We start from the raw sequence: 144179 nt of genomic DNA, 5'->3' as shown, positions 1-144179 counted from the left end.
TTCTTCCTTGATGCCTGGTACAATGCATGGCACATAGTTTTTGTTTTGTTTTGTTTTGGTAATGATTTGTATATGTGTGTGCCCTATGATGGGTCAGCTTGATGATTTCTTGTTAATGCTCAACTGAAATCTTAGTATAGTATCCTTTAAAATGTTCTTTGTGTTCTCTTTGCTGCCCTCCCCCCAACAACACATTTAAAATAGGAAAGGTATAAATAAAAGGAAAAGGAAAATAAATTAGAGTACCAAATAAAAAGATAAGAGAAACCCCAAATAAGATTAAGTTTCTAGATAAGAAAACAAAATCACATGAGTCATAGCAGGAGCATTACATACTTAATTAAACATGATATTTAAAAGTGGGGCAATGGGGTAAATTGGAACACGTGTGTTTGACAAAAGGAATTCATTTGTATGCAGAAATCAGGATTGTCATCAACTGCTCTTATAGTAAGTCTAAATTTCCATCTTTTGCCTTTGTACTTTTCCATTACACACAGGACATTATAACCAGATCAGCGGGCAGCCAAGAGAGCAGAATTTATATTTCTAAATGAAAGTTGATAGTTGCATAATGAGCCACATTTCTTGTGCAGAGTCCAAGCTTACACTGATTGTCCAAGTCTAAACAGTGACCCTCCCAAGGCTGATGATTTCCTCAGTAATCCCAGATGGCCCATGCTATGTGAGGCCCAATAAATCAACCCTATCTGCAATACTTTTGCTGGGTACACGGAGAAGCAGCCACGCTGGGCTTTCTCTGTGACACTGAGGGAGGCATGATATATACAACTTAGCTTACAGCATGTTTCCATTCATGGAGGTGTCAGATACATTTAAACCACTTTGCAATTCATATTTTAAAATGAAAAATTTACCTTAGCATAGATAATTTGTTGAAAAAAAGCAATTACAAAATAAGCTGCACTGCAAGGCCACACAGCTCTATCAGAGGATACAAATGCTACTGAACTCATGGGGTAGTTTAGTTTTACACAATAAGGAAATATTGCTTGCCTTTACTTAAATCTGATATTATTCACTTAATTTAATTGCTAGTATTCTAGGAGAGAGTCAACAGTAAATGGTTAACATATTGTGGCATTAGTCCTCAGCAAGCCTTGACCATTGAAAAAAGTAGTGGGTAACTTCCATTTTCTTGCACAATGTTTTCTTGCACAATGGAGGATGCAGTGATGAGAAAAACAGTAATTGAGGGTGAAATTCCTTGTAATGATGATAGCGTATGTTTATTAAGTGGTTTCTGGGAGCAAAGCATTAGGTTAAGCCCCTTTCATGCATTATACCATTTAATCCTAACAAAATTCTGATGAGTTAAGTACCACTGTAATTCTTATACTAATGAAACAGAAACTGAGGTTTATAAAAGTTAAATAACCTGCTCAAGTAGCAGAACCAGGATTTGAACCCTAATCTTGTCTGATGCTAAATCCCATGCTTTTACCACAGTATATTTGCTTTGCTTCAAAATATAATTGAGCAAAAGAAACCTAAAATTTGTTTGTAGGTTCTATCTGGGTAATACTTTAATATCTTGTATCAATATAACATGCTTCTTCTAGAATTCATCAAATTCTAAGACTCATCTTGTTGAATCCCTTTTGCTCCTGTGTGGAAAAGAAGAGAATAGGGGATGAACACTCTTCAGTGGTAAATGACTATCCTCTTTACCTCTCACATTTGACCTATCTCTTCAGGCTCATGATAAATGCCATCTTTCCTAAGTAAACGCTTCCAGAACTACACTCCCACCAAAGTCAGTATTAAGCATTTTTTTTTTCCCACACTGTCCCCACCATGCTTTATGGACATTATTCTCTTCTCTGAACCTCTCCACAGATTTCTAGAGGACAATGTCTGTATCTTACTTGTAGCGTTATTACCAAAACATAATCACAGGCCAAAAAGTGATTTTGAAATTGAACTCAATCTTATTTAGAATATTCTGCTTCTATTTCATGTACTCTAGTGTTTTTGTTTGCAATTTTAAAGTGCCCAAGAAGTGAGAGGAAAGAACAAAGGCCAACTCAATTGGTCAATTTGTACAAAATAATTTGAGCCCTGGCCAGGTGTCTATGCTGTTGAATCATTTGTCACATGGTTCCCAGGTGAGAGTACTCTGATGATTCTGTTCAAATTCATCACAATAGGGTGGAGAAGCACCACAGAGCACAAATTGTGCTGATGGTGGTTTTTCAATGCATTGTCCTTCATATTTGCCAGAATTAATTCAAGCAGTCATTCAACAAACATCATTTGTGCATTGAACAACACTAAGTTGGAGAGGGATTAGAAGACATGGTTTTCAGGAGAGGAAAATTACAAAAATGAACATAATGACAGAAGTCTCTGTTTTCAAAGACTTATTTTCTGTTAGAGAAAACGTGGAATTTTGCTCCCTCCTATATTTAGTATTTATTTTGTTTGGCTTATCACAAAAGCAATTTTCATATGGATAACACTTGACAGTTTACAAAGCACTTTCACACTCGTTTATTGTTTCATTTAGTTTTCAAGATAGATCCTAATCAGCATCCTGCTGATGCTGAAAACCAAACACACTTTGTTATTTCTTGCATCCAGATTGTAGGATTTAGAGGCAACCAATGAATGGCCATGCTAAATTAAGGTCATGCTGATGACATAGAGAAAGTGCTGTTCTTTGGTTGTAGACATTAAAAGTTACATTTCCTAGGCTAGACTTCTGTATCTTTATAAATCAGTCCCTACTTCCATTTTTAGCTCGTAGCCTAAGGAAAACAATAAACTATTTCCTGCCTTAGAAAACACCCACTTGAAATCACAACAATTATTTCATGCTAGATCACAACTTTAATTTTTAATTTTAATTTTTTTTTATTATTTTACTTTAAGTCCTGGGATACATGTGCAGAATGTGCAGGTTTGTTACATAGGTATATGTGTGTCATAGTGGTTTGCTGCACCTATCTACCCATCATCTAGGTTTTAAGCCCTGCATGCATTAGCTGTTTGTCCTGATGCTCTATTCCCTTTGCCCCCCGACTCCCGACAGGCCTCAGTGTATGATGTTCCCCTTCCTGTGTCCATGTGTTCTCAATGTTCAATTCCCACTTATGAGTGAGAACATAGGATGTTTGGTTTTCTGTTCTTGCATATATTTGCTGAGGATGATGAAACCCAGCTTCATCCACATCCCTGCAAAGACATAATCTCATTTATTTTTATGGCTCATAGTATTCCATAGTGTATATATACCACGTTTTCTTTATCCAGTCTATCATTGATGGGCATTTGGGTTGGTTCCATGTCTTTGCTATTGTAAATAGTGCTGCAGTAAACATACATGTGCATGTATCTTTATAGTAGAATGATTTATATTCATTTGGGTATATACCCAGTAATGGGATTGCTGGGTCAAATGGTATTCCTGGTTCTAGGTCCTTGAGGAATTGCCACACTGTCTTTTACAATGGTTGAACTAATTTACATTCCCTCCAACAGTGTAAAAGCATTCGTATTTCTCCACAGCCTCAACAGCATCTATTGTTTCCTGACTTTTTAATGATTGTCATTTCGACTGGCATGAGATGGTATCTCTATGTGGTTTTGATTTGTATTTCTCTAATGATCAGTGATGTTGAGCTTTTTTTCATGTTTCTTGGCCACACAAATGTCTTTTTTTGAGAAGTGTCTGTTCATGTCTTTTGGCCATTTTTTGATGGAGTTGTTTTTTTCTCGTAAATTTGTTTAAGCACCTTGTAGATTCTGGATATTAGACCTCTGTCAGATGGGTAGATTGCAAACATTTTCTCCCATTCTGTGGGTTGACTATTCATTCTGATGATAGTTTTGCTGTGCAGAAACTCTTTAGTTTAATGAGATCCTATTTGTCAATTTTAGGTTTTGTTGCAGTTGCTTTTGGCCCTTTTGTCATGAAATCTTTGCCCATGCCTGTGTCCTGAATGGTATTATGGTATTGCTTAGGTTTTCTTCTTGGGTTATTTTGTGTGTGTGTGTGTGTGTGTGTGTGTGTGTGTGTGTGTTTGGTTTTGGGCTTTACATTTAAGTCTTTAATCCATGTTGAGTTAATTTCTGTATAAGGTGTAAGGAAGGAGTCCAGTTTCAGTTTTATGGATATAGCCAGCCGATTTTCCCAGCATCATTTATTAAATAGGGAATCCTTTCCCCATTGCTTGCTTTTGTCAGGTTTGTCAAAGATCAGATGGTTGTAGATGTGTGGTGTTATTTCTGAGGTCTCTGTTCTGTTCCATTTGTCTATATGTCTGTTTTGGTACCAGTACCATGCTGTTTTGGTTACTATAGCCTTATAGTATAGTTTGAAGTCAGGTAGTATGATGCCTCCAGCTTTGTTCTTTTTGCTTATGATTGTTTTGGCTATATGGGCCCTTTTGGTTCCATATGAAATTTAAAGTAGTTTTTTCTAATTCTTCGAAGAATGTCAATGGTAGTTTGATGGGAATAGCATTTAATCTATAAGTTACTTTGGGCAGTATGGCCATTTTCATGATATTGATTCTTGCTATCCATGAGGATGGAATGTTTTTACATTTGTTTGTGTCCTCTCTCATTTCCTTGACAAGTGGTATGTAGTTCTCCATAAAGAAGTCCTTTACGTCCCTCGTTATCTGTATTCCTAGGTATTTTGTCCTCTTTGTAGTAAATGTGAATGCGAGTTCATTTATGATTTGACTCTCTGCTTGTCTGTTGTTGGTGTATAGGAATGCTCATGATTTTTGCACAATGATTTTGTATCTTGAGACTTTGCTAAAGTTGCTTATCAGCTTAAGGAGTTTTTGGGCTGAGGTAATGCGGTTTTCTAAATATAGAATCATGTCATCTGCAAACAGAGACAATTTGATTTCCTCTCTTCCTATTTGAATACCATTATTTTTTCTCTTGCCTGATTGTCCTGGCCAGAACTTCCAATAGTATGTTGAATAGGAGTGGTGAAAGAGGGCATCCTTGTTTTGTGCTGGTTTTCAAAGGGAATGCTTCCAGCTGTTGCCCATTCAGTATGATATTAGCTATGGGTTTGTCATAAATAGCTCTTATTATTTTGAGATAAGTTCTATTGATACCTAGTATATTGAGAGTTTTTAACATGAAAGGATATCGAATTTCACTGAAGACCTTTTCTGCATCTATTGAGATAATCATGTGGTTTTTGTCATTGGTTCTGTTTATGTGATGGATTATGTTTATTGATTTGTGTACGTTGAAACAGCCTTGCATTATAGGGATGAAGCCAACTTGATCATGGTGGATAAGCTTTTTGATGTGCTGCTGGATTCGGTTTGCTAGTACTTTATTGAGGATTTTCTCATTGAAGTTCATCAGGGATATTGGCCAGAAGTTTTGTGTGTGTGTGTGTGTGTGTGTGTGTGTGTGTCTCTGCCAGGTTTTGGTATCAGGATGATTCTGGCCTCATAAAATGAGTTAAAGAGGAGTCCTTCCTTTTCAATTGTTTGGAGTAGCTTCCAAAGGAATGGTATCAGCTTCTTGTTTTACCTCTGGTAGAATTTGGTTGTAAATCTGACTAGTCCTGGGCTTTTTTTGGTTCATTGGCTATTAATTACTGCCTCAATTTCAGAACTTGTTATTGGTCTATTCAGGGATTTGGCTTCTTCCTGGTTTAGTCTTAGGAGAGTGTATGTGTCCAGGAATTTATCCATTTTTTCTAGATTTTCTAGTTTATTTGCATAGAGGTGTTTATATTATTCTCTGATGGCAGTTCGTATTTCTGTGGGGTCAGTGGTGATGTCTTCTTGTCATTTTCTATTGTGTCTATTTGATTCTCCTCTTTTTTTTCTTTATTAGTGTAGCTAGAGGTCTATTTTGTTAATTTTTTTCAAAAAAAACAGTTCCTGGATTCATTGATTTTTTGAAGGGTGTTTTGTGTCTCTATCTCCTTCAGTTCTGCTCTGATCTTAGTTATTTCTTGTCTTCTGTTAGCTTTTGGATTTGTTTACTCTTGCTTCTCTAGTTCTTTTAATTGTGATGTTAGGGTGTGGATTTATGATCTTTCCTGCTTTCTGGTGCAGGCATTTACTGCTATAAATTTCCCTCTTAACACTGCTGTAGCTGTGTCCCTGAGATTTTGGTACATTGTCTCTTTGTTCTCGTTGGTTTCAAAGAACTTCCTGATTTCTGCCTTAATTTCATTATTTACCAGGAGTCATTCAGGAGCAGGTTATTCAATTTCCATTTATTAGTGTGGTTTTGAGTGAGTTCCTTAATCTTGAGTACTAATTTGACTACACTGTGGTCTGAGAGACTGTTATGATTTCAGTTCTTTTGCATTTGCTGAGGAGTGTTTTACTTCCAATTATGTGGACGCTTTTAGAACAAGTGCCATGTATTACTGAGAAGAATATATATTCTGTTGATTTGGGGTGGAAAGTTCTGCAGATGTCTATTAAGTCCACATGATCCAGAGCTGAGTTCAAGTCCTGAATATCCTTGTTAATTTTCTGTCTCATTGATCTGTCTAATATTGACAGTGGGGTGTTAAAGTCTCCCACTATTGTTGTGTGGGAGTCTAACTCTCTTTGTAGGTTTCTAAGGACTTCATTAATGAATCTGGGTGCTCCTGTATTGCGTGCATATATATTTAGGAGAGTTAGCTCTTCTTGTTGATCACTTTACCATTATGTAATGCCCTTCTTTGTCTTTTTTGATGTTTGTTGGTTGAAAGTCTGTTTTATCAGATACTAGTATTGCACACCCGCTTTTTTTTTGTTTTGTTTTCCATTTGCTTGGTAAATTTTCCTCCATCCCTTTGTTTTGAGCCTATATGTGTCTTTGCATGAGAGAGGGGTCTTCTGAATACAGCACACCAATGGGTCTTAACTCTTTATCCAATTTGCCAGTCTGTGTGTTTTAATTGGGGCATTTAGCCTATTTACATTTAAGGTTAATATTGTGATGTGTGAATTTGATCCTGTCATTATGCTAGCTGGTTATTTTGCACACTGGTTGATGTGATTTCTTCACAGTGTCACTGATCTTTATATTTTGGTGTGTTTTTGCAGTGGCTGGTACCAGTTTTTCCTTTCCACATTTAGTGCTTCCTTTAGGAGCTCTTAAAAGGCAGGCCTAGTGGTGATGAAATTCCTCATCATTTGCTTGTCTGAAAAGGATTTTATTTCTCCTTTACTTATAAAGCTTAGTTTTGCTGCATATGAATTTCTGGGTTGAAAATTATTTTCTTTAAGAATGTTGAATATTGACCCCAACTCTCTTCTGGCTTGTAGGGTTTCTGCTGAGGTATCCACTGTTAGTCTGATGGGCTTCCCTTTGTTGGTGACCTGGGCTTTCTCTCTGGCTGCCCTTAACATTTTTTTCCTTCATTTCGACCTTGGAGAATCTGATGATTATGCATCTTGGGGTTGATCTTCTTGTGGAGTATCTTAGTGGTGTTCTTTGTATTTCCTCAATTTGAATGTTGGCCTGTCTTGCTAGGTTGGGGAAGTTGTCCTGGATAATATTCTGAAGTGTGTTTTCCAACTTGTTTTCATTCTCTCTGTCTCTTTCAGGTACTCCAACCAATTGTAGGTTTGGTCTTTTTTTATAGTTCCATATTTCCCAAAGGTTTTGTTCATTCCTTTTCATTGTTTCTTCTCTAATGTTGTCTGCCTGTCTTATTTCAGCAAGATGGTCTTCAAACTGATATTCTTTCTTCTGCTTGATTGATTCAACTATTGATACTTGTGTATACTTCACGAAGTCCTCATGCTGTGCTTTTCAGCTCCATCAGGTCGTTTATGTTGCTCTCTAAACTGGTTATTCTAGTTAGCATCTCTCTTTAATCTCATGTCCTTTTATCAAGGCTCTTAGCTTCTTTGCATTAGATCAGAACATGCTCCTTTAGCTCAGCAGAGTTCGTTATTACCCACCTTCTGAAGCCTACTTCCGTCAGCTTGTCCATCTGATCCTCTGTCCAGTTCTATGTTCTTGCTGGAGAGATGTTGCGATCATTTGGAGGAGAAAAGGCACTCTGGCTTCTTGGGTTTTCAGCATTTTTTTCATTGACTCTTTCTCATCTTCCTGAGTTTGCCTAGTTTTGATCTTTGAGGCTGCTTACCCTTGAATGAGATTTTTATGGGGACTTCTTGTTGTTGTTGTTGATGCTGTTGTTTTTAAATGCTTTCTCTTTGTTTTTCTTTAATGGTCAGGTCCCTCTTCTGTAGGGTTGCTGCAGATTCCTAGGGGTTCACTTCAGGCACTATTCATCTGGTTTGCTCCCTCACCTGGAGATGTCATTCCAGGAGGCTGGAGAATAGAAAAGATGGGTGCCTGCTTCTTCCTCCTCCTCTGACCCTGAGCGGCACTTACCTGATGCCAGTAGGAATGCTCCTTTACAGGGAGTCTTGACAACATCTGTTGGAGGGTCTCACTCACCTTTCCTTAAAAGAGGAAAAGCTAAAAGCAGTTATCTAGGCTTTTGATTGGTCTCTTTTCTTCTTCTAGCACCAAGGAAACCAAAGACTATTAAGTGCTATCAGTTGAGCAGATGAATCAGAGATTCAGCTCATAAAATATCAGCTAAAAAGTAAAATTAAGTCATTTCTGTTTTGAAACATAATTTCCTATAGAAGAAGGGATATTCTGAGGATGGTGACATTTTCTCTCTGACTGGATTCAGAAAAAATAAGCCGACAAAGCATAAGCAACTTAGATTAGAATAAGGAAGACTTTCTTGATGAGGCCAGAATGCCCAATGGTTGAGGGGGAAAGTCTTGAAAAATGGACTATATTTTCTGTTGGAATGGGTCTAGTTGCAGTTCTGATAGGTAGAGTTGAAGATTTTTTAAAAACAATCTTTCAGCCCCCTAACTGTTCTTAAAATTAACATTTTTATTATGAAATAACTATACTGACATGCAGTTGTAGGAAATATTACAGAGAGGTACCACTCTTTACACAGTGACTCCCAATGGTAACGTTTTTCAAAACTGTAGTACAATATCACAACCAGGATCTTGATGTTGATATAGTCAAGACACAAAACAGTTTCCTCACCACCAGAGGGTCCCTCTTGTACCCTGGTAGTCATACTCACTTTATTTCTCCTTACCTGTTCCTGACCCTTGGCAACAACTAACTGGTTCTTCATTTCTAAAGTTTTGTGATTTCAAAAGTGTCTTATAAATGGAATCATCCAGTATGTGACATTTTGGTATTTTTTTTTTCTCAATGTAATTCCCTGGAGATTCATCAAAGTTGATGTGTATATCAATTGTTTATTCATTTTTATTGCTGAGTAGTATTCTCTAGTATGGATGTACTGCAATTTAACCATTCACTCATTGAAAGAAATCTGAGTTGTTTACAGTTCTTGGTTACTATGAAAAAAGCTGTTAGAAACTTTCATATACAGGTTTTTATGTGAAAATAAGTTTTCATTTGTCTGGGTTAAATTTCTGGGAGAGCAATTGCTGAGTTATATGGTATTTGCACATTTAGTTTTGGACAAAACTTCCAAACTATTTTCCACAGTGGCTGTACTATTTTACATCCTCCCCTACCCCCAGCAGCCATATATGAGTGATCCTGTTGCTCTGCACTTCTATACACCAGCATTTGCTGCTGTCACTCTTTTTTAATTTAGCTATTCTGATCGGTATATAGTAATATCTTATTGGGATTTTACTTTGCATTTCCCTAATGGTTAATGAGATTGAACCTAATTTCGGCTTATGTGAATACCATCTCTCTAGCCCCTTTGGCTAAATGTTTGTATGTGTCTTCTGCCCATTTTCTAATTGGATTATTTATTGCTGTTGTTTTTTAACTGTTGAGTTTTGAGAGTTCTTTATGTATTCTAGTTACTAATCCTTTTTCAGGTATGTAGTTTCAAAATATTTTCTCCCAGTGGGTAACTTGTCTTTTCTTGTTTTTTTTTTTTTTTTGTTTTGTTTTGTTTTGTTTTGTTTTGTTTTGTTTTTGTCTTGCTCTATTGCTCTGTTGCCTAGTCTGGAGTGCAGTCATGCAATTACGGATCAAGGTTAACTATAGTCTCAGCTTCTCAACCTTGTGAACTCAAGCAATCATCCCACCTCAGCCTCCCAAGTAGCTGGAACTATAGGCATTTAACACCACACGCAGCTAATTTTTAAAAAATATTTTGTAGAGGCTGGGTCTCATCATGTTGCCCAAGCTGATCTCACACTCCTTGGTTCAAGCAATTCTCCTGACTCCCAGATGCTGGGATTACAGGCATAAGCCTCTGCACCTGGCTTTTTTCTTCCTCTCAAGAGCTTTTTAGAATTCAAATGGCTTGAAGTTTTATTGAGATTAAAGTGATCAATTTTTTTTCTTTCTTTCTATTTTTGTTTGTTTGTTTGTTTGTTTATGACAGAGTCTTACTCTGTCACCCAGGCGGGAGTGCAGTGGCACAATCTCAGCTCACTGAAGCCTCCACCTCCCGGGTTCAAGTGGTTCTCATGTTTCAGCCTCCTGAGTAGCTGGGATTACAAGTGTGTGCCACCATATCTGCCTAATTTTATATTTTTAGTAGAGACGAGGTTTTGCCATATTGGCCAGCCTGGTCTTAAACTCCTGACCTCAAGTGATCCACCTATCTCAGCCTCCCAAAGTGCTGGAATTACAAGCATGAGTCACTGCACGTGGGCCAATTTTTTCTTTTATGGTTCAAGTCTATGCACTCTTTTGTCTGTGCTTAGATCCTGCAAATTTTTTCCTAAAAGTTTTACAGTTTAACATTTTACATTTAAGCCCATAATTCATTTTGAGTTAATTTTTGTAATGAAGTGTGAAGCTTAGGTTAAGGTGTTTTGTTTTGTTTTTGTCTTTGTTTTTGTTTGTTTGTTGTTATTGATGTCTACTTGTTCCAGTACCATTTGTTGAAAAGACCATCTTTTCTCCATTTATTACTTTAGTTTTGTAAGCCCATAACTTTTAACATCAAAGAAGACACAACTTTATCTATATTTTCTTATATCTAAGAAAAGCCATAGTTTTTGTTTAGAGAGTGCTAACTGTGTGCCAAAGTACTATCCTAAGCTTCTTATATATCCTTCCCCATTTCCTTGCCTCAATGACTCATTACTCATTTAATTGTCTTAATAACTTCTTGAGGTAAGTATTATTGTTTCCATCTCACAGATAATGAAATTAAAATTTTGCCACGTTAAATGATTTGCTCAAAGTCACAAAGCTAGTGAGTTGGAAAGCTGGGATTCAGACCCAAGCGATATTCCCCTAGAGATTGTGGTGTTAACCTTCATGAATGCTGCATTATTCACAGTGTGCCAGATATTTAGCAAAATACTGAACATTTTGCCATTTTTCTCACTGTGATCACAAGGCATTTCAACTAACGTAGTAATGAAAGACTCTCCTCACATCCGTTTTTTTAGGTTTCATGTGTTTGATGTTTTATTCATATCAAAACCCTCATATCCATGAAAATACAATTTAAGAGTCAAAAAGCATAAAATTCTATTTCCAAATTTGGAGTCTGTTTCACAAGTTGAAGTGTACAGTTTTGACCCCTTGACAACCTTTCTGTTACTTGCAAACCAACTCTATTTCTTAGGGTCTAAACACACAGACACACACACACACACACACACATACACACACACACATCCACTGGGGAATCCCAGTGCTATTGTTATTAGGTGCTAATAGAGCGTAGGATTGTTTACTAAGATCAACTCCTATTTCCTTTTTGATTTGTTCTTTCAGTTTGTTTCCTGGTTTCTTAGAATAAACACAGCAAGTATTCATGATAAATGAAGGCAGTGTGGAAGGAAACAACGCTAGCTGTGCTGTCAGAGAAAAATCGAAAAAAAGTGGCAATGCAAAATTTCCAACATGTAAATATTTTCTTTCATATGCAGGCAGAAAATGGGATTTTAAAATATGAGCCAAAAATAGATTATTTAAAAATTTCTACTCAGTAAAAATGAAAAAAACAAAGAAAAATCTTGTTTTACTGTAAGGGCATTTTGGTATCCTCATTTACAAAAGCATTTCTGAAGTTGCAAAATCTGACACAGGTGAAAGATAAGAGACAGAAGTTCCTTCTCACATGCAAAATCAAACTGACTTGGGTTACAGGAACGCTGTTAAACTGAGTTTGAACAATCCTTTATTATTGTGTTTATCTATCCATGAAGTAACCTGTCATGTTCTTCTCTTGAGTAAGAAGCACTGTCCTAAAAATGGTACTTGTATAGTTTGCCTTATTGAGAAGAAGAAGAAAGGATAAAATCTCGTCCAAATGGTTTGAGTTCCAACATGAGAGCTACTCGGTATAATCCAGAAGTCCCAAGATAGTTTAAAATTGTCATCCTGATTTTCAAATTTGTCTCCAAACTAGATTTCCAAATCTTCTGAGATGTTTTCGTCACTAAAGCTGGAGAGATTGTACGTGACAGACATCCAGGAGATTGGTTAACAATTGCTGGGTACTACGTCTACCACCGATGAAGCTGCTAGCAGGTAGAGATGAAAGCGCTTATGGAACATAAACATAGATAAGTGATATAAAATACAGCACTTTGGAATCTTGGTATGCACCTGCCCCTCCCTCTCCCATTTCCTTCTCCTCAACACTCTTGGCCTTTCTTCTGTTCTTCTTTGTTCCCTGTTTCACATTCCATTTGTGGAGAGTTCATATCATGTATTAAAATGATACTAATAGTTGGTGGTTCTCATCTGTAATCCCACTGCTAAGGGAGGCTGACGGGGGAGGATCACTTGAGGCCAGGAGTTTGAGATCAGTCTGGGCAACATGGTGAGACCCTATCTCTACCAAAAACAAAACAAAACAAAACAAAACAAAACAAAACAAAAAACCTCCCCAAACAATAATACTAATACTTAATGAAATTTTGGATTTACACATATTTATACCTAAGGGAAATTGTAAGCTACAAATTTATTTGGTGTAAGGGTTCTTGGTGAAGTAGAAAGATGGAATGAACACTGTAGTTATAATTTTTAAAGGATTCTCAGAACATTAAAGAAAGGAAAATCAAAGCTGTTCTTGTTGGCTCAGGCTATATAAAATTTAGGGCATTCAGATAAGGCCAGCTTTCAAAAAAACGAGTTTTCTTTCTGTTTTGCTTCTCTTCAGATAAAGATATGCAATACTGCTGCAAGACATTTAACTGTGTAGGTCATTTGTGTTTTGTGTTTCATTATAAAAATCAAAAAGGGCAAAAGTAAAGTAAGTAATTTGTGTTTTGAGCTTCATTATGAAAATCAAAAAGGGCAAAAGTCAGGTAGAGTGTAGTACCTGGAATCATCCGTGTCTCTGAGACTCAGTGGTGAGACAACTTCAAGATAAAGAGGAAATAGAATAATTTGCCTTTTTTCTCGAACCATGTACAATTGTGAACTTCGGAATAGCCTACTATTCTTTACCAGATCCCCTGAGTGATCTCTTTAAAGGTAAACCAGATTATGTCAGCTCAAAACCCTTTAGTGGCTTTCCATCTCACTCAGGATAAAATCCAAAGTCCCCCCCTTGGCCTTCCAAGGTCCTGTACATAGACTGACCTCCAACTACCTCTCTGATCTCATGTCTTCTGCTCCGCTTTTCTGTTCTCAGCGTCGTCAAGTTCTCTCATTCATCTGCCTGGACTGTGTTTTCCCCAAGTGCCCTGTGGCTTGTTCTCTCACCCTCTTCAAGTCTTCTCACAGAGACCTTCCTTGGATGCTTTTCACAACCACCCTCTACCCTTACTTCTACCATTTCTCATCTCTGTTAGCTTTATTTTTATCCTTAGCATTTTTTTTTCAAAATATAATGCTAAATATCTTAAATATGTATCTTGTTTCTTGGTTGTTTTCTTTTGCTTTTTAAAATCCCCTACTAAAGTGTAAATCCAAGAAGTGCAGGAATGTTTGACTTTAAGTAAACTAACTTTAAGTAAACTAAATGTTTGACTTTAAGTATGTGGTACATACGCAGAATGGAGTACTATTCAGCCATAAAAAGAATGAAATCCTGTCATTTGCAAAAACATGGATGGAGCTAGAGATCATTATGTTACATAAAATAGGCCAGGAACAGAAAGACAAACATTGCGTGTTCTCATTTATTTGTGGGATCTAAAAATCAAAACAACTAAACTCAATGACAGAGAGAGTAGAAGGATGTTTACCAGGGGCTGGGAAGGTGTTGGGAGGCTTTAGGGGAAGTGGGGATGATTAATGGGTATAAAAAATACAAAGAAGGAATAAGTCCTACTATTTGATAGCACAACACGGTGACTATAATCAATAATACCTTAATTGTGCATTTAAAAATAACTCAAAGAGTGTAATAGGATTGTTTGTAATTCAAAGGATAAATGCTTGAGGGGATGGATACCCCATTCTCCATGATGTGCTTATTTTATATTGCATATCTGAATTAAAACATCTCATATACCCTTCCTATGTGCCCACAAGAATAAATATATATACCTCCTATGTTCCCACAAGAATAAAAAATAAAAACATATAAAACAGGTCCTGGCATATAGCATGGTCTTAGTATTATGTACTATTGGTGAATGCCTAATAGATGGACAAGTCATGCTTCAAGAAGCTGAAAGAAAGTTAGTGATTTCTCACTTGACATTTATAAAGAAATACAAAATGGGGGAAGCAGACTTGGCAAGGTCATTGGTTGGATATCTACAATTAAAATGTTATTTAAAAGGTTATTTATGTAGTTTGCTACTTTAGGGTGTAATCATGAGAGAGGCCTACAGGTCTACTTAAATTACTCAGTCAACTAATTGAAATCTCTATTTTTATTTTGCTGCAGGGGACAATCCAGTTATAGTGTCTCAGCCCACAGAACAGTGCCACATTGATACAATAAAAGAGAATTTGGTTTAAATAGGGATTTTCCCCCCTCCCCCAACCCCTGTTTATGCTGGATGAGAAAAACTAAGCAGCTTAAGCAGCTTTGAAGTTTTTCAGACTTTGGTTTGATTCCCACCTCTGCCAGTAATTATCTATGATAACTTGGCTAATTTGGTGACTCTTTCTTAACTTCCATTTTATTTTTTTCTTCCTTAAGAAATGGGGATACGTTAGATGTTGTAGTAGTTTCCTGTGACTGCTGTAACAAATTACTAAAAACTGGCAACCTTAAAAAAACCAGAAATTTATGCTCCCAGTTCTGGAGGCCAGAAGTCCAAAGTCAGTATCACTAGGCTGTAATCAAGATGTCAACAGGACTACACACCATCCAGAGACTTTGGGGTAGGATCATTTCTTGACTCTTCCAGCTTATTGTGGCTGCAGGTGATCCTTGGATTGTGGTCACATCCCTCTAACCTCTGTTTCTGTCTTTACATTGCCTTCTCCTTTCTGCCTGTGAAAGATCTCTGTCTTCCTCTTATATGGACATTTGTAATAACATTTAGGACCCACTCAGATAATCAAGAATTATCTCATCATCTCAAGATCCTTAACTTAGGCACATTCACAAAGACTTTTTTTCCAAGTAAGGTAACATTTACAGATTCCAGGGATTCAAATACATACATGTTGGTGGGGGCATTTTTCAGGCTATCATAGGTGTCCTCTTAGGATTGATGTTACGGTGACTGGCATATTTAATAAATTCAATAACCTTCCTCTTATTTTGTCTTTCCTTTCTCTTCCTCCAAACCTCCATAACATTCCCCTGTAGCACTAACTCCCACCGCTAATATTATGAAACAGGCTATGCCTGCCCTTAGCATCACTGCTGCTTTTTAGTTTCTACCTGCATTATCTAGTCTAAAACAGACTCTGGGCAGCTGAAAAAAGAAAAAGAAAGCTTTCCTATTCACAAGTAGCTTCCATTCTGGTGTGGGAGATGAACAGTTAAACAACCAGTTGCAATATAGGGAAGAAGAATATACAATTTACACAGACACATCTGCAATGCACAGCAGGTTAAAAAAGGAATTAGTAATTATTATTGAGAGGTAGGAGCTAGTGAAATCTTGGAGCCAATAAAATTTGAACCGAACCTTGAAGATAAGAATATCAATGGGTTAATGATGTTGGAAGAAATTTCCAGCCAGGAGAAGGGCACAGAGGAGAGCTCTCCCTTGTTTCTCTCAAAAATCAGTACCTTCCCACCTCCCTTTACTGCCCTGTACACTCCCCTGGCTCTGCTCCAGGCAGTCCACCCAAACCTGCTCTTTCCTCAATGCTTCATGTGGCAAAGTGTCCTCTTCTCTCAATCTCCTACCAATTAGCAGCTTTAAACTAGGTGCTAAAAGGAAAAGAATATGATTAATCTAACTCACTATATGGTGTGTGTGGCTGATAACTCCTAAAATCTCCTAGAACAAGAAGAAGAGTTTCTTACCATAAATAAATCTCTACTGGGATTGTATTCCATGTGTAAAATTATATGCAGGAAAAGTGTATTTCTAAATCACATGTATTAAGGAACATTAAGAAAATGATAAGCATAGAAAATATTTTTCAAATGATAAAAATGCCTAACTAGGCAGCAAAGATTTTGAGCTATAGACGACCACTCTTTTTATTCTCCATGATGCCAGTGTTGTTAGGAGAAAAGGATTCTGCCTCCTAATCTTATCCATACCCCACCCCCAAAGAAAAGAAAGAAAAAAACTTATTTTTCATTTTCTCTTCACATTTTCTAAGACACTAGTTGGGAAGCAATGGACAGAAACAAATCACACAACCCTCCCTTTTTTTTCCAGCTAATTCAGAATGAATTGAATTTACACAAGCAACAGTGCTTAAGCAAAACCGTTTCTATGGTTACACAGAAGGCTTTCTAAATGTGGCACAAGATGCAGGCAGCCAAAATGACTTGACTGTTTATGTTAAATATGAAGTCTATTCCCTATTGAAATTTAATGATCTACTAGCTGCATTTTAGCAGCTTGCACCCTGATAAAATTAACATTTCGAATACATTTGGAGAGATAAATTGCTTTAGCAATTGGCGAGTATTCACTCATATTTATTTGATCACATCAGTGATTCAGATGAAAGCATTTCCTCCTGAACTATTAGAAATTGGGTCTGCAAATTATCCTCATCTCTGGGCCTACAGGTCCCCAAACACATTCTATTATCTTTTTGTAGGTTAGCTGGTGCCAGATGTTAGTCCTCACACTTGACGAGAGAGCACAGCAAAATGTATTTATTTTTTCTTTTATAGCAACTGGACAGAATCAGCACTGTTTCTTGTGGCATTGCTCAAGTCATCCAGTGGTTCTCAAATATTCAACAAGGTGAACAGTTCAGGCAGGGTGAAGTCTGTTCCTCCACCTCCTTCTACTTCACGTCCTGAATGAGAAAGACAATCTGCGTGTTTTAAAAAGCTGGCAGGAAATTGGATCTTGGAAAGATATATTCACTGCATATTTTAGCTGACACCATTCAAATTTGCTACATAAGGGCGTTCCTTGATGTCTGTAAGTAGGAACCTCCCATTCAGCAAAAATAGAAAATGAAAACAGGCTGCAGGATGCCACTGTCTCGTATTTATTTACATATTTAGTTCAATTTTACTAATACTTATAAGCTTCTTATGTAGTCTAAGCATGATGTAAAGGACTATGGATATAAAGACAAAATATGTATTTCCTAAACACAGATAGCCATTGGTCAAGTAGAAAAGATGGCCAATCAATACTGCTATGCCAGGTATTTCTTCTCAGTAGCAATCTATGTATAGTTCTATACCATGTCACCAGCCTCTGCGAATGTAATCACGCCAAACATAAGATTTTAGTCATCAGGAAAGGATACTGCAACATATGGCCTGGACTATCTCCATAACTCATGCTCCCCCATCTCTCCTGTGCAGGATCACCCACTGGGAGTTTCGTCTTCTTCACTGTTTCTCTGTAGAGCTCCAATTTGTTCGTTTCTTTCTCATTCCTCCAGAATCCCCTTGCTTACATAGATTTAGGTTCATAAATGGTGTCTGCTTTTCTACTACCCAACTCCTAAATCTTTATTTTCTATAGCCCAGAAGTATGAGCTTTGAGGTCTTGATAGATAAATTCTATGAAATTCAAGTATAACACATTAAAATCCTCAAAACACAAATTTATCAAAACTTCTCTAGCCTTTCCTTGTTAGTGTCAAAATATTTCATTCTAAAAAGCAAGCTGGAAAAGGCAGACATTTAATAATACTTTAATTCTGTTTATCTCTTGAGATGAATGTACTTACAACTGACACTTGAGAATTTCAGTCTGTGTGAGGAAATTTACTTTGAATTGGCAAGTAGAAATACATTAATCACATATTGATTCCCTCGTCAGGTTAGTTTCTGAGTTAAGGTTACCTCTTACTGTTCTAATTAGTAATTCTAGAAGTGATTCTTTATGATCATTGTTATTAATATTTTTGGTGAAAATTTTAGTAAATTTTTCCTTTTATAAAATTCATTAGATAAATAGAAGATGAAACTTTGTCTTTCCATTTTTGAAAATTATTGACTTAAGAATCTATTTTTTCTTTCAGAATAAGTTTCAAGGGACTACTCTCGCAAATATTTGAGGCTTGTTAAAATACCTTTATACCTGTAGATTTTACAGATGATGTCACACTTTAAAGTGAGTTCTAAAGGTAATCCATACCTTTATAAGAGTGTCAGTCCTAAAACTGAATATAGTTCAGAGGAATTCTCCTCTGCCTTTTGTAGCTGGGGTCTATTTTAAAGGAACCCCAATTTCCCACCCTGTTTCTCTAAGAATGTGGGGATTTCTGAAAAGGCCTTGATATTTTGGTAGATAAATTACTGAACATTCTCTCAAAATGCAGCTTTCAGGCCACCACTTACTTACAAAAATTCAATTTTTAAAATTTCTAATGAGTCTATAACTCTCTAGCATAACGGTATGATTGAGAACTAATTTCAAGATTAAGTTGATCTAGATGCAAATTACTTTTTTCTCACAAGATAGGTCTTCACACGGAGCTTCATAATGGTCAACCTCCAGCACAAAACTAAGGCGCGGATCATCATTCTGTAAACATTGTGTATGTAGGAGAAGAACACTTTATATTAGGAGAGAATTATTGAGTAGGGAAGTGGAATTATTGAACTTCACTTTGGGAGACGATTATAGAGGACTTCACAAACTTAACGACATGGACCCACAGACAAGAACGCTACGTAAGTCAGTTAGCTGCATAATCTTAACTGCAAGAGCCAGGTATTTTTATGTACCCAAATATCAAGAAAAGTATAGGCCCACAAAACAGTTGTTTTTCCCAGAAATGAGGAATCATTTTCCTATCCTAAACTCATCATTTCAAATTCAAACAGGCATATTTATTACACAGTATTTTGGAAGACATATCTACTCTTTCCATTCTTGTTCTCTTTCCCTTTTTTACTCAGAGAGAGAGAGAATAATTGCAATGAGTACCAGATGGATTTTAAAATATTGATTCTAAAATATTGTTGCCTCAAGTGTACATATAAGGGATTTATTTAATAATATTTCTAATATACAATTTAGGAGATTTAAATAATACATTTTGTGTGGTTGAGACAGTTAATTTTTCAGTGCTAACTTCCAGAGTTCACATTCAACAGCTCATGCACAACATAATGTAGGTGCATTTAAATACCCAAAAGTAATTTCATCAGGCAATGAACCACAGTGTCTTTTCCGTGTGTTCTTACTCAGAACACATTCACCAGTTCACTTGGCATCCATCACTTTTATTTTGTATCCAATACTCATTGTCTGAAGTAATAATGAGTAAGTGATCCAAAGAATAAAGTATCGCTTTGAACTGCTGACACAGTGCAGAGTGCTGTATTATGCAGGACTGTGCTACTAGCCAAAATACCCATTTAGCTCAGAGCTCTTTGCAGAAAGCATGCCATTGCCCCTACATTTGTGTATTATAGATATTCTATAGTGAGTGATTAAAAATGGAATGTTGCCTGTTTTGTTCAGTAGAATGGGAAATGGTATATTGCATATTTACTTTTAATCCTATCACTCCATAGACACATTTTTTCATGAAAATATTTGAAAGTCTGCTTTTTATTTCTTCAATGTAAAATGTAAAATTAAAATAGTAGACAATTTGAGACAAAAAAATGAGAGAACACTTTTATATTTTTATCAGAATTGTTTGGGATGCAAACTTACATACAATTAAAATTTTCCAGGAAAAAAAAAATGTATCCTACTAAAATGCCACTGATTAATCAATAAAGAATGGAGTCCAAGAAGTAGCTTCTATTTTGTCATACTACAGAATCAAATAAATAAGTGAATTTCTAGATATGTAATTAATTTCATACACACTCATATTCAATGCAGTAACATAAACCAGGCAAGGTCTGCCTATAATTTGAAGGCATTTACATGAATGTTGTGGCAGGGTGGACCTAGTTTACTGTAAAAAAAGAAAAAGTCATTTCTTTCTCATTGCCACGTAGACACAAAATATGAGTGCATTTTGAAATGCTGGAAATACAAATTTATATATATATATGTATGTATGCATGTTTATACGTGTATCTTAAAAATGATGTCTTAAAGCCTCAATTAAATGGAGTCTTCAGGGAGGTGGTGGTGTGTTTTTCTTAATCAAATTTTTAAGTCACCAAATTGTTAGTGAGAATTGCATTGACCTTTCTGTGAGCAAGAAGCCAAGAACCATGACTTAGCATCCTCTTTCCCCTCACATAGTAAGACACAACATATTGCTTTTCTTTGCTGCCTTATTGCATACAACTATATCTGTATCTTTGATGATTTTAGAATTTGAATTTCTTTGGAATAATAACCTTGTCCAGTAGCCTAGATCTAAGTTTCTCTTTTTAAACTACCCTGCAGACCGTGGAAGTGAAAGCAAGATGGGGAAACAGGCCAAACTACAACTGCTGCTGTTGAGTGAGATAAAATGAAAAGGGATATTCAATGTTGTAAAACTGTCTGAGTAGCTAAAAAATATTGGTCTCTATACTTAACATTGTGGGAGATTACCTACAGTGAATACTAACCTGATAGTGCTATGCTTGCTTTTATAAAATACTAGTATTATAATTTACCTTTCCTACACTAAAGAATGAATGTATCCATTATTCCAATATGGTTTATTGAAGGTTCCTTTTAGTTGAATTATAAACAGTTGATGCATTTCTATAATTATACTTACTAAAAAGTTCATAAACATAAATATATTAAAAAATTCATAAACATTAATGGAGCTAAGCACCCATTGCTGTTTTGAAATTCACTGAGTATCTTGTAGAAAATATATTATATTACTAATTGTAGTAATAGCTATTTAGATATCAACCACACAAGCTTATTTCTTTACCTGTGACATCAGTTACAATCATAGTTGGATATTTTGCTACATAACATAAAATGAATATATTTCATTAGTTTTTATTTTGACAATGTTAGAATGTTTGAAGGCATGTTTCTCTGAAATTCACTTACTTTTTCAGAACTAAAGACCTGCTGTCTCTTTTCCTCTATCATGAAGAAAATTCTCCTGGCCTTTATATTAGGAGAGGATGATGATATGACTTTCTCATCACACGAGGATGCTTACTTGTTTCTCCATTAGTGTGAATGGGTTCACACTGATCCATTTTCATTCTCTGATTTGTCTCCCTTGTGATTGAAGGCACCATTTCTCAATCTTTGACCAGAGTAAAAGGAGCAGTTTAGATAGATGAGTACTGCCATGTTCTCTGGTGGAAAGTGATCAGACTTAGTATTATCTGGTTATTTGGGTAGATTACTTAACCTGTCGGCCCTCAATTTTCTCCTCTTAACTGAGATACTTGGAACAGATTATTCTTTGTTCATATAAAATACTTTTTTCTTTCTTTCCTCCCCATCCCCCATCCCTCCCCAGATGAGACCTTCTCTGTCACACATACTGGAATGCAGTGGTGCAATCACAGCTCATTGAAACCTCTGCCCCCAGGCTCTAAGCCATCCAACCACCACAGCCTCCCAAGTAGCTGAGACTATAGGTTCACGCCCCCAGGACGGGTTAATTTTTGTGTTTTGTGTAAAGACGAAGTTTCATCATATTGGCCAGGCTGGTCTCAAACTCCTGAGCTCAAGCTATCCACCAGCCTCAGCCTCCCAAAGTGCTGGGATTATGGGCATGAGCCACCGCTCCCAGCTTGTTTATTTAGAATTATAAAAAAGTGTATATGGGTCATGTTTTTGTTTTTCCCTTCTCCCAATTTTACTAAGAAAATCTTTGTATATAGAAATAGATAAAAGAACAGTAAAATGCTCAGGTTTATACTACTAACCTAGGTTATAAACTTAACATTTTTCCATATTCTTTTTATTTTTTATGACCCAGTTGAAAGTAATTTGCAGATATCTTACTATTCTTAAATATTTTGGCATGAATCTCCTAAGAATGAAGACATTCTCTGACATAACTGCAATACCTCTATCACAAATAAAGCAACAATACTTACCTGATAGCTTCTTTTATCTAAGTCATATTCAAATGTCCCCATTTTTCTCAAAATTGAATTTTTTAATTTCTTTTTCCACTCTCATCTGTGATTCAATCGTATTTCTTGTATTACATATAACTATTATTCAAGACAACCTGTAGCGTCATGCATTATGTGGACTTTCATATTACGGTAGTTTTTCCATTTAGGACCACTTGATTGAGAAAATATATGGCAAAAATTCTGAGTGAGTAAACATACCTAGTACATGGTAGTTGTTTAACATTTCCTTGTGGAATACATGAATTTAGTTATGTTTTTAAGTGAGAGTGCATTTTACTAAGCACAATTCTAACTAAATATATTGGAAAAACAATACTTTTCCATGTGAGAAGCAATTTTAAGTTCAGTCCATAGACTCTAATTATAACTCATGTGATTTTGAGCATTGATTTTGTACTTTATATGGAGCTGAGCACTGAGTATTAGCTCATTTTTCACAACAAAATCATGGTGTATTATTTTTCAGAGTAAGAGGCTAGCCAAATTAAGTATTTAAAGATTTCAGAGTTATTAAGAGAAATGATCTATAGATAAACTGGAGGGCTTATCACATATACTATAGTGCTTTGCATGACAAAGCTGGGTGGGTGCTCCAGGAGAGCTTATTTACTCCCTTGCAATCCTTCCTCAGCCTCACCTAGCAGCCCAGTTCATTTCGGTCTGCATGCTCCACCTTCCCAGCTGAAGCACTGTCTAGCATTCTGCTTACTTATTGCTCTGGCCTTAAGGGAACTTAGATCTCTGTGAGGAAGCCCTTTGAAATCCAAAGAATTGGTATACAGTTTTTCTGTTCAGAGAGAACTTTGAGCAAGGTCATATCTGTTTCCTGAATGAACAGGATTAGGATAGGAAAACTGGAGACTTTCCCAGCTCAAAGGGAGCCAAGTTTTCACTGTGACATTTCATTATTCTCTTTGAAGTAAATTCCCAGAAAAATCAGATGCACCCATATTAAGCTTAAATAGAAAACACATCTCAAAGCCAAATGGGCATGATTCAGGGAATTTGCTACCATTTTGGATTGCCTATGCTTTTGTTCCCTTCTGTTAGTGAGGATAATCACATTTTTTCTGCAACTTCATAGAGTGCAGATTAATCCAGTGCAGCCATATTCCTGCAAAGTATCCTGAATTATACAGAGGATAAATCAGGAAAAGGAAGAGATCAACTTTACCAAACATCTGATCCTATTATAACGTCAGAATTTAGTTTGGTTTGTTCTTTCAACCTGGCAGTGGAGACTACCTTTTATTTTTGTGATTTCATTTCCCATGAAGTGAAATTTCTACTGATTCTGCAAATCAGTGGTCTATTCACCTAAAATAGATAGGTCCACACTCTTAGAGAGAAAATCGTTCCTAAAAATCTGAGTAGACAGATTTTTAAAAATAGCCCCCAGAAAAATATCTGGCTAGCAGTTGGTCTCCTTTGTGGGATTAACTTTAAATCTGCTAACACATTAAAAAAAAAAAAAAAAAAATGAGCTAAATTATATGTCAACAAAAAGTCAAAATTAATCAATACTGTGCATGAGAAAGACTTGTTCTTATAGATTTAAAAACACTGTGTTTGAGATCTGTATTTCTAGATGCCTTATAAACTAACCCTGTGGAAAAGAAATCATACCAGGTTTGCACACGAAGTAATGGAATGTGGAATCAGTCCCACAACTTTCTAGCCACCCAATATGTAAGCGTCCTAAATGTCTCTCATTCTGGGCACTCAATAAATACTAAACAGGGGCACCAATTTTCTTTCCTGTCTAGTCAGGGTGTCATTATTTCTGTAAAGTCTCTGAGCTAGTGAGCACATAGAAAAACACAATCCACCACAACCTGAAATATGCCTTTGCCCTCCCACCTTCTCCTTTTCATGTGGCTTAAATTGCTGTGTGACCTACTGGAAACCTAAGAATATTAGCTCTCAGTTACCACTTATTCAACCTTAACCTTTCCTCTCCCAAATGCCAAGAAGGTATAGCAGGTCTAATCAGCATATTTTATTCTGCCCTTTTCAATAAGCTGTTTAATGATGTTGATTTACTGTTGGGAGAAGTCTAAAAAAAAAAAAAACCTCCTATCTTCTAGACATGTCTCTGTTCCTTAGGGAAAATGGCATTTTATGTCGCTGCTTGTCAGGGTGTTTTCAGAGTTGTTTTCTCCATTTTGGAGGTCCTTTGGGAGAGTTCACTTGGATCTTTCTTATGTCCTTCATTCATTAAAATACAAAGTAAGTGAGAGTAACTAACACTCAAGTATTTATTATTACCCTTGGCTATGAACCTTCTTTGATGCTACCAAATAGCCATCTCCATCACTACACACCATGAGATAATCCTATGCCCAAAACATTCACCAGACTTCCAGGATGCCACACTCATTTTCCTCCTCCGTCACTGGCTGTTCTTTTTCAGCCTCCTCAACTGGCTCCTACTCCTCTATCCTCCAAACATCAATATTAGGGTAGTTTAGGGTTCCATTCCCCATCTTCTTTTCTCTGTGGATATTCACTGCCTGGGAGAGCCTCTCCATTTCTTTGGCATTAGATATCTAAACACTGATGATTCTCAAATTTTTACGTCCACTTTAGAACTCCAAGCTTCAGATTATTATACCCAACTCCACATTTAACATCTTGACTCTGATATCTGTGAGGTTTTATAAACTTATCATGACAAGAGAATTCCGTATATTCTCCAAATGTGCTCTTCCTCTACACTCCCCATTTTAATAAAATGCACTACTGTTCAATCAGTTGGCCAGGCCAAAATCATATGGGGCATCCTTGATTTCTCTATTTCCTTCATTTTCCATACACAGTAAAAGTCTTGCCAGCTCTACTTCCAAAATATATCCTGAAGTTGTCCTCCTCTGTCCACACTGATATGACTCCCATCCACACTACCATTTTTATTTTCTGTTGACTACTGAGATAACTCCAGGATGGTTTCCAGCTTCCAACTTTTCTCCTCTATGGTCTGTACTTTACACAAGAGAGTGATTTTTTTAAAAAATGTACATACGGTGATATAACTTCCCTGTTCAAAACTGCAGTATCTTCTCATTATGAGTTAAGTAAAGTATGACCTTCTTACTGTAACCTACAAAGCCCTGCACCCTTCCGTGCCCTGATCTCCCACCATTTGCCCTTGCTCTTCAGTGCAGCCACCCTGGCCTACCTGCTTTTCTTAAAACTCACCAATGCAGTCTCGGCCTCATGGCCTGTCACTCACTGCTTTCTTTGCCTGGAAGACTCTTTCCTTCTATCTCCATATAGATCCTCTTTCACATCATTCAGAGGATTTTCCCCATCCCTTTCTCCCTCCAAAACAGCTTTTCCTGCCTTATCTCCAGTGCTGCTTCACTCTTTTTCAAGACATTTATTACTACCTGAAAAGATTTATTTTTTAAGTTATCCATTGCCTGACTCCCCCACCAGAATGGAACCTCAGTGAGAAGGGTGACTTCGTTTTGTTTAGACTAAGGTCCCATGCCTTCAGCACCTAAGACATACAATAGTCTCTTAATAGTATTTGTTGAATAAATGGGTGAGTGGTTAGGAGTCCTTAGTAAACAGGATAATTTAATGTATTATGTGTCTTATTTGTTGCCCTTCATGAATCTCTTTGTTTTGCTTTATTTTGTTTTTATGTCAATGGTCTGCTAACTTTAAAAAGGATAGATCTATATTCTTACACAGAAACCCTTCCTAAAACTCTGGCTAGATGGGATTAAAAAAAAAAAAAAAAAAAAAAACTGTTAACTGAAAAACTGGATTTATATTGTCACTTATTCACTTTTAAGGTTTTTTTTTTTGGTCCAAATCTTCAAGAGATTATGGAAAGGAGCTTCAAACTTTAATGTTTATAGCAATCGCCTGGGGGCGCTGGCTAGTAAATCCGGGACTGGGTTCTAAATCCTGATTTGTTAATAAGCCCCTAGGTGACTTTGATGCAGCTGCTCCTTAAACTCCTCTGAAAAATACTGGGCTATGGTGTTTTGTAATTTCTTTCATAACTTTGAGAAAAATAGATACATGCCTGCCTGATTTACCTGTAATTGAGAATCAGATTTTGTTGCTTAGGTGCCTGATGCTAAGTTTCTGAAGGCCATAGCTCAGTCATATGAGATAATCTGTCAACCATGGAGAAGATAGGGATGAGTTTAAATTGAAAGTGGAATCTTCCTAACACATTCTATTGTCAGAACCAAGTGGAAAGCATAGGCAAGAAAGCAGAGACAGGGTCCAGCAGGTCAGAAGCCCAGGAAGACAATAAGAGGGGGACGAATGAGGCCTAGAATGAAAGTAGAGATTTCCCTAGATGGAATTGGAATTCTTCACACACTGCCTGTTTGAAAGTGTATGGACAGGTTAAACTTGCCCAGCTGGTTGCAGAGGGAATACACAGAATTTTTCACTTCCCAGAGGTACGTGAAAAATGTACCATAACAGTATACAGCAAAGCTTTCTATGATGGTTAACAAGCCCTCCACACAACTTTCAATTACCAGGTCACGTAGTGTGATTATTGGCCTAAGAGTTTTAGCCTGTAAGACAAAGTGCTTAATGTTTGCAGCACATGCACATATTGTGATATGGGAGGCAAGCTTGGAGTAAGGTAAGACATAGAGAAAGAAAATTCTTTGAGTTTGACATATATTCTGTAATTTCAATTTTTGAAAGCATGCCATTTAATGTTATTAATTCTACTTATCATCATTTTTCAATTCCATAAATGTGGATAGAACAATTTAATTGCTTCCTATTTTTGCTTTCATATTATAAAGATTTCCTGCAATTGGTTTTTGGTCCTTTAAAGTATAATAGTAATTTTAATCAAACAGTTATTAATGACATTCATTGATAGCCCATAGATGAAAAAACTGAGGTTCCCAGAGCTTGAGTCATTTTCCCAAGTTCACATAATCATGAAATATCAGAACTGAGATTCAGAGCTTGGTCTGATCAAAGCCTGTGCCCTGGATGAGCTTCCTGACCTCAGTGCTAGTAGTCCTGCCTTGCTTCTCCTCTCTAATATCTGCCTGGTATGTCCTATACACCACAAGCAAGGGGTGACTTCCAGAAGTCTCATCTAGTCACCAAACTATTGAATTCTAAGGAGTGAGCAGTGGCATTCATAGCCAGACGTAGTGAGATTGTGCTTCTTGGTCCTGAAGGTAAATATTCTGGTCTGACTGATGAAAGGGGCATCAGGCTGAGGCCCTCCCATCTAGCCCATCTGTGTTTGGCACAGTCTGCCTACCTGGATATCTGATTACTTCTTTCTTTTTCATTCCACTCTCTCTAAAAACTGAGCCTCATCCAGAATTCTAGGCAGGGAACCTTGGTTATCTGACACTTTTGTCTAGTTGTTTATGATAATTTTCCCTGGTGACAGTCACTGACTCCAATGTCATACCAAATGATTCTACACTGACTTCTCTCATCCATACCTTGGACACCTACTGTTTGCCAGTAATTAGCCCTGTTAGAAACTCTGGCACCACCCCTGCCCTGCCCTATCAGGGTACGTACATCAATCACCCGTTATGCCTAGGATTCCCCACACTCTCACATACTGTGATTTTGCACTGGGGACCCATGCCTTTAAAGCTGACTCATGTGCAAGAAGAGGTCAAGGATGGAGTCTTGGTTATGATTTGTAGTTAACTTGCCCTAGTAAATAGGCCAGTTGTACTGTTTTCAGTGACTCAGGTCAACAAGAATAGGGATCTGGAACTCAAAAGTATTTTACAATCAGGTTAAAGATGAGTTTAGATTTCTGGAGGGATACGCTTCAAATAGTGTTTATGCTCTCTGGATATCACGCTCAGGAAACCGAATTAGGAAGAAACCTGCTTCCTTCCACTGCCTGGCTAAACAGATGGGACACAAAAGGAAATCCTGATATAGAACCATTCCTGTTGCAGAGAGGCATAGAATCCTAAGTAGAAAATGGAAAAAGATTTTTCCATTTTATGCTTTAGCAGAGTTTATTTTAGTGATTTATTTAATTGTTAATCTTCTCTGTGATAGTGTCATTCCTGGAAGCGCCACCAGGTCTCTTGTGCTCATTTTATCCAGTAGGTGACACATCAGCTGCTGGAAGCAATAAATTTAGGGAATGTCTAAAAAAAAAAAAAAGACCCTTATGTAAGCAAATACATGATACTAAAAGAAAGACAGGTCTTGACTGCCTTACCAGATATTAGACAGGATGCCCTTAAGTCTTGTGAAAAACATCTACATGATAATTATGAGTGAAGATAATAATGGTAAGCAGTAGAACCTTACTCTTCATATTCACATTGCACTTTTCAAATCACAACTGTAACATTTCTTGCTCAAGTCCTCAAAGCTCAGAAATAGTTATATTTGAAGTCTGTGCCAATGAAATGGATATATTAAATACATTGCTGGCTAAAAGCCATCTAAAAAATCTCTTTTCATTTTTCCTTCATCTTCTCTCTATCTATGTAAGGAAAGACCTAGGTATCACCGTCCAAAATTCTAGTATAATATCACTCTTGGAATTACCTGGTTTTGGAACATTGTACATAACAGTTCTAATGTAACAGCAAGAATTTTCCTCTTCCTGTTTATTTCTCTGAAGCTGTAATAAGCAATCCTGTGTGACATTGCCTGTGGTGCGGTTGCCAGGCAGCAGAAAGAGATCTGCAGCAGGAGGCGGGAGAGCGGGGGAAGAGAGAAGAGAAAAGCAAGAGAGGAGGAGGGGGGAGGGCTGAGTGAGTTGGGGGCTGGGTTCTGAAACTGCTGAGCCAGAATTCCATCTCCTTGTCATCCTTCATGTTCCAGGCACATAATGAGCCAATAAGCTGGGCCTTAGAGAGGAAATAAAGATGGAAAAGAAACAGTTGAATGTTGCCATTAAATAGGGTGTCAATAATGTGTTTTTATTTTGTGAAGAAAGGGTTTCAGCTTTTTTTTTTTTTTTTTTTCTCATGAACTTTGCTTCCTGGTAAATGCAGCTTTACAAATATGAAAGGGACAGCTTCTCCGTGGGCCTGCTTTGCTCTAAAGCAACAAACAATTAACACATAATATCTTCCAGCACCGTGCATGGAGAGCATACAGTTATAACCTGAAAGGTTTCAACTCTTCCCAAATCTCATGGTGTGGAAAAGTAAATTACAGAGAAAAGGTACCCCACCCTTGACAGAATATGCAGTACTGAGAGATATGTTTGTACCTGAGAGCTGAGAGGTCGTTCAAGATATTTCAAGAAGGTGGCCTCCTCATTGTGAGGCTTTCTTTAGTTTGTGAAACTGGGAGCTGCAGCTAAATCTCATCTCTTGGCTTGACAAGAATCTTGTTCTAACGAGATTAAAATGATAGGACTGGGATCCGAGCAGAAGTGGTGAGGGCAGATGGCACACGGGTCCCTCCATGCCGGCTTGGATGTCCCCCAGCACAATGCATCGTGCCTTTTGCCAGCCTTCCAAGCTGTCTGTGACTAGGTTGGACACTCTCCAGTGGTAACAGACAATGATTTTTATTTAGATGTTTGATTATTCTTATTAATCAAATAGAAAAAGGACAGAAGGTTTGTTCAAAACAAACAATGTACTTACAGATAGTTTTGTGTGGTGGATGCACATTTCAAGGCTCTGAAGGTTAGTTCTCTCAGAAGACTCAAACTCACCATCTGGGAGAGAAAATGGGACAAAGTATGTTAAAATGGCAAGTTGATCAGAAAGAACTTGGAATTAATGTAATGATGACTAAGTTTCTTTTTTTCACCCTAGCAATGGGAGTGAGAAAAAGGGAATGTTAAATGAGGATGATCAACCTGAGAATTTTGAGGAATAACATATGGGAATCCCGTTTCCGTCCCCGCTGCATATCCAGGCATATTTCTTCTGTGCAGAGACTGACTTTCCAGTCCTTACTAAGGTCATGAATGAGTCAGTCAAGGATAATCAGTGATTTTCTGCAGATTCTAGGAGGAAGATAATGTGTCAGAAGAACAGTACTCTTTGGCATATACCACATAAAGAGAGAAGTAGAGACAGGGGATTAAGCAGACAGACGGAATGATGAGAATAAGCAAGCAAACCAACTCCATCAAGAACCAGGGCTAAGTGCAGGAACAGTCTCATTCTGCTGTTTTTTAGAAGGCTAACACTTTTTCCTAAGGAACTGCAAAATATTTACAGACACTTGACAGTTCTCTAGGTAGCACAGTTGGAATACGGACACTCAAGCTCTCCAGAACATCCTGTGATTGAGGTTTTGTCTATACTGAACAGCAGGAGGAACTAATCAGGGAAGCTGCTGGTTTGCCTGACCACACTGGTTAACGACAATCTCCACAGAGCCTCCCTTGGAGCTAGAGATGAAATATCACACTATTTCATGTGAAACTGCACTTTTAATCAAAGCAAGAGGAAAAAATCTTCTAGAGTCCCATAGTTGTGCCACAATAGGAATTTCTACCAAAGTCTACAATCATTCTTCGTTTTTCACTCTTTAAACATTTATCTATTACAATTTAGTTTTTATTTTATCAAAGTCATACATGATTTACAAGATGTTAATGAGGCTTTTGTTAGTCTTCTTTTAGATCTCAATGTTGATAGATGATAAATGATGAAACACCAACATTCTAATGGGAAAAGATAAACCATCTATACAGGACGTTTTAAGAGGTGGTCAGCATCCAATATTGTGATCCTGTGCCTAGATACAAGAGACTTCTCAGATAATGAAAGGCCATTTTTCATCTCTTGTTACCTGACTATCTAATGTGAAAGCTCTAGCATTATCCTTTCATTTAGTTATTCTTGTCTATCTCAAGCCAGGTAGAAGGATTCCGTGGGATTTATGTCATTGTAGGCATGGGACATGAGAGAATTCTTGGGGAAAACTGACCTGTGTCTCCTGAAGCATGGGAAGCCATGAGTTCCAAGAGCAGCTGAATTTGGCATCATATTTATCCAAAGTCCTGGACCACGAAGGAGGTAACACAGGAGGATGAAAACCAGATAAGTTACTGACTTTCTGTGGTTAAGACAAAGGTTTTGGACCAATTGAAATTCAAAGTGAAATACATTTGATGCATTTAATTCAGTCAGAATAGATTAGACAGATTCCATTTTCTATGTACTGATAATACCAAGGGAAGGACTGAGGAATGGAAGATCAAACACACAACCTCCTTATAAACACACCTCTGTGCAGCATTTATAATGTAAACACAATAGCCAGCATATCTTTCCTCGTAAGGTTTAGATTGTTGAAAAGGTGTTAAAGCAATTTACAATGGGGTTGTGATTTTTATTTGCAGTGCAAATAGGAAAGGACTTTTGATGCAAAACCTTGCCAGTGCAGAAGCAATAATTTTCATGGTAGGAAAGATAAAGTAAAATAGAATCTGCATCTCCCTTTGAAGAATCTAGCCCTAGCTGCCAAGGAAAGCAAAATAACAGAGCAAATAGATTCCTGTGAGAGGATAAGCACCTTTTCGATCCTGGGAGCTTTGTCATTTTTCAAAACTAGTACATTTTTCAGTGTGCCACAGTGATCTTCAAGTGGATAAATGGATATAGTCAGAAGCAAGTTAATTCCCATCCAGTTCCTTTTTTAAGGATAACAGATAACTTCAAAGAGAAGTGGCACAAAGCAATGGTAGATTAAGAAAATAAAAGCACAGTTTGAAAATGAATGGGTTCAGAAACCAATTAAAATAAAGCATGGCTTTAAACGATTTCTTAAATTATTCACATGTCACATTATTGGAAAAGCAATGGTTTCTCAAAACATTTCTTCCTAAATGTTTTGTTTTTGTTTCCAGAAATAACAATTTTAATTAAACGTGCAATATATACTCAAGTGATCCAGACTAATGCACACAGGGCTTTTGAAGTCACTTAGAAGATTTTAGGAGAGATTTGGATTTGCTGTGTTCAGATGCTAATGGAGAAAGCTGGTCTTCAGGGAAAGAGCATGCATAAGCTGTGTATGGCTTTGTCGCTGCTGTCAAAGCTAGTTATTATATTATTATGAAAAAAATGGTTTTGAAAATAGCAAGCATTAAGCAAACTGGAAAGAAAATTAAGCTTTGTTAAACACCTTATATGTGTCAGGATAATTTCACATGCATTATTTCAATTAAATCTCAAAAATCTCAGAGGAAGTGGCCATCATTGCCCCATTTTTAAGATGTATAAGCCAAGACTTTGAGAAGGCCAAGATTCTTTCAAACCCAAGGTACTTGATGGCAAATCCAATCCCCTTTCAATTATTATTTATTCATATCTCTATGCTAATGAAGATGCATTATCAATAAATACTGTTTCTGATCAGGAGATCAAGATGTCTAATAATGCATTAAAGGTGTTCTGCCCATTTAATCTGGGATAATCATATCCTTAAACAGCCCAGTTAGAACACTTTTGCATGTTCATGATTACAAAGCAATGTCAAGCCTTTAATAGGATTCAGTAAGAATGGTCACAAAACGTTGACAGTATGATTTACTGAAGTTGCATACAAATGCTAGTTTCAGGAACACAGAATTGTTTTCTATGAGAGGAAGAGAGAGAGAGTTGCAAATCAATCAAGGCCACTGGAGCTAGCTCATTGCCTCAATATGTTGCCATTTATTTTGTGATTACAAATTTGAAAGCAAACTAAATAAAGGTCTTCAGCTTTAAAATGTACAAGTGCATTATACATTTCATGACTAGCACTGTCTTTTTTCTATAAACTACAAAGGAAGATAATGAATGCAGTTGAGCACATACTGTGAGTAGGCTGGTCCAGCCTATGTTTTATAGGCTGTGCAGAATAGCACCCTTGTAAATCAAATGGATGTTGAACATTGGACTTTGAGTCAGGAAACATGAGCTCTAGTCCTGATATCACTGTTGAGCAGGCCCATGAGGTTTTTCCAGTGAATTAGTCTGTTTTGGCTTCATTTTCCTAGATGTTTTGTATAAATGTACTTTTAACATATCTCAGCATTTATGAATATTTAGTAAGCACATACATATTGCCTGTTAATTGAATTGATAAAATAAGAAATTAGGTTTGATTTTTTTTTGAAGTTTTATAATGTTCTAGCTTTTTATTTGTTGAACATGTCCAGGTACTGGATTCTTTTAGAAGTTATTCCAAATAAAATACAAGAATAAGTGGGCTTGTCTAAGTTTTCTGCCAAGGACACAAGGCATGTCAAAGTCTTTCAGCTAAACAAATGTGACTAGAAATAGGATATGATATGTCAAAAGAGGAGAGATTTAAAAATAAGCTAACACATTTTCTAAAACTTCCCATTAATAACATGTTACATTTTAGAAAAGGCACTAGGCAAGGAATCAGCAGATATATGGGATTTATTAACCATTTTAGCACTAAATACCTCAATTTGGCTGTCACTTACTCTCTCTGGTTCCTGGTTTCCTCAGCTGTGAAATGAACTGCCATATTGTGCTGTAAAGGAATAATGAGGACTAGGTCAAAACATCCAATAGTCAGTCAAGAAGAAGCAAGCATTTGGGGAAATCCATATCATAAAAAAGCACCATATTCAACCAAACAGAAAAACTGATACCCAAGTCATCAATGTAGCAAACAGAAGTGTGTGTGTGTGTGTTTCAGAATGTGTTTTAAAAAATTCTAGAAACTTGTCCCTCAGTGGCCAAGATGGCTGACTACAAGCAACTAGGGTATGTGGCCTCACAGAGAGGAAAGAGAGGGTTGAGTAAATACAGCACCTTTAACTGAAACATCCAGATACTTGTATTGGGACTAATCAAGGAAACAACTTGACCCACAGAGAACAGAAAGGCAAGGCAAAAGGATGGCCCACCCAGGAGTGACATGGAGACAAGGGAACATCCCTTGCCAGGGAAGTGGTAAGTGAATGTGTGATCCTGGAAAACCACACTTCTCCCATGGACTCTTGCAACCCCTGGGTCAGGAGATCCTCCTGTGAACTCACTCCACCAGGGCCTTCAGTCTGATACACACAGCAAAGTGGAGTCTTGGCAGATTAGCCATTTATGCACACAGATAGACCTAGGTGCTTTATATATTCCTGCTCTGGGTTTCCCAGCAAAAGTAACAGTAATCCCAGCAAAGTGGGAGGTTAGACCTCTGTACATACCACTATGAATTCAGCGGGCCTGAGCAGTGATGGTCTGCAGGCCCCATTTCCACAACATCTCACAAGATAAAGTCCACCGGCTTGGAATTCCAGTCAGCTACCAGCAACAGTGTTGCACCTACTTGGGACAGAAATCAAGGAGTGGGGAGGGGCAGGACGCCATCTTAACTATTTGGAAGACAGCCATTCCAGCCTGTGGGTGGAAGGGATCTCCCAACATATGACAGCTGCTCTACCAAAATGTAGCCAAACTGCTTCTTTAAGTAGTTCCCCAATATGTTTCTCCTCACTGAGTGGGACCCCCACCCTGAACTAGGACCACCTAGCCACTCCTGCTTTTGTTCTCTGGTCAACAGAGATTTGAAAACTTCCTAGGACAGAGCTCTCAGAGGGATGGATGGGCCATGATCTTTGCTGTTTGAGTGACTTAGCCATTCCAGCCTCCAGGCTTTGGAGAGCCTAAGCTGACTGGGGGTGGAAGCAGTACTCCAGTACAGCACAGCAACTCTGTGAAAGTGTGCCCAGACTGCTTCTTTAAGCAGGTCCCCAATCCCATTCTGGCTGACTGGGTGAGACCACCCAGCTAAGGTCTCCAGCCACCTCCTACAGGTGTGTTCGGGTTGGCAACAAGTTCATTCCTCCCTAGGATGGAGCTCCCAGAAAAAGGGGCAGGCTGCCATCTTTGCTGTTTCACAGCCTTTACTGGTGATCCCTCCAGGTACTGGAAAATCTGAAGTGACTAGGGACTGGAGTGGACCTCCAGCAAACCACAGCAGCCCTATGGAAAAGTGGCCAGACTGTAAAAGAAAAAATAAAATCCAAAGGTAAGCATCCTCAAAGATTGAAGGTAGATAAGTCCACAAAGATGAGAAAGAATCAACACAAGAATGCTGAAAACTCAAAAGCCAGAGTGCCTTCTTTCCTCCAAATGACTGCATCACCTCTCCAGCAAGGGTTCAGAACTGGGATGAGGCTGAGATGGCTGAAATGACAGAAGTAGAATTCAGAATATAGATAAAATCGAACTTCACTGAGCTAAAGGACCATGTTGTAACCCAATATAAGGAAGGTAAAAATCATGATAAAACATTACAGGAGTTGACAGACAAAATAGCAAGCCTAGAGAAGAACACAACCAACCTGATAGAGTTGAAAAAAACACTATAAGAATTTAATAATGTGAGTACAAGTATTAATAGCAGAATAGACCAAGTGGATGAAAGAATCTCAGAGCGTGAAGACTAACTTTCTAAAATAAGACAGATATATAAAAATAAAGAAAAAGGAATCAAAAAGAATGAACAAAACCTCCAAGCAATATGGGATTTTGTAAAGAAACTGAATTTATGACTGATTGGTAGAGAATGGAACCAATTTGTAAAACATATTTCAAGATATCATCCATGAGAGCTACCTCACCCAAGCTAGACAGGCCAACATTCACTTCAGGAAATGCAGACAACCTCAGTAAGATACTCTATGAGAAGATCATCCTTGAGACACATAATCATCAGATTCTCCAAGGAAAAAATGTTAAGGGAAGCTAGAGAGAAATGCCAGGTCACCTACAAAGGGAAACACATCAGACTAAAAATGGACCTCTCAGCAGAAACCCTACAAACCAGAAGAGATTGAGAGGCAATATTCAACATTCTTAAGAAAAAGAAATTCCAATCCAGAATTTTATGTACAGCCAAATTAGCTTCATAAGCCAAGGAGAAATATGATCCTTTTCAGACAAGCAAATGCTGAGGGAATTCATTACCTCCAGACCTGCCTTACAATAACTCATAAAGGAAGCAATAAATATAGAAAGGAAAGACCATTGCCAGCCTCTACAAAAGCATGTTTAAGTAGGCAGACCAGTGATACTATAAAGCAACCACATAAAGAAGTCTGCAGAATAACCAGCTAACATCATGATGATAGGATCAAATCCACACATATCAATACTGACCTTAAATATAATGGGTTAAATGCTCCAATTAAAAGACACAGAGTGGTAAACTGGATAAAGAACCAAGACCCATTGGTATGCTGTCTTCAAGAGCCCCATCTCACATGCAGTGGCACACATAGGCTCAAAATAAAGGGATGGAGAAAAATCTACCAAGAAAACGGAAAACAGAAAAAAGTACAGGTTGCAATTTTAGTTTCTGACAAAACACACTTTAAACCAACAAAGACAAAAAAAGACAAAGAAGGGCATTGCATAGTGGCAAAGGGTTCAATTCAATAAGAATATCTATCTATCCTAAATATACGTGCACCCAACGCAGGAGCACCAAGATTGATAAAGCAAGTTCTTAGAGACCTTCAAAAAGACAGACTCACACACAATAATAGTGGCATACTTTAGCACTTCACTGACAATATTAGGGAGATCATCAAGACAGAAAATTAACAAAGATATTCAGGACTTGAACTCAGCACTGGATCAAACGGACCTGATAGATATCTGCAGAACTCTCCACCCCAAAACAGCAGAATGTACATTCTTCTCATTGCCACATGACATTTACTCTAAAATGAATTACAAACATGGAAGTAAAACACTCCTAGGCAAATGCAAAATAACTATAATCATAATAAACAATCTCTCAGACCACAGCACAATCAAATTAGAACTCAAGACTAAGAAATTCACTCAAAACCATATATAAATACATAAAAACTGAATAACCTACACCTGAATGACTTTTGGGTAAATAACAAAATTAAGGCAGAAATCAAGGAGTTATTTGAATCCAAGAACAAAAATACAATGTACCAGAATCTCTGGAACACAGCTAAGGTAGTGTTAAGAGGGAAATTTATAGCACTAACTGCCCACATTGAAAAGGTAGAAAGATCTCAAGTTAACAATCTAACATCAAAACTAAAAGAACTAGAGAATCAAGAGCAAACAAATCCCAAAGCTAGCAGAAGACAAGTAATAACCAAAATCAGAGCTGAAATGAAGGAGATAGAGATGCTAAAGACCATTAAAAAGATCAAGAAATCCAGGAGTTGGTTTTTTGAAAAAAAATAACAAAATAGACAGTCAGCTAGACAAATAAAGAAGAAAAGATAGAAGATTCAAATAAACACAATCAGAAAAATAAGGGGAATGTTATCACTGATCTCACAGAAATATACACAACTATCAGATAATATTATAAACAACTTTATGAACATAAATTAGAAAATCTAAAAGATATGGATAAATTCCTGGACACATACACTCTCCCAAGACTGAACCAGGAAGAAATTGAATTTCTGAACAGACCAATAATGAGTTCTGAAATTGAGTCAGTAATAAATAGCCTACCAACCAAAAAAAGCCCTGGACCAGATGGATTCACAGCTGAATTCTGCAAGTTGTACAAGGAAGAGCTGGTACCATTCCTACTGAAATGATTCCAAAAAGAAATTTAAAAGGAGGGATTTCTTTCTAACTCATTCTATGGAGCCAGCATCATACTGATACTAAACCCTGATAAAGAGAAAATGAAAGGAGAAAACTTCATGCCAATATCCTTGATGAACATCAACATAAAAATGCTCAACAAAATACTGGCAAACCAACCCCAGCAGCACCTCAAAAAGTGTATACACCACAATTAAGTAAGCTTCATCCCTAGATGCAAGGTTGGTTCAATGTATGCAAATCAATAAATGTGATTCATCACATAAGTTGAACTAAAGACAAAAACCATATTATTATCCTAATAGAGGCATAAAAGGCCTTTGATAAAATTCAGCATCACTTCTTGTTAAAAACTCTCAATAAGCTAGGTACTGAAGGAACATATCTCAAAATAATAAGAGCCATACATTACAATCCCATAGCCAACATCATAATGAATAGGCAAAAGCTGGAAGCATTCCCCCTGAAAACCGGCACAAGACAAGGAAGCCCTTTTTCACCACTCTTGTTCAACATAGTATTGGAAGCTCTGGCCAGAGAAATCAGGCAAGACAAATAAATAAAGGCATTTAAATAGGAAAAGAGGAAGTAAAACTATCCCTGTTTGCAGGTGACATGATCTTATATTCCAGAAAACCCCATAGTCCCAGCCCCAAAGCATTTTAAGCTGACAAACAACTTCAACAGTCGCAGGATACAAAATCAATGTGCCAAAATCACTAGCATTCCTAGACACTAAAAAAAGTCAAGCCAAGAGCCAAATCATGAACAAACTCCCATTCACAACTGCAACAAAAAGAATAAAATACATAGGAACACAGCTAACTAGGCAGGTGAAAGATCTCTACAAGGAGAACTACAAACCACCCCTCAAGGAAATCAGACATGACACAAACAAGTGGAAAAACATTCCATGCTCATGAACAGGAAGAATCAATATTGTTAAAATGGCCATACTGCCCAAAGCAACTTACAGATTCAATGCTATTCCCATTAAACCATCATTGACATTCTTACAGAACTAGAAAAATAGCTATTTTAAAATTTATGTGGTACAAAAAAAAGAACCTGAATAGCCAGGGCAATCCTAAGCAAAAAACAAGGGTTGAGGCATCATGCTATGACTTCAAACTGTACTACACTGTTACGGTAACCAAAACAGCATGGTATTGGTACAAGAACAGATACGTGGACCAATGGAACAACATGGAGAACCCAGAAATAAGACTGCACACCTACAACTGTCTGACCTTTGGCAAACCTGACAAAAATAAGCAATGAGGAAAGGATTTCCTAGTCAATAAATGGTACTGGGATAACTGGCTAGCCATATGCAGATTAAAACTGGACCCCTTCCTTAAACCGTATACAAAAATGAACTCAAGATGGATTAAGAATTAAATGTAAAACCCAAAACTATAAAAACCCTGGAAGACAACCAAAGAAATACCACTCAGGCCATAGGCACAGGCAAAGATTTCATGAGAAAGTCGCCAAAAGCAATTGCAACAAAAGCAAAAATTGATAAATGGGATCTAATTAAATGAGTTTCTGCACAGTCGAAGAAGCTGTCTACAGAGTAAAGAGACAACCTACAGAATGGGAGAAAAGTTTTGCAAACTATACATCTGACAAAGGTCTAATATCCAGCATCTATAAGGATCTTAAATATATTTACCAGAAAACAAACCCCATAAAAAAGTGGCAAAGGATATGAGCAGCCACTTTCAAAAGAAGACGTACATGCAAACAAACAGTCCACGATCACGTGAAAAAAAGCTTGCCATCACTGATCATTAGAGAAACACAAATCAAAACCACAATGAGACACTTGTAACACCAGTCAGAATGGTTACTGTTAAAAAGTCAAAAAATAACAGATGCTGGTCAGGTTGTAGAGAAAAAGGAACAGTTATACACTGTTGTTGGGAGTGTAAATTAGTTCAGCCATTGTGGAAGATAGCATGGCAATTCCTCAAAGACCTAAAGATAGAAATATCATTTGACCCAGAAATTACTGGGTATATACTGAAATAAATATTAATCATTGTATTATAAAGACACATGCACACATATGTTCACTGCAGCACTACCCACAATAGCAAAGACATGGAATCAATCTAAATGTTCATCAATGATAGACTGGATAAAGAAAATGTGGTATATACACACCATGGAATATTATGCAGGCAAAAAAAAAACTAAATCATGTCCTTTGCAAGGACATGGATTGAGCTAAAAGCCATTATTCTTAACAAACTGGTACAGTTTGCCTCTACTTCCCCAAGCAAATCTTATCTTGTAATTCCCATGTGTTATGGGAGGGACCTGGTGGGAGGTGATTGAATTATTGAGTTATGGGGGTGGGTCTTTCCTGTGCTGTTCTTGTGATAGTGAATGGGTCCCATGAGATCTGATTGTTTTGCAAATGGGAGTTTCCCTGCACAAGCTTCTGTTTCTTGCTGCTGCCATGTAAGAAGTGCCTTTTGCCTTCAGCCATGATTGTGAGGCCTCCCCAGCCAAGTGGAGCTGTGAGTCCAATAAACTTATTTCTTTTGTAAATTGCCTAGTCTTGGGTATGTCTTTATCAGCAGCATGAAAACAGACTAACACACAAACTAACACAGAAACTGAAAACCAAATACCGCACGTTCTCACTTGAAAGTGGGAGCTAAATGATGAGAATGAATGGACACATGGAGGGAACAACACACACTGGGGACTTTTGGAGGGTGGAGGGTGGGAGGAGGGAGAGGATCATGAGAAATACTTAATGGGTACGAGGTTTAGTACCTGGATGATGAAATAATCTGTACAACAAACCTCCATGACACAAGTTTACCTAGTAACAAACCTACACTTGTACCTCTAAACTTCAAATAAAAGTTAAACAAAGAAAAGAAACTGGTCCCTACTGAGGAAGCTATTAGGATTGGATATTTGAGTAAAGGAATTTATGTAAAATGGATTTCCACATTTACAGTTCATAATTTGCATAGTATGAATTGTACGCAATACAAATATATATATGCATTCATCACATTGTGTAATATTGTGATATTTGAAAATAATTTTAGACACATAAGAAAAGAAAAAGAAAGTAAAAGAGGAAAGAAGGAAGGGAGGGAGGGAAGGAGGAAGGAAGGAAGAAAAGAAGGAAAAGAAATAAAGGAAAAAAGAGAAAATGTGGGTTATAGAGTCAGATAACACTAGGATTTATACTAACCCTATTACTTATTAGCTCAGTATTTTTGAATAAGTTAATTAACTTTTCCCACTAAAGTTTTCTTATCTATAGAACAGAGATTAAAATAGGTACCTTACCATGTTGTTATAAGGATTAAAGATAATGTATGTAAAGCACCTGTAATATATTCAAAATTTAATAAAGTGTAATTGTTATATGAAGAAGATAGATGAGATAATCTTGGTTTTATTTTATGGATCAACGAAATGGTTTCTTGTTAGAATCCTTTACTACTGATACAACTTCTACTCCTCCTTCCCATCTCCCCAGTTAAAAAAGAAATTAGAGAACTGGAAAGAAGACTAAAAGGCAGTGATAGAATAGATGCTATTTCATTCTTCTTGTAGCTACAAAGCCTTCTCTGGTAGCTGTCTATATGTACTGTGTATTACAAAGAACGTATAAAAGCTTTCAGGGTATTTGTTCTGAGAAAACTGCAGCCTAAAAAGCAGCAGATGGAAGAAGTAATGAAAGCATGTGTACAGACATTAGATAGTCTAGGATGCTTCCTAGAGGCAGATTTCAACATCCCATTGCACAATTCCATTCCTCCTCGTATCCCTTTCTGCCTTCTTTCCTCACTTCCCCTTGGAGATGAACTTGGCATGAAAGGAGAGAGCCTGTGATTTCAGGCAGCTGGTCGTGCAATGAGTCTCAGCCAAACCATCAAGATCAAACTGTGTAAAATCGCTTTCAATCTTTGAGGCAGTCCTGGCAGGAGAAGCAAATGCAGCACAACTGACAGCAAAGTGAAGAATCAGGGGTACCCTACCGCCTGAAAACTGTTGCCATGTGACTCAGAAGAAAGGCTGGAATTTTAGTGGAAGGAAGGAAAAATGGTTGAAACGTCAAGACCTATTTAATTATACCAGGACAAATAGGTATTTTTCTTTGGGTTTTTAAAAACCAACAAATGAAAATAGTTCAAAGATCCTCTACTTAAGAAATGGAGATAATCCAGGTATATGTATGGCGATTCACCTCCTCCACTCTTCTTGGTTAGGATTCCAGTTTGGAATTAAGATACATTATTAATCAAGTCTCTCATGATTTCTACTTACTTGGGGTCAGCCCTAGCTCATCTAATACATAAAGAAAAACACCCTGCTTCATCTGGACAGTTGAGCCTATGCTTTGGAGCATGGCTGTGCAAGCAGATTAAGGGCTGGCTTTCAGCTCCACTTGCCCCTTTGGTCTGGCATCCTTGTTCAGTGAACAACTTGCACACTTATGTGTAGTAACCTTGCTCCCAAATATCATTTGACCTAGAACACATACCATGTTTCCCAGAACACATACCACGTTTCAAGGCCCAGTAATGGCGTTGAGAAAATATGAACGACCTACTAATTTATATCCCAAACAATCCTATGAGTTAGGTACTATTATCATCTACTTCTTCCAAATGAAGAAAACCATGGTTTGAGAACCACTCAAATTACTTACGGAAGGTCACACAGATAGTAACAGAGCCAAGATTTGAACCTAGATTTGCATGGCTCAGGACACCAATCCTTAACACTACACTCTACTCCCTTTGTAATAACAAGGTATAATTAAAATTCAAGCAATGTAACGTAAAATAATAAAAATGTCAGTTATACATCTGAATAAAGAGAAAATGTCTCTCTCTAAATCTCATTATGAAGTCTTTAGAATTGCCAAAATATAGGTCATTATTGTAAGTAATCATAACACATTGAAATCTTATAGAAACTAAAAGTAATTCATAGAGCCTGCCTAATGATGGACAGTGATTACAGTTTACACTAGTTTCCAATGCAGGATTCAAATAGTTTTTCCTGCCATCATTGAGAAACTCAGTTGAATTGATCTTTAGTCCCTGAGTTAAGTACTTCTGTATGTCATCATCTTGGCCCCTGCATTGGTTAAGACAGAACTAAATCCTCCATGTGAGCTGTGTCTTAACTCTAGATCCAGGAAGGACAATGAGACTACAAAATGAGCCACTTGAATTGCAGAAAAAATTTTTTTACACCTTACCTCTTCATCAAAAACCTAATTCTGACACTGAATTATTAAATAAGCTTTGAGGATATGAAGAAACGAGCCTCGGAAATTTTTTTTACATACTAATTTCCAACCCAAGATCAAAGAAGCTTATTCAACCAGAAAATAGTCAGATTGCTGGGACTGTGGTTTAAAGTAATTCTCCATCTGGTCTGCTTTTGAAGGAACAGTGAATTAATCACATGGAAGTATGAGTTAACAGAAAGTATAAAGCTATCCATAAACAAACAAATGAACATGCCAAAAAAAAAAAAAATCCACTTTAGACACAAAATAGAAAGCAAAAGAATGGAGGTAGCTGTAGGCAACTCTGTACCCTAAAACATCTTTTTTACATAAAATGGAAAATTTTAGAAAATGGAGTTTATCTTTTCTTGTGAAAATGGAGAGTGATGTTTGCCAAATATTGTCAGTTCTCTGCCCACCTGTGCATGTGACAAGACTGTACTTTCATTCTTGTGTAGTTGGGTAGATCCAGGTACATTCATTGCGCCAATGAAATCTGCTCAGAAGTGATCTGTGTTATTTGGGGGCTGAGCATTTAATTGAGTATGGCAGAACTTGCAAAGCTCGCATTTTACTCTAGCAAAGGACTGGCAATAACATTTTCAATGTTGGCTGATTCATCACTCTGAGTCCCTGTGTGGCTATAATGAGTAGACCCTTACTGCCAACCCAAGATGTTTAAGCACTAAAATATATGTTACTATAACTCTTACTGATAATATCTTTAATGAGCGCTGTGCACACAAATCTAGTGCTGGCCAGATACAAAGATAAATATGTTGTAGCCTGGATTGCCAAGGCTACTGGATATACCTTAAAATTTAGACCACTGACTTCAAATGCAAAATTAAGTAGCTCCTACATTCATGGCATAATGTCACCATCATTCAGTGTAATTCTACTTTTATTTTTTAAAAATGTGAATGAATACATCACATAGTGGAAGGAAATGCACTAACATTTAAATATGGATTTTACTGGAAAGTGGCTTTTACTTTCTTCTACATTTGTTTTAACAGTTTTCTGTAATATTTATAAAAGCATGAAATATTTTTGTGATAAAAAATTAAATTTTGGCTACACAAAAAGTAAACTTAAAAGAAGTTGTTATCATTTCTATTTTTTAGAATTTATGTAATTTTACTGAAGTATATAGATGTAGTATAATTCTCATTCCAGATTATAGGACTAATCATTCTAAACAAATCAGTCATATATAACATACTTTTTTAGTATCAACCTCACCCTATTCCATCTAGCTGCCTAAAGTGTTTTATATTTCATTGTTTCAGAAGCATTCTGGTGAGCAAAATCATGTACATGGAATACCTCACCAAATTCTGTCTTAGCAAGGCCGATTTCTTTAAAGTATGCTGCACAAATACACTTTTATGGCTCTTCACTTCATGCAGTCATCTTCAAGGACTTAGTATTTACTATGACCTCTTTCTCCTGTAAATATGAAAAATCCATTTCAGATTACGCTGTCATTTTCCATGATTTTAATGAATTATGAAAGTCTGATCTTATAAGACTCTTCCACCCATATCTTCCTCCAGTTCCCCACACTTTGCATTTCCTATTGCCTCTGGGCCTGAAGTTTCATTCATTTGAAAATTATTCTTGGAAAGATCTCCCCTCCTCCAGCTGTTAATCTGTCATTAAGGGACCATAAGTCATTCAGATATACTACACTATTATGCAACCTCAACAGAGTGGAAAAAATCATTTGCTTCACTGTCAATGTAAAAACTTTTATCTTCTTTGACAGTTTTATTTAGAAAACCTCAGCTTTATTTTAATTTGATTCTAATGATGGCTTTCAGAAAATGATTTGAGTAAGTAAAAGTTTAGTGCAATGACAGCTGTCATGATTTCTGTGGTGGTTTCTCTCAAGGAGTATTTATTGAAAAGATGCATTTCAAATACAGTGCATCATTTTTTGGCACAGTGGATGGAAGTTAATTATTCAGAGCTGGTAATGTGGTAGTATTTACTCAGCGGGGAATTTAAGTAAGAAAGGTCCATTTGTTTTATCTTCTCTCTCTTTCCTAGCCAATGCTTCCTTGAGCAAAACTGAGATTCACAGAAATCCCCATGGCATTTGAACATACAGCAATTGCTGTTGATTGTCCTTACAAGGTAAAATGGCCATCACATTTTCTAATAATAAAAATGATGCTTGAAATGAATTCAGAGTGCAGTGGGTAATGAATGGATTTTTTTAGTTCAATTTTTATGTGGGCTGCTGTGTGGAAATAAAGGGTAGAGGTATTTATAACAATCTGAAGCTGCTTTATTTTGGAAGTATATTGATGGAATTAAGCATAATTATGGCTCTCACTAAATTTTCAAACTCATTTTCATGTAGTGGGGAATACTAGCCACATATGACCTTGGAAGTCTGTAATGAATTTATCCTTGGTTGGTGGTGGTTGAGACAGAGACCCAAGTCTTCATTCTGAAAATAATTTTATTTGGAAGTGTCTGTGTCAGCTTTCCACAAGGCCCAAATAATGGACCAACTCAACAATGGCAGTTCATTTAGGTATCAATAATTTTGCTATAGAATATCTTGCCTTAGAGAAATAAGGGCACAATACTGAGAGCTGACGAAGCAAAAGTATGGATATCTGCGTATCTTCAGTCATAAAGATGTGTACGTAAGCAATCTGAAAAAGCCATCACTGTACAACTGCAAAATAATTAAACAATTTTAAGATTGCATTGTGGTTTCAAAGAACAACTAGTTAAGGTTAGCTCAGGAATGAACATTTAATATAAAATGTGTGGTGGATTTTTTTCTCTTAAGGCTTATTTTATTTCAGAATTATAATGCTATAAAATGACTAACAAGTAAAATGTAAGTCAAAGAGAAATAATTCTTTGCTTGCTTTGTCTGGATGCAGAGAGGGCTGGGAAATGTTGCTTTGCAACTCTTGAAGAGAAAGCCTTGTAGAAGAGTGTCTTCAGATATCACAAAGATTTGTTTCAAATAGTTATTGAAGCAATGTATTGTCTCTGGGGAAGCTGAGATATTCCAATAAGAGATGACACTAAACATTAGGCTTTACATTTTGTAATTTTTTGTCAGGAATTAAGTGAAAGGGCGAAAGTTCTTTTTTATTTCTTCTTTTTTCCAGATTGCATCTTTATGCTAAGTTTCTCAGCCTTCACTAATGAAAAAGCACATTAGTAAGAGGATTATGTTTACCATTCTACCCTAATTATTTTAAATGGAAAAGTTCAAACGAAACAATGAAGCTTTTCTAAATCTGAAAATGTTTCCAATCTGAAGATCCAAAAGCCCCAATATATAAGCTCTGTCTGCATAATTTAGGCATGATGGTAAACACAGCTTTGAGAAATTTTAAGCCATGCTTTCTAGACAGCATTAGCTTTTATCCTCACTAGATGAAATCTTATAATACCTTGCTGAATTGTTCCATTGTGTTTAAACAAAACACATACAGATTTGGCAAATGATAAAAAGGACATTAATTTCAAAATATCTGAAAGAAGACAATTCACTACTTAATAGAAAGTTGCACATTGGGCCACCATCTAATCCGTGTAGATAAGTATTTTGTTAGTTAACACTAGTCTAAGTTTATTCAGCAAACATATAAAAGGCTGGATGGTATTCCAAAATAGTAATCCTGAAAAGAGGTACTTTGATGTCTGCTATAATTCATATGTTTGTTTGTTTAACTGTTTGCATTTAATCTTTCTTTTTGTATGTGGGTCTATTTGGCTTGGGTATGGGTAATTTATAATTGTACCATATGTCCCTCCTACGCAGGAAAAATGGGCACTACAAAGTCAATCCTCTGGACCTCATTAGCAGACTTTGGACAGAGTGAGAGGGATGAGGGAGAATCATTCCTTCTCTATGCACAGACACAGTGATGTTACCCAGCTGGTTCACCCAGACATCACAGGTGCACACCAGTTCCCCAGCTGGGCATTTCCAGGGTCAGAGCCAGCAGATATGGAAATAAGAAAGACTCGTTACCCATCCAGTCCTTTGGAACCAATTCTATATTTACATACACAGCAAGCTCAAGCAATCATACTATTTTGATTCCTTCTGAGGTATTGTTTAATATTACTCAGGTGTCCTAAGAACCTACTTAAATACTTACAAATTTTTCAGTCTCATTTGCTTTTGTTTGTAATGGTTCAGAATTTGTTTTCAGGTAGTTCAAAAAGTGAAAAATCTAGTTTGGAATTTAATCAAGCTTATAGGAACTATTAAGCTATTCACTGCCAATGTATATGTTATTAAAACTACAAACTAAAAGTGCTTGTTGGAAGAGGCATCATTAAACAAACAGATTATTGTTTAATGTTTAAATAAAACTCCTTGGAATAATGTCTTTGAGGCAATGCAGAAGTCATTGTTATCTTAACAATTCTCCGCCCTACCCTAAAGGACATTATCTTTCTTTTACACAATCAGACCAAAATGAAGAAATATAATAAGAATTGTTAAGATTTACTTATAGACACTATATCTACATTACTTAATTTAATTCTAATAATAAGCATATAACACTGCTTTTATCCTTTTATTATAGGCCAACAAACTGAATCTTAAGGAAATGTTTAGATTATAGTCTGCCTGGCTCCAAATCCTGAGCTTTTAAACAATTTACTACTGCATGAGGTTTTTACACAAATAAATATTCTGCTAAATAACCAAGTCATTCCATCTCTTCCTCCCTCAGCTCTCTCCATGTCTGGTAACAGGTATGACATTTGTGTTTTCTTTTTCAATTTGCTACTTAAATAAGTAAAAATACCATATAGTGATTAAGATCATGGTGCTTAGAGTTTAGTTAAACCTGAGTTTTAATTCCATCTCCTCCTCTTACAGACTTTGACCTAGGGCAAATTACTGAATTTTTTTGAGTATCAGCTACTTTTATTTATTTATTTATTTATTTATTTACGTACTTATTTATTTTTGAGACAGGGTCTCATTTTGTCACCCAGTCTGAGGGGCAGTGGTGCAATCACAGCTCATTAGCTAGGACTACAGGCACCTGACACCATATCCAGCTACCTTTCTTTGTTTTTTGTAGAGATGGTGTCTCACTATATTGCCCAAGTTAGTCTCAAACTCCTGGCCTCAAGAAGTCCTCCTGTCTCAGCCTCCCAAAGCACCGGGATTACAGGTGTGAGCCACCATGCCCCACCTTAAGCATTAATTTTTTGGTCCATAAAAAAGGACATGACAATTCTTATCTTCTATGGTTGTTTTAAAGATTAGTTGAGATAATGTATGCAAAGCATTTAGCACAGTGCCTTATAAATAATAAATCCTGGATAAACGGTAGCCAGTTTCGGTGATACCATGTAATTTAAATATTGCTGTGTGTTATAACTCCAATATCACCCTATTTCTATTGTCATCACATTTAATTTAACTCCCATGCCTGGGCTGGAACTCAGATCTGTATACCAAGCCTTCATTTCTCAATGCCAGGAGGTTAGCGCCAAGTGGCTGGAACAAGGCATGCACATGTAGTATGTGCAGAACTGATCCCAGTAGAGCTTTTAGTAAATCTGAATCAATGACACCCACAGTCCATCCACTAAGGGCACAAGTCCTAGTAGTCACTTAAGACTCCTCACTGTCGGGCAGAGCAAGATGGCCGAATAGGAACAGCTCCAGTCTCCAACTCCCAGCGCGAGCGACACAGAAGACCGGTGATTTCTGCATTTTCAACTGAGGTACTGGGGTCATCTCACTAGGGAGTGCCGGACAATCGGTGCTAGTCAGCTGCTGCAGCCTGACCAGCGAGAGCTGAAGCAGGGCGAGGCATCGCCTCACCTGGGAAGTGCAAGGGGGAAGGGAATCCCTTTTCCTAGCCAGGGGAACTGAGACACACAACACCTGGAAAATCGGGTAACTCCCACCCCAATACCGCGCTTTAAGCAAACGGGCACACCAGAAGAATATATCCCTCACCTGGCTGGGAGGGTCCCATGCCCACGGAGCCTCCCTCATTGTTAACACAGCAGTCTGCGGCGATCTAACCGCAAGGCAGCAGCGAGGCTGGGGGAGGGGCGCCCGCCATTGCTGAGGCTTAAGTAGGTAAACAAAGCCTCTGGGAAGCTCGAACTGGATGGAGCTCACAGCAGCTCAAGGAAACCTGCCTGTCTCGATAGACTCCAACTCTGGGGGCAGGGCTCAGCTAAAAAAAACAACAGGTGAAGCAGCAGAGGCCTGAGCAGACACGAATGACTCTGTCTGACAGCTTTGAAGAGAGCAGTGGATCTCCCAACACGGAGGCTGAGATCTGAGAACGGGCAGACTGCCTGCTCAAGTGGGTCACTGACCCCTGAGTAGCCTAACTGGGAGACATCCCCCACTAGGGGCAGTCTGACACCCCACACCTCACAGGGTGGAGTACACCCCTGAGAGGAAGCTTCCAAAGGAAGAATCAGACAGGTACACTCACTGTTCAGCAATATTCTATCTTCTGCAACCTCTGCTGCTGATACCCAGGCAAACAGGGTCTGGAGTGGACCTCAAGCAATCTCCAACAGACCTATAGCTGAGGGTCCTAACTGTCAGAAGGAAAACTATCAAACACGAAGGACACCTATACCAAAACCCCATCAGTACATCACCATCATCAAAGACCAGAGACAGATAAAACCACAAAGATGGGGAAAAAGCAGGGCAGAAAAGCTGGAAATTCAAAAAATAAGAGCGCATCTCCCCCTACAAAGGAGTGCAGCCCATCGCCAGCAACGGATCAAAGCTGTTCAGAGAATGACTTTGACGAGATGAGAGAAGAAGACTTCAGTCCATCAAACTTATCAGAGCTAAAGGAGGAATTATGTATCCAGCGCAAAGAAACTAAAAATCTTGAAAAAAGAGTGGAAGAATTGACAGCTAGACTAATTAATGCAGAGAAGATCATAAACGAAATGACAGAGATGAAAACCATGACACGAGAAATACGTGACAGATGCACAAGCTTCAGTAACCGACTCGATCAACTGGAAGAAAGAGTATCAGCGATTGAAGATCAAATGAATGAAATGAAGTGAGAAGAGAAACCAAAAGAAAAAAGAAGAAAAAGAAATGAACAAAGCCTACAAGAAGTATGGGATTATGTAAAAAGACCAAATCTACGTCTGATTGGGGTGCCTGAAAGTGAGGGGGAAAATGGATCCAAGTTAGAAAACACTCTTCAGGATATCATCCAGGAGAACTTCCCCAACCTAGTAGGGCAGGCCAACATTCAAATTCAGGAAATACAGAGAACGCCACAAAGATACTCCTCGAGAAGAGCAACTCCAAGACACATAATTGCCAGATTCACCAAAGTTGAAATGAAGGAAAACATCTTAAGGGCAGCCAGAGAGAAAGGTCGGGTTACCCACAAAGGGAAACCCATCAGACTAACAGCAGATCTCTCGGCAGAAACTCTACAAGCCAGAAGAGAGTGGGGGCCAATATTCAACGTTCTTAAAGAAAAGAATTTTCAACCCAGAATTTCATATCCAGCCAAACTAAGTTTCATAAGTGAAGGAGAAATAAAATCCTTTACAGATAAGCAAATGCTTAGAGATTTTGTCACCACCAGGCCTGCCTTACAAGAGACCCTGAAGGAAGCCCTAAACATGGAAAGGAACAACCGGTAGCAGCCATTGCAAAAACATGCCAAAATGTAAAGACCATCGAGGCTAGGAAGAAACTGCATCAACTAACGAGCAAAATAACCAGTTAATATCATAATGGCAGGATCAAGTTCACACATAACAATATTAACCTTAAATGTTAATGGACTAAATGCTCCAATTAAAAGACACAGACTGGCAAACTGGATAAAGAGTCAAGACCCATCAGTCTGCTGTATTCAGGAGACCCATCTCACATGCAGAGACATACATAGGCTCAAAATAAAGGGATGGAGGAAGATCTACCAAGCAAATGGAGAACAAGAAAAAGGAGGGGTTGCAATCCTAGTCTCTGATAAAACAGACTTTAAACCATCAAAGATCAAAAGAGACAAAGAAGGCCATTACACAATGGTAAAGGGATCAATTCAACAGGAAGACCTAACTCTCCAAAATGTATATGCACCCAATACAGGAGCACCCAGATTCATAAAGCAAGTCCTTAGAGACTTACAAAGAGACTTAGACTCCCATACAATAATAATGGGAGACTTCAACACTCCACTGTCAACATTAGACAGATCAACGAGACAGAAAGTTAACAAGGATATCCAGGAATTGAACTCATCTCTGCACCAAGCGGACCTAATAGACATCTATAGAACTCTCCACCCCAAATCAACAGAATATACATTCTTCTCAGCACCACATCGCACTTATTCCAAAATTAACCAGATAATTGGAAGTAAAGCACTCCTCAGCAAATGTAAAAGAACAGAAATTATAACAAACTGTCTCTCAGACCACAGTGCAATCAAACTAGAACTCAGGACTTAGAAACTCAATTAAAACCGCTCAACTACATGGAAACTGAACAACCTGCTCCTGAATGACTACTGGGTACATAATGAAATGAAGGCAGAAATAAAGATGTTCTTTGAAACCAATGAGAACAAAGATACAACATACCAGAATCTCTGGGACACATTTAAAGGAGTGTGTAGAGGGAAATTTATAGCACTAAATGCCCACAAGAGAAAGCAGGAAAGATCTAAAATTGACACTCTAACATCACAATTAAAATAACTAGAGAGGCAAGAGCAAACACATTCAAAAGCTAGCAGAAGGCAAGAAATAACTAAGATCAGAGCAGAACTGGAAGGAGATAGAGACACAAAATACCCTTCAAAAAATCAATGAATCCTGGAGTTGGTTTTTTGAAAAGATCAACAAAATTGACAGACCGCTAGCAAGACTAATAAAGAAGAAAAGAGAGAGGAATCAAATAGATGCAATAAAAAATGATAAAGGGGATATCACCACCGACCCCACAGAAATACAAACTACCATCAGAGAATACTATAAACACCTCTACGCAAATCAACTAGAAAATCTAGAAGAAATGGATAATTTCCTGGACACTTACACTCTCCCAAGACTAAACCAGGAAGAAGTTGAATCCCTGAATAGACCAATAGCAGGCTCTGAAATTGAGGCAATAATTAATAGCCTACCCACCAAAAAAAGTCCAGGACCAGATGGATTCACAGCTGAATTCTACCAGAGGTACAAGGAGGAGCTGGTACCATTCCTTCTGAAACTATTCCAATCAATAGAAAAAGAGGGAATCCTCCCTAACTCATTTTATGAGGCCAACATCATCCTGATACCAAAGCCTGGCAGAGACACGACAAAAAAAAGAGAATTTTAGACCAATATCCCTGATGAACATTGATGCAAAAATCCTCAATAAAATACTGGCGAACCGGATTCAGCAGCACATCAAAAAGCTTATCCAACATGATCAAGTGGGCTTCATCCCTGGGATGCAAGGCTGGTTCAACATTCGCAAATCAATAAACGTAATCCAGCATATAAACAGAACCAAAGTCAAGAACCACATGATTATCTCAATAGATGCAGAAAAGGATTCTGACAAAATTCAACAGCCCTTCATGCTAAAAACGCTCAATAAATTTGGTATTGATGGAACGTACCTCAAAATAATAAGAGCTATTTATGAGAAACCCACAGCTAATATCATACTGAATGGGCAAAAACTGGAAAAATTCCCTTTGAAAACTGGTACAAGACAGGGATGCCCTCTCTCACCACTCCTATTCAACATAGTGTTGGAAGTTCTGGCTAGGGCAATCAGGCAAGAGAAAGAAATCAAGGGTATTCAGTTAGGAAAAGAAGAAGTCAAATTGTCCCTGTTTGCAGATGACATGATTGTATATTTAGAAAACCCCATCGTCTCAGCCCAAAATCTCCTTAAGCTGATAAGCAACTTCAGCAAAGTCTCAGGATACAAAATTCATGTGCAAAAATCACAAGCATTCTTATACACCAGTAACAGACAAGCAGAGAGCCAAATCAGGAATGAACTTCCATTCACAATTGCTTCAAAGAGAATAAAATACCTAGGAATCCAGCTTACAAGGGATGTAAAGGACCTCTTCAAGGAAAACTACAAACCACTGCTCAGTGAAATCAAAGAGGACACAAACAAATGGAAGAACATACCATGCTCATGGATAGGAAGAATCAATATCGTGAAAATGGCCATACTGCCCAAGATTATTTATAGATTCAGTGCCATCCCCATCAAGCTACCAAAGAGTTTCTTCACAGAATTGGAAAAAACTGTTTTAAAGTTCATATGGAACCAAAAAAGAGCCTGCATTGCCAAGACAATCCTAAGTCAAAAGGACAAAGCTGGAGGCGTCACGCTACCTGACTTCAAACTATACTACAAAGCTACAGTAACCAAAACAGCATGGTACTGGTACCAAAACTAGAGCTATAGACCAATGGAACAGAACAGAGTCCTCAGAAATAATACCACACATCTACAGCCATCTGATCTTTGGCAAACCTGACAAAAACAAGAAATGGGGAAAGGATTCCCTATTTAATAAATGGTGCTGGGAAAATTGGCTAGCCATAAGTAGAAAGCTGAAACTGGATCCTTTCCTTACTCCTTATACGAAGATTAATTCAAGATGGATTAGAGACTTAAATGTTAGACCTAATACCATAAAAACCCTAGAAGAAAATCTAGGTAGTACCATTCAGGACATAGGCATGGGCAAGGACTTCATGTCTAAAACACCAAAAGCAATGGCAGCAAAGGCCAAAATTGACAAATGGGATCTAATTAAACTAAAGAGCTTCTGCACAGCAAAAGAAACTACCATCAGAGTGAACAGGCAACCTACAGAATGGGAGAACATTTTTGCAATCTACTCATCTGACAAAGGGCTAATATCCAGAATCTACAAAGAACTCAAACTAATCTACAAGAAAAAAACAAACAACCCCATCAAAAAGTGGGCAAAGGATATGAACAGACATTTCTCAAAAGAAGACATTCATACAGCCAACAGACACATGAAAAAATGCTCATCATCACTCGCCATCAGAGAAATGCAAATCAAAACCACAATGAGATACCATCTCACACCAGTTAGAATGGCAGTCATTAAGAAGTCAGGAAACAACAGTTGTTGGAGAGGATGTGGAGAAATAGGAACACTTTTACACTGTTGGTGGGATTGTAAACTAGTTCAACCATTATGGAAAACAGTATGGCAATTCCTCAAGGATCTAGAACTAGATGTACCATATGACCCAGCCATCCCACTACTGGGTATATACCCAAAGGATTATAAATTATTCTACTACAAAGACACATGCACACGTATGTTTATTGCGGCACTATTCACAATAGCAAAGACTTGGAATCAACCCAAATGTCCATCTGTGACAGACTGGATTAAGAAAATGTGGCACATATACACCATGGAATACTATGCAGCCATAAAAAGGATGAGTTTGCGTCCTTTGTAGGGACATGGATGCAGCTGGAAACCATCATTCTTAGCAAACTATCACAAGAAGAGAAAACCAAACACCGCATGTTCTCACTCATAGGTGGGAACTGAACAATGAGATCACTTGGACTTGGGAAGGGGAACATCACACACTGGGGCCTATCATGGGGAGGGGGGAGGGGGGAGGGATTGCATTGGGGAGTTATACATGATATAAATGATGATTTGATGGGTGCTGACGAGCTGATGGGTGCAGCACACCAACATGGCACAAATATACATATGTAACAAACCTGCACGTTATGCACATGTACCCTAGAACTTAAAAGTATAAAAAAAAAAAAAAAAAAAAACGACTCCTCATTGTCTTCAACACCCACTTGTGATCAGTCACCCTGTTCGTTCTGTCTCCCAATGCTCACTTTATACCATTGCTCCAACCTTAGGTCAGACACCAACCTTCTCTTTTCTGCTCTATTGTTTCCTCCTTTATTCCTGCCTCTAACCTCAGCTCTGCCATGAGACAGATAACAATTGTATGTATTTAATTCTATAACTCCTTCTTATAATGGCTCTCTAGTCTATCTAGCAGGACTCCTGCACGGAAGAACTCACTGGAAGTTAAGAAGAAAGCATTAGATTTAGCATTAGAATTAGAATTTTCTTTTTGTTTCATAATTTTATTCTTTCTAAAATATTTTCATATATGTCTGTAATGCATATATTTTATAATGTACCTGATATAGTAGTAAAATAGATACATGTGTGGTGGTTCATTTTATGTGTTACGTTTTCCTAGGCTACAGTACCCAGATACTTGGTCAAATGCATCTGGATGTTACTATGAAGGTATTTTTCAGATGAGATTAACTTGAAATTCATAGACTTGTAGTAAAGCAGATTATCCTCAATAACGTGGTTAGGCCTCATTCAATCAGTTGAAGTGCATGAGAAAAAGACTGACTTCCCCTGGAGAGAGAACTCTCAACAGACTGCCTTCAGAATCCCGATGTAACATGAACTCTTCCCTCAGTCTCCAGGCTGCTGGGCTGCCCTGTAAATTTCAGACTTGCTAGCCTCCACAATCATATGAGCCAATTCCCTAAAATAAATCTCACTCGCTCTCTTTCTCACTTTCTTGAATATATGTTCATTCTATTGGTTCTATTTTTCTGGTGAACCCTGACTATTACAACATAACTTACAGAAACACATGTAACATGCTCAAAAGGTTTTCAAAAAATTTTAATCTTGGTTCAATAATTTTACCAAAGGGTAGCATGTCAAAATAAATCTCACTCACTCTCTTTCTCACTTTCTTGAATATATATTCATTCTATTGGTTCTACTTTTCTGGAGAACCCTGACTATTACAACATATTTTACAGAAATACATGTAACATGCTCAAAAGGTTTTCAAAAAAAAATTTTAATCTGTGCTCAATAATTTTATGAGTGGGTAGCATGTCCCCAAAGTTTGGAGACTAGCTGTCTCTATGATGAAGTCTAAACTCCTAAGTGTGAGGGACCTTCATGAGCTGACCCTTGCCTGGCTCACTAGTCTCCTGGGCTGCCATGCCACCACACACATACCAAGCACTTACCATTCAGAAGTGTTTGTGGCTCTTGGAATCCAACAGATTTGTGGACATTTTTACATTTGCTAGCATTTCACTCTGCGCATAGTTCTACCCCCAAACTTCTGCTGCATATTTCTTATAAACTATTGAACTTTTGTTGGGCTCAGTTCGTGTGTCCCCTCTTCTGAGAAACTATTTCTATCCCCTAGACATATTTAGGTTCTTTTTTCTCTCTAAGTGTCCACTATAGACCTAATTATGTCAATTATCCTATTATTTTGTAACTATTTATTGGCATGTCTTTTCACTAGACTGTGGGATTCTTAAGAAGGGATTGTTTTCTTATATGTTTTTATATTTCCAAATCTAAACAAAGTAGATAGCAAATATATGGTGAATTGAGTCACCATGGCTGGACTGCTGTTCAATATACACCCAAATACTCAATTTTGCATGCAAGAGAGTATGCAGCTGAAAAGGATCTCCATGTTCTACAAACCCAAACCCTTGAGTTTACACATGAGAATAACTAAGACCCAGAGGGATAACTTGTCCCAAATCACAAAGCCAGGAAGAGGCAGAGCCAGAAAGAGAATACAGTTTGGTTTTCATGTTGTCCAGAACTCTTTTCACTACTCCGTATGGTTGAGTGTGATATATTTCAGGTGCACATACATGTTTTCTGAGTATCTGCATGTTTCTAAAACACAAACATAAGTAGTATGGAATATGTAATCACAAACCAGTCAACACTCATGAGAAGATGGTGAAAACCTAACTGTGATTTTTCTTCACCACCAGATAAACAGCTGTTACAATTTCTTGCCCCATGCTTCCAAAAACAGAAGAGACTTTATGGACAAATTGATCTTTTTAGACACTGATCTTGCCACTTGGTTATGCTGTTTTCAAAGAATAGTGCCAATAAGTGACATCTGATTAATTTTTAAAGTATAATTTCTCTTTTCACCATTACTGTTTTCAGCGACAAGAAGAATCCTATGGAAATGTTTAAAGAATATACACCAACAGCTACAATTTACCTAACTTTACCTAACTCCAAAGCAAACTTAGGTCCATCATTCATTCATTCATTTTCTCACAGAGGCTCAATAATACTATCTCTCAAGCCATTGTCTCAAACCGAGTATCTAATAGCTTTCTGGATATTCCTACGTGGTGGATTGGCATGGTTTTGAAATAATCGTGCCCAGAGCTAAACTCATTTCCTTTTCTCAAATATAGTTTTCTCCTGTTTTTGTTTGGTATTTTGAATCATCATGGGTGAATCGCTGTATAATACATACCCAGATACTCAATTTCGAATGAAAGTAGTGAATTACTGTATAATATGTGCCCAGATACTCAATTTTGCATAAAGGAAACCTCACCTCAGTTCAGGTCATCATCAACTAGTTTCTTTTAACTGAGTGTCTGTCTAAACAAATGAAACTAACCCATTTTATTTCTACCTCCAATACAGACTTCCCTTCACAATAATTTTTCTACTTCTAAAAGTGGCACCATTATTCTCTCAGATTTTCAAGGAAATTTTTGAAATCAGTTTTTCCTACCAGGATTAGACTTAAGCCCCAGTTCCTCCTACACGTCCATATACATTGTCCCTCAAACCTTTTTCTGATTGAATCTAGTATCTTGCTGTGAATTCTGTCAGTGGTTTGCTCATTATGACTCAAAAGTATTGACAAAGTCCCTCTGCTTATGTTATTTGATATGGAATCTTCTATCCCTTTTGACTGAAAAGCTACCTGTCTGGCTACCTCTTCTAATTATTCTGCTTATCATTTGAGGGAGAAATTGCTAATGTGATTAGTCAGAGCTTAACCACATTTGTGGTGAGCATGGTTATTCTGTTCTAAAGATTAGTATGTATGAGAGGTGTTTCCTTTTATACTCATTTCTCCCACATGATAAGTATACCCCCAAGCAGGGCACAGATTTGAGGTAGGTCTGGCCAGGTCTCTCTGTTCTTATGTTATCTCTTCCATGCTAACAAATAAGTGATGAGTTAAGCTTTGGTCTACTCTGCAGACAGAGTCACTGCAAATAGAAGAAGGAATCAATAATTTTGCTTTAAGTTATATATGACAGTTCAGTTTTACAAAGATTCTGTATGTTGAATTTGAAGCACTGATTCAGCTATTATAGACACAATATTTCACATTTGATGAAAAATGCTAATATGAGTTAAGAAGTTAAACAAAAACCCATTTAAGTTAACTCAAAGTAAAGCACATCAAGGCATGTCATAGTCGAATTTCTGAAATACAATGATATAACAGAAAATCTTAAATAACCTAGGGAAAAAAAACATTAAATATAAGGGTCCAATGATTCAAATGAGGGCTAAATTTTTATGTGAAACCATGGAGGTCAGGAGACAATGGGATTACATTTTTAAAGTGCTAAATGAAAAGAAAAACTGTCAACCTAGAATTTTATATGTAATAAAAATATTTCTCAGATCGGAAGGCAAAACAAGGTCATTTTCAGACAAACAAATGATGAGCTATCTGTTGATAGTAGGTGAATATTAAAAGAAATGTTAAAGAACATTCTGTGGGGAGAAGAATAGATATAGTAGATGCAAATTTGGATCCACACGAAGAACTGTTGAGATCTGCAAATGATAAATGTGTGAATAAATATAGTTTTTAAAAGTTTTTTAACTTTTAAAAAAGATAATTTAACTTCTTAAAACAAAAATAACAATATATTGTGGCTTTAAATATATATAAAAGCAAAATATGTGCAACAAAGGCACAACAAAGGCAGGATAGGTAATGAAACCATAGTGTTGTTAAGTTTATAGATTATATTTGAAGTGGCACAATATGATTTTAAGATATAATGTGATAAAGACACATGTAGATTGTAGAGAAAACACACACACACACAACAAGCAAAGCAAAGCAAAGAGTTGTGACTAATATACCAATGAAAAAGTGGAGGGGAGTACTTAAAAATATTCAAAATAAAGCTGTAAAAGAAGGGAGATATCAAAGAACAGATGCATACATAGAAAATCAATAGCAAAATGGCAGGCTTAAACCAATCAGATGAACAATTGCATTAAATGTAAATAAACTAGGGCCTCTTCTGTAATGACTGAGTAGTTCATAGAGGATGATGCCCTGTCACAGATGACGAATATAAGTTCTAGACAAAATGCAAACCAAACAAATAAACAATCAATAAGTAGTGATTGACAGCAACAAAGAGCTAACAACAAACATAGCCAGATTCTGGAGGGAAGCAGACACTTGGAAAAACGCAACAACAGAAGATGAGTTAACAGGTCTTGCACCTTTTATCCTGAGGGCAAATGAAATTTGGCAACATGTCGGGATTAAATTTTTAATGGAAAAGTTTATAGTCTTTCTAGTCTGAAGAACTATAGGACAGAGTTTGTGGAAATCACAGCTACTTAAAAGAAGTGTGTATACTGATTAAGAGAGCCCTGATTTCTTTGTGTAAACTCAACCCAAATGTCTGACTTATCTTTGTAACATACATGTGTGGGACAGACTATAGCTAAGGATAAAAAATTGTGCTAAGAGTTGAGCTGCTTACAAGAAAAAGAGTTTGCAGTTTAAGACCAACTAGGAATTTCCAGAATCCCGAGTCTCCACAATATGACATTCAAATGTCTAAGATATAAATTACTCAATTTATGAGGTGCTGGAAAAGGTACTCATTAGTGTAATAAAACAGCAATCAAAGAAGACCAACACTGAGATGATCCAGTTCTTAGGATTAATGTGCATAGATTTCAAAGCAGTATTATAATAATTAACCTCAAGGATGAAATAATATATGCCCACAATAACTGAAAAGAAAGGATATCTCATCAGAGAGGAATAAAATGTAAAAAACAACCAAATGGGAATTGTAAAGCCGAAAAATACAATACATTAAAACAATTCCACTGAGATGATCAGTAAGAAGGAAATGACCGAGAAAACAGGCACTAAATTTGAAAATAGATCAACAGACGTTATACATTTTGAAACCTAAAAAAAAAAAAAAAAGTAAAGAACAGACCTTCTCAGACTATGAGGAAAAAAAAAAAGACTATCAGCAGTGGGAGAGAGTGAGAAGAGGGAGAGAAAATATCTGAGGAAATAATGGCTGAAAATACCCCAAATTTTGTAAAAAAAAAAAAAAAAAAAAAAAAAAAAAAAAAAAGAATTTACAAATCCAAAAATGTATCGCGTTTTTGGAGTATGAATAGTACAAAGTACAAAGTACAAAATATAATGTACAAAGCAGGAAAAGTACAAAATATAATGGCAACAGACTATAATAGAGTCAAACTTCTGAAAACCTAAGATAAAAGGAAAAATCGTGAAGCAGCCAAAGAAAAATGACATGTATAGAGCAAACAATAAGTTAAAAAAAAAAATGAAGGCAAGAGTCAGTAGGGAAACATTTTCAAAATACTTTTAAAAAAAGTCTGTTCCCAATTAAACAAAATTTTTTTAGAGACAGGGTCGCCTTATGTTGCCAAGGCTGGTCACGAATTCTTAGGGTCAAATGATCTTCCTGCCTCAGCCTCTCCAGTAGCGGGGGCTACAGGTGTGTACCACCATAGCCAGCCACAAATTCTATGTCCAACAAAATGCTTTTCAAGAAACAAATGAAAAAACATATGTTCATGGAGGGGGGGAAAGAACTTATCCTCAGTATAGCTGCACTCTAAGACATACTAAATGAAGCTGTTCATGAGGAAGTAAAATCATACAAAAGGAAAACTCTGGTTTTCAGACAAGAATTATCATTATAAAAATGTTGAATATATGGATAAATAAAAGAGACTATTTTTATCTTAATTTTAAACAATACCTAGGACTGATTAAAGCAAAAATTACAACATTGTAGTGTATGTAACGGATTTAGATGTAATGCATAAGACAACTACAGTGTAAGGGAATTGAGAGAGATAAATGAATCTATAATGTTGCAAGGTGTATAGATTTTTCAAGAACTAGTACAATATTTACTCTAGGTAAACTTTGAAAAGTCAAGGATACATCCTGAAATTCCTAGAACATCCAATAAAATTAATAAAAAGAGGTATAGCTAAAAAGGCAATAGGTAATTAAAATTACTTTCCAAAATATAAATAGGCTATATACTCTATTTACAGGACAGATTGTCAGGTGAAATAAAGATGGTAAACACAAAATTTTTCTGTGTGTGAGTTACACATAAATATAAATAGTTAGCTGGGTGCAGTGGCTTATGCTTGTAATCCCAGCACTTTGGAAGGCCGAGGCGGGTGGATCACCTGAGATGAGGAGTTTGAGACCAGCCTAGCCAACGTGGCAAAAACCCATCTCTATTAAAAATACAAAATCAGCTGGGTGTGGTGGCACGTGCCAGTAATTCCAGCTACTTGGGAGACTGAGGCAGGAGAATCGCTTGAACCTGGGAGGAGGAGAATGCAGTGAGCTGAGATCCCGCCACTGTGCCACTGCACTCCAGCCTAGGGGACAGAGTGAGACTCTGTCTCAAAAAAAAAAAAAATATATATATATATATATATATATATAAAATACGTTATATATAATTATATAGTATAGTAATATTATTACATAATATATTATATAATATATTAACAATATATTTAATAATAACTATATATGCATATATGTGTATATATAGTTATTATTTTTTGAAAGTACCACACAATGGGGATATATTGGTCAAAGTTTTAGTTAGATAGGAGGAATAAATTCTGCAGCTCTGTTGTACAAAATTGTGTCCACGGTTAATAATAAAGTATTTTATATTGAAAACTGCTAAGAAAGTATTTCTGAAATGTCCTCACCACGAAAAAATAATAAGTATATGAGTTGATTGATATGGTTTGGATATTTGTCCCCTCCAAATCTCATGTTGAAATTTGATCCCAGTGTTGGAGGTGGAGCCTGGTAGGAGGTGTTTGAGTCATGGGGCAGATCTCTAAGGAATGGCTTGGTGTCCTCCTAAGGTAATGGGTGAGTTCTCTTTCTACTAGTTCTTTTGAGATCTGTTTATTTAAAGCAGCTGGTCATTTCCTCCTCCGTCTTGCTCCCTCTCTTGCCATGTGATACTTGGGCTCCCCCTTTGCCATCCACCATGACTGAAAGCTTCCTAAGGCCTCACTAGGAGCAGACTCCAACCCAGCCTTCCTGTACAGCCTGCAGAGCTATGGACCAAATAAATCTTTTCTTTCTTTTTCTTTTTTTTTTTCTTTCTGGTTGAGACAAGGTCTTGCTATGTCACCCAGGCTGGAGTGCAGTGGCACGATCTTGGCTTACTGCAACCTCCACCTCCTGGGTTCAAGCAATTCTCCTGTTTCAGCCTTCTGAGTAGCTGAGACTACAGGTGTGCACCAATATGTCCAGCTAATTTTTGTATTTACTGTAGAGGCAGGGATTCGCCATGTTGGCCAGGTGGCCATGAACTTCTGGGCTCAAGGGATCTGCCTGCCTTGGCATCCCAAAGTGCTGGGATTATAGGCGTGAGTCACCACTCTGCTCCCAGCCATCTCTTTTCTTTATAAATTACTCAGCTTCAGATATTCCTTATAGTAATGCAAAACAGACTAACACAGTGATGGATATATGTTAATCAGCTTGATTTAATCATTCCACTATATGCATAGCAATAGATAAATTAATATGTAAACATCATATTGTACCTCATAAACATATACAATTATTTGTCAATTAAAAATAAATAAAAAATTTTAAATAAAAATTTAAAAGTACCATGTAAATACCAATCATAAGAAAGGTAGAGTTGTTATATTAGTATACCATGGAATGAAGATTTCAGGGAAAGGAGTATTATCAGAGATAAAGAGGAATATTTAACAATGATTTAAAAAATAGTTCATAAAGAAGTCCTAACAATAATACATGCATATGTAACTAATAGTATAGTTTCAAAATAATTGAAGCAAATATTGACAGACAGTAGAGAAACAGACGAATCTATAGTTATAGTAGGAGATTCTAAAACTAATCTTTCAGTAAATAACGGACCCACTTGAGAGAAAATCAGTAAGAATACAAACAACTTGAAAACTTTATCAACCAACTTGATCGAATTGACATTTATGGAGCACTGCAGCTAATGGCCTGCAGAATTTGAATTCCTTTCAAATTCACACAAGACATTCTCCAGGACAGGGCATATCCTGGGTCATTTAAAAAGTCTGAATTCCAAAGGTTGATATTATACTGAGCATGTTCTCATACCACTGTAGAATTAAAGTAAGAATCAATAAAACAGAAAAATAGAAAAGCCTCAAATATTTGAAAATTAAGTAACCCAGGTCTAAGCAATCCATGGGTTAAAGAAGAAATTACAAAGAAAACTACAAAATATTTTAATTAGAAAAAAATGATGAAAAATTGTGATTTGTGAAATGCAATTAAAATAGTGCTTAGCAGGGAGTTTATAGCTCTATGTGCTTATTTTAGAAAAGAAGCAGGGTTAAAATCAATGATCTAACTTTCTAACCTAAGAAGTTGAAAAAAAAAATCAGATTCAAGCCAAGGAAAGTAGAACAATGAAAATAATAAAGACAGGAGCAGATATTAATGAAATAAATTTCAGAGAAAGAAACCAAATATGGCTCTTTGAAAAGATGATATTAAAATTGATTAACTCTCACTATATTGATTATCAATATCAGGAGTGAAAGTGACTATGCTAGTATAGATCTTACAAGTATTATAATGATAAAAAGAAATATTAGAGATGATTTGAGCCAGTAAGTTCAACAGTTTTGATGAACAAATTCCTTGGGAGAAAAATAACAAACTGATTTTTAAACATAGAAAATTTAAATAGCCAAATATCTACTAATGAAATATAAATAGTAATTAAAAACATTACCTAAAATATAATTAGAGCAATGGAGTAAAATGGACATTTCAGAAATAAACTTAACGTTTTTCATGAAATAAGTTTCAACAAAGCCTCCAAATTGAAATGATGGGGGAAAGGAGCATCTTCTCAACAAATAGTGGTGGGACAACTGGATAGCCACATGGGGGAGAAACCTTGCCTCATCTCTCTGCCCACATACATAATTTAACTTAAGATGGATCTCAGAACTAAAAATAAAAGCTAAAACTATATAGCTTCCAGAAGAAAAAAATTGGATATCCTCAGTACCTTGAGATACACAAATATTTCTTAGGATATAAAAAGCAAAATCCAGCTGGGCATGGTGGCTCATGCCTGTAATGTCAGCACTTTGGCCAAGGCGGGCGGATCACGAGGTCAGGAGATTGAGACCAGGCTGGCCAACATGGTGAAACCCTGTCTCTACTAAAAACACAAAAATTAGCTGGGCGTGGTGGCACATGCCTGTAATCCCAGCTACTCGGGAGGCTGAGGCAGGAGAATGGCTTGAACCAGGGAGTCAGAGGTTGCAGTGAGCAGAGATCATACCACTGTACTCCGCCTGGCAACAGAGAGCGAGACTCCATCTCAAAAAAAAAAAAAAAAAAGCAAAACCATAAAAGAAAAATTGTTACGTGATCAAAATTAAATTTGTTATGCTAATTAAAATACCCTGTACAGTAATTAAATAGATAAGCCACAAACCGGAAGATAATATTGTAATGCATATATCTGACAAAGGACTTATATCCAAAATACACCAAAAACTTCTACAACTTAATAAACATAAAGACAACTAGTCATGTCAAAACATGAGCAACATATTTATGGTTCCCTTCAGGAAAGGATGATTAATTTATTGACTGGGAGAGGACAGCAGAATTTCTCTAGGGTATTAAAGTGTTCTGTATCTTGATCTAGGTGTAGACCACGGTGGGGTATGCTCTTGTCAGAACTTATCAAATGGTGCACTTAAGATCTGGTGTCTCTCTTTTTATGAATTGTATCTCAATGGAAAAAAATAAGTGTTACTTTAATTTTCAAATTTGCTACAATACCAATCCTGTAATAATTTCTCTTATATCATGACAATTAATAATTACAACTCAAATTATTTATTTTAATAAAAATGCCACTCATTTAAAAATACTTGAATGTGACAATATGTCCTTACATCTAGAAAGCTGATGTGCTATAGGATATGTGGGAAACAAATCTGTCCTCTGAGCTCACTTTATGGTAAATATTATTTTGCTGCGATTAATGGAAGTGTTTTTTTTTTTCATTTATAAAGCAAAAGAATGTACACCCATTAATTTTTCACTTGCTAATGCAATAATAAGGAATCATTTTAAGATGATGAAAAATGATTCTTTAGGCAGCATGATACAGCAAAAAGAACAATGGACTGAAGTCAGGAGGTCTGCTCTGTGTTCTTGGCATTGCCACTTCATAACTGTGCATTGAACCCTGGAAAAGTCCCAGCATCTCTAGGTCTTTCTCTCCCTCATCTGCAAAATGAAGTGATTGAAGTGAACGACCTTTGAGACCCTTCCTGCCTCTAACATTCTAAGATCTCTGATCCATGCCTTGAACTATGACTGCAGGTGTCCTCTCTTTTGACATTTTAATATGCCGAGGCACTTACATTTATTTTCATTCATTCTGTTACTATGCAAGGATCAAATTCAGGAAGCTATTTTAAAAATATGAGAAAATTTAATTAATTTTAGTTGATATTTACGATTCTGTTAGCACATTATTTGTTATTAAGGTCACATAAAGAACTAATCATTTCTACGCTGATTCCAGAGGCATAGTGTGTATTACAATAACATAAATCATATTAGTGTGAATGTGAGATTAATTTCAAAAAGAGACAAATTACATGCTTTGCTTAGTATTTACATATTGGATGTTATGAATTTATTTCTTATTCATGGTAATAACATTAATTACAATAAATTTGTTTTATATTCACGTAAATGTCACACACTTCTGGAATTTGGCATCTATAATACATGAATAAATGGCCACTAGCTTTTTACTCTCATATTTCGGATATAGTTACTCAAATGAATAGTCACAAAATTAACAAGCTATGAAACCAGAAAAAAAAAAAACTGATAGTTGAATTTTTTTGATTTTTGTCACAATACCAAACTATATAATTTCTTACCTCTGGAACTTATTTAGTAATTTTATGTAATGAATTGTTTATTAACAGCCAGAGGACTAACTGGGAATTACTTTGATCTAGGTTCAGCACTTGAGGAAGCTGGTTTAAGAAGGCTGTGTACTCAGTGAAACCGACATTGCTACTGAAACATAGTCTGCCTCTATGTTTGTTTCCCTTCTCCTCTACTAATCTTGATGAGAGATAATGTGATATGATACAAAGAATTAAAATCGAAGAGGTAAGACACCAGAAAACCTGGGTTCAAATTTCAATTGTACCACTTAAAATAGGCTTATCTTAAGCAAGTTTCTCAGCTTATGTAGATCTGTAAAACAGAAACTATTTAAATGTAATTCAATTTATAAATATACCTGGAACCCTCTAGACAATTAATATTAATTGGATATGGATTTGTATCCTATGCCTTCCGTCTAACTCCTACGTTCATTTTCTTAATCCTTTTAATTTACAATTGCTTTGTTAGATAAAAATCTCTCTCTACTGTGTCCCTCCATGTTCTCATTAATTTCCTATCCAGACCAGCCATCTACATCTTTACTCTGTCAACTAGGCTCCCAGCTCCTTAACAGTGGGTCCAGTGGCTCCCACCACTCAGAGCAAACCATCCTGTTTTCAGCCTCTTCTGGAAGCACTTTAGCTGCCTCACTTTGATGGAAACCTTGCTCTTCCTTAATCACACTGAAATCCTCAAAAACCCGCTGAAGAAAATTCTTCTCCAACCCTTATTACCACTTAATGAACCCCTGAACCAGCTTTGTCATTCTCCCACAGCCCATCATTTCTACTACCACTTGGTCTAGCCTCCTGAGTCATTGCTGATATCATTCTCTGGTTTAAAAATCCTTGTTGACTGGGCACAGTGGCTCACGCCTGTAATCCCAGCACTTTGGGAGGCCGAGGCGGGTGGATCACCAGAGGTCAGGAGTTCGAGACCAGCCTGGCCCACATGGTGAAACCCCATCTCTACTAAAAATGCAAAAATTAGCTGGGAATGATGGCAGGCGCCTGTATTCCCAGCTACTCGGGAGGCTGAGGCAGGAGAATCACTTGAACCCAGGAGGTAGAGTTTGCAGTGAGCTGAGATTGCACCACTGCACTCCAGCCTGGGCAACACAGAGCAAGACTCTGTCTCAAAAAAAAAAGTAGAAAAAAATTCTTATTGACTATTTGGGGCCAAAGATTTGTTATGACAAAGTCTAAGCTTATTTCATGGGCTTTCAAGGCCTCTATTAATCTGGCCCTAATCTATCTTTCTAATTTTAATCACTACATCTGTTTGCAAGCCTTTTATTTTAGTGAAACTGATCTGTTGCAACAGATTGCACCACTGCACTACAGCTCTCTCTGTTCTTCCTAGACATGTTCACATTCTGTCTACCGAGAATAATTTTCATCCTAACCCCACATGTCCAAATAATACCCATTTTCCACATACAAACTCAAGTTCTACCTCTTTCTAAAGTTGTAATGGGTCACTGTGGGAAATCATCTCTTTCCTTATTGTGTGGGCTCCGTGCCTCTCATGGCCATCACACTTTTCTACCATGCATACTACCAACTTACATATATGTCTTTTTCTCCTCATGTGTTCTTTGATTGCAGGACCCATATATAATTCATCTGCAAATTTCTAAAAGAAAAGCACAATGGTTTGTAGAAAACAAGTTCTTCAATATGTGAGTGAAATAAAGTAGTTTTGTATTATTTAAACAAAATTGTACTTCCCTGAACTTTGCTGGAAGAGTATTTGCTGCAGAAAATAGAAATTTATTATTTCTAAAAAAGAACCCTTGTAGAACAAAATTTGGGGGAAAAAGACTATATTTATTATAAAGGTATAAGGACATCTCAAGAATGTAAAGTCTGGGAATTAGCAGGTTTTCATGGATGCAGTGTAATCAAAGGCTGGTACCCTATGGGGATGCTGGGACATCATATCTTTCCATCCCTCATTTGTGATTATTTCTGGGTGTCTGATGTTGTTTGATCTTTCTCTCTCTCTCTCCCTGTCTCTGAAAACTAAACTTTTTGCTTTTCAACCCATATTACAGATCTTGATTGCAACAACTTTTGAATTTTCACTTTTTCTATTAAAGAATATCTAGATTGCAATTCAAATCTCTAAGTTACAATTCCACATTCTCAAACAAGGACCCTAATGTACCTGGCAGGAATCAACTGCCCATCTTTAAGCTTGCCACCTTTGATTAGAGAGCAAAATTACACTGCCAGACATTTTTGGATACACTAGCGCTTCCTCAAAATGGACATGACTATAGTATGCACCAAGACCCCCTGTTACACCCAGGGATGTTTATAATCATTGGCATCATTTGGAAACAGTAGCTTCTCCAAAAAAGTGTGTGAGTGGCACAGGCTACCCAGTAGGTGCCCTTGCCAGTGGTTCGACTTCTGAAGTAATCTTCAGATTATAAAAAATTATTCTCTAGTTTTAGGCCAGGCACAGTGGCTCACATCTATAATCCCAGCACTTTCGGAGGCCAAGGCAGGTGGATCATGAGGTCAAGAGATCGAGACCATCTGGTCAACATGGTGAAATCCCATATCTATTAAAAATATAAAAATTAGCTGTCTGTGGTGGCATGCGCCTGTAGTCCCAGCTACTCAAGAGGCTGAGGCAGGAGAATTGCCTGAACCCAGGAGGCAGAGTTTGTGGTGAGCCGAGATCACATCACTGCACTCCAGCCTGGCAACAGAGTGAGACTCCATTAAAAAAAAAAAAAAAAAAAAGTCTAGTACAGCTGCTAGTTCTTCAAAAATATTTTAAGTACTGTGTATTTGCATTTTGTTCCAAATAGGATTCAAGTCAGAGTTATAGTTTTGATATAAATTTATGAAATCATTTTGACTCCTTGAGGCTCTTTATCTTTGAGATTGGCAAAAGAACACTTTTGAAACTGAACCAGTTTATGAAATAGTTCTTCATCTGAAGATGAAGGTAGAGTCATCTGGTAAGTGAAAAGACACATTTTTCTTCCATTGGATGGAGAGCAACTGATTCAACACAGGATTTCAAACGTTTGAAAAGAAAGATGAATCATCCTACTTTAAATGCAACTTTTGGCCATTACAGCTCAGTTGGTTTGACAACAAGCTTGGAAATATATATATATATTTTTGCCCCTAAATCTGTTGGGTTCCCTTCTTTGACCAGAAGAAGATCAGGTGACGTGATCAAAGGGGTCATGTGTCAGAGGAAGGGGCAGCTTCTACCTCTATAAGGTAGAAGTATGAGGGAAGAGACTGATAGCACATTCGGGAAGCTCTTTTCTGGAACTGAATGAAATAAAAGGAAGGAAAGCAAGACTCAGCTGGTACTAGGTAAAGGACTAGAGAGCCTAGACAGGATCCAACATTTACAGCTGATTGGTCTAGGAGGGAAGGGGAGTGATATGTTTTGGTCTGTGTCCCTACCCAAATCTCACGTTCAACTGTAATCCCCAATGTTGGAGGTGGGGCCTGGTGGGAGGTGACTGAATCATGAGGGTGGTTTCTAATGGTTTAATACCCTCCCCACCTTGATGCTTCTTCCTGATAGTGAGTTTTTGTGAGATCTGGTTATTTAAAAGCATATAGCACCTCCCCACTCTCTATCTTGCTCCTGCTCTACCCATGTGAACTGCCTGCTTTCACTTTGCCTTCCGCCATGATTGTAAGTTTCCTGAGGCTTCCCCAGAAGCCAAGCAGATGTCAGCATCATGCTTCCTGTATAGCCTGTGGAACCGCGAGCCAGTTACACTTCTTTTCTTTGTAAATTACCCAGTCCCGGGTATTTCTCTGTAGCAATTCAAGAACTGCCTAATACAGGGAGCTAGGTAAGAAGAAGACTAGAGAATGAAGGGCAGTGTAACAGATAAGTGGGTGGATGTCTGTAGACAAACCAAGATTGCTTATCTTGGTTATTTACTCAGCTAGCAGAGTCTTGCTCTGGTTAGTCAGTATATTTTGTTAAAGGTCTGGAACAGTATTGTATTAGAGTTCTCTAAAGGTACAGAACTAATAGGAAAGATGAATATACAAAGGGGAGTTTATTAAGGAGTATTGACTCACATGATCACAAGGTGAAGTCCCACACTAGGCCATCTGCAAACTGAGGAGCAAGGAAGCCAGTCAGAATACCAAAACCTCAAAAGTAGGGAAGCCAACAGTGTAGCCTTCAGCATGTGGATGAAGGCCCAGAGCCCCTAGCAAATCACTGGTGTAAGTCCAAAAGTCCAAAGCTGAAGAACTTGGAGTCTGATGTTCGAGGGCAGGAAGCACCCAGCACAGAAAGAAAGATGAAGCCAAAAGACTCAGGGAGTCTGCTCCTTCCATGTTCTCTGCCTGCTTTATCCTTGCAGCACTTGCAGCTGATTAGATGGTGCCCACCCAGATTGAGAGTGGGTCTGCCTCTCCCAGACCACTGACTCAAATGTTAATCTTTTTAGGCAACACCCTCACAGACACACCTGGGAACAATACTTTGCATCCTTCGATCCAATCAAGTTGACACTCATATTAACCATCACAAGTAAACAGAAAAGCTTACCCTCACATGGGTCTTCTGACATTGCTTGCTAGTGTTTGAGAGGTGGAGAGACATAAGGAGTAGAAGAGTGAAACCAGAATGGAAATAATTGGGACACAGGCTGCTGGCTTTCCCCTCTGTCCCCCTACTAATGAGGGTAGACATGCAGAAACCCCATTTTTGTCCTTTCTGGATAGATTATAACTATCAATTAATTTACCTGGTGGGAAAGTCATTGACAGTTTAATAAAATTATAATATCCAAATTCCTGGTCAGCCCTTTATATCAGTTAGCAATGTATTCAGTGGCACAATTGAAACTCTCAAAGAAGATTTCATTTATCTCTATAAACAAAAATTCCAGTGTGGACCATCCAAGGTTAATGACAATTTAGTGATGACATCTGGGATCCAACTCTTCCTGTCTTTCCTCTGTCATCCTCACAGTGCAGGCCTTTGCCTCATGCTGGTCACCTCATGGTGGCAAAATGGCTGCTGTACCACCAGGCTCATGTCTGCATTCCAAGAAAAAAAAATGAGAAAGACCGACAGTTGAATCTGCGACTATCCTAAATAAAATTGAAACACTGATAATTAGCAAGAAGAGAATAAAATTTGATGGGGCAACTAGTTGTATTTGCCTTACCTTTCCCTTGATCAATTAAACCCATATATGTTTTTAAATCAAAAAAGTCAAGGTAAACTGTGAAAGAGTGTATTGCTTATAAACTAGTCCTGGACACTAGGGATTGACACTGCCTGGTTGAGCAGATCTGATTTCTCCAAAATATTTCAAAGCTAAGTAAGGTATGCTACCTTATTGATGGTTACCACAATGCCTGTAAGTCCCTGTAACTTGACCCTCTGTACATCAGTTATGAAGATGGAAGAGGACAGAAGGTAGACAGAAGAAGCACAGGTATTCTGGAAACAAACCACTTGCTGTACTGTGTGAAGAAGTGATGGAACAGAAAGCTGTGTTGCTGGGAAAAGCTGAATTATGAAGGACTCCATGTGTGATACTAAGCAGTTTGGATTTTTTCATATAGCAATAGTGAACTTGTGAAGAGCCAGAGAGATCCTAGTAGGCAAGTCGGCGACAAAGAACATCCATTTTTATTTATTTATTTTGCATCAATGTACTAGTTCTGAACACTTGATCTAAGTTTCTAAGTGAAAACTCAAAAGGTCATTATCCTTAAAGTTATCACATTAGACTCCATAGAAACTCACAATTCATACATGAGACACTCTTGTATCATGTCAAAGTAGTTGTTCCTTATATTCTTACCTATATTTAAAGTATCGTTTTCCTTCTCTGCTTAAAGAATGAATCACAGGTAGACACTCAGTAATACCCAACATAATACTTCAGTTAGGTTCTAAATTAAAGGACAAATTTGGGAGAAAAATCATGTGTCAGAAGCATCTTTGCTCCACCAGCAGCTTAAATTTACACAAACACTGGAACTGAGTGGAATCTGGAGCCCACTTTTTCTATTAAGGAATTTGTTACTTTCTGTTCCAGACAACCAGGACAAACTACAAACTGTACTAGCAACAAAATTACCTCCTACATTTGAAATAGTGCAAACAGCAGGTGTTGACAAGACAAAGACATATTGCCTTTTCCCCAAAGGAAGCAAAGGCCCAGATCTTTACACCAAGCCAACATCCATAAAAAGGATCAAGTGAGGACTTGAACCAACTAAGAATCTCAATTTAGGTTTCTTCTCCAAAGACAGAAGCTGAACACATTGCTGTCACCTGAATTTTAACTTAAGAAAAGAGTACACAAAACTTTATTTTGTTTAACGCTGGTATTCAAGAAGATGTATAATTTTCTGAGAGACTGTGACAGTTACCTGGAAAATACTATGCTGAAAATAAAAAATCAGTTCAATTCAAGAGATCTAGATTTTCAATCTGCTATTTTACATTACAAGCAATGTTAATGAAGGAACTTACAAATCCTCTGGGACTCTGGGTTTTATCTGTAAAAATGGAGTCAATTATTTTTGTCTTCTTTCAAGAATTTGTTCCTTTCTTTCAAACAAGAATCAACTTAATTCTTAAAGCTGTTCAGCCAAAATGCAAGCAGAAAAAGCAATTTTTACCATAATCGATTTAAAAAGTAGAATATGTTCCCCTGAATTTCTGAGTTATGTAGTCAACTAAAATATACAACTTAAACTGTGATAAACTCATTTGAATCCCAACGAACATGATACGCTTAATGAGAGCTAGAGGATGGTGCTGAGGAGCAAAGAGGTTTCATGTTCAAAAATAGCTTTCATTACTTTTGCTATAATTTTTCTATTTTGGAATCAATTAATTGCCAATTAATCTAGATTTACTGATAACCAGATGAAGGGAATAAACATATCTTGGAAAGGTGAGATACCAGATAACAGAAAGATATTGATGAGGTTGGTGGGTGAGTAGGAAGAGAACCTCCTATTCTCCCCTTTATACTACAAGACTTGTGTATTTGGCCGGGCATGGTGGCTCACGCCTGTAATCCCAGCACTTAGGGAGGCTGAGGCAGGTGGATCACGAGGTCAAGAGATCCAGACCATCCTGGCCAACATGGTGAAACTCCATCTCTACTAAAAATACAAAACTCAGCCAGCAGTGGTGGCGTGTGTCTGTAATCCCAGCTACTCGGGAGGCTGAGGCTGGAGAATCGCTTGAACCTGGGAGGCAGAGGATGCAGTGAGCCGAGATTGGGCCACTGCACTCCAGCCTGGCGACAGAGTGAGACTCTGCCTCAAAGAAAAAAAATGAAAAAAAAAAAAAAAGACTTGTGTGTTTGCATTTAGATTTCTCAGATCCAAAGTAACAATGACATTTCTCCAAATGCTGTTCTCTCGTTTTAAAACCATTCAGCCCTGTGCTATTCTCACCAAGGTCGTAATTTTTACTGACACACTGAAATTTCTGTGAAATCTATCTAAACTATAGGAAACCAATAGCAAGAAAGGATTTTACCAGAATTGGTAAATGCATTAATGTTTGTTTGCTCTAGCAATATTTCTCCTAAAAGAGGGCTAGAAAGCGAAATGATGGGTCCTCAAGGCTCTCATGGGGAAAGAGAAGAAGAGACATTTGGAATTGCATTTTTAAGTGTAGTAACTTTGCAATAAAGCAAGACAGCTCGTTTTTTGCTGATGCCTTTAAAACCCTGGAGAGTTGTTTTGAAAGCAATATGACAATATAAGCAGATTCTCAAAGTGTACCTTACCTTTCACTCTATTGAGACCTTGTAAAGAAAATCATTCAAACAAGATCACAATTACGCTTGAAGGTATTTACTACAGGATTAACAGGAATGGTAACTAACAAAAATAGACTTTGGAAATAACCTACATCTCAAAATATTTGAGAATGCTTAGTTCTTACTTATGGAATAGAGGTATAGTAATTCTCAATCTTATATTTTATTTTATTATCTTTCATTTAAAAAGATAATATTATTTAAATGGGCTTCCAAATTAACCATAACGTATTAACCATTTTTCTATTGTGCAGGTGCTGCTTTTTGGATATCATGATGCTAAGAAAATATGACCAGGAGAGAGAGAAAGAAACAGAGAGAGAGAACTGGTGATGGGACGCTTCATCTTATCAAAAGCCAGCAAAATATTGTATATGAGTGGTAAAGGCTAAATGCTGAGATATGCATGAAGATTCCAGTCTTTAGTTTAAATATATATTTATTTATATTTATATATAGATATATACATATACTTTTTTTTTTTCTAATTTTAGAGCACCTAGGAAGGGAGGAATAGAGTTGGGAATGACCAGATGAGTAAGATGAGTGCAGGGCAGACACAATGTATTTGTCTGGGTTTAACCATCTGCCTATCAAAGTCCCTGTGCTCTGCTCCAAGCAGAGACTTTGTAAGTAAAGTGGTCGTTACTGAGGGGAGCCCATGAAAATACCCACCACCAGTATATTGGCAAAATTCATTTTTGAGTAAACTTTCTCATTTTTAAAGATGAGTAAAATGACAAAACACAAATAAAATTTGTTAGAAAATAATGCAAATGGAATGAGAAGAAAAATTATTCCAAAGAATTAGAAAAACAGTTATTTAAAGTCGCTCAACAAAAAAACCCTGGGTATCAGCCATAGGATGAGTAAAGACATGGTAAATAGAATGGGGTGATGCAGTTATAAAAAGAGATCAGGTTAAGAAAAAACCAGAATGAAGAGGTGCAAAGCAAATAAACTGAGATTTAAAATAACAAAAAGAAGGGGAAAAGGCTAAACTAAGAGAGATCAGCTACAAAATTTCAGCAGGAGAATAACATTCTGCATAAAAGAAAATCAATAATGTCAAACTCTAACTTGCCCGTTCTCTTAAAATAATAAAGAAAAAAATGGATAAAATTATAGCAGAGAAAATTAAAGGAATACAAAGATTTGGAGTTTAAACATTGTAGGTGCTCCTAAGTCACACACCAAATAATGCAAAAGCCAGTAACAAAAAAAAAAAAAAGTTAAAAAAACTTCCTGCAACTGAAATTAATAATCTTAGAAATATAAAGGAAGGAAGAAAGAAAGGAGGAAAGAATGAAAGGACAGGGAAAAAAGGGAGGGAAGGAAGGAGGAAGGGAGGGAGGGAAGGGAGGGATGGAGGAGGAGAGGTAGCAAAAAAGAGAGTGAGGGAGGAAGAAAGAGAGCAAGCAATTTTCATGACAAGAGAAACACATGTAGATATTTCCTGTCAAATTTTTGCATAATATAATTAAAGATAAAATTCTACAATATTTAGAAAAAACAGAAAAAGTTACTATCAACAGCAATACAAAAATGCTTACCTACAGTAGATGATTTTCCTTATATGCCTAACTACTATTGTTGAGAGAATGTCCTATAAAATCACAATTTGGTTGACAAAAGTTGCAAGTCAAGCATTTTACTTTAAGCATATTTTATCTTTGTGGTCAAGGTAACAGAAAAAAATCATCAGCACAACATACATGACTTTATTGAAAAACTTAGAGGAGATTAATAAATATATTTTAAATCCCTTATCTGCACTGAAGCCAAAGAATAATCTTATTCTGAAGTCTAAAAATAAGTAATGTTTAAATATTTATTTTGTAAAACAGAGGTAACCACAAATTAATTAATAATAGAATATGACATAATTTAAACATTCTTTTATTGGCCATTTTGACGACACTGCTTTTCTATTATAACTAATGTTAGAATAAGCCTATTTCAGAGAAGTTTTATAACAGTAACTTTCTTATAATTAGCTTTTAAAATTGAATATAAATTCAAAGGTGTTTTGTGGAATATTTAATAATATAAAAAAGTTTATGATATGATATTAGGGAGAAAACCAGAAAACAAGAGATCATATATAGTAAGAAGTATAGTTACAAACACACTACACATTCTCTCACACAAACATAGAAGTGTCCATTTGCCGGTTATGAAATTGGGGATTATTTTCTTGTTTTATCTTTTTAATAACTTTAAATTTTCTTCAATGGTGATGCATTTCTATTATAATCAGAAAATTATCAAATTGATAAAGCATTTGAATTATCAAATTGATAATTTGGAAAGGAGTTTTATTATTCAGTGTTATTTAAGTATTTAAACTTATTCAGAATGATATGACAAAAAATACAAAGTGATCTATCATTAAAAAATTACACTTAATAATCTATAAGTTGATAAATTATGTTCTCCTTCAAGTTTGTTGACATAAAATATGGAAACTACCTGACTTATAAAGACATTGGTTACCCAATCAGTAGTTATTAACTTTTAGTATCTGGGAAGTACACCAAACACGTTTTATAAAACTTATCAATTTATTATTAATTATAGTGCTACACTTTCACTTAGAGTCACTTTATGAAGCCTAACATTAAAAAAAAATGGTTAGAGAAAATGAAATTTTGATAATGTTAAAGCCTTGCTGACTTTTTAAAATGAAATGACTATTTAAACACATGCATGACATATTTTCATAAAAACTCTAGAGCTCCATCAACTAATGATAAATGGATCAACAAATGTATTATAATAATACCATACAATGGTAAAAGTAAAATAAATATCCACTCAATGAAATATTATCCAATAATAAAAAAGTACTAATACATGCTACACATGGATGAACCTAAAAATATGTCACATGAAGGAATTCAGTTCCAAAAGAAAAATTACACATGGCATGATTCCATTTATGTGAAATGTCCAGAAATGACAAATCTACATAAACAGAAACTAAGAGGAGCAGGAATGGAAAATGACTGCTAATAGGTACAGGGTTAATTTTGGGGTGATTAAAAAATATTCTAAAATTAGATTGTATTGGTGGCTACACAACTCTGAATATACTAAAAACCACTGGACTAAGCTCACTGAATGGGTACATTTTATGGTTTGTGAATTATATCTCAATCAAACTGTTAAAAAAAACTTTGAAGCTCCAGATTCAGTTCATATAATTCATGTAAAATGTCTGCTATATAACTTCATTGGTAAAGCCAGTCCTGATTGTTTCTGTTATAAAAACTGCCCTCATTTTAAAATTAAATTAAATGTGCATATTAATGTTTCCCTTTTATAACCATCTTACTTCCAAACACCAGAATGGCTGGGGATGAGTTTATCTCATTAATTCACATATCAGTTTTTTAAAGTGCTGGCTGGATACCCTGAAATTCATTACACTAATTGTTCTAATGTCAATAGCCAATGCTGTGTGCAAATAAGTACTCAGTCTTTTGGCCACAAAAGCTTGTGTTTTTGTTTGTTTTAAACAATGTTTCTAAACTGGAGAGTAAGACAGAAATTTGAGTAAGACCCCTTGTTACAGCAACTATGTTTGAATGAATACATACCTTTTTTGTGTGAATCTACATGAATTGAATAAATTGATTCCACAGTTTTTAAAATACCAATCATAGTTGAATCATATGCAAGTCTTTGAATGCTATAATCTCATCAGTAATGCTTTTTTCATTGCTGTAGAGGCAGATATAAATTACTGGCATGGAATGACTGGAAACCTCTAAGGATTCACCATTCTGTACATCATAGCTCTTATCACAACTTGCAAGGAGACATTGCCTATTTTGTGCCAATTTTCGCATTCCACAAAGCACATGGGCATCTAACTAGAAAATGAGTTGAATCTCAAACATAGGCTTGATATGTCACATCTTTTTATCTGTTAACAGTGCACCAGGTATAACAAACTTTTTATAAGTCACATGAAATTTCCTGACCTTTGCACTGAGACTTGTATGAAGTTTTCAAAGCCAACTTCAATAATTGTGTAAAACCATTAAGCTTATATACATATTTACTAGCACTTTACATTTTCTCATAAACAATGAAAAGTTTAGAGTGTAGATGTTTTGTAAGCAAATGAATAGCAAGAGATACTGTTTCAAATTCTTGTCTGGAAAGTATATGAAGAGATTCTCCCTTGGGTAAGATGCATTTCTTGAAAAAAAATCAGAAAGTGGGGGAGATAAGAGGTTATTAAAGAAAACTGATAAAATTTAATTCTCTGAATTCATAACCAAAGTAGCACAGGACAAAATAACACATTTCTGATGTCATATTTTGCCTATAACAGAAATGTGTATGAAGTGGGGGATGGCACTAAGGCCTATGGACACACCATCTTTAAGAGCTGTAATATGCACCGTGAAGGTCCTCAACTTCATTCTTGAATTCAGTGAGACCAAGAACCCACCAGAAGGAACCAACTCCGGACACAACATTTTGCTTACGAAAGGTTTTACAGACATCGGTATTTCAAACTGTCTCTTGATTTGTGTCTTGAATGTTTTTAAACTCCTGAAAACTGCATCATGTTGTCAAGACCAGCTTGGTCGGGGAGACCCTAACCCACTGGCGCTAGAGGAATTAAAGGCACACACACAGAAATATAGAGGTGTAGAGTGGGAAATCAGGGGTCTCACAGCCTTCAGAGCTGAGAACCTCGAACTGAGATTTACCCACGTATTTATTGACAGCAAGCCAGTGATAAGCATTGTTTCTATAGATTATAGATTAATTGAAACTATTCCTTATAGAAAACAAAGGGATGGGTCTAGCTAGTTATCTGCAGCAGGAGAATGTCCTTAAGGCACACATCACTCATGCTATTGTTTTAGCTTTAAGAAGCCTTTAAGCGATTTTCCACCATTTTCCACCCTGGGCAGGCCAGGTGTTCCTTGCCCTCATTCCTGTAAACCCACAACTTTCAGCGTGGACGTCATGACCATCATGAACATGTCACAGTGTTGCAGAGATTTTGTTTATGGCCAGTTTTAGGGCCAGTTTATGGCCAGATTTTGGGTGAGGGCGCTGTTCCTAACATCATGTTACAATATTGGATGTGTAGTAAGTACGTCCTTCTGTACTAAGGAGAAGGGCTACTGCAAGTGGGTAGCTGATAATGGAGAAATGGAATGAAGCACCTCCCCCTTGGGTGTAGTTTAAGGATCTGAAAGTAGATTTTCTTACAAATATTTATGCCTTTGGACAAAGCCTTTTGTATGTTTTTCTTAGTCCATTTATGCTGCTATCATAAAATATCTGAGATTTGGTAATTTATAAGGAACACAAATGTATGTATCACATTCTGAAGGCTGGAAAGTCCCAGATTGAGGCACCAGCAGGTTCAGTGTCTGGTGAAGGTCACATTTCCAGCTTACAAAATGGTGCCTTGTTGTTGCATTCTCCACAGGGAATGAACACTGGGTCCTCATAGGATGGAAGGAGGAAGGGCAAAAGAACCTAAGCTAGTTCTCTTCAGCCCTTGTATGTGGCATTAATCCATTCATGAATCCTCATGTCTTAATTCCTTCCCAAAAAGGCTCACCTCTTACTACCATCACAATGGAGATTAAGTTTCAGCAAGTGAATTTTGAGAGACACATTCAGACCACAGCAATATCCAAGCATATGTAGACCCTAGTCTAAAGACTACTGATCTGCCTGAGTTCACTTCCTAAAGAAAATTATTTTAAATAATATTATATCTTTTAAATATCTAAAAGATACAGTCGGTGGTTCTTCAGAGTAGCAGACATTGACAAGTGACAGATTTTCACTAACTTCTGGGGGTATGTCTGGGACAGTTTGTCTTACAATATAGGTCACATGGCATACATGTGAGGAGTTTGGAAGTGAGAGAACACCACAAATAGATACTCATCCAAAGAGCAATTAAGATACAATAAGGCCTAAAAAGTCCAATTTGGAGCAGAGCAGATGGCTATATATAGTATGTGCTGAATAGAGAAATAAACAAAACTTCGGAACATAGGTATCCTTTGCTATCAGAATTCTCACTATCCAAATATTTTCTATTAGGATTTGCAGTTACTTTTACCAAAAAAAAAATATATATATTATTTGAAGAAAAACTGACTGTAATAAATACATATATACACATGCAATGAGAAATACTTAAAATATGCTATTCCAATATGTATATTTATAGGTGTGTGTGTTGGGGGATAAATCTGGTCCCCCTTATTCCAATATGATCAGAAGCAAAAGTTTCCTATTTGAGTACATTCTTGTTTCATAGATTCAGCTATAGCTTTAAAGGATGGCTTTTAGCATTCAATTTCTGATTTTCTGTTTCTGAGGAGTGGATAAGTCCACAAGTACCTTGAATTTGGACATGGATGACCTCACTCACTCTTTCCTCACCTCACTGACATTCTCCTTTATCCATTCCAGAATAACGACAGTGATTAGCTGGCCACCTTTTCCATTTGTTTTTTCTTTCTTTTTTTTTTTTTCTTGACACCAAGTGGTTGACATCACCTTGTTTCTGCTGCCATCCAACTTCACTTGTAACCCTTCCAATGGTAACTATTTTGTATTGCTTAATCATTTTATTTTATTTGATACTTTATTTGGATTTAATATACATCTTTATTATTTTACATTTACATGAAAGTCATATTTGCTGTGTTATAGGAGAGAAATGTAATTTGAAGCTGATACCATGTACTACACTCTACTGAGTTCATTAAATACTAAGTAATTAGACAGTTGACATTTTATGTAATTCATATTATGCAGAAGTTTTTGGTAAATTATTTAAATACTTTCAGTATTTAAAAGTATTTGGGCATATTTCAGAAAATTCTTTTGGGATTTTTGGATGGGTTTGAAATGCATTTTTATTGTTTCCATTTACAAGGTAGAATATAAGCTCTTATCCTCAAATTTGCTATCAAATACATTTTCAAAAAATGATTAAACTTAAAGAACAAAAGATGCCTGTACCAGCATCAGATCATGAATCATAAGGGCTAATGCTTTAAATTATTGATTTCGTTCATTATTGAAAGATTGCTTCTCACATGAACAGCACTGTGCAGCAGCTAAATGTTAGATAACAGCAATAATTTTATTTAAAAGCATTTGTAATAGTACTGAGAAACACTGAGGAGAACAGTTGATAAAATCAAAATAATATCTATCCTATAAAGGTAAATCTATTGTCAAGCTGTCAGAGAATATATTGAAAGAAAATGCTTGTAATATTGTATTAAACAGATCAAGAAGAATATACAATTATATAGTAGTTATAATTCAATTTTTATTTTAAAAATGTTAAATGTGTACCTAAAATGCACTGACTATCTCTGAGAGGAAACACTTCACATGATTTTTATTTTCCATTTTGTGAACTTTTTTTTCTTTCTTTCTTTTTTTTTCTGAGACAAAGTTTCACTCTTGTTGCCCAGGCTGGAGTGCAGTGGCACGATCTGAGATCACTGCAACCTCCACCTCCCAGGTTCAAGCAGTTCTCCTGCCTCAGCCTCCTGAGTAGCTGGGACTACAGGTGCCCGCCACCACTCCCTGCTAATTTTTGTATTTTTAGTAGAGACGGGGTTCTCCTACTTGGCCAGGTTGGTCTCGAACTCCTGACTTCAGGTGATCCTGAAGTCCTCCCAAAGTGCTGGGATTATAGGTGTGAGCCACTCTGCCTGGCCATTTTGTGTCTTTTTACCTTACTCATTTTTTCTATAATGAGAATCTATATTTTTATAATGAAAACAAAAAATTATGAACATCTGATTTTCAGATGGATAAGATTTTTAAAGTACAGGAATAACTCAGAAATAAACAAATTAATACATATAACTCCTGAAAAACTTTTTATATGTCATATATATCATAAACGACATTAAAGGCAAATTGCACTCATAGTGACAAAATGTTAGTAATATATTTAATTTCTAAGAAACTCATAATAATATATAATACTTCAAGAGTAAGACATTTCTTTAAAAATAGGCAAAGATCAAACAATTTACACAAGTAGAAAATAATGATGAAAAAATGATTCCCAATATTAATATAAATTTAAATTAAAATAAGACATTGCTTTTCAACTATTGTATTTGACAAAATGAAATAAAATCATAACAGTTGAAGGGACCATATTCTGCTCTTGTGATGGCATAGAGCAGAGAGATGAAACCAGCCACGGAGGTGAGACCTGAGTGGGCCGACATATCCCACTGGAGTAGGAGACCAGAACCAGAGATTACCAGGAGTCATTGGAGATAGGAGAGGGGAGGTGAAAACTCCCATCCTACATGGTTTTCCAATGCATATGGAATGGAATGCAAGCTATTTTTATCTATTATAAAAAATAAAGACCCCATACATTTCTGAAAAAAAAAAAAAAAGAAAAAACAACAGAATCGGACATTTGGTTTGACATTTACTATGCATATACATTTTCTCTGCCATTTTTCATCGCATACTTGTTTGTATTGGTTTTGTTTTTAATCGTATTTTCATAGGTTTATATTTTCTATTCAACTGGGATGTAAGATTCTTGCCAGTAGAAAACTGTATAATTTATATCTTGTATATGCACCCCTCTAACCAAGGCCCAGTGAAATGTGTACATCACTGCATTTTAGCTGTGGTCTCAAGCTGGTATATTCCATTCAGCAAATAAGACTGATGTAATTATTCAAAACTATGTCTTTTAGAAGACAATATGGTACCAAACTATTGTAATTTATGTTCCTTGAGGAGGGTGTCTTTCTTTTAATATAAGTGAATAATACACTTGTTAAGATACACTTGATAAGTTAACAAGTGTTATTCACTTATTTCACATCACTTTAGTCAAATGCCTTGTTTATTGACAGTGTCCATTTGATTGCTCTATGTTCACTTCTGATTGGTTGATATTTTGGGTATACCTATTGTTAAACATTTTGATTATTGCTTCTTTATCATACTACGGCTTCAAAACACACACAGTTCCTGGAAAAAATTTCTTCTGCGTTTTGCTCCATCTCATCATATCTCTATGAATGTTTTAGAGGCTGTATTAGCTTGTTTTCACATTGCTATAAAGAAATACCTGAGACTGGATAATTTATAAAGGAAAGAGGTTGAATTAACTGACAGTTCCACATGGCTGGGGAGGCCTCAAGAAACATACAATCATGGTGTAAGGGAAAGGGGAAACAAGTACCTTCTTCACAGGGTGGCAGAAGATAGAAGAATGAAGGAGGAACTTCCAAACACTTATAAAACCATCAGATCTCATGAGAACTTACCATGAGAACAGCATGGGGGAAACTGCCCCTATGATTGAATCGCCTCCCTCTCTTGATACATGGCGGTTACAGGTCCCTCTCTCAAAATGTGGGGACTATAAATCAAGATGAGGTTTGGGTGGGACACACAGCAAAACCATTACAGAGGCCTTGCTAGACTGGCATCCTGGACAATCTCCCATTGGTTCTTTCTCTTAACTCAACCTGGCAGTATTTGATCTCTTTCTCAAAAGATCACATGGGGGCTCTTGCACTCAATGGTTTAAAAGTAGGGCTGTCCACTATTCACAATAGCAAAGACATGGAATCAATCCAAATGCCCATTAATGATAGACTGGCTAAAGAAAATGTGGTACATCTACACGATGGAATATGATGCAGCTATAAAAACGAGTGAGATTATGTTCTTTGCAGGAACGTGGATGGAGCTGAACATGGATGGAGCTGGAAGCCATTATCCTCAGAAAACTAACACAGGAACAGCAAACCAAATACCACGTTCTCACTTATAAATGGCAGTTGAACAATGAGAACACGTGGACACAGGGAGGGGAACAACACACACTGAGGCCTATTGGGGGGTGGGAGGAGAGAGAGCATCAGGAAAAATAGCTAATGCATGCGGGGCTTAATACCTAGTTGATGGGCTGATAGGCACAGCAAACCACTATGGCACACGTTTACCTATGTAACAAACCCGCACATCCTGCACATGTATACTGGAACTTAAAATTAAATTCAATTAAAAATAAAAAATAAACCTCTAAATTGATTGAAAATAAATAAATTTTTCTAAGAAGTATGGCTGTCTATGATGATTTAGGACACTATCTTGCAGGTAGACAGTGTTAATTACTAGCGGCAGCAGCCCTTGAGGATTCTGAAATAGACAGGAGTAGACAAACTTTAGACGGGTCTCTATGCCCAAGATAATGAGTGAATAAAAATAAAAACTAATATATGGGGAGGTGTGTGCAGGATAGAAGGAATAATTCCACTGCCAATGGTCAAGCAGCTCCAATTACAAATATCTGCTTCCCATGGCATTCCCTGGAGTTTAAAATTGATCTTGGTTGATGGCAAATAATTACTCAACAGGTGGTAAGAACCTAAACACTCTGTCCATTTAAGCAGATAGAGGACAAGAAGTATAAGTGCACATATTTTACTTTATCTCCTTGATCTCAAGAAATATATCTGATTAGATACTGTGATTATTTAAATGTTAGAAAGCAAAAACTGTAATGAATTGAGTGTGTACTGGGTAAAATGCTTTGTTTAAAAAATAACAATAATAGCTAATTGTTATGACAGCTTACTATGTGCCAGGGAATGTCCTAAATGCTTTTACAGTATTGTCATTTAAACTCTAAAAAAAAAAAATCTGTGAGATAGTCGTTATAATGACTCACATTTGGCATGGGAAAATGGAATTCAGAGAGGTACATAATTTTTCCTTGCTACATAGCTAATAAATGGCAGGCCTGGCATGCATAGTCTCACTTATCTGTCATTATGTAAATATCCATAGATAAGTATTTATAAAAATATATATTGCTAACCTCATAGCATTCTTGAAATCAGCATTTGCATGTGTATTTTATATGGTTCTGTTTTACGGAATGCTTGTACTCAGAGAGTTTCAGCCACTTGTCACGGGTCACACAGGTAATAAACTGTTGTGAAAAGTAAAGATGCAAATTCAGTCCCTTCTGACTGTAAATGGTGCCCTTTATCCACCATGCCAACCTTAGAACCTGTAGTAAAGGATTAAGACTTTTATAAATTACTCTGAAACGTCGTTATCAAACGGAAACAAGGTCACGTGCCTGATGCTCATCTTTTGTACAATATAAATATTATAATAATAATAAAGTTATTTAAATCATACTTTTATTTGCTTACCTGATACTTATGTGTTATTCCTCCTAACAACCCTGTGAAACAGGCTTTGCAGCTGGTATTATCCATCTTGTACAGATGAACGAACGATAGCTTAGAGATAGAAAGCACTTCACCTGAGGTCACCAGGCTAAGTAAATGGCTAAGTAAGTGATGGTGAAAGATTCCCTGGCTCTCATCCCAGGGTTCCTTTCACACCACATCACCCAAATATGGCTTCTTGTAATGATGTCTGCTTTCAGATTTATTTTTTATATCTCAACTCCTGTATCTGTTGACCTGGAATGAAAATGCAGTCTATTCCACTTCTGGGATGCTTTAAATTACATTTGGAACTCCTTCCAGTTGGTTCCCATAAGAAGGTCTCTATAAGAAGCATGCATGTAATTACTGAGGCCAGGCTGCTGGTGCTGATCTTCTTACTGAATAAGAAGTTCCAGACAAGGTTCTGGGTTTTAAATAACAGAAGCAAACTCTAATTTAAGTGGAAGAAGAATGTATTGAAAAGATACAAACATCTGGGGAGGATTAAGAACTAGACTCAGGAATCAGCCAGAAACCACTGTAGTCTAATGAGTCAAGAATCAAGCCATAGACATGCCTCAGAAACTGGCGAGGATGCGCTGGGACAGCACGGCCATGGGGCATTTCCTGCTCTCATCATTGTTCTCTATTCTCTGTCGTTAGCACCAGGAATAATCTCTAAGTCTCCCTAAATCTCTGCAGCTCTCTTTCAAGGTTCTGAGTCTCAGATGAATCACACAAAGAAACCTTTTGTTTGACTCTAAGTCATTTGTCTTACTGAGATGGAATATCTACCCTCACTGACTTCCCTAGTATGATGGAGCTCTGAACCTAATAAGAACCAAGCAGTAGGTCTTGGGAAGCCAGAAAACAACGAAAATTGTCCCTTACAGAACGAAAGAGTAAATTTGTACATCTGACAAAAATCCTTTTCTTTTATAGTAATTAAGCACCTGGAGCTTAATATTGAAGAACTTAATCTCTCCCATCTTCCAACATAGATGTACGAGCAAATAGATATTCTTTTAACATATATCATATGTTCTTTAGCAAATTAACTCACTCTATTTGTGTGCATCCTCAGTTACAAAATAAGTACTTTATTACTGGTCACTCCCTCCCAGGGAGGCAAAATAGATTTGCAGCAACAATGACTTTAAGCACTCAAAAATTCTTTAAAGAAAAATGCTCTAAGGCAGATGAAAAGTGTTCTCATATTATAGTTCTGATGCACAGAAGCTATTCTGTAAATGTTTCAGTTTCTGACTTAAAAGTATTTTTTATCAAGACAGATGAAACTTGCTTAGGAGAGTAAAAGAGGGTGCTATAAAATCCAGATGTGTAGAAATGCCTGAAAAACTTCATTTGAAACCAAAAGCAAACCTCAGAGAAATTATTAGTGATATGTCATTGGGCTCATATACTACATGAGGGGCATCTCACAAAACAAGGCTACTTGGCAGTACTTCTCTTTCCATGCAATTACTGTGTTCTTGAACTCCAATTCAAGTTTTGATGACTTGTCATCTGCAAATATGCTATCCTCTTAATTCATGCAACTATCATTAATGAATGAAATAAATGCAGGGTATTTTGCAAATTAAAAATACCATGATTTTTCTAAACAAAATAAAACTAATGAAATGCACATGTATCCCTCGGAAAAAAATGGAGGAAATGAAAAAGGAAAAGGTTACAATGTATTATAAAACTGTAACTTGACTATGGAACAGATTTATGATCACATAAAATTTTTAAATAGCACAAGAGCTTAGTCTCCTGTATATGACAGTCCTAGGACAATTACAATTTTATTTAAAAAAAAAAAAGGCTCTTCTTGAGCTACTGTGGCACCAAAGATGCTCTGAAACCTCAATAAAAATCTATTTTTACATTTTTACATGGGAGAGAAAAGATTGAAAAGAATATATGGAGCATATAATACCAGAACCAACCTGCATATCTGAGCTGTAAATATCTTGAATAGATGTTCCTGAAAAGGGCACAAATGGAATTGTCGGTTACTGAAGTTGATTCAGACAACACACTACTGAGCTCCATTGGTAAGCATAACTCCTTAAAATGTATGGTTGTATTTTCCATCTCATACTACCAAGATGTTGCCTGTCAATATTTTTTAGCTCAGAAGAGACAAGAAATTGTCTTAATCAAAAAGCCATCTACCTTTCTCTGACATTGACTTTCTAACAAAGATGAACCATTATGAAAGGGATAACATAATGATAAAAACTTTCCCTTCTTACAAAAAGCTTGTAGATTTAAAGTAAGTTTGGTCTTAATAGGAGCAAAATAACTTGAACACCATTGATGTGAAGATATGGTCATGCTTGCTGGTGAAGGAACAAGGCCTGGAGCTTAAACCTTCAGCCACTCCTACAGAATGGGGAAATACAGAGAAATACAGTAGCTTAAGGATTCAAATAAATAAAAATTTCAAAATTTTAAAGAAGGACACTTTAGCACCACTAACACTCACAAGTTGAACAAATGATCCATTAAAAGAAATTTAAGTGAAGCCCTGAGTGGGAGAACATGTAGTAAAATTGCAAACAGCTGGACTTCAGACTGCAAGTTTTATCTGGATATCCAAATAGAAAGAAACTTGCTGAAAGAGTTGGGTAGAATATTACTGTCCTTATGCTAATAAAGAAAATAGAGTGAAGAGAAAACTAGCAATGAATGTAAAACTTGATTTCTATTTCAATCTTTGTTTAATGACATTGATAACTTAAGTCATTTTACAAAAATTCAATCCATAAAAAGTATTGATGCAAAGTGACCTATGCCAAATTTCCTTTTTCATGTAATTCACAAAATGATGTACAAAACAGCATTATACAAATAACCATAATATAATGGCTTCATTACATGCTGTAACAGAAGAATGAGGAACATAGAATTAAATTTCACTACAGGAATTGAGGACAACTTCATTGAGCAGCCATTTGCTCTGGACTTTGGAAGATGAGTAGAATTTTCATAGATTTGATTATTATGTGGAAGAAATCTAGGTAGGGAAAAATAGTATAATCAAAGACATAGACATGAAAAATCTTTGGTATATTCTAACAAAAAAAATTAGTAGAGTAATACTATGTAGATGTATCAGAATAGAAGGTGGGATGTGTAGAAAGAAATAGGTTATCTATTAACCTACATAGGTTAAGGCCCAGTGGTAGCAATCTTTCAATCCTTTATTAACGAGTTTACCTAGAGAGAATAAACTCATTAACATAGTTTTGAAATAGGAAGCCATTGTAGAAATTTGAGTTGATAGTTTGTGTAATTTGTATCTAAAATATGTCAAATGACCAAACATATTGTGCTAAACTAAAAAGAAAACATACTATATACTAGGTGTGAGGTTTCAAAACAAAGTGTTTTTATTTGTTTGTTCTCTAATCACCTAGTGACATAACAACCACGCTAGGGCAAGTATTGTTAATTATGTTGAGCAGCGGAGGAACCTAGAGGGTCAGAGAAGTCAATAGCACATCCATTCATTGTCAGTTAGCTGGCATGTAGCTAAGCCAAGGCTCAAACTCAGATTCATCTCCCTATGAAGACTGTGTTCCGTATCATGGGTCAGGTTTTCCCCTGAAGAAGTTGAGAGAAAGTGTAACAATGCCATGAACATCATTTGGGGGACAGGATCTCAGTGCCCTGGTTGGTGGCCCCATCGTCTCTAGTGGCTTATAAACTAAAACTAGGGGAATATTCTTCTCAATAGCACTTGTGCAGTTTCACCTAGTATAGGAAGCTCTGAGTCACTTGCTTATGGGGAGTAGGTAAATATTTATCTAGTTTCCACAGGAAAACACAATTATACACTCAAACAATAGTGGGAATTATAACAAATCTTCCAATATGCTACATGAAGCTCAACGGAATGACTGGGCTTTATGACTGTTCTCTTTTCATTCTAAGGGAAACAAAATCCTTCTTGCTTCATAACATTTCGCAATCAGTACAATAAAATAAAATAAGAAAACATAGCAAACTCTGTATCTGCATTTCTATATTTGTGATAGATTAGTAAGCTATTCTTTCTTAAGTGCTCTTAAAAAGCATAAATTTCAGTTTATGTATTTTCAGAAATCTTGGCCTTAATTGTCGAAATATTTCATCTTGACGATAAACAATTCTTTACTTGTCTCTTTCCAACAGATAGGGCTAATCAGAAAACCACAGCAGGGAAAGAACATACACTGAGATGGAAAAATTAGGTTGTTAAAACTATGTCAAATAATAACAATTTAAAAGTAGCTCTTAGCTGAGATGGCATTTCTTTGCATTTCAGCAACAATAAATTTTAAACACAGATTTCTAAATATATGTGCCTATACTCCTTGTAATTGTGTGTATTTATACGTAGTGACTATTTTTCTTCCCTCCCTCCCTGTCTCCCTCCCTCCCTCCCTCTTTCCTTCCTTCCCTCCCTCCCTCCTTCCTTCCTTCCCTCCCTCCCTCCCTCCCTCCCTCCCTCCCTCACTCCTTCCTTCCTTCCTTCCTTCCTTCCTTCCTTCCTTCCTTCCTTCCTTCCTTCCTTCCTTCCTTCCTTCCTTCCTTCCATGACAGCATCCAGTGGTATAGTGTCCTTCCACTTCTTTTTCTTTTCAGGGTGATGGTGACTCATTTTCAACAGATTAATATTTCATTTCTCTCTAACTTCTATTGGTAGGGAAAACTCATTCATTTGCCAGAGACTGGATGATTAACATGACCTTGTGATTAAAAAGTAAAGAATATATCTTTGTGTTTTTACATTGAGAAGCCTGGAAAAGTGGGAATTTTCTGTTTCTTTTCTCTTTCCCCGCTTTTATCAACATGACCTAGTAGGTACGATATAATGCCTTCTCATTATGCTTAAAATAAAGTATAAACCTATTACCATGACCTCACAAGGCCTACATGATCTAGCCATACTTTTCTTTCTGATCTCAACTCTTTTTTCGTCCCTTCTTTGCTGTTCCTTCTGCAGGCCGAGCATACATCTGTGGACACATAAGTGTGAATATACCATTATCTCTGCTTGCCCCGCTTTTATCTAAGTAAGGAGTTGCCAACTGTGACTGAACGTTAGAATCACCCGGGAAACTATTAACAACACAAATGCCCAAGCCTCATTTCTAGATATTTTTATTTAAATGGTTTTTAAAGGGGCCTATGCACTAGTTTTAGAAAGGTCTCCCAGGTAATGCTTATTTACACTAAGGGTTGAGAACTACTACACTGTGTTTTCAAATGATGGGGATTAGGTCTCTACTCAGATGACTTCCCATGGAGACCTTTCTTACGTCCATGTAAAGAAGCCTCGTAATATTATCACTATTAGAAATCATACGATTTTTGTTTGTTTGTTTACTATCCATTTCTCTCACTAGATTATTAGTTCCATATAAGCATGGACTGGCCATGCACGGTGGCTCACGCCTGTAATCCCAGCACTTTGGGAGACTGAGGCGGGTGGACCACCTGAGGTTGGGAGTTTGAGACCAGCCTGGCCAACATGATGAAATCATCTCTACTAAAAAAAATACAAAAAATTAGCCAGGCGTGGTGGTGGACGTCTGTAATACCAGCTACTAGGGAAGCTGAGGCAGGAGAATCGCTTGAACCCAGGAGGCAGAGGTTGCAGTGAGCCAAGATCACACCACTGCACTCCAGCCTGGCCAACAAGAGCAAACCTCTGTCTAAAAAAAAAAAAACCAGGGACTTTGTATGTCTTGTTCATCATTTTCTTCCAGCCCAATAGATATTCAGTGAATGTCTATTCAACAAATCAAAATCTGGCTGATAAGATAAAACAGAAGAATGTGAGAAGCATTTATGAATTTATCAAAATACATTTTTATATATAATATATATGCATTACAATATATAAGTGCATATATTGTCTCAAATACCTAGGCCTTACTAGCCTATAGGTGCAAATGGGATCACAACAGGACTAATGATCCATTTCTAATTTTGCTTTTGTCTTTATTTTTGCTTTGTTATTAACCAAACAAACTTTTCAGGTACACTAGGTCCTTGAAAAATTCCTGAAAGCATTTTGAAGTTTTACATAATGTCTATGAATGAGTGTGTTTGTCTGCTGCGAGCTTCCTTTCTGCTTGTAGCCCACCATCACTATGCTAGCACTTATGGACCTCTCTGAAGATGACCTGACTGGTACGGCCCTTCCTCCTGTGTTCCATTAAAATGACCACTAGCCAGGTCCAGGTGCCCTTTCCTGCTGCTCCCAAAGCAGCCAGACCCCTTCTCACATTCCTTTTCTAAGGTCAGAGAAGTGCTGTGTTTTGTGCAGAGATAGAGAAGATGACCCTCTTCTTCCTTGGTTCAAATATGAGCTTCTAGAAAACCTAATCTGTGCCCTGATGTCACACAAAGTCCCACCTGAAAAGAAGCTCCTCAGTCTTCTGCATACACTCATTTTCTACCTATAAGATTAAAAAAAAAAAAGTTTGGTGGCTGACAGGGATCACATAGTATGTCATCCTCCAGTTCCCCATTTCTTTTTCTTTCTGCAGAACAAAAGAGCCCACCTCATAGGACCTCTTCTCTATGCATCATATGTATAGTCTCTGAGGTTGAGGCACAATAGTTCCACTAGTCTAATATTAGTTTGAGCTAATTTACACATGCAAACACTGATATATAAATATAAACATATATATACACAGAGATATGTATATGTGTGTGTATGTGCATAACATACATATATATATATTATACATAATGTAATTTCAGATTTGTAGTTTTGAGACCTACCTGGATCTGCCTTCTGCCAGCAATGTAAATTTGGGCAAGTCATTTTGTCTCTTGGAACATCAATTTCTTCATCTGTAATTGGGAAATTTTAGTTGATTCATAGTATTTACAAGTTTTATGTTCATAGTGTCAACTCTGTGCAAGTGACCGTGAAGGACCATGACATGTGGTGATTTGTAATTTTACTCAGGCATGAAATTGAGGTTCATGTACTAAGGGGCTGTTGTACAGAAATGAGCCAGTTTGCTGGGGCCTGAGCCTCATTAACTGCTGGGCAGGCAATAGCCACATGGTTTGTTGTTTTCTGCTCAACCTGCGTACACAACAACCCTCATGGAGCAATTAAAAAAGAAGTGTGGCTTGGGGGAAGAAGAAACAAGCCGCTGGTGTTGCAGGGATAGAAATAATAAACATACATGGAGATGTTCAATCTAATATCTTACAGTGAAAGACAGAAGTCTTCGACATTTTTTCCCCATGTATGCCCTAAAAGAACATTTAAAAATTATGTGCCCTCTCACGAATGTTTAAGTTGACATCTAAAACCTTTTGTCGTAAGTTTAACTACTTATAAATGATATAATTTCTGGCATGACATAAATATTGGCAATTTAAAATAAAATTGTTACATCATTCTTAAATTGGTTCCAAAGAATCCATATATCGTAGTGATTTGATAGCCACCATTATCCATTAAAAAAATACATGAACAAGCACTTTTTAGGAGAAACATCAATTTTGCCTTCTTAAACTCCTATTTCCATTCCCTTTACTCTACAGAATTTTATCTTACTAACGTATGTTTTATGTTGGAAAGTCTGTTATTGATTACCCTATTATATTTCTCTGCAATAAAAATGTATGCATTTAAATCTTTTGTGTGAATTTCCTGGGACCATATAGTTCTGTTTAAAAAGTATTTTGTGTTGAATTATCATTATAATTTATAGTAGTAGGCAATAGTAACAGCATAACCATATAACAAACTTTGATAAATTATTATTAACATAAAGGCAAAAATATTGGAAATGTATTTCTTAAGATATATGAAGCTTCTATCTGTAGATGAATATGACTCGCTGCTAGGTGAACCAAGATTCATCATCGATTCTATTCCTACTTTTGTTTATATAGATGGAATTGCTAAAAAACTGTTGCCCACATAAAAATACAGATAGAAATGGAAGTAGTTTTATTATAGTAATGACACACAATTCTTTGAACACTTTCCAAGTTACATGCCCTAGTGATTTATCATATAAAATTATTTCAAAGATATATTAGCCAACAACTTAATCAGGATCTTCTTCAATTCTGTTGAAAGACAATAATTGGAAAATACAGGACTTGCACAAAATTTTATTGCCCAGTAATTTAGATCGTTCACTTTCCTAACACCTACAACAATATTTCAAATAGTCCAAATATTAGACACAAAGGGACTTTTTGAGCCCAGGACAGTGTACCTTGATGACATTAGAAATAGATAAAAGTGACATTTTTATTTTATAAGGTGAAAGTAGAATAATTATGAAAGAGGAAGCTGGAAAGAAGACCTGTTTGGGAAGTAAGTTCTTAGATAAATCACTTCTAGGGAACAGTACGTATGAAAATTAAGGATCTGAGAAGTCCTTTCTGAAACTATGCAAGTACCTACGCACTTCTTGGGAAGCCTCCACACACCAGTCTGGAGACCTCCAGTAGAAATTAAACATTGATAGTCATTATATTTTAATGACTTTATACGTAACACTCATTCTGTACCTATGAAATTGCTTTTAAAAATTCAGTATTTTGCATTTTATGACTGAAATGTTATGCTATTTGGGATGATAAACTTCAAAATCCCCACAAATGTTAGGAAGTATACTTAGTAAATATAAGTACTCTCTGCCCCACCATAAAAGGTTAATGAGATTTAAATGAGACAAAGCAGGTGGAAGTGTCATGTCAACTGCAATGCACCCTAAAAATGTTATGACACGCAAGGATTGGCCTCATTGTGACAGAGAAGAAATGTTAATGTCTTGGAAGGACCCAGTGCAATGTGCTGAGGCTGGGAAGTCATTTAGCAGCTAAAATATCCAAGGAAAGAAGTATTAGTGCAGGAGAGCCGGACGCTGTGGCTCACGCCAGTAATCCCAGCACTTCGGGAGGCCGAGGCGGGCGGATCACGTGAGGTCGAGAGTTTGAGACAAGCCTGACCAACATGGAGAAACTCTGACTCTACTAAAAAAAAAAAATACAAAATTAGCCGGGCGTGGAGGCGCATACCTGTAATCCCAGCTACTTGGGAGGCGGAGGCAGGAGAATTGCTTGAATCCGGGAGTCTGAGGTTGTGGTGTGCTGAGATCAGGCCACTGCACTCCAGCCTGGTCAACAAGAGCGAAACTCCATCTCAAAAGAAAAAAAGAAAAGAAATATTAGTGTAGGAGAATATTCGCAGAAGCAGGAAGTAAATACACATTTGGAAAACTAAAGAAGGAAGAATTAAAGTTTCGTGTTTTCGTTCTTTCTCTTTCTCCCTTCGTTTCTTTCTTTCTCTCTCTTTCTTTCTTTTTTCTTTTTCTTTTTCTTTTCTTGGATTAGGTTTGTGTTTTCTGGAACCTGATCCGACAAGCTGAGCCAGTCTGGCTCCAGGTAATTTATAGGTAGGAGATAGAATCTGCTCTGGAAGTTCATTTAGATTCCATGCTTTTTTGCATTTCCATTTTTGTTTCGTATTTCTCTTATGGTTTTCTTGTAAAAACGTCTAAGTGTGCTTTCACTGGAGTAAGAGGAAAATAGCTTTACCATGTTACGTCAGAGATCAGAGTGCCTCTAGGAGAGCAGACACCAATAATCTTTTAATTGGCTCTGCATTCCCTCTCTCATCCCTTTCCAACCTGTTTTCCACACAGCTACATGAATGAGCCTTTAAAAATGAAAATAGAATACATTCTCTCCTCTCCTTAAAGCCTCCTAATGGCTTTCCACACTGCATTTAGGATAAAGCTTAATCCGTGGTGTGGCCTGAAGGAGTGTGGTGTTGGAACTGGCTTATACGGACCCATGAAAACCAGCTGTTAAATTTAGTGAGCTGATTGTTAAACACAGTCATTATTAACATAAATTACATAGGCCGGGCACGGTGGCTCAAGCCTGTAATCCCAGCACTTCGGGAGGCCGAGGCGGGCGGATCACGAGGTCAGGAGATCGAGACCATCCTGGCTAACACGGTGAAACCTCGTCTCTACTAAAAAAATACAAAAAACTAGCCGGGCGAGGTGGCGGGTGCCTGTAGTCCCAGCTACTCGGGAGGCTGAGGCAGGAGAATGACGTGAACCCGGGGGGCGGAGCTTGCAGTGAGCTGAGATCCAGCCTGGGCGACAGAGTGAGACTCTGTTTCAGAAAAATAAATAAATAAAAAATAAATTACATAGCCATACAACTAGATAAATCATATAAAAAAGATAGGTAATAGTCAAAACTCAATACTTCCTAATTATTTTACATTTTACTTTTTGTTCTTGAGATTATTTACATTTATTGTATTTGTATGGTGGAAATTCTATATAATCACCTACAGCTGCACAGATCTCCCCAACTCTGCATCAGCTGGTATCTTGACATCAGTTATGTGGTTGTATTTATACCAAGGGGATTGGCAACACTACAAAGAAGGGGGTTTTGTTTGTTGTTTTATTTTGTATTTTCTTCCCCAGAGGGGAAGAGAGAGCGAGCTGCTTGCTAAATGTTTACCAGCACACCATTGGGAAGGCATGACACAAACCTGGATTAACATACAAGGAGACCAAATTGACTTATCCTTGAACAGTTCTCTGCATCTGCTTTTGGCATTTCCGTTTTACAATGCCTCCCCAGATAATAAATTAAACATTTTTAAATTAATAAAATTTGCTTATTTGTACTAATTTATTTAATCTTTGAAACTATGCTCTTTGAATAATCATTGCTCATCATGTCTCATGAGATTCAGCACAAAACAAAACTCACATTCTTTAAGAACTTTACTTTTCTGTACCCAGATGCTGAGACTTTTGCTTCTCAGTGTTTAAGTATACAGCATTCTTCACAGCATTATCGATTCACAATTTATCTTATTGTTTCAATGTGTATATATATATACACACACACAGAAGTATGTATATAAACACACACATATAAGTCGTGTATATTGTTTCACACATATGTATACGTACATACTTACATGTCTATATATAGTATATGTATATATACACAAATTGTGTGTGTATATGTATATGTGTGTGTGTACACAGTCTTTCAAAACACAGTTAATAATTTGAAAACATGACAATGTTTTGTATAGATACCCAGTGGCACTTAGAAAATGAACCAATACCCGGGTGTTTTAAGGTTAATATTCATGGATCCAATTGTTGTAATGTCCATAGAACCTTTCTCAAATTACATCAAGGGATCTGAACATTAAATTATGTTCTTTTCAGCACTTCCAGTAATAAGAATTTGACCATTATAATTTGCCAATTTCCCTGATAGAACATAGGCAGAATAGCATCTGGTTTAGATTTTCCATTTCAGTATTGACTTTAAGATCTTCTTTGAGAAGAAACTAGGCTTTAAAATCTCATCAGAAGTAGCAATATGCACCATTTTATAGTCATTTTCTCCACAGACTTTCATCACACTTTTAATAACAGAATTTGAAAGACAAAAAATTTTGGTGCATTTATGAGATGTTAAGTGGCAAATAAGGCTTTGACTAACTTATAACCAAGGATGCTTTAAAAGATTCTTTCCAAACAAAAATAAACAAACAAACAAACAAAACGCACAATGTGTGTTAAGTATACCTCACTTGAAATAGCAACAGCATTTTAAATATTGTAACATGGCTATGATAATTTTATGGTTCACAGCAACAGTGGCTAATCTGAACATGAGAAATTTACATAAGAGCTAAGAAAAGTCTTTAAGGGAGTAGACCAGAAGGTCTAGAGGTTATCTACACCAGTCCATGTTAAGAAGATGGAAAGTGAAGGGATTACCCCTTTGTCTACCTGACAATTACCTTTCTATAGTGTCTGGCATGTGCTTATTTAATATATCCAAATATTTGTGGTTCTCAGAAAGAGATAATCTCCTTGAATTCCATCTTTGTTATCTCTGTCTTCAGACAGAAGCGTGAGTAGATTTAGGTTTCATAAACCTAACGTTCAACGATTTGGAAGAGAGGGGCTATTTTTTAAAAAATTGCACAGTTACAAAACAAAATTAGGTTAAAGAGTGAATATTTAAGACTGAAAAGAGAAATAATAATTATAAGTTTTAAACGCTGAAAAATCCCTTAAATCTCACAAAATTAGAAAAAAATATGTTTTCACTAGTTAATTGCTTGAAATACTTCTATAATACTTCTGTCTGTATTTCTGTACCCTCTGACTCTTTATAGGACAATAATTTCACAATAATTTTTATATAGAGAAGATAAAGATCACTCAGTCTTTTTGACAAGGTTGATCAAATTTGGTTTTATTGTAGATAATTGAGATGCATAAAATATGACTTCACACACAGATGTCCTCCCTGTTTGTGGTACAGCTACAGGCTTATGCCTCACAAACAAGGAGATTTTGACAAATTCTATTGTGTTTAATTCCTGTCAAAAAAGGAAAAGCAATTGTATGGTGCATTTAGATTTGTCTATGCTGCATTATCGAATGTCCTTCTACTAGAAAGGAACTTCTATTTTATCTAAGAATTGATAGGAATCATTTTAACTCATCTAAACACTGGAAAAATTTTCCGCAGATTTATCTCTGTTTCCATGTATTTCATACTTTGATTCCCCTCCAGTGCCATCATCTGGTGCCAAAAGTTGGTAAATATCTTTCACGTTGTAACACACCCACTGGCACTGCACTTTCATGGTGTGGTACAGTGAGTAGCAATAGTCACCAAAGTTATCCCTCCACCAGAACTTTTCATGGAAATCACCACTGTATCCCCCAAACCTAAGTTAAATATATCCCCAACTTACCGTGTCTATAGCTTTGTCCATGGGCCTTCTAAGGCCATGCACTTAAAGGAAGCTTAAAGAAGTTATTAGACAATCTTAATCAATATGGTAGAGCTACCTTACTCTTGCAAATTTTACAAAACTATATGACCATAGTGCTAGGACTCTTGTTAGGACTTTAGAAAGGTCATGGGCATGTGAGGGGCTCAGAAGGTTAGCCCTCATTAAGCTTCTTAGAGAATCTGCCCCTGGACAGTTTAGGATATGCTGCCAGGAGGCTCCCACTATTAAAAATGTAGGGAGTGTACCATGGGATACTGGAGTTAGCTGCATATTAGTAAAATGAGGCCAAGTATCAGAAATGAATCCTAACATGGATACGGGTAATCTACACTAGAAAGAGAAAGCCTGTTTCTCAGAGTTTCCATTTTAATAAATGAATCATCTTTTTTTTTTTTTTCTTTGAGATGAAGTCTCACTCTGTCAGCCAGGCTGGAGTACAGTGGTGGGATCACAGCTCTGCCTCCTGGGTTCAAGCAATTCTCCTGCCTCAGCCACTCAAGTAGCTGAGATTACAAGAGCACACCACCATGCCCAGTTAATTTTGCATTTTTAGTAGAGACGGGGTTTCACCATGTTGGTCAGGCTAGTCTCAAACTCCTGACCTCAGGTGATTCATTCACCTCAGCCTTCCAAAGTTCCAGGATTACAGGCGTGAGCTAACATGCCTGACCCAATAAATGAATTATCTTGATTCCCCTCTTTTTCTCACCACCGTGATCTGTTTATTAGAAAGTCTTGTGACCTATACCTCCAGACTACATCACAAATCTTCCATTTTTCTTTGTCTGAATATTCCTGAGTTTGCTTGTATTACCATCATCTGTAGGCTGACATCAGCTGGTTCCTGTGAATGATCTAAAAGATCTCATTCCACATTTGCCCCAGTACCACATCTGTGATTCATTCCCCATAGAGAAGCCCAGGTGATCATCTAAAAATGTTAATCAAGTAGTGTTACTTTTCTGTCTAAAATTTTCTAATGGCTTCACATTGCCTTTAGAATAAAATACAATCTCCGTGCTATAGTGTACAAGAACTTACAAACAGATTCTCGCCTACCTTTTCAGCTCAACACTAGGTTCTCTGTCAGGTCAACACCAGGGTTCTCTGTCTTATCTAGCTTCACCATCCTTTTTGCTCCAAAAATTTGTTAAGTTTATTCTTGCTCTTTGCATTGCTGATCCCCTTTCCTAGATGCTATAGCTCCTGATCTCTTCTTAGATGACTCTTTTGCATCAGCAGAAATATCAGGTCCTCTATAAAAACCATCCTGTAAAGATGTTTTCCCTCTAGTCGCTTGATATCAAATTACCTTGCTTTTTGTAAAATTTATTATAATATAAACTTATCCCAGTTGTGTTTATTATCTTTTCAAGGAGAATTTTCAAGGAGAATGTATACTCCACAAGAACAAGAAATGTGTTGGCCTCAATCATTTTAGTCAGGATCTACAGTGTCTACAAGAATTCCTTGTAAATGCTAGAACCTTAAATTTACTTGGTGATTATATTTTTTAAAAAAGGTAGAGACCCAGGAAGCCAAGGTTGCAGTGAGCCGAGATCACGCCATTGCACTCCAGTCTGGGCAACAAGAATGAGACTTCGTCTCAAAAACATAAATAAATAAATAAAAATAAAAAAATAAAAGAGGTAGAGAGAAAGGCTGAATCTGATTCATGGAGAATGGAGAAACTTATCAGTACAGAATAATGATAACAAGGATGTCAGATACAAAATTCTGATGTTTCTAAGAATTAAATTGAGGATGGGTCTCAATACATTGATCAATATTAGACAGGCCTTTCTAAGTATTGAATTAGTGTCTTTTTTTTTTTTTACTTCTCGAGAAGTACCAAAAAGACTAGACAGAAAGAAAACTCAAAGATAGCCTGCCTTCAAAGGAGCACTGGAGAAGAGCATCTCATGGATGAAAAAAGCCTGGCTTTGCTGTTCTTGGACATAGGGCTAACACCCATTCATTTTCAGGGGACCAGTTATTATGTAGCTCCCTGTTATCCCTTGCTTCTGGTAGAAAGAGACTTCTACTCTGAAGTTAGTTGGGTACTTATTATGAACATCTGAGATGAAGCAGATAGTAGTTACTTTGCAACTTTGTGGCTCAAAATTGAGGCTATCCCACTATATTCTGTAGTCAAAATATTTCTACTGAAATATTTGGTGTAGCTTCAGTGATTTTAACAAACCTTCCAACAGATGTCATGCTGTACAGAATATTGGGCCATTTGTTAATTGTGAACTATCTAAAATGTGTAGTTGACTAATTTTTCCATTGTCATTTAGATATTTTGACCAGCCAACAGTGTTTTTCTCTAATCAACTCTCATCTCCCCTGCTATGCTATGCCATTTGTAATGAGCTTTTCTATCTACTAAAACTAGATAATATTTTTTTATTCCCTTCTTATTTCCCGGAACCCGTCAGGCAGTTGCCTTAGGAGTGCAGTAGAATCTTTTCCTAAATGTGTGAGACTGAATTTTTAAAGCCATGCATTGATTATTTCTATTTTTTTCAACACTGGTAGATTTTATTATAACAAGAGGATCACGTAAGTATTTTCAGCTCATCTAAGTAATGTCAGAATTTCAACTTTTTTCCTAGGCAACCCTTTTTGTTGGGTGGTAGTCACATTAAAATATGTAGAGCGCCATCTTTTGATAGCAATCACTACAAAAAAGAAATCATTACAGTCACTGACGTCCATCACTTTAGCTTTTGCAAGCTTTTTAAAAATGCTGACAATCTGCGGCCCTTTCAAACATAGACTAGCATTTCCCCCAGTCATCCTGTCACTTGCTTTTTGTTGTTGTTTTTAGATGAGACCAGCTGCCTTGTGATCACTGAAATGTCAGGAAAAATCATTTTCCACAAGAGAGAGAAAAGCTTGAATATTCTTGGAGACAAAACTCCTACAGAAATCTTTAAAAATCCAAAGGAATAATTCTATGAGGTATATGGGTGACTGCCACTAGTGATCATGGCAGTTATGGCTGCACTGGCAGGCAAGTCTGCCCCTCCCTCCCTTTTTCTTCAGACAGGGTTGCTCTGTTGCCCAAGCTGGAGTGTAGGGGCATGATCTCGGCTCACTGCAACCTCCGCCTCCTGGGCTCAAACGATTCTCCTGCCTCAGCCCCCACCCCAGTAGCTGGGATTACAGGTGTACCACCATGCCATAGATTTTTATAGCAGAGATGGGGTTTTGACATGTTAGCCAGCCTGGCCTCAAACTCCTGACCTCAAGTGATCTGCCTGCTTCGGCCTCCCAAAGTGCTGGGATTACAGTTGAGAGCCACCGCGCCTGGCCAAGAGTTGTTCTGTACCTTCTTTCTAGATGTATTTATAGAAGAAAGGCACAGAAAATGGTCATTGGTTTCTTAAAATTTGCTTTAAAATTTTTATTTGTATAAAATTAAGGGGCACAAGTGCAGTTTTGTTACATAGATATATTATGTATTGGTGAATTTTTGGCTTTTAGTTTATTCATCACCTGAATAATGTACATTGTACCCATTAAGCAATTTCTCATAGCCCTCCTCCTCACCCTTCTAAATCTGTAATGTCTGCAATTCCACACTCCATGTCCATGTATACACATTACTTAGCTCCCACTTAAAAGTGAGAATCTGCAGTATTTGACTTTCTGTTTCTGAGTTATTTAACTTAAGATAACAGCCTCCAGTTCCACCCAAGGGAATGCTTGTACACTGTTGGTGGGACTGGAAATTAGTACAACCTCTATGGGAAACAGTATGGCGATTTCTCAAGGAACTGAAAACAGAACTATCATTCTACCCAACAATCCCAATACTGGGTATCTAACCAAAGGCAAAGAAATCATTACATCGAAAAGATTCCTGCATTCCTATGTTTATCTCAGCACTTTTCACAATAGCAAAGGTATAGAATCAAACTAAGTGTCCATCTATGGATGACTGGATAAAGAAAATGTGATTTATATTCATGATGGAATACTACTTACCCATAAAAAAATAAAATTATGGCCACTGGTTTTAAAAGAAAAGATAAGAGATGCAAATAGCTGTTTTATCTAATACAAAAACATTTTATATATTTATGACCATAGAGAAAAAAATCGCTCCTTTCAGTTTAAAAGTGGAAGATAGCACTGGATGATTTTTTAAAGCCCTTTTCAGCTAGAAAGATCTATGATTTCGTCTGTTGTTATTAAGTCATTACAATGTTTAGCATCTTAACTGTGCCAAATAGAAAAAAAGTGCATAAATGACTATCGAGTTCTCATCGTATCGCCAATTAGATAAAAATGTTTTCCTCCTGTGGAAAGGAGCCAATGAGAAGGGGAAAGAAGAATAGATAATTTCTCCTCAGTAATTCCAAGGGAGACAGGCATTTCTCTTTATCGTCCTCAAGTCTTGAAGGTGGAAAATGGAAAAAATAAATTCCCTTATTTTTTAAAATGAGATAAATCTTAAAGCCATTATAATTTAAAACAATTAAAAATATCTATTTCTATTTGACTCAGGTACTTATATAGATGTTCATGTTGTTTAATCATTATGCATTTCTTCATAAGAACCTATAGTGTTCTCATGGTTTTACATAAATATACAAATGGTTATGTTTTTATCCTAAGAATTTTAGGGGAGTAACCAATAATTTTAAATGCAAATCTTCATTGGAAAATAGCTATATACTTAAAGATAGATGAGGATGTAAGATGAATACATACACAGACACACACACACACACATACTATGTTCTCACTAATATTATTTCAAGTGAAAAATTACTCCATCATTGACAAACTTCAAGGAAGAAATACAGTTTTTAAAAGAGAGGAAAATATTGACTTTCCAGATAAAAAGAGGGAAAAATATAATGTCCTAAGAGGATAAGAATAATCACTCCTAGGCTGAGTTGTGTAATAACAAACAATGACATTACAAATACCTAGACATTCAATAAATACTATTTATTGATAAGAAACATTTGTTAAGTGCCCAACTATGAAATACCTGTAAGTTTAAGGTCAAGATAAAATCACAGTATCATTTATTTTAGTGACACATATACTTTGAAACCATCAATGGTCATGTACAAGGTGTGTTTTTTACATAAAAATATAATGTTTTTGACAAACATGCTAGAATTTATGTATCTAAATAAGCATGTACACATGTATTTGTACTACTAAGGTAGTACTCATACATTTTAGGGGAGGGGACATATCCTTGCCATTCATTTTTGTCATCTGATTCAATTTCCAATTTTTTCTCTGAAAGACTAAAGATTGGCACCAAAATCAAATACAAAGGAAGCTTTTGCCACCACTAGGAATATTCAGAAAAATATAAAATATAATACATAAATATTGTTCTGAGGACAACAAAAATCTTCTAAATGATTTTTAAGTACAGTCCCATAGAAACCTCCCGAGGTGACTATTTAGATTAAGGTCCAAACATTCTATTATCCTAAAATCAATTCTATCACTCCACAGGCATGTTGTGACCAAATAGTTTGCCTAAAATAGAATTACATTGTTCAAAAGCAGTAATATTTCAAGATGAATATATGAAAAATAAGGTAACTCACCACCAAATAGTACCAACTTTTATCTTTCTTTATTTTTTTAAATTTATTTATATATTTTTTTGAGATGGAATCTCGCTCTGTCTCCCAGGCTGGAGTGCAGTGGCATGATCTCAGCTCACCTCACTGCAACCTCCACCTCCCGGGTTCAAGCCATTCTCCTGCCCTAGCCTCCCGAGTAGCTGGGATTAGAGGTGCCCACCACTACACCTGGCTAATTTTTGTATTTTAGTAGAGACGAGGTTTTGCTATGTTGGCCTAGCTGGTCTCGAACTCCTGACCTCAGGTGATTCACCTGCCTTGGCGTCCCAAAGTGCTGGGATTACAGGCTGAGCCACTGTGCCTGACTTTAATTTTGATCTTTCTAAGTGGATCAGTCAGGGTCTTGACAGAGTCAAAGGCACACACAGCAGGCATTTTTAAAGATAATTTAATGAGAACTTGTAGAAACCTGTGAAGGATTGGAGGAACCAGTGAGAAATGTGAAGGTCCACCTGGACTAGCAAAGGTGAGAAGCCATTGCCATCACCAGGCCTGAAGAGGCAGGAGGAGAAAACTGCACAGGTGGAATCCAGTGAGAGTGCCAGCTTTGGAAGAAGGGTTGGTTTTCAGGTAGAAGTCAATGGAGCACAGCAATGACACTGAAGAGAGAAAGCGGAGGGGAAGAAATATCTCAGTCTCTCTCTCCCCTTATCCCTAAGTCCTCCCATTGGCCAGAGTGGAAAACAATCAGTGCCATCCTGATGGTTAAGCTGCGGGGAGGGTCAGCACAGAGAACAGGGTACAGACATGCAGAGAAGGGATCAGAGCTGGGAGGGGGCAACCAAAAACTAGAGAGGATGCTAAGATTTTATATTTTGTCATTTTTAATTGATTGATTAATTTTTTCATTCATTTAAAAAGTCAATCTGATAGTTTTCCTATACCAAGCACTACAGAGGGTTATAAAAGCAAATTAAATTTAGTCCTTATACTCAAAGAGCTTTGAAACATAGACATTTACACATATAATTATGACACAGGGCAGAATAAGGCACAGAAATAATAGTGTAACTAGCATATCCCAGATGTCACCTTCCTTGTCATGTTATATTAATCATACAAACCTTTATGTTCCAGAGCCACAGAGCACTTACTAGGAAATCCAGTCTTTTCCTCCAAATTCCTTTTCCCCAAATATGACCTATTGCTATTTATATGCATAAGCCAAATGCCCATACAGTTCCCCTTTTGATTGATTCTAGATAATACTGTTTTTAGTTTCTTTTCATGTGAAGTGGTAGGGAAGGGCCATTGCATATATAATAAGAGCTGCTGCCTGTTGCTCACCAGTCTTTGTGCTCTAGTCCCTTCTCTTCCATCCAACCCTCTGCTCTGTTGGGCACCATTGCTGTGACTCTCAGGTAATAAAACACCCACCCTTATTATTAAATGACCCTGGACCATCAATCTCAGTGCCCTCCACATACCACTTCCTGTGCTGGTGCTGAACTTCTCTAGATTTACAGCTTTCACATAGGCCATGATTGACTTTCTGGACAGTAAAAACACCCCTTCAAACTGTTATCTGGTGCTGTTAGTTCTCTTGACAAAAGAAAAGCAAATTGTTCTCCTCCTGAGCAGCTGTATTAGAAGCAGTTATTACAGTGGATAGTCAGCCCCCACAGTGATACCGATCTCTTCACACTAATGATCTTCAGATATTATTGCTCATGCAAATCCTGAGAGAATTCCTCTAACAAGGGCATCCTCTCAGATAATTTCAGATGACATCTAATCTTTTTTCCTGATAAATTTAGAGTTATAAAAAGTACAGTTGCTGTATTTTACAAAATATTATCATTTTAATATAAAATTGTTGACCTCCAGTTCTGGTCATGATGCAGTTAACTGTATTGAGTTGAAAAGGATAAATAATATGCATTCACCCTGCCTTTTGCCCTCTGGGCACATTCTACTCCAAATAGTATCATTAAGGAATGGGACCCATGGAGAAGGCAGCAGTCCTTCTAGGCTGAAGCAAAAGAGGTTTTTCTGAGCTCAGAAAGAGAAAAGAAAGATAATGGAAAATAAGCAATATTAAAAAAAATTCAGCTTTAAACAAACACATTAAACTACAGATTCAAGAACCCTTATTAAAGCAAATAAATGCAAATAAAACCAAACAGGAGCATCCTAGTCAAACTACTAAATAAAAAAATAAGCAAAGAAAGAGAACAACACGTATTACCTCAGAGGATCAATAATAAAATTGAAAGCTGACTTTTCGCCAAAGACTATGGAAGCCAGAACACAATACAAGAATATCTTTCAACTGGAAAAAAAACAAAAAACAAAAAACCTGTCAATCTAGTTATTCAAAGATCAAAGAATATTAAAAATGAAGGCAAAATAAAGACATCTTTACAGAGAATTTGTTGCTAACATACCTGCACTGCAATAAATATTAAATAAATAAATATTAAAGAGAATTCTTTGGGAAGAATAAAGGTTACCTCAGATGAAGGCATGGAACTGCAGGAAGGAATGCGGGGGTAACAAAAATGGAAAAATATGTGGGTAAATATATATTTACATGAATTGTTTAAAAGCACTAATAAAATGACACTGATTTTTAAAAAGTTAATTAGATGTAAAATAGATAACAAAAATAATAGCTCAAAAGGCAGGAGAAATTATGCAGTTAAACTGTGAAAAGGTTCTTGTGTTGTTTAGGCAGTAATAAATGTACTAATTTAAAGCAAACTCTAATATGTGAAGGGTGAATACTATAAGCCCCAGAAAAATGTCTCAGGTAATGCTAAAAGAAGCTGTAAGTATGATGCTAACAGAAGGAAAAAAAGTAGAATTTTAAAAATCCCTGATTAATTCAAAGGTTAAGAAATGATTAATAAACGAAGGAGATATTAGCACAATAGGAAACAACCAGCAACATAGTAGCCTTAAATCCAAACATAATGGTTGTTTCATTAAATGTAATGGAATAAAATTTCAATTTATAAACAAGGATTGTCAACAGATAAAAACAAAACACAACCATGTGCTGTCATAAGAGTCATATTTGAAATACAGCACAGATAGGTTGAAAGTACAATCATTAAAAAACACATACCTTGCAAGTACTAACCAAAAGGTAGATCTCTGGCTATATTAATATTAGACAAATGTCTTTGATACAAAAATATTACTAGAGATAAAAAGGTACATTTCACAATAATAATAAAGTACCCTGAATAGAAAGATATATCTTTTTTTTGTTTTTGTTTTTTTTTAGACAGCATTTCATTCTGTTACCCAGGATGGAGTGCAGTGGTGCAATCTCAGCTCACTACAGCCTCAATCTCCTGGGCTCAAGCTGTCCTCCCAACTCAGCCTCCCAACTAGCTGGGACTACAAGCATGTGCCACCATACCCAGCTAATTTAAATATAACATTCTTATATGTATTATATGACAATACTTGACAGAACCAAAAGGAGGAATACACATTTCCGTAATTATATTGAAAGATTTTAACACGCCTTTTCCTGTAACTAATAAAGAGGTAAAAATAATCATCAGAAGAATATGGAATATATGAACAAAACTATTAAAAAACTTGATCTAAATGCAGATCATTTTATCTAACATGAGTAGGATAAAAATTCTACTCAAGCATAAATGAAATGTTTACCAAAATCTATCATATGCTGTGTCTTAAAGTAAGTCTCAAGAAATATGAATGGCTGAGATCATACAGAGCGTATTCCCTGACCACAGTGTAAATAAACTAGAGATCAATAACTGAAAGATAGCTTGTGAGAAGGCCAAAAAGCAGCCCTTGACATCCAAGAACTGATCTGACGCTCATGCTAGGCTTTACTGTGACAGCAGGCCCGGTGCTCACAGTTACACCATGTTCTTCTCCAGGTGGGCATAAACAATCTCACAAAACAGCAACAGTAGACAAGGTCACTCTGAGACCATGACAGAGTGAGACAAATTAAAACCACTTCACAATTTGGCTTAAAACACTGTTGAAAACAAGATCAATGTTTATGCAAACAACAAAATACCAAACATCCTCCACTTCCGGCAAATACGACTAATTGCTCCCTCTTGATCAGCTGTAGCTGCAAGCCTTCTTTAGTGTGACCTACCTAGAGATGAGATTTAGTAAGATAGCCAATCATAAAATGGTCTCTGCTTTCTGATAATGCCTAATCTAAAGTAAACTTCTACATCCTTTAATCTTCCCCAAAATTACTCAACCAAACAAAATTTCCATAATTTATAACACCTTCCCACTACTATGCCTCATAGTTCCTCATGGTGTAAGTTATCCCTTTGCTGTTTTGTAAAATAAAACCAACTTGTTCAACCACAGATGTACGCCTGGTGGTCTTTGGCAATGACAACTGAAACTCCCAAATTTGGAAATTAAGTAGTACTTTTTTTAAATAGCCCATGGATGAAGGAAGAAACTATAATAAATGATAAAATATTACAATCAAAATGATATATCAAAACGTTTTGGGATTCAGTTAAAGCTACTCACGAATGAAATGTACAATAAAAAATTCCCTCCTGTTTTTTGGCAGGTGGTAGGGAAAAGTAACCATTTAAAATGTGTCTCTTGTGTTCTCCATAACAAAGGCCAGCTCTCCAGAGGAAACTAGCAGAGCCTTATCTGACCTGGAGGAAGGGCAATTAGTCAACTCCCACCCCCTACAGATTTCCTGTCTAATATAAAGGAAGGAAAAATAAAAGGCTAAGAAATGCTATTGAAGTTCACAGCTGAGGGATTCATGCCCACGAAGAAACAGATTTCATTATAAGATTATAGAATGTTTCCCTTCCCCAACACCCTACCAGCACACTAATAGGGCTTCAGTTTAGTAACAGTGGATTACAACTCAGAGAACTGCAAGACACAGAGAGACAGTTTAAGAAGGAGTTCTTAGGAAAAGCCAAAGACAACAGGGAAGAAAAAAATCTGCAAGAACACTGGAGGAAACTAAAGCCTCTAGTGCCCACAGCTAGACCACACACCTTACCTAATTACCTTACTTCTTATTTCCCAATATGTCATGTCCAGTACTCTTTAAAAAATTAAAAGACAATATAAAAGGCAAGAGAAAACATAGTCTGAGGAAACACAACAGGAATCAGAAAGTCTCAAGTATGAAACAGATTTTTGAATTATCATATAAAGGATTTTAAATAACTAATATCAATATGCTAAGGGCCTTATTAGAACAGTAGATGACATGCAAGGATCTACTGGGTGATGTAAGCAAAGAGAAAATCTAATAAAGAATCTAAAGGAAATGCTGAAAATAAAAAACACAGTAATGAAATGAAGCATACCATTGATGGGCTTATCAGTAGACTGACACAGTTAAAGAAAGATGCAGTGAGTTTCAACATATGCCAATAGAACTTCCCAAACTGAAATGCAAAAAGAAAAAAGAATGGAAAAAGAAATAAAATAGGCCGGACATGGTGGCTTATGCCTGTAATCCCAGCACTTTGGGAGGCTGAGGAGGGTGGATCATGAGGTCAGGAGATCAAGACCGTCCTGGCCAACATGGTGAAACCCTGTCTCTACTAAAATTACAAAAATTAGCTGGACATGGTGGTGTTTGCCTGTAATCCCAGCTACTCGGGAGGCTGAGGCAGGAGAATTGCTTGAACTCAGGATGCGGAGGTTGCAGTCAGAGCCGAGAGCGTGCCACCACACTCCAGCCTGGCAAGACTCCATCTCAAAAAAAAAAAAAAAAAAAAAAAAAAAAAGAAAGAAAGAAAGAAAGAAAATACCTAAGGACTGTGGAACAATTTAAAAAGTTGTAAAATATGTGTAATGGGAATATTGGGTAGAAAAGAAAAAGGAAAAATAGAAGTCATATTTGAATTAATAGTGGCTGATAATTTTTCAAATTAATGGCATACACTGAACCACAAATCTAGGGAACTTAGAGAACACACAGCAGGATAAATACAAAAATTTCCATATCTAGGCATACCATATTCAAACTGTAGAAAACTAAGGACAAAAAAAAAAGGCCGGGCGCGGTGGCTCAAGCCTGTAATCCCAGCACTTTGGGAGGCCGAGACGGGTGGATCACGAGGTCAGGAGATCGAGACCATCCTGGCCAATACGGTGAAACCCCGTCTCTACTAAAAAATACAAAAAACTAGCCGGGCGAGGTGGCGGGCGCCTGTAGTCCCAGCTACTTGGGAGGCTGAGGCAGGAGAATGGCATGAACCCAGGAGGCGGAGCTTGCAGTGAGCTGAGATCTGGCCACTGCACTCCAGCCTGGGCGACAGAGCGAGACTCTGTCTCAAAAAAAAAAAAAAAAAAAAAAAAAAAAAAAAAAAAAAAAAAAAAAAAAAATTCTTGCAAAAAGCCAGAAAGGGATAAAGAAGTCAAAACTATAGAAGAAAAAGGTTAAGAAATACATTGCACTTCTCATCAGAAACTATGGAAGCAAGAAGAAAGCGAAGTGAAATATTCAGTGTTGAAAGAATAAAACACCAGTCTAGAATTCTGTGTCTAACAAATGTAAAGAAGAAATAAATATTTTCTCAAGCAAACAAGACCTGAGGGTATTTGTTGCCAGTTGATATGTTTTGCAAGAAATGTTACAAGAAGTTCTTCAGAGAGAAAGAAAATGATATAGGTCAGAAATACGGATGTAGGCAAAGAACGAAAAGGCATCAGAGAAGAAATAAATGAAAGTAAAATAAAATATTTTATTTTTATTTTTAATTGAACTGATGGATAACTGTGTGTTCATTGTAATAATAGCAGTAATGTACCAGGAAATTATATAGATAAGTGACAGGAATGACAGTAATCACATAAGGGATGGGAGGGAGGAATTGAGAGTACATACTTGGTCATAAGGCACCTGTACCACCCATGAAGCAGCGTAGTGTTATTGGAAAGTGAACACATATTAGTTGTAGGTTTACATTGAAAACGATAGAGCAATCACTGAAAAATTTTAAAATGAAGTATAATTTATATACTAAGATAAGTGAGAAAATGGCATCATAAGATTATCAACTAAAATCAGAGAATGTATAAACAAAGAACAAGTGTAGGGAACAGAAAACAGTTAAACCATGATAGATATTACACTAACCATATCAATAATCACTTTAAATATGCACAGTCTAAATACAATTTAATTTAAAAACAGAATTTAAAAACAGAGATTGCCAAAGTGGATCAAGAAACAAGACCCAGCTACAGGTGATCAACAAAAACACTGCATATAAAGACACATGTAACTTTAAAGTAAAAGGATGAAGAAAGATATGCCATGTTAACACTAATCAAAAGAAAGTTAGAGGAGCTATATTAATCTCCAGTAGGGTAGACTTTGGAATGAAGAAAATCATTAGGGATAAATGGGAGCATTACATAATAATGAAAGGGTTACTTCTCCAAAAAGATCCAATAGTCTTTAATGTTTATGCACATAAAAACAGAGCATCAAAATAAGTGTGGCAAAAATGAATATAATTGTGAAGAGAAAGAGAAAAATTAACTCCTCTAGTTGAAGAGTTGAACACTAATCTATCACTAATTGATTGATCCAGCTGACAGAAAAATCAGTGAAGACATAGTTGAACTGAACAGCATCATTAATAAACTAGATTTAACTAACATTTATGTACAATGCTGCATCCAATCGCAAGAAAATGCATGTTCTTTTCAAGCTCACATGATACATTCACCAAGAGAGATGACATTCTGGGACATAAAAACATTCTTTTAAATTTTAACGAACTTAAAAGAATAGAAACTATACAAAGTATTGTGTCAGACCACAATGAAAGTAAAGTAGAAATCAATAATTGAAAGATAGCTAGAAATTCCAAAAATATTAGAGATTAAACACACTTTCAGATAACACATGGGTAAAATTAGAAGTATCAAAATAAATGAAAAATATGTTGAACTATATGAAAATAAAGCATTCATACAACTTATCAGTATTCGTGGAATTCAGCAAGAGCAGTGCTTACAGGGAGATTTAGAGCACTGAATGCATATACTAGAAAAGATTAAAAGTTCTAAAATCAACTACTTAAGCTCCCACCATAGAAAACTGAAGAAAGAATAACAATGTAAGCCTAAAACAAACAGAAAAAAAGAAATAATAATAATTAGATCAGAAATAAATGAAATACACATAAAATAGGGAAAATCAACAAAATGAGAAGCTGGTTCATTAACCAGGCTAACCAAGAAGAAACACTAAATTAATAATATTAGAAATTATAGAGGAACATCACTGCTTCTCTTATAGACATTAAAAAGAGTAATAAAAGAATATTTTGAACAATTCTGTGCTTACAAATTTGGTAACCAAGATGAAGTGGACCAAATCCTTGAAGATACATAATACCAAATAGATAACCTCCATGAGTCTATATCTATTAAAGAAACTGAATCAATAATTAATAATCTTTGTAAAAAGAAAGCACAGGCTTAGGTGGCTTCATGGGTGAATTTTATCATACAATTAGGGAAGAAATGCTGTCAATTCTCTACAATTTCTTTCAGAAATTAGAAGTAGAGAAAACATTTCTTTACTCACTTTGTAAGGCCAATATCCCACTAATACCAAAACAGATAAAGACATTCATTATAAGAAAGGAAAACTACAGACCAATATCTCTTATGAACATAGATGTTACAAAAACCTCCTCAACAAATATTATCAAATCGGATCCAATAACATGTAAAAAGGATTATGTGCCATAACCAAGTGAAATGTATTCAGGTATGCAAGATTGATTCAACATTCAAAAATAAATTAATATAATCAATCACATCAACAGGATAAAGGAGAAAAACCAAATGATCATATGACAAAGACAAATTATACAATCAAAAGTCAATAGATTCAGAAAAAGCATTTGCAAAAATCCAACATTCATTCATGATAAAAACTCTCAGCAAACTAGGAATAGAGTAGAACTACTTCAACTTGATAAAAAAAAGAAAACACCTTCAAAAAGCCCACAGCTACATCATATTAAATGATGAGAAAATAGATTCTTTCCTTCTATGATGGGGCACAAAGCAAGGATAGCCCCTCTTACCACTTTTATTCAATCTTGTATCAGTAGCTCTAGCTGATGAAATAAGACAAGAAAAGGAAATAAAACATATAAAGATTGAGAAAGAAGACACATACTGTCTTTTGTTTCCAGAGGTCATAATTGTAAAAATAAAAAAGAATTACTACCACCAACAAAAACTCCTCCAACTAATGAGTGATCATACCAGGTTGCAGAATGTATGATTAATATACAAAAATCCATTACTTTCAGATATACTGGCAATAAAATTTGGGAAATTAAAAATATCATATCACTTACCAAAAAATAATGTATGTAGGTCTAAATCTGATAAAACATGTACATAATTTATAAGAGAAAAATTTGAAAACTCTGATGAAAGAAATTTTAAAGATCTAAAGAAATGGAGATATTCCACATTCATAGATTAAATATGAATTATCCAATGTGTTCATATTGTACGTACTATTAAGATATCAATTCTTTCAAATTTTATCTATAGATGCAAAACTATCTAAGTAAGTTACTTTGTGGATAGAGACAAACTAATTCTAAATTTAATGTGGAAACGTAGAAGACCTGGAATATGCAACACAGTATAGAAGAAGAATAAAATAGGAAGACTATCTCATTTCAATACTTATTGTCATGCTATAGTAACCAAGATAGCATGATATTGATGAAAGAATAGTCAAATAGATTTACAGAACAGAACAGAGTGCTCTAAAATAGACCAACACGAACATAGTGAACTCATCTTTAACAAAGAAACACAAAGAAACAAAGCAAGTTAATGGAGAAATGATGATCTTTAAAAAAAAAAATGATGCTGGAACAATAAAAGGGAATGAATCACAGACCTAAATGTAAAATTAAAAAATTATAAATTTCTGATCAATAACATAGGAGAAATAATAGGGATCTACATTTTGGTGATGATTTATTAGATATAACATCTAAACATGATCCATAAAAGAAAATAATGACAAGTTGGACTTTATTAAAAGTAAAATATTCTCTGTAAAAGACACTGTTATGAGAGTTAAAAGGCAAGTCACAGACTGGGGAAAATATTTGCAAATCACATATTTGAGAAAGAGTTCTTGCCAAAATTATACAAAGATCTCTTAAAACTCAACAAGAACATTTCATCATATAAAGATATATAGATCATATAAAAATACACATAAGCTGAAAATAAAGGGATGGAAAAACATATCTCATGCCAATGGAAACCAAAAAAGAGAAGGAGTAGTTATACTTAGACAAAATAAATTTCAAGATGAAAACTACAAAGAGACAAAAAAAAAAAAAAGGTCGTTACGTAAGAGGCCAATCGAGCAAGCAGATAGAACAATTGTAAATATAAATGCACCCAACACTTAAACACTCAGATATATAAAGCAAATATTATTAGAGCTAAATACAGAAATAGATCCCAATATAGTAATAGCTGATGACTTCAGTACCCTATTTTCAGCATTGAACGGATCATGCAGACAATCAACAAAGTGACCATAGACTTACTCTGCATTATAGACCAAATGTACTTAACAGGTATTTACAGAGTATTTAATCCAACCACTGCAGAATATACATTCTTCTCTTCCGCACATGGATCATTCACTATGTGATAGACCATATGTTAGGCCACAAAACAAGCCTTTCAAACAAATTTTAAAAAATTAAAATCATACCAAGTATATTTCTGACCACAGTGGAATAAAACTAAAAATTAATAACAAAAGGAACTTTGAAAGCTATACAAACACATGGAAATCAAAAAATATTCCGCTAAATGTTCAGTGGGCCAATGAAGAAATTAAGAAGAAAATTTTAAAATGTCTTCATACATATGAAAATGAAAACACAGCATACTAAAACCTATGGGATACAGCAAAAGCAGTAATAAAAGCAAAGCTTTTAGCAATAAGCACCTACATCGAAAAAGTAGAAAAACATAAAATGAATAATCTAATCATGCATCTTAAAGAAAGAAAAAAGCAAGAGCAAACCAAACCCAAAATTAATAATAAAGATCAGATAATAAATAATATAGATCAGAGCAAAAATAAATGAAATTGAAATTTAAAAAATACAAAAGACAAATAAAATTAAAAGTTAGTTTTTTTGAAAAGATGGATAAAATCAACCAACCATTAGTAAGATGAAGAAAAAAGAGAAGATTCAAATAAATAAAATTAGAGACAAAAAAGGAAACATTATAATTAATACCACAGAAATTAAAAGAATCATTTGAGACTACTATGAGCAACTATATGCCAATACATTGGAAAACCTATAAGAAATAGGTAAGATCCTAAACACATACAACCTACCAACATTGAACTATAACAAAATCTAAAACCTGGATAGATCTATAACAAGTAAAGAGATTGAAGCCACAACAAAGTTTCCCAGCAAAGAATACCTCAGGACCCAACGGCTTCACTGCTGAATTTACCAAATATTTAAAGAAGAACTAATACTGATCCTACTCAAACTATTCCAAAAAACAGAGGAAGAAGAAATACTTCCAAACTCATTCTAACAGGCCAGTATTACTCTGAAGCCAAAACCAGAGAAAGACACATAAAAAAAGAAACTATTCACAATAGCAAAGACTTGGAATCAACCCAAATGTCCATCAGTGACAGACTGGATTAAGAAAATGCGGCACATATACACCATGGAATACTATGCAGCCATAAAAAAGGATGAATACGTGTCCTTTGTAGGGACATGGATGCAGCTGGAAACCACCATTCTCAGCAAACTATCGCAAGAACAGAAAACCGAATACCGCATGTTCTCACTCATAGGTGGGAATTGAACAATGAGATCACTCGGACACAGGAAGGGGATCATCACACACCAGGTCCTATTGTGGGGAGTAGGGGGAGGGATAGCATTAGGAGATATGCCTAATGTAAATGACGAGTTAATGGGTGCAGCACATCAACATGGCACATGTATACATATGTAACAAACCTGCACATTGTGCACATGTACCCTAGAACTTAAAGTCTAATAAGAAAGAAAGAAAGAAAGAAAGAAAGAAAGAAAGGAAGGAAGGAAGGAAGGAAGGAAGGAAGGAAGGAAGGAAGGAAGGAAGGAAGGAAGGAAGGAAGGAAGGAAGGAAGGAAGGAAGGAAGGAAGGAAGGAAGAAAGAAAGAAAGAAAGAAAGAGAAAGAAAGAAAGAAAGAAAGAAAGAAAGAAAGAAAGAAAGAAAAAAGAAAACTACAGGCCAATATTCTTAATGAACATTTATGTAAAATCCTCAACAAAATAACTAGCAAACCAAACTTAACAACACAGTAAGAAGATCATTCATTATATCCAACTGGGTTTTATCTCAGGGATGTAAGGACGGTTTAGCAAATTAGTCAATGTGATACATCATGTCAACAGAATGAAGTACAAAATGCAATCATTTCAATTGATGCTGAAAAGCATTTGATAAAATTCAACACCCCTTCAGGATAAAAAGCCCTAAAACAACTGTGTATAGGAGAAAAATACCTCAAAATAATAGAAGCCACATAAGACAAGCCCACAGCTAGTATCATACTGAATGAAGAAAACAGCTAAAGCCTTTCCTCTAAGACTGGAAACAACACAAGGAGGCTCACTTTCACCACTGTTATTCAATATCATACTGGAAATCCTAGCTAGAGTAGTGAGACAAGAGAAACAAATAACAGCATCCAAATTAGAAAAGAAGAAATAAAATTATTCTTGTTTGCAGATGATATAATCTGATATTTGGAAAACTCTAAAGACTCCAACAAAAAACTATTAGAACTGATAAATAAATTCAGTAAAATTGCAGAAGACAAAATCAAGATGAAAAAATCAGTAGTATTTCTATATGTCAAAGCAAACTATCTAAAAAAGAAATCAAGAAAGTAATCCCATTTACAATAGCTAGAAATAAAATTAAATACTTAGGAATAAACTCAACCAAAGAAGTGAAAGATCTCTACAATAAAAACTATAAAACACTGATGTAAGAAACTGAAGATGACACAAAAAATGGAAAAATATTTCATATTCATGGATTGGAAGAATCAGTATTGTTTAAATGTCCATATACTAGCCAAAGCAGTCTACAGATTCAATGTGATCCCTATGAAAATACCAATAACATTCTTCCCAGAAATAGAAGAAAAAGCCCTAAAATTTATATGGGAACACAAGAGACCCAGAATAGCCAAAGTTATCCTAAGCAAAAAGAACAAAACTGGAAGAGTCATATTGCCTGACTTCAAATTATACTACAGAGCTATAAACAGCATGGTACTGGCATAAAAACAGAAACACAGACCAGTGGAACAGAATAGACAGGCCCAAAATAAATCCGTAATTTGATAGTGAACTCATTTTTTTTTATAAAGGTGCCAAGAACATACATTGAAGAAATGACAGTCTCTTCAATAAATGGTGCTAGAAAACTGGATGTCCATATGCAGAAGTATGAAGCTAGGCCCCTGTCTTTCATCCTGTACAAAAATCAAATCAAAATAGATTAAAGACTTAAATATGAGACTTCAAACTATGAAACTACTAAAACTAAAAGAAAACACTGGGAAACTCTCCAGGATTTTGGACTGGGCAAAGATTTCTTCAGGGATACACCACAAGCATGGACAACCAAAGCAAAAATGGACAAGTAGGATGACATCAACTTAAAATGCTTCCACAGAGCAAAGGAAACAATCAACAACGTAAACAGACAACCCACAGAATGTGAGAGCACATTTGTAAAATATCCATCAGACAAAGGATTAATAACCAGAATAAATAAAGAACTCAAACTGCTCAACAGGAAAAAAACCTAATCATCTCATTAAAAACGCACAAAAGATCTGAAAAGACATTTCTCAAAGGAAGACACACAAATGGCAAACAGGTATATGAAAAGTTGCTCAACATTATTAATCATTAGAGAAATGCAAATCAAAACTACAATGAGATATCATCTCACCCCAGTTAATATGGCTTTTATCCAAAAGAGAGGCAATAACAAATGCTGGTGAGGATATGGAGAAAATAAAACCCTCATACACTGTTGGTGGGAATGTAAATTAGTACAACTGTTATGGATAACAGTATGGAGTTTCCACAAAAAATTAAAAAATAGAAATATTGTATGTCCTAGCAATCCTACTGCTAGGATTCTCAAAAGAACGAAGTCAGTACATCGAAGAGATATCTGAAATTAGCACTCTCAGGTTACTGTAGTGCTACTCACAAAAAACAAGATTTGGAAGCAACTTAAGTGTTTATCAACAGATGAATAAATAAAGAAAATGTGGACATATACACAATGGAGTACTATTCAGTCATATAAAAAATGAGATCCTGTCATTTGCAGCAACATGGAAGCAACTGGAGGATATTATGTTAAGTGAAATAAGCCAGGCACAGAAAGACAAACTTTGCATGTTCTCAATTACTTGTGGGAGCCAAAAATTGAAACAATTGATTTCATGGAGAGAGAACAATGATGGTTACCAGAGGCTGGAAGGGTAGTGGGTGGTCAGATGGGAAGTGGGGATGGTTAATGAACACAAAAGTATATTAGATCAAATAAATAAGATCTAGCATTTGGTAGCACAACAGGGTGACTACAGTCAACAACAATTTATTGTACATTTAAAAATAACTAAAAGAGTACAACTGGATTGTTTGTAACATAAAGGAATGACAAGTGCTTGAGGTGATGGATATCTCATTTACACTGAGGTGATTATTACACATTGTATGCCTGTGTCAAAATATCTCATGTACCTCGTAAATGCATTCACCTACTATGTATCCATAAGACTTAAAAATTAAAAAAGAACACGGCAAGACAAGAAATTAGGTGGTTAAAAAATGGGCAACACTTCTGAATAGACACCTCACCAAATATATGCTCATGTCAAATAAACATATGAAAAGATGTTCCACACTATATGTCATTAGGGAATTGTAAATTGAAACAAGTTACCACTGCTCACCTATTAGAATAGCTAAAATCCAAAACACTGAGCATACCAAATACTAGTAAGAATGTGGAACTACATTAACTAGTAATACTAGAAAGGATGTGGAACCACATGAACTTTTCTTCATTGTTGATAGGATTGCAAAATCATATCCGTGCTCTGGAAGATGGTTTGGCAGCTTCTTACAAAGCTAAATGTGCTTATCATTTGAGGCTGCAGTCATATTCTTGGTATACACCAAAATTAGTGGAAAACATATGTACATGAATGTTTGTGACAGCTTTATTCATAATTGCCAAAACTTGGTGGCAACCAAGTTGATTTTAATATGTGAATGAATATAAACAAATTATGGTACATCGGATGATGGAATATTATTCAACAATAAAAAGATTTGACATATAAAGCTCAAAAAAATAGAAAAACCTTAAATACTTATTGCTAAATAAAAGAAGGAACTGTTGAAAGGCTATACACTGTATGATTACTATCATATAAATATCTGGAAAAATTAAAACTACAGAGACAGTAAAAAGATCAATAGCTCTTAGAAGTCTGGAATGATAATTGCAATTATTGATAAATTAGATTATACATTAATCAAAACCCAGAGAATTAATTGTACAACACAAAGAGAAGACTTAATATGAACTATGAACTTTAATTCAGAATGATATACCAATATTGGTTCACTAATTATAACAAATGAACTACACTAATGTAAGATAATAATAGGAGAAAAGTGTATATACAGTGTGTATCTGTGTGTGTGTTTGGGTGAATTATTTGTTGAATTATCTTCTCAATTTTTCTGTAAAGCTGAAATTCTTATATAAATTAAGTGTATTAAAAATTAGAAGAGAAATTTTATTCTGTAAATTGAAATAATTACATCAGAAGCAACATAAAAATTAAGATTTTGATTTGACAGATAGTAAGAAAGGTAACAGGTATTCCTGGAAGAAATGCTACATATTTTTCAATGTGGAGCAAATAATATGACATTCATTATAAAAATAGTGAATGTTACATAACATAAATAACATTTAAATTAAAGATGCTGTATACTTACTTTACAGAAAGGTTTATTTCATATCTTATTAAGCACAGAAATAAATAATAGTTTTTATATTACTGTGCATTGTTAAATTTCACTACTGAGTTAAAATACAAATGTAGCAAGAATGAACATCAATTCATATAAAGCATGTATTGTCTCACAGTATATGACATTTGTATTTACTCAGTGTTACCTAACAGTACAATTCAATGTGGTTATGAAAGAGCATAATGTGGTTAGCAGATTTTTCTACCTACTCTAAGAGCCAGACTAAAACTTCCCCATGGAATTAGATTTTGGTATTAGGCAACAGGAAATGTGCCTGCTGATAACTGAATTACTCTGAACTCTGAAGAAGTCACTGGGACATTTTGTCCATTAAGTTTACAGATGGCAAAGTAGATATGCCATTCACAGCTGCATGCATGAGGATATGACATATTTGTCTATATTAATCTCATGGATCACTTGACATGACTCATTCAACCTCTCTTTCTACTACACGAATTAGCAAGATTTCTGGTGGTTTTAAAGTACATCCAAACACTTTGGAGGGAAATAGAAATACTTGTTTCATTATACCAAGTAAGTGGGCCAACAGCGTGCATTTGGTGCTTTAATTTGCCTTCATAATCACAGTAAGGTAGTAAAAATTAAATCTAAAATAATATAAATAGGCCAAAATTGTATATTTGATGCATATATTCATGACAAGAGTTTTTATCTTCAGTGGCAGCACAGGCAAGATATTAAACTTATCATGGGAATTCAATTACATTTCAAAAAATGCATTGGCTAGAATTACTCAGAATTCCCAGGGGCAGGGAGGGGACACTCTATGAGGTTAACCATTTATTATGTTTAAACTCAATAATTGTGAGCTGACAATAAATCAAGACATCTGCTCAAACATCTGTGTGTTACTTAAAAGTTTCAAATGTCACAAATACATGTGCTATGACGAATATTCAGGGTTATAAAGCTGTGGTGAATATATTCCATGAGGCGGTATGACAGGCTGTCCATCAGCCCTAGCCAAAATAAAAGACATCTAACCAGAATTAACAAGATAATTATCAATGGACAAGAATACAAATAGATGATGCCTGAAATATATGAAACTGCATAAGCACACAACTCAAGCATTAAGCAAAAGGAGAAACACTGTCATATTACAATCAAGAACCTGGAACAGCCAACTGAGAACCTGGAGGATGCTAGAAGAACTTATCAGACCTGGAGCAAAATTTGAAAATTCCTCTTAGTCTGAAAGTTGGGAGTTGAGTTCTCACTTTTGAAAAGCCACGCAAAAAAGTGATTAATCTTAAATTTTGTGTATACTTAAACAGAAAGACCAAGGTCTGAAGTCCAGTGTCATGCAAAAAGTCACCTTATTTTTCTATGCAGATTAGGTTGCAATTTAAAGATGTTTAAGCCCTGTGACAGAAACCACTTGATCTCTAACAATACTTTTAGATAATGAGCACTTCAGCATAGCCCTTCAAGCTTTTTGTAAAAAAAAAAAAAAAGAAAAAAGAAAAAAAGAAAAAAATAATTACATTCATCTCCCTCATAATGTGTTTCTGATGTCTATTGCCACAAACTCAAATAGCAAAAATCTTAGTTGCCTTTCATCTTTAAAATTCGACATATTGGAGGAGCAATCCAGGACAGTATTTGATTTTAAATAGGGAAAGAACTCACACTCTAATACACAGAGAGAAATAAGTGGTGAAATAACACTTATAGGCTTGTAAATGGCAAATGTGTCTGCAGTGGGCAGAGCATGCTGCTTTCCTCTCCTGGGAAAAAAATAAAAATGTGCCAACAGAAATAGCATTGAAAATGCCTGGTGGTAGAGGCAGTGGTATTTAACAAAAGCATTCTCCTCCTCGTTAAGCAAGTATCAATTAGATACATGGAATCGAAGAACTGAAAGGGGTATAAGGAATTAACTCACTAGTCATCCTCAACCTCCACGCAAATAATGACTGTGAGAGCTAGTTTCCGCAAATGTTCCCACTTCAACAAACCATGTCTCCTGGAATTCACATCCTTGTGCAGCCCTTCCCATGAATTGGATGCGGAGCTTCCAGCTCCAGCTGCTGAGTGGATGGTCCATGGATCAGATATACCACCCAGTTGAGCCCTTCCTAAATGCTCAATCCAACGAAATAATGAGCAATATAAGAAGATTGTTTTAACTTGATAAATTTTGGAGTAGTTTGTTTTTCAGCAGTAAATAACCAGAACAATGATCTTTCTATGTTCAAATATGCCTTGTGGGCACTCATAATCATTATAATTTTAATATTCATTCACCAAAAAAGTGCATAATGGTAAGATGCTATTATTCATCAATGCTTTTAAGAATTCTAGGCCAAGCATAGTAGCTCACACCTGTAGTCCCAGGACTTTGGGAGGCTGAGGCAGGCAGATCACAAGGTCAGGAGTTTGAGACCAGCCTGGCCAACGTAGTGAAACCACATCTCTACTAAAAATACAAAAACTAGCCAGGGGTGGTGGTGGGTGCCTGTAGTCTCAGCTACTCAGGAGGCTGAGGCAGGAGAATTGCTTAATCCTGGGAGGCGGAAGTTGCAGTGAGCCAATATCGTTCCACTGTACTCCAGACTGGGTGACAGAACAAGACTCTGTCAAAAAAAAAAAAAAAAAAAAAGAATAATTCTAATAATGGTAATCATGAAAATTGTAATGGCCAATTTTTCTCAATGTTGTTTATGTTCAAAGTGCTCTTCCAAAAGCATTCCTTAATTACACTATTTAATAGTCATAAAACACTGATGAAGAAGGTATTGTTAATAGTATCTTCATTTTACAGATGAAGAAACAAACACAGAATGATTAAATAATTTTTGTCACTGTCATCTAGCTAATAAGGAATTATTACATATTTTACTCATTACAATAGTAAATAGGTGTGTTTGAGACATTGTAGTTCATAGGCATTTAAACATGCCATTTCTTTACAATGCTCAGTACAATGTCCAATGCTCAGTATTTTGGTAAATTCACAGTCACTTTATGATAGTTCCAGGATCTTCAAGGAATTTATGGACTACAATTTGAAATCCATTGGTCTAGTTCAATTTCTATTACTCTTTTTAGAAGAAGAACTGAGATACCCAGAAGTTATAAGAATGTCCTAGGTTCACATAGTTAGCAACCTATTCAGAACTAGAATTCCTTGTTAGTAATATCCGCTGCAGTGTCTTTATACTAATCTTAGGGGATCATTAATTACTGCTTGAACCTTTGATTCTTTACATCTTTCTATCAGAAGTGTACTCTGACATTAGCTCTTATTTAAGCTAAAATTATCAAAATCTTCTCTTACGGTGACATTCTAGTTTTTAGAAACTTTTGTATAATTGTAAATTATTATGTCTTCTTATGATTTCAGTTACTGTTTAAGCCTAAAGAAATAAAGTAATACCTTTTTAATATCTACTATGTACCATTATTCAGATCAGCTTTATTGCACATTAGTCTTTTACTGTCCTGTGCAAAACTAAATAAAATATATAAATTATCCCTATCTTGCTTTCAAAACTGGTTAATACTGTCTATTGTGTTTGCTGTGTCAGCCTTGCTCTGTGGGCTGGAGCAATTATCAGTGACCAAGTAATCCAACTCTTCGTTATTCTCTCATTGCCTTAACCCTTTTCTACACTCCAAGGGCAGTCAATACAAATATCTTGCCAAAGCTCATTTCTTGTGCATGATACTGCTTAACATCACTCAATCATTTGAGTGGAAAGCTTTACAGGAGTTCATCTTAGGTGAACTTGAATATGCCCATTTTTCTTTGAGAGTGGAATGAAGAGTTCCAAACATGTCATAAAACTGTAAAAGCAATTTCGAGAGTCCATCCTGATTGTTCCCACTGTGAAATAGAAAGAAGCGTCGGGGTTTCAAAAACATTCATGTACTCAAGGATATATCAGTAACTATTTATTGAACATTCCTGAAGAAAACATCCTGTAAAGTTGGGAGAACCCTGCAGTGGTTGGATGAGTTATTTACAGAGGTCTCAAGGCAGGGTGTCCTTATTCATGCTGGATATGAGTTACCTAACAATAAATCCAATAGCACTAAAAAGGAATTTATGACAGAACACTTCCATAAATTTATTGTTAGCATTAGAGGCATTGGTTCCATATAATCATGAATTTGCAGATCTAGAAAGGACCTTGAAAATGTACTTAAGCCTCCTCCTTTTATCTACAAGTGAATATAAACCCAGACCAAAGAAAGGCAGTTTCTGTGACTTTTAATGATTTATCCTAACCATGGGCTTATGTGTTTATATCTAGTATGCAATAGCAAACGGTGAAGATAATTAGTCAGTTACAGGAAATAATCAAAACAAACAAAGACAATTCTTGGATATTTGGAATTATACAAGGAACTTGAAAGTAAAAATAACGTTTGAATTGTAGGTAGTTCCCTAAGCAAAGGTTATAATATCAGAGATTGTGGTTTCTAATATACTAGCTCCCCCTGTCCTTTGGTAAAGAACAATGATTTCAAGGAATTCTACTAACAATTATGACAATTGTAATGACTAACCTTCATTCAATGTTGTTTCTGGATCAAAGTTTTTTCTTCTGTATAATAACAAAACACTCTACTTTGTCTAGTCACCAGACTGCTATGAAGACAACATAAAATAACTTTCATGAAACACGAAGAACATTATTTGTTAACACTAATTTCTCATCACAAACTATGTTAATTGGGAGAATGAGAAATAAGTCCAACGGGATTTTATTTATAATTCCAAAGACAGTTACTCTTGTTCAGCCTCTATTATATTGGCAGAACCTGTTAGTTGCTTTGCATAAATTGTATTTAATTACACATCCTCTCTGTAGTTGAGTTATTATATATTTTCATCATTTGATAGATGAGGAAATTATATTAGGTTGGTGCAAACGTAACTGTGGTTTTTGCCATTGAAAGTAACAGCAAAAACCGCATTCTTGTATGCACCAACCTAACAGATCAAGAAACTAGTAACTTGTTTAATGTTTTATGACTAAAAACTGTCAGACACAAGTTTTGAACTCGTCTGAATTTAAAGTCCAGACTTTTCTCATGATGCCGAGAACTTTCAGTTGATCTTCAGCCAAATAGTTAGCCTTATTGACTATTTAAAAGGTAGTTTAACCTGGTAGTTCTCCAACCTTAAGGAGAATTCTCCAACTTCAGTTGAAACTAATTATTCTCCTGTGAATTCCTAAGCATTTTATTAAAAATAAGTATAAAAATAAAATATGATAATTAAAAATAAATAAATAAATATAATTGAACGATTTCACTTAACAATACAAATTGCCATTAGATTTTTAAAATTCTGTATTCTGCATATAAGAGAATCAATTTAAATATAAGGATATAAAAAGTTGGAAAAGAGTGGGAAAAGTTATACCTTGCAAAAACTAAGCAACAAAAAGCTTGTATGGCTATATGGAGCACACTTTAAACAAGAAATATTACTAGGGATAAAGAGGGAAACTCATAATTTTAAAATACCATTGAAGAAGATACTAAATTTCTAAATATGTATATACCTAAGAGCATTGCTTCAAAATATGATAATAATAATTGGCAAAAATAAAGTTGAAAGAGACAAACCTATAATCTAGAAATGAAAAAAAGAAAAGAAAGTCACAAAATGTTGGAAATTTAAGTAGTTCATTTATAAAAATCTCATAAGAGAAAAAAATCATAAACATTCAAAACATTTTCAACTGAATAATAATAAAAATAAGACATTAAAATTTGCTTTACTTTTTTTAACATTTTCACATGGATACTTAGATCATTGATTATCAGACTTTTTCTTAACAGTTGTTGACTTGTTTTATATACAGTTGGTTTTGATAAATATCCTACATTCTTCAGAATTAAAAAAAGTAAGTTAAAACCCCCAAAAAATAGAAGGAAAAAATAAGAAAGACAAAAGACGAAATTCATGAAAGGGAATATAATGGTACACTGGAGGAATTCAGTAAAGTCTAAAGTCAGTTTTTAAAGACAAATCTAATAAAAGTGATAAACTCTTATCAACACTGATTTTAAAAAAGAGCACAAATTTACCAATATCCACATGAAAAAGGAATTATCCCTATAGGTTCTATAGATAGTAAAAATACAATAAAGTTTATTATAACTAACTATAGAGAATTATAAAATTTAGAAACTATATAGAACACACAAGCCTCTCTCCTAAAGAAGTGCAAAAATAATTTTACATTTTGCTAATCAAATGATTACATTCAATATATGTATATGTGTAATCCATTATAATATGTAATAAATACATATCTGTGATGCATACATGTAATATATTCATAATACATGGTATATTACATAGTGATACATTACATATATAATATGCATATGCATACCTATATAAATGTGTCTGCAGTATGTATGTGTATTCCTATACATACATCACACTTAATATATAATATATATGGGATCTATACATATATACATTATCCCCGGTTTTATATACATATAGCTGTTTTGTATATCTATACACACACTGTTCACATATATATTTATATATATTAAATCACAATCACTGAGATTTATTCCAGAAACAGAAATTTGGTAGAGCAATAAAAGAATGAATGTATTATTACTATAACTCCCCAACATCAACTAAATAATGGAGGGTAATCATGTGATCATCTGAATACTTACAAAAAGTCATTTAACATAATCAATTCCCATTTAAGATAAAATTCTTAGGAAAGAAATAATATAAATAAATAATAAAGAATATAAATAAATGTCCCTAACATAATTGATTATGTATACAAAAAAATGATAAATATCATATTTAACCATGAAATACTGAATGTTCTATCCAAAGAAAGACCAGAGGAGTGAAGATGTCCACTGTCTCCACTTATATTCCACATTGCACTAGAATTTGTAACTAGTTCAATTAAACAAAAAGAAGAAACAAAAATTATAAGTCTTGGATAGGAAGAAATGAAACTGATTCACAAATGACATTCACAGACGATATGATTTTGTGCAAGGAAAACACAAAAGCATCTACAGAGCTATAAACAAAAAAAATTAAGTAAATTTTGTTGTATATAAAATCAATGTACAGAAATAAATTGTATTTTTGAATACCAGTAACAAAAAAAATGAAATTTCAAAAAAAGTATAATAGTATCAAAAAATTAAATACTTAAGAACAACCTTAACGAAATATGTGAATAACCCTTACCCTAATAATATACTTAAAACATTCCTAAGAGACCTTAAAGAAAGCCTAAATAAATAGAAGGGAAATCATGCGTTTGTATTAGAACGTCTGCTATGTTCCAAATCTCCATAAACTGATCAATTGATGCAGTATAATCTGAATAAAAATCTGAATAGAACTTGAACAACAACTTCTCAAATTCCATCAAAATTTGAAGGAATCAACTTCAAATTCAGCTTCAAATCAAAAGCTTAATCAGGCTTGATTACTGAAATTCATCAAGCTTCAAATCCAAATTTTGAATAAATTCCAAAATTTATTTGAGGACGTAAAAAGTTTAGAAGAGTCAGTAACATCTGAAAGAATAATGTAGAATTTACGTTGCCAGGTTTCAAGACATATAAAGTCACAGTAGTAAACAATAACCTGGCATAAGTAATGAAGAACAATAACAAAGAACAGAGTTCAAAAAATTGCCCACACAGATGTGAATACATGATTTATGACAGTGGTGACTTCATTAACAGTGCAGATTATAATTTTGTGTATTTTTATCAATAAATAACACTAGCTCAATGGAATATCCATATAAAAAATTATCTGTGTCTCACACTAAATCCCCAAATAAATATTAGAAGGCTAGGTGATCTAAATAATAAAGGTGAAAAATAAAGTGCCCAGTTGATACATACCAACATAATAGCTATCATAGAAGAATGATGGATATCATAAAAGAATGTCCCTGGGGTAGGCAGAGATTTATTAAGTAGGACATCAAAGCACTAACCATGAAAAAAGATGATATAAATTTTTCTACCAAAAAGACACATGCACTCCTATGCATATCACAGCACTATTTACAATAGCAATGACATGGAATCAACCTAGATGCCCATCAATGGTAGAGTAGATAAAGAAAATGTGGTACATATATATCATGGAATACTACATAGCCATAACAAAGAATAAGATCATGTTCTTGGCAGCAACATGGATGCAGCCTGGACACCATTATCCTAAGCAAATTAACACATAACAGAAAACTAAATACTGCATGATCTCACTTGTAAGTGGGAGCTAAACACTGAGTATACGTAGACATAAAGACAGGAACAATAGACATTGAGGACTATTAGATGGAGAAGGGTGGGAGAAGAGCGAGGATTGAAAAACTACCTATTAGGTACTATGCTCACAATCTGAGTGACGGGATCATTTGTACATCAAACCTCTGCTACTCACAATTTACCCATGTAACAAACCTGCACATGTACCCCCTGAACCTAAAATAAAAGTTGAAAAAAAAGAGAAAATGTTTATAAATTGAGTATATTAAAATTAAAATCTATTTGTTAAAATAAAAATTTAGAGAATAAATAGACAACCACAGAGTGAAGAAGATATTATTTGCAATTTGTTCATATAACAAAACACTCATACTCAAAATACATAAGATCCATAAAAACTAATAAGAAAAAAGTGGCTAAATAGAAGTAACAGCAGAAGTTCTGGACATCTACTTTATGAATAAAGATATCCAAGTGGTCAGTAGACCTATGAAAAGTGCTCAATACCATTAATCAGGGGCGTGGCAATTAAAGCTGAAGAAAATACCACCATAAACCCTAGCCAAAACCATAAACTTTTTAAAGGAAAAATGTGTTAGTGAAAATGGATCTGGCATAATTGGAACTCTTATCCAGTGCAGCGAAGATTGTAAATTGGTTAAACCACTTTGAAAAACTGTTTGGCTGTATCTACGAAAGCTGAATATATACATAATTTATAATCTTGTAATTCCGTTACTAGGTATATATCCACAAAAAATTTGTACATTTCTCTTAAAACACATGAACAAAAATGTGCATAGCGGCACTGATCATAACTGCCTCATGTAGTAATCAACCCACATGTAAACAATAGTGGAACAGAAAAATTTTATTTTTGTGATATATTCAAACAATGGAATACTATACACTAGTGAAAATACATAAGCTACTGCTCTATGCAATTATAATAGATGAATTATAAAACAGTTGGACAGAAGAAGCTGGACACAAATAGTATACACTGTTATGATAATTATATTTATACAAGGTTCAAAAACAGGACAACCTAATTGATAGAGTTGGAAGTCAAGATACCAGGTGTCTTTTCATGACAGTATGGAGGACACCAGGGGACTTGCTTTACTGTTAGTTTTGTCATTCTTGATCCGGGTGATGGTTACATAGGTAGATTTACCATAAAAAAAATTCATCAAGTTGTGTACTGTTGATTTGCAGACTCACACACAACACCCCTCATACATTAATTTAAAAATGCCTATTAAAAGTGGAAGAATCAGGGAATGTTCCCACGTGACTTCGTGTTAAAATGGGACTGTTTATTCTGCCTATTCATGGAACTAGTCCATTATGAATTGGAGCTCTAATTAACATACATATTGAAAGTTTTGGTTTATTTTAATAATTGGAAATTGAAGTCCATACCCTTCTTGGTAAATGTTTGTATTTGCATCAAGGTAGGGCAGACAAGCCAGACTAGTTTAGAACTTCAGACTTACATTTATATTAATAGATATTGAAACATACAGTTTTAATACAGCTTGAACTGTATTAAAATTTATTAAATATTAGGTATTTACAGAGTTTGTTTTCCGAATGTATATGTTAGGAATAAGTTCAGCTGTATGCAAAATCTAAATCAGGTAGGATGATTTTTTAACGTCATGTTAAAGAAACCTACCCACAGTCCCTGAAATAAATAGGTTATTATTTTTCTCACATAACGAGAAGTCCAGACCAAGCTAGACTATCAAGGGCTGCTTCAGAAGCATCACCTGAAGTTATAATTGTCCTATTTTCTTTATAGCTTCCTACTCTACCATCCTCAGCATGCTTTATCTTCATGCTGGAATCCTCAGTATCCAGTCTCACATTCATGCTCTTGGCAGGAAGAAAGACAAAGAATGAAGAAGCATAGCGGAACCCAAAAATTAGGAAAGCAAAACTTTTCTTAGAAATTCACCATCTTTTGCTTGTGTCTCCTGCCCCACTCCTTAACTCTAAGGCAGTGAAGAAAGGTGTTACTTTGTTGAGCTCAATGCATTCTAAATAAAACTGGGATTCTTTTTCTGAGAAACCAGGAGGGAATATTGAGTAGACGAAGAACAGTATCCATTATGCGTGTGTTTGCTCACTCTCACAAACCAATAGGAATTGCTGACAGCATCTCTCAATATCTGACATCAGGGTGCAAATCCACTTTTTATTACGTTCAAACAGCAATTTAAATATGGAATGATTTGGTTATGCTTTCTACAGAAAACCTGACTCAGACTCTTTTTCAGATGTAATGTTTTGAAGAGCAGTATATTTTAAATGCTAATAATAGCATTATAGCAATTCTTTCTGCATGTGACATTTCAAAAGGAACATTTTTTTCAAGTAAGCATTGATGGATCATTTATATACACAGCAATGAAATTACTGCACAGTTCCATTTAAACCACTTTTTTCCAACATACCAGGAACTGCCATTTTAAATTCAGGTTTGAATTCATAAAATCTAAGGGCATTTTTGAGTAACATATTTTCATAAAATATGCTGAGTTGGTAAAATATTGTCAATAATTCAAAAGCATAGACTTTTTTTTAACCTCTGCTAAAATAGTTTCCTTTAGTCACCTAAAAAGTAAAGGTATTTGTGTTTCATACACTTGGAGAAAATAACCTAGGATCACTATTTGTATATAATTTGCATATATATATTATACTATAGTGACCCTACTTAAAAGTTTTGAGGGTTCACAAAGATGATTGAAGAGATTATCAATAAAGCTTGATTTATATAAAAAGGATGAGAAGCCAAAAAAATGTGTAGGACCAAATAGTCTTCTTGGAAGGATGCCATAGAAATATCAATGTTTTTGAAAATGTGTAAGCCCCAACCTTCACAAATGCATTTTCAAATAAAATAATAAAATTTGCTTAGTTTAGGTAGATAATTTTTTTAAATCACTGCTTATACAACAATAAAAAATAGATACGTGAGAGGTACTTTGAGGTATTGTGACAGAGACCTCAATAATTGGAGTTAGAAAAATTTTCAAGAGGTAAAGATCTCCACAGTGTGTCCCCAGCTCTCTTGTCTATGCTTCTGTTCAAATGTCTGATTTGTTTTTCTGTTCCTCCAAGGCTCAAAGCTTGTCCTGACGCGCACCTCATTGGACGGAGTTCTAAGAGCTTCTCTTACGTTTATGCCTCCTCTTCAGAGCTTGGATCTGCTTGCTAAGAGACTGCTTAAAATCTGGCAGATGTTCTAGTAACCCTGATGTTGCCAATGCCTAAATAGGAGAAGTACAAGTTGCCTTTCTGTATGAAGATTAGTGCTGCCTGGGGAAGGGGACTGCAACTCGACTAGCTTGCAGAAGCCTGGTCCCGTGTATACATACCTGGTTCAGAAAAATGAGATCATTGCCAAATTTAACTGATAGATAGGATGGCAACCCAGAAATGCCTTCATTCACTGTACCCTTTTCTTTCCTTGATACAATTTTCAAAATCTGGATTCTGTATTTAGTGTGTGTCTCTTTTGCAGACTTGCATCCCTTTGTTATGGATATAGGGTTCCATCTCCCTTTGGACAACACCAGCTTCATGGGCTATGACTTAGTGTAGTCCCACAGGGCCCCACATTTGGTTTAACACTCTGCTACCAGGGTACTGAAATGTTAATCATTGTATCTTTGAACTTGTGTTTCATAAGTGAAGTCTGATAGGGCAGTGGGGCATCAACATGAGCAGGGGAGACACACCAGACAGCAGTGTGAACACATGCAAGCTCAGGCCTGGGGGCACAGCAGGCAGTATCAGGCACCAAGCAACTGGCATGCTGCCCAGCACATATGTACATATCTGGGGCAGTGTGGGGAAACAGGGGAGGCCAGATTGATGGCACTGGTAGTGGCCACAGAAGGAGAAACAGCAGTAGCAATAGAAGTGTCACAGCAGCCGCGATCTTGGGAAAGAGAAGGGATTCTGCTTGGGGACAGCACTGGGACTTATAACGGGAGGCTGGCCCTGGAGTCTGTCCCTGCAGCATCTGTAAAAATAATAACTTTCCAGTCTAAATGCAGTCAGAAGAACTGCTAATGTTTCAACAACAAACTTGGTTACAAAATAAAAGCATATACATTGGCATTGCATATCACAATGACTCAGGAAGTAAATAACTCAGGGAGTTACTAGAATTCATCAAAGAGTTTAGAATCTGTGGTTTTCAAAACAGCAGCAACATTGCAAAGGAAATATGCACAGTCTTAGGAAAAAAGATTCAGTGTGAAGACTGTTATGTTTGAAAGAAAAGAATACTTTCCTTTTTTTTTTGAATGCTACAACAATAGAATAATAGATGTTTTAAATTACGTGGAAATAGTAAAGCCGCTTTTGGTTTCTTATATACTAAGTTACAAGAAATGTCAGAGAAAATGTTACAATGCCATTATATAGATTTACATACCAAATTAAATTCAGATTCACACAAAGTGATCGTACGAAGAGTTATTTTTAGAACAATTGTCCCAAAAGAATCATTATTTCTTTCTCTAGTAAAATTTACATTTCAAGATAATTTATCAAAAATTTATCCCAAAGTTGTCACAACCTAGAAACTAGTCTTAACAGCACAAATAATGGTTGTATCAGCAGAAGTAATTTTCTCAAAATTAAAAATTACCAAATTTTTTTGTGATTATGCATTTGCCAAGAGCATTGATGTAGTTTTCAGTTACATCATTTGAAAAGGAAATTGGTAATATTTTGGTAGCTTATTAAAAGAATTTGCAGAAAAGCAGGCCAGAAAATTCTTACAATAAATGAAGTTACAATAGCTTAAATCTTACGATTTACTGTATTATATAAAATTATGAAACCAAAATACTTTTTTAATTGTATGTTTATGTTGTTATGCATGCATCACTATTACCCCATGATGCTACATAAACAATAAAATATTTTTAAAAGAAATATTTTACAAAGTTGTTTTTCCTTTTTTTTTTTTCTTTTTTTTTGAGACAGTCTTGCTCTGTTGCCCAGGCTGGAGTGCAGTGGCTCAATCTCAGCTCACCGCAACCTCTGCCTCTTGGATTTAAGTGATTCTCCTGCCTCAGCTTCTCTAATATCTGGGATTACAGGTATGCGCCACCATGCCCGGCTATTTTGTATTTTAGTGTTTCACCATGTTGGCCAGGCTGGTCTCGAACTCCTGACCTCAAGAGATCCACCCACTTTGGCCTCCCAAAGTGCTGGGATTACAGGTGTGAGCCACTGCACCCAGCCCAAAGGTTTTTATATAAAGTATCTTCACAATTTTAATGGTACTTTTTCTCCAACTTTTGAAGAAGGAGTGCATTATTTTCACTTTTCACTGAGTCCTGAAAATTATGTGCCCTTTCTCCTCTTTTACACCCCTACCCTCAGAGCCCTCATAATAGCCTTATTCCTCTTCCCTCCTAATCCCGAACATTCATTAGTCAATCCTGCCTTCTTGCTTCCCAGCCATTTGAGTCACAGCATGCGATTCCAGCAATCACAGCATATTTTCAATTATTTTGAACACCTACTCTGCTAAAACCTTTACCTATAGTACCTAATTAATCATCAAAATCACACTGCCAGGTAGGTATTTTAGCTTAATTCTATAGACAGGGAAGCAGAGGTTTACAGTGATTAAATGTTTTCTGATGTCACATGGCTAATCTTTGCATGAAGCCTACTAGGAAAATGGCAGAAACATTAGATTTCCTTCCCTACATTTTGTATTCTCTTCCTGTGGAACAGGCACAGGAGACAGAAACTAGCTGAAATGTGGCCTGCTTGAGTTGAATTTTTGGTATATAATGGCTGAGTTTCCCAAGGCAGAAAATCTACAACTTATTTTTGGTGAATAAGAGATAAAGAAGGAACAGAGAAGAGAAGAAAATAAAATACAGAGAAAGTACACTCTCTCACTAGTATAAAAATAAGAATTTGTAACTAAAATGACCTATTTAGTGAGTTTCCTATGAAATCCTTTTTTTATGACATTTGAGTTGAATTTTATATTTGGCAATAAATCTCTTTTTTAATGCTGAATTGGCTAAGTATTGTGTTTAGGGAAGTTTCTCAAAGGATGAATCACCCACAGTTCTTTTAATGTTTATGGGATACTAATAGGAGGTAGATTTGAAATTAAGGCTGTATTTTATATGAACTTAAATACAAGACTAATATTTATTTGCAGTGAGAGCAACTTCTCCTTTGGAATGGTAATGCTCTTTGCACTGAGCAGCTGAGCCTCTGTAGTGCCCTCCATCACTTGTCAGATTTAACAACTCAGAGTAAATAGCCCTCTGAATAGTAGCTACAGATCCATCTTGTTGATCCCAATTTGTCAAATGTTGCTGTGAAAAAAGCACTAACCCTTTAGAAAGGATGAGAGAAGATTTGTAATTTATCTAAAACTCTAGATAAAGTCTTGGAAACACAGATTTCTATTTCTTCCAGTTACAGATATACTATCTTGCATCTATGTAGCCCCTATTGCCAAAAAACAAAATAACACAATATAATTTTCAGTCTTCTACCTTTCTCCGTATCATTTTCAATGAGGATATAGTAATAAATGTTTTAATTGTTTATGCCATTTTTAAGGAGTCAAAATAACAGAATGTTATTGTTTAATGGTATATAAAATATATACCATTAAACAATAAAACCAGTTTATAGCAGAGCAAGATTAACATTGAGGAATGATTGGCAACACAACTCACTTTATATAAAATAATGGAAGCAAGAATGATTGAGGAGGCAATGATGGTAGAAAACATCTCCATTTAAGTCTTTAATGCATCTTGAATTAACTTTTATAAGGTATAAAGAAGGGGTCCAGTTTCAATTTTCTGCATATGGCTAGCCAGTTTTCCCAGCACCAAAACTATAAAAATCCTAGAAGAAAATCTAGGCAATACTATTTCTGAATAGTAATAGTATTCTGTATCTTGTATAGGCAAGGGCAAAAATTTCATGATGAAAACGTCAAAAGCAATTGCAACAAAAGTAAAAATTGACAAATGGGATCTAATTAAACTAAAGAGCTTCTGCACAGCAGAAGAACCTCATCGGTGTGAACAACCTACAGAATGAGAGAAAATTTTTGCAATCTGTCCATCTGACAGAGGTCTAATATCCAGAATCTACAAGGAACTTAAACAAATATACAGGAAAAAAAAAACAAAACATTAAAAAGTGGGCAAAGGACATATACAGACACTTATCAAAAGAAGATATTCATGAGGCCAATAAACATGAAAAAAAGCTCAACATCACTGATCATTAGAGAAATGCAAATAAAAACCACGATGAGATACTACCTTATGCCAGCTAGAATGGCAATTACTAAAAAGTCAAGAAACAACAGATGCTGACAAGGCTGTGGAGAAATAGAAACACTTCTACATTGTCGGTAGGAATGTAAATTAGTTCAACCATTGTGGAAGACAGTATATCGATTCCTCAAAGACCTAGAACCAGCAATACCATTTCACCCAGCAATCCTGTTACTGGGTATACCCAAAGGATTATAAATCATTCTATTATAAAGATACGTGCACGCATATGTTCATTGCAGCACTATTCACAATAGCAAAGACATGGAATCAACCCAAATGCCCATCAGTGATAAACTGGATAAAGAAAATGTGATAAATTTACACCATGGAATACTATGCAGCCATAAAAAGGAACGAGATCATTTCCTTTACAGGGACATGGATGGAGCTGGAAGCCATTATCGTCAGCAAACTAATGCAGGAACAGAAAACCAGATACCACATGTTCTCACTTATAAGTGGGAGTGGAACAATGAGAACACATGGTCACAGAGACGGAAACAACACACACTGGAGCCTCTCTTGTGGTGGTGAGGAGAACATCAGAATAAATAACTAGTGCATGCTGGGCTTAATACCTAGGTGATGGGTTGATGGGTGCAGCAAACCATCATGGCACACATTTACCTATGTAACAAACCTGCACGTCCTGGACATGTATCCTGGAATTTAAATAAAAGAAAAAAAATAAAGTACCTTGAAACCACACACACAAAAAAACAAAGAACAATAAAAACCCAAAACAAAACAAAAAGAAAATGTCTACATATTGTTGTATAATAGCTAGGTACCAATTTTAAACTTCAATCAAGATACAAATGCTTTCATATGTTTACAGATAAGAAGTAACTCTTAGTAAGCTGATTTGACTTATATTTTCTAATTTCAGTTGTAATCATTTGTTGACTTAAATTGAGGTCTTTCTTGGTTTAATAAAGTTACTGTTTCCTGTTAAGAAAAAGTGTTTTCCTAATTATATGTGAATTGTATCAATCATTCAAAGTTTCCTAGTAGGTGACCAGGTATCATCTGAATTATACCTTCATATATTTCTCCAGCAAAGAAAAGGAAATCATTTAAAGTTCAGTAAATTATTTTTCACAACAAAACTATGAACAGAATATAGCATCAGTAAGCTCCAGAGACGTCAAGCCAAGACTTTCTACTCTACACACGTTAAGGGAATGAGGATTGAAATTGGGACAAAGAAACCAATATTTTTATTAAGCTGGTCATATACTGCCTGCAAAATATAGAAAACTGTAGCTAAAATAACATGTGATGAAACTGTTATTTTGGGATCTGCTTCATATATACATCATGAGTAGTTAGATTCTGATCTAACATAGTATCTTCTCAATAGAGTCTATAAAATTCAGTGGTTCAGGTACTGCTTCCATCACTCAATCTGTTATTCAAAAATTAAACATCAATTTATAGGCCACGTTCCATGTTAGGCAATAGGGAACACAAGAATGGAGACAGAAAAGTTTGTATACATAAGGGATTTACAACCTAATAGAAGAGAAAAGACTACAAATAACTATGATAGAAGGCAAAAATCACAAAAGAGAGTAATTTCAGTGCTGTAGATATTTATGTGAGAGAGAGGCCATCTGTTGGGTGATAGTAGTGGATTGAAACAGAATATGAAAACAACAGTTTTTAAACAATCAATGTGATAGATGTTCAGGAAAATAATTTGGATTAAATGTTGTTAAAAATTATTAGAGTACCTTTAAAATCAAATGGCCTGAATTTATAATCAGTAAACTTATGACTATCTCAAAAATATTCAGAAACTCAGGAATAAGAATGTAAAGAGCAAAAGTTGAGAGTGATTGAGGGTGGGGATTGGCAAAGCAGGAATGAAAGTAATTTAAGGAATAAAATGTCTTGGGGAGTATCAGGTGATGGTGGAGGTGAGTAGCTATGAGGTACAGCCTGAAGGACAAATGAAGGGAGAAGAGATGTCATAACTTAGGGGGAAAATTGGAGTGGACAAAGGGTTGTGATTACAGGAAGATGAAGAACAGGTTCTACAATGGTGACAGAGTGATGAACTAGAAGGTTAAAAAGTTATCATTGTAAAGGCATGCTTATACCTCATGTTTCCCAGCAACAGAGGAAATTCACAGAAGAGAAAATTGTAGAAGGTACACTTTGCTTTCCTCTCTTGAAGGAGCCTTGCAGCTTACTTGGAGACAATATCAGGAAAGAAACTTTTGCGGCTCAGCCCCTTCTAGGGGTATCTACTTCAGTCTGTCAACAGGAAGCAAACATTCTTCTTTTCTCTATGTGGGAAGCCTTCATTTCTGTGAGTGGATTTTCATACACAAGGAAAAGCAGGAGGAATCCCATTATACCTAAGCCCAAGCTACACTCTTCAAACTAACACCAAAAATAATAAAGCTTTATCTGTCTGATACCTTTATGTATTTTTCAAAAGATCCTGAAGTTGGATAGACACAGAATATAATTACAGATAATAATTATTATCTCCCCAAATCCCAACAGTGATGGGGAACAAAGCTTTTGAGTGTTTGATAACTTTGAGGTGGAGAAATTGTGAGCAGTGATAATATTCAGGGTGTGACCAATAAATGGCTATCCTGTGACAGAGAGAAAAGTCACTAAATATAAGGAAGCCAAGAACCTCTGAACTAATAATATAGAGAGAAAAATATTAATATGCACGCTAAAAATCCCTAAGGAAGATTTCAGGGATTAGGCAGATAAATAAATACGGTAAGGTATTCACTAGGATTTTAAATAATGGACAGAAAATGACTGAAAAAGTATTGGTGAGTGTATGAAACAGTGAGAGCTATCATATACTTGTGGTGGGAGTATAAATTGGTACAGTATGGTTTGGTATTGTCTAGTGATGTCTTTGTGCCTATTCTAAGACCCTAAAATTCTACTCCTACATATTTGCCCTCAAAATATTCCTGCAAAATACGTATTCAACTATGGTTTTGTTAGTAATAGTACCAAAGGAAAAAAAAAACAACTGTCAGAAACTGCTATCATAGATTGCACTACTAAGTTGTAACCAGTGAAATATTATACAGTAATAAAAGTAAACAAGCCTCAACTACATTTAGCATAGTTTTGAACTAAACTAAGATACATAGGAATAGTCAGAGGATGATTTCATAAGAGGTATTTAAAACAGGCAATATAAATTTATATTATTTATCAAGTCACCCTTGACTTTTGCTTTTTTCCATTCCCTCTCTTGGGCCTCTTAACATTTTTCGAGACAGTCATAAATTTACTAGTTACAAATTTAGGCTATCTGATTTTAAATGTGCTATCATCATTATTTAATCTATTATGAAAAATAGAGTTTAGGCAAAAAAAAAAAAAAAATTACCTGAGATAAAGAGAATAACTTTGTAATAATGAAAGTTTCATTTCAACTTAGAAGTTATAAAAATGTTTAATTTGTATGTACCTAATAACATCACCTTAGTATATGTAAAGCAAGAATGAATAAGATTATAGAAAAATAATCAAATGTACAAACAGCAAGAAATAGTTACAAAACTCATCTCTATAATGGACAGGACAAGGATCCAAAAATCTTAGTAAGGATAGAAAATATTTTCATAACATAATTAACTAAATTGAACAAATGTAATTTAAGAACCTGTTAAACATCTATAAGAATAAACCATAATTTGAGCCATAAAGCATTTCTTGACAAATTCTAAAGGTCTGAAATAATACAGAGTGTAGACAGCAAGATCTAGTCAGGCAAGTAGAAATCATACTAGGTAACCAACAGAGAACTGTTGGTTAAGTGGGTGTTAGAGAAATAAGAAAGCAAAAATACCACCTAGCCTGGGGAGGAGAGGGAGAGACCTGGTGCTAGGTCTCAGAAGTATTGGCTGGCTGGTGCCTCGTAAAAAGTCATGGTAAGACTGGCTTTGAGAGTACAAAAAAAAAAAAAAAGCCAGAGACTGGAACCAGCTATTGGATTGTGGTGACTGGCTGTGGTTGAGGGAACAGGACAGAAACAGGCAGCCAACAAGGAAGAATAAATCCTTGACCTCATTCTCAAGCAGTCTCCCTTCTATGCTTCCTATTGGTGGAACTTACCAGAAACAAAGAAACCTAACAGAAAACAAAGAAGAAATACAACCTTAACCTAACAGAAAACAAAGAAGAAACGTTACAAAGCAGAATATACAAAGATAAGTTTGGAGCTAAGAAAAAAATGACTTTAATTGCTGCCATGCAGAGCACACACCACCACATGGTGTGTGATACAATTAAGCCTGAACTCAATAGTTAAAAGATTTGCTAGAATTCACGTTTGGGAATTTTAAAATACCTTTAGACCGTATTTTCAACTTAATGATAATAAAAAATCTTTCTTAAAACATAGAGTGTACAGCTGAAGTATTTAAAAAAATTGTAGTATGATTGTGTACATTAATGAAAAATGTAGTCTGAAATTACTGACACGTATATCAAGAAGTTCGGAAAAATTACAATAAATCCAGTGAATAGAAGGCAGTAAATAATAAAATAGCAGAAATTTATAAGGAAGAAAACAAACAGACAATATAAAAAATCAATAAAGCTAAATGTTAATTATTTGAAAGGACTCATTAACAAATATCTAAAAAGAATTATGAAGATAAGAAGGAAAAGGAAGAAAAGAAAGGCAAAAATATCCAGTATCAGAAATGTAAAGATGATATCACTACAGATACTGCAGACACAAAAATAATAAAGGCATATTAATAATAAATTTATGCTAGTAAAATTTAAAATGTGGATGAACTAGTCTAGAAAAATGTAATTTACCAAAATTGACTGAAGAGTTAAGAAAAAAGTTTACTTAATCTTATAACTATTAAAGAATTGAATTCATAACTGTAAATAATTCACAAAGAAAACTCTATACCCAGATGACTTTCCTGGAAAGTTCTACCCAAAATTTTCTTAAAAACGTCTAAACCTCTTCTGTAATGTTGGAAACAAACAAACAAACAAAAACAACAATAGAAAACTATCTCCTAGCAGAAGCAATTAGGGTCTCACCAATATTCCTAAAACTTTATCAGGTCAGAGTGCCCTGAACCACTTCCAACTGTGAACACATTTATCTCTGTGCCTGAGGCCTCTTCTAGAAGATTTTCCCCATGTGTGTGATCTTCCAGAAATGTCAGGGAATTAACATCTTCCACCTCCACCACACCCCATTTCCCCGGCAGCCCTCAAGTAATGACTGATAGGAATATTTAAACAAATAACTGAGCTCCCTGGACGTGGAGTTGTATAATTCTGATTTATATATTAAACTGCTTCCTAGATTTTTGGTGCAGAATTAAATTTTAGTTACCCATTGTGGAAACTGCCTTAATAACATTGCCCTTTATTGGCTGTTTTGTCTTATCTATATTTCTTGTCCATTTCCCTGCTGGTATTCCCTCTGCTCCTCTCAAATAACTTTTTTGCATTTAAATTCAAGTCTCAGAGACTGCTTCTGGGAGAAACACACAAAAACAACTCCCTATTTTTGTTATGAGATGAGCAATAGTTTAATCTCAACCTTTACAAAGTCATGATAAGAAAACCACAGTTTAGTCACTCATATACATCGATGTTAAAATTCTGAGCAAAAACTTAACAAGAAAAATTCAGCAACATGTAGAGAGGATAACACAAAATCACCAAGTTGTGTATCTCAGGACTACAAGGTAGACATGAATAGCAATTAATGCTATTTGCTATATTAAAATATTAAGTAAAATAAAGTAATTGTATAATACAATTGTTTATTCAGAAATATATATATTTTTATATAAGAATATATAATGCCACAATTACATTAATTACAAAATGAAGAAAAAACTTTAAAATCTTTTTTTTCTTTTTTTTTTTTTTTTTTTTTTTTTGAGACGGAGTCTCGCTCTGTCACCCAGGCTGGAGTGCTGTGGCTAGATCTCAGCTCACTGCAAGCTCCGCCTCCGGGGTTCACGCCATTCTCCTGCCTCAGCCTCCCGGGTAGCTGGGACTACTGGCGCCGCCACCTCGCCCGGCTAGTTTTTTGTAGTTTTTAGTAGAGACGGGGTTTCACCGTGTTAGCCAGGATGGTCTCGATCTCCTGACCTCGTGATCCGCCTGTCTCGGCCTCCCAAAGTGCTGGGATTACAGGCTTGAGCCACCGCGCCCGGCCTAAAACTTTAAAAATTTAATATGTATTCATGAATTTAAAGTATCTTAGTAAATAGAAGATAAAAAAAAGTCCTCAATTTGATAAAGAATATCGTAAAAACCTATAGCAACAATGTACTTAGAGAGATAATAATAGCTTTCTTTTTTAGATAAAAAATATAAAAGGGTTTCTACTATTACTAATGCTACTCATCATTTTATTGGAGAACCTCAACAGCGTAGTAGAGAAATAAAAAGAACTATAAGCTATAGTGGTTGGGGTGAGGGGAGAAAGCAACAAAATTTTAATTATTTGAAGGCAATACTTTGCAGACATAAATTAAATAGATAGAATAAGAAGGAAAGAAAAATGTTGCTGCACAAATAATATATGAAAGGAAATTGTTTATACATAGGTACAACATTTAAAAAATAAACACTCAAACAAAAATATTTCAGTTAGGAAGACATTTTTAAAATGTAATGCACCAGAAAACATCTAACCCTTATGAAAAAAATTATATATTTTATTGAGTGACATTTTAAATGATTAAATAAATGAAAAGATATACCATGTTCATGAATTGGAAGATGACAGGTGTAAATATGTCAGTTTTACACAAATTTATATATAGATTTATTCCAATCTCAATAAAATCCCTAAGTTTGATTTTTTAAGTTTGACCAGCTAAGATGTAAGTAAACAAATACAGACACAGAGAGAGACGGAGAGAGAGAGAAAGGCAGAAAGACAGAGATGAAAACAGCTAAACCACTGTTAAATAACAAATTGGGAAAACAGACTTACTGGATATGAAAAATGATCTTAAAACCACTGTGACTAAGATAAAGATAATCAGATAGACCTGAGGAGCATAATAGTGATAAAACAGACCCACATAAGCATGGACACTTCATATATGACATGTATATCATATATGAAAACACTACAGTGGCACTGAAGATCAAAAGAAACATGTCTGAAAATTAGGTGTCTATGTAGAGGAAATAAAATTGGGCCTCTACCTCCCACCACACATGCAAATCAATTCCAGCCGAATTAAAGACCAAAATGTGAGAGGTAAAACTATAAAGTATTTAGAAAATATAGGAGAAAGTCTTCATTTCTTTAGGGTATCAAAGACTTCTTAAAAGTCATAAAATTTTTATCAAAGACATAAAATTCTAACCATAAAAAAAGGAAAAAAGAGATTGAGAGAAAGTGGAGGGGTGGGGAGAAGGAAAAGAGGGAGGAAAGAAAAAAGAAATCATGTAAAATTAAAGATTTCTAGTGTCCATAAATTTTAAAAGTATTGGAAGTCTATTTTTTCCAATCAGAATAATTTCCTCTGCTTGGTTTTTTTTTTTTTTTTTTTGCAATAGGAAACTAAATAAAATATTAGTGACACTAAGAAATCGTTTTTATGTGAAATTCTGAATTGTCTAAACCTTTGAGAGGGAAGTGTAGCCTCTATATAGCTGATGTCTATTGCACTAGTCCACTGAGGATACATTTTAAGAACCCTTATAATTTAAAACTTATTGACTTTCGACTATTATTTATTTTGAATTAAAATTTTTTTTAAGTAGTTCTTATTTTTCATTTTCTCACAACATTTTGTGAATTTGTACTATCATTTGAGAACAATTGAGAAACTGTTTTTAAAAAACAATTAATTGGGGATGCAGAAATCATGTGAAAGTAGAAAAACAGCCATATATGATTATAATTTCTGTCACAACATTATTATTTTCTAAATATTGCACTATTTGTATAGAGTTCCAAAAGTTATATAAGAGCATTCAATGAAAAGGACCTTACTCTGATTAAAAATTCAAGTCTCAATTGTAAAAATCTGCTTTACTACCTGGATGAATAAGTTTTTGGTAATCTCACAAACTTGGCTGAACTAGCCCGTGAGGCACACTCAGGGTTTACAATGAGATAGTTTTTGTCTATTGGATACATTTGTCCATTAAGTACAATTGCCTGTCAAGAATATAGAGAAAAAACAATCACCTTCCCTTCTATAGAGAGAATTACCTAATAAGCCCACTGTTCCTACTTTCTTTGAAGACTTTGAGGTTGAGAGACCACTAATGATTCCACCTTGACTGCAGAGATCTGTCTTGGCAGCACTTCTAAAGAAACTATTA

The sequence above is a fragment of the Rhinopithecus roxellana genome, chromosome 1, assembly GCF_007565055.1.
Source record: "Rhinopithecus roxellana isolate Shanxi Qingling chromosome 1, ASM756505v1, whole genome shotgun sequence".
Classification (NCBI taxonomy): Eukaryota; Metazoa; Chordata; class Mammalia; order Primates; family Cercopithecidae; genus Rhinopithecus; species Rhinopithecus roxellana.
This window is presented reverse-complemented; position numbering follows the sequence as displayed.